Source organism: Tachypleus tridentatus, chromosome 1 (assembly GCF_004210375.1).
Source record: "Tachypleus tridentatus isolate NWPU-2018 chromosome 1, ASM421037v1, whole genome shotgun sequence".
Lineage (NCBI taxonomy): Eukaryota > Metazoa > Arthropoda > Merostomata > Xiphosura > Limulidae > Tachypleus > Tachypleus tridentatus.
The window spans coordinates 115,791,410-115,906,978 of NC_134825.1; the positions used below are offsets into that span (position 1 = coordinate 115,791,410).

The 115,569-nt window shown below is 31.1% G+C and overlaps 1 protein-coding gene across 4 annotated transcripts; it reads right to left on the reverse strand.

Moving 5' to 3' along the window:
* Window positions 1–12,511: 12,511 nt before the first annotated feature.
* LOC143222223 (sodium/potassium-transporting ATPase subunit alpha-like) lies at window positions 12,512–89,737 on the reverse strand. Of its 4 annotated transcripts, none has more exons than XM_076448394.1 (21): window positions 89,579–89,737; window positions 75,659–75,808; window positions 73,165–73,224; window positions 70,636–70,839; window positions 70,169–70,282; window positions 69,553–69,805; window positions 67,785–68,053; window positions 65,803–66,001; window positions 65,137–65,248; window positions 63,809–63,941; window positions 62,504–62,696; window positions 61,589–61,764; window positions 61,016–61,152; window positions 60,167–60,384; window positions 59,010–59,111; window positions 58,344–58,498; window positions 23,625–23,719; window positions 21,893–22,067; window positions 21,602–21,732; window positions 19,426–19,527; window positions 12,512–12,740 (listed from the first exon to the last, which is right to left on the reverse strand). In XM_076448394.1, the coding sequence occupies exons 1-21, from the start codon at window positions 89,600–89,602 to the stop codon at window positions 12,650–12,652; spliced, it is 3,093 nt and encodes a 1,030-aa protein (XP_076304509.1). In that variant the 5' UTR covers window positions 89,603–89,737; the 3' UTR covers window positions 12,512–12,649. The 4 variants fall into 4 exon arrangements, with proteins under 4 accessions (XP_076304509.1, XP_076304487.1, XP_076304499.1 ...); XM_076448372.1 differs by having other exon boundaries at window positions 12,512–14,736; XM_076448384.1 differs by lacking the exon at window positions 23,625–23,719 and adding an exon at window positions 56,984–57,078 and having other exon boundaries at window positions 12,512–14,736.
* Window positions 89,738–115,569: the final 25,832 nt, after the last annotated feature.

Consider the following 115,569-nt stretch of genomic DNA (forward strand, 5'->3'; position numbering starts at 1 on the left):
CTTCAATTATAATTCAGGAAAAATACTAAAAAGCGAAACTGTACAGTTAATATTTGACAGTAAAAGGTTTGTCTGATATAGCTCCTTGGTGAATCTCCCATAAGTTTGAAGGCTTACAACACTGGAATTCGTGGCAAGATACCCGTCAGGGATAAAGCCTACACTAAGTTTTACACTTCATAACTAAAAGTATATTGTTCGGCATGGTCTTTCACAATAAAATGAGTTTTCAATGCCAGTGCAAGAGAGTTAGAAAACTATGCGAAAAACCTACAGATTGTAAATTCGGCACAGTTACTTTCGCTGTACTGTTTACTTTTTCCTTCTAATGTAATACCAATTTAAATTTAACTTCAAATGAAATAACTGGTCTCGAAAACAAATTGGTATACATTGGGACTTAAATGAAAATTATTGTGAATAAATGTTGACTATCCTTTACCAGCGTATTAAAACAAATATTTTTAAGTTTTGTTCATATACATACTAAGAAACAATAACATAAATTACAATTTGGGCAGGATATTAGTATTTTTTGTTAACCTGAAGATGACCTAAGAAGGTCGAAACGTTGTTCTCTGCTTTGTTAGTAAAAGTGTTAATACCCATACCAGCCGTTCTGAGATACATTTTACTTCAAGTAAGTCTCTCGTCATCAAGAATTTATCAAAAGTATTTTGAGTAAATGCAAAATATTGTTTCAAAAATTGGCACTGTGAAAGTTATTTCGCTTCTAAACAGTTTGAATAAAAATATTTTCTATATTATTGCCATCTACTATCCAAAATATAAATTATTTTGTGAAACCAAGTAAGTTTGTGTTGCTATCTATCGACAACACAAACTAACTGTAATTAAATAAATCGGGATTCTAAACGAAAAAGTATTTTGTGAGGCCATTTAAGCCTTTACTGCCATCTTTTGAGCAAACACGTAACTGTAATGAAAATGGATAGCATTTAACGCCGTCTGTTACCGTAAATATTAACTATTTTATATGGGATTTGTTTTTTTAGTGTTTAAAAAATATTAATTTTGTATTTATTTAAATAAAAATTGTGCAATAAAAGAAAAGTTGTAATTAAATTATTATTATTCCAAGTTATAAACTACTAAGAATTCTTTAATACAGAGTAATATTCACAATTATTTTTTAAAACTATTTGAATATTTTACTATACGTTGACTATAAACGTTGCTAATTCTATCATAGCTTAAGATTAAAACATTTCAAAATTGTGATAACAGGCAGCACTACAAAATAATCGAATTAATTTGCACTTAAAAGCAAAATTTAATGAAAATTAATTTTATACCACTGGATCATGCCACAAACAATTGTAATTGACTAAAACTGTTCTGAAAATCTTCTTACACAATAATTTTATATTGCGATTATTTGTTATAAATGAGCTGAAACTGAACTATATAATTATGTATTAAACATTTAAATAATACATAATAAAGAAACCAATAATCCTATTAACTGGAAATAATAAACAATTTTTAACCTACAATAGAAAACCCCTCTAATTTTTTTGTGCTTCTGAAATGGAGTTCCGATTGAAGAAAAAGAAACATTTTCTTTAGATATAAGAATAGAAACTGTAATAAAATACTTTAATGGTAGAAATACGACATAATCTTTCGATAGCTACTTTCGTCATATAATTACAAAATATAAAAATAATCAGTATAAAATATTAGCTCAAGACACAGTTTTATTACTTTTATTAAGTTACAATAATGATTTTGGAAAAATATTGAAAACTGAAACTGAAGGTGTTAACCGATATGTTCCTCTGTTGGCTTAACGGTATATCTGAAAGTTTATTATCGTTAAAAAAAAAACAAACGAGTCTTAGCATCAGTGATGAGCAAATATACCGACCTCAAGCTTTGCACTGCACAACAAACAATTTATATGTTCGATGTGGAATTTCACAAATAAAAAGTTTTAATATGAGTACAAGAGAGTTAAAAATTAATAATATTGTAATTTATTTATTATATCAAAAACTGTAAAACTGGGAAAATTTTCGTCATTGTAAAGTTTATTAATTACTTGCAATGAATTACAATTTTAAATTAGTTGTAACTGAAACAGGTGACATCGCGAACTAAGTTTGTATACAATGAAACTTATATAAAAATTAATTTTCGATGAAAGTTGATATTTCATTATCAGAGTGACAAAAGAAATATTTACAGTCTTGCTAATATATTATAAAAATAATATAATTACGAACTGATATAAAGTCTGAAAATTATTTTAATAAATGTACCACTATTTTCAATAAATACAAAATAATTCCACATAATGTAATACAATTTCAGTTGTTACTCAAATCTGTTTTACTATCAGCGTAAAAAAAATAAATGTTTAACATTTTGTTTTTATATTACTCGGAAAATATTCAGAGCTGTGGGTTAAAATTGTTGTTAGTAATAGTAGTTACCAAAAGTCTCTTAAATGTAAATACATATTTAAGTATATTTGAAATAAATGCAAATTAATTCTATGCATTTAGAATTTGAAAAGTATATTAAATAAATAAACAACATGATTACAAAGAGTTAGCGTAGTTTCGGTTACTTAACATCCAAACAACTGAAATATTTACAATAACTTTAGGTCTTTTTGTTTCTATTATGCAGTGAACTGTCTGTTGTATAAAATCGAATCAGCATGTACCGCCATCTATTATCTATTAAACTAGCTTTATCATCTTATTAGTTATTATTATTTCAGACAGTGATCCGAGATAGCGAATCATTTTCCTTTTTTATTTATTCGCTTCGGTAAACATGTACAAGAAAACTGTTAAATAGGAAAACTGCTGTAAAAATATTATTCAAAAACTGTTACATGGATATTTATAGAATGTTCACCACCTGTGTTCCCACAAACGGAACTATTTTATTAAATTCAATGTGTTGAAATTACATTATTTCCAAATTCAAATAATAGATATGATCAAATTAGAAATTAGCTCACGAGCTTGAAGTGTATGGAAATTTTTCGAATTCTGGAATGGAAGCTGTAAGTAAACTATGAATTTTGTTAAAACACCAAAATATATCATATGTATCTTACATAAATATACAAGGTTTAATGTACATAAATTGTGTTAACGTAAATAAAAATCGTAACGAAGTTTACCCATTAAAATTATAATACTAATTATCATCGTTATCACAGGTAACCACTTAAATGTAAAACAACTTATTATAAAGAAAACTGAAATACCTTGCGCTGAAGGCCGAAATAAGAGTTTTATCGGTCCTAGGCTTTTCAACTTATAGAGACAGAACCTATACGGCCTATAGTCATAGTTCGAGGTTCCCTAACTAGTGTGAGACCCTTGGCTTCACTCCGGTAAACCCATGCTTTAATCCGGGGTTGCTTGTACTTAACATAATTTATAAAATTCATTGTTCCTCCGAAATATTTGCACCAGCAATTAACAATATAAATAACATCTATATTCTATAATCTAGACCATTACTAGGCTTCTCATACACCAACTGGTCTAATAACTCATGGTACTGTGCGATAGGTATCGTCAGCACTGGATATAGCAGGTATAGTGTGACTAGCATATTATTACTTTCACAAATTATCATACCTACAGCAGGCTTAAAAACGTTATCCCATTTCATACGAATAACTTCGGTAAAAACTGAATTAACAAATAGCTTTACAACTTCGACACATTCCGTGAAAACATGTTGAACCTTACAAAACAAAGGCCAATAAGAGAACTTATCTGAAACATACTTAACAACTTTATCAATCTTCTTTGATCGTACACAGGTTTTAGCCTACAAAAAAGTCGATTTTAGACAAACTTACAACAGCTTGGCCTTCATAGATAAAAAAAGATCGCATTAAAAGTTTCTTAACTCATTTTTTTTAATAGTGGAAGTGAAAGAAACCTAGAAAACTATGATTTTGGAAGAAACTACGCGCAATTTCAAGGAGTTGAAAAGGGTAACATATTTTGCGCCCCCTACATTTTAATAAATGTTATTTGCAAAGAGGGAGAAAAGGGCCGGATCGCAAGGTGCCTTTGCAGCTATATGAAACTATACTCTTCAAAAAAAAAAAAAAAAGAAACGCAAAAGGCAAAATTTGAGACATATTGTTAACAAGTTTATTCCGGGTAGTTCTGTATGACATGTGTGAAACTTTGCACATTCACTGCTGAACATCCAAAGTCTGCAAAGGCAAAGTCCACGCTCACTAGTTGAAGTTTAACGTCACTCAACGTCAATAACGAGTATGCCCCTCGTGAGCATCAATAACTGCTTGGCATCTCCTGTCCATGGAAGCGATGAGATGACGAATTACATCCTGTGGAATGGCTGTCCACTCAGCCTGCAAAGCTGCTGCAAGCTGAGGTAGAGTCTGCGGTTGAGGTTGTCGTCGTCGCAGACGTCGGTCCAACTCGTCCCAAAGATGTTCGATGGGGTTTAAATCTGGTGATCTGGAGGGCTAGGGAAGAACGTTGATGTTGTGGTGTCTCAAGAAGACAGTGGTGAGTCGGGCTGTGTGAGGACGGGCGTTGTCATGTTGAAAAACGTCGTTGACGTTCACCATGATGGGTTGCACATGGGGCCTAAGAATCTCGTCGACGTATCGTTGAGCCGTAAGATTCCCTCGAATGTGCAAAAGGTCTGTTCTGGCATTGTAGGCGATGGCAGCCCACATCATGACGCTGCCACCACCAAATCTGTTAACTTCCTGCACACAGTTTGCTGCAAAACGTTCACCTCGGCGACGGTAAACACGGGTCCTTCCATCCTGCCTACGAAGCAAAAAAACGTGATTCATCGCTGAACCAAACATGCCTGCATCGTCGATGACGCCATACCCGATGTGCCCGAGTCCACTGCAGCCATGCTTGACGATGTTGCTGGGTGAGGATGACGCCTCTGACTGGACGTCGTGGTCGGATTCCTGCATCTCGTAGACGGTTGCGTACGGTCTGATCGGAAATCCTACGCAGCCCTGGTATGGTTGAGGCAATAGACGTTGCAGTGGTGGTCCTATCCCGAAGGTGACGTAACCAGATGTTGCGATCTTGTGCGGGCGTGGTCACACGAGGTCTGCCAGATCGTGGGCGGTCACGAGTTTATCCATGTTGTTGGTGACGATTCCAGAGCTGTGAATGTCCACCCAAGCACCATCACAAGGCTATGGAATCGTCACCAACAACATGGATAAACTCGTAGTCAGTAGTCGTTGTTGCGTTGTGCTTCAGTCAGTCTTGGCGTAACTGTATTGCGTGTCGGTGACTTAACATTGAGCTATGGAAACCGAGAAACCGTCACTTTTATAGGGATTTTGCACATGTTGCACTTGCAGAACATGCAGATCTCTCAAACAAATTTATTGGACACGAATGCGTTTTGGCGAAAAATCCGATGTTTTCCTCCGTTTTCAAAGTGCACAACTTTTATTGTCATTTTGGTCTGACAATCAGTGCCTTAACACGTGTAACATCACATACTCTGAGCTTGTAACGTTATTACATATATTTCTCTTTAAAATAAAAAAAATATCCCTTTTGCGTTTCTTGTTTTGAAGAGTATATTATATTTATCACACATCCTTGAATAACTATCACATTTAAGACACAAGTTATATACACTGCTTAACGTTTAGAGAACATACCAACTTGTCACACCAGACTACTTTTTTAAGGCCCTCCTCTCCTAATATTGAGTCCTCTGAACTTGTATGTTTCGTCATATCCATTTAGATCTATTATTTTTTTAGAGTACTTCCCTTGTCACTGAGAGTATATGAGCTTAAAGGTTTCACTGTCGAAACTTACAAAATCTTATGCCTTTGGTAATCAATAAATCTGCTTATATAAATATACCAATTTTCATCATTTAGCTGATGACAGAACTGTAAGCAAAGAAATACTGTAGTTTTTAGAAGGTGGAAATTGCATCATAGAAGATTTTTTATGCCCAGTTAAGTAATTTCATTCACAGTCATTAAGTTTTTTATATGCAGTGTAGAAATACTTTTGGGAAATATAGTTAATAAAAAGTTAAAAAAAGACACACTAGTGTATGGATTAATTGCATTTTTTGACTGGTTGTTTATTATCATAATTCTTATAACTGTTTTATGTCATAAATTTACTGTGTATAACAAATAGTGCATACAATGATTATGTTCATTACTGGTTTTCTTCACATATCTGTGAGTGTTTGTTTCACACTTTATTTATGAAATTTATAAATGTACTTCGAAATACTGTGATGGTTTTGTTCTGGCAATAATATACACTCATTACGACTTTTTCCGTTGATTAGTGGTATACCTACGGCGGCTTGAGCAAAATTATTAATATTTTATAGCGTAGCTTTGCGCTTAAAAACAAACACATAAATAATCATAAACCAAAAGAAAATTCGTGCAATATGTGGAAATAAATACGAAAATCAATGGACGATATATGAAAGAAAAATTAATGACTGAGAAATCCAGTACCAGGCAGACAGTTAGTATGTATGTGACTAAATTATTTGAAAAAGTTAGGCGTGTTATATGTTAGCCTTCAGAAATTTTGTCAAACGTTATGTACCATGATGTTTCAAGTTAGGCCTACAAGTAAAAGTTGTCTTTAATAAACTTTATCCACTTAAGTAAAAAATAAATTATTTCGTTATCATTACGTTTATTGAAATTGATATTATTTATCAAAATAACCTCAAAAAATCTTCCCACCTCTGGTTCAATTTTCAACAAAACAAACATTTTGCACAATTTATATCCAATTAACCACTGTAGATCAATATTTAGTTTGGTTACATTAAACGAAATTTTATCTCCCTAAAAAGTTAAGCCTAATGAAAACAGCAAAAGAGAAAATTGCTATAACCTACCGATTTGTCTGGGAAATATGTATATAAATGAGAGCGAATTTTTTAATAAGGTTCACAAAAAATCGAAATTTATAGAAAAAATGGTAACAACATTGGATTATTTAATTATATAGCCGAAAAATGTAGGATAATAAATAAAATTAAAGATAAATTAATCTTTATTCATTTCCCACTTCTTTTCTTATATAATATATTTGTTACACTGAACTGATTTTGGGGACTTAACGTACACAATATTACCATGAAGATAAATATGAAAAACAAACAAATAATTAGAATAATAAAATAAATTGATATAGAGGTTTATTATCGATATGTAAACACAAATAAAGTGAAAAAGTGCATTAATTTCACTATCATTTGTGTTTCAATCGAGAAAAATTACTTTTTCTCTGTTTTATCTATTTTTAACTTCATTTACTTTGTATTTATTACAATTGTTTGTTTCTATCGAACTTCCATCGATAGTTGGTTGGGTTTTTAACATTTTTTTTTCTGTATTTTATTTTTTAAAATTTCTTCACCAAACAAGTTATTTGATTGTCTTTTTTTTTTTTTTTAAATCACTTTTAGCCAATTTTTAGATTCCAGCTGTGAACACTGTTAATATCGTACTGATGAACTTTGTCCTGGAATATTGCTAATAATTCTGAATATTACAAATTATAAATTACCTCCAAGATTTTTATCATTTCTCTCATAAAGTTAAAAGGTGCATTACGTTTTAGACTTAAATCAGAATAAATAAGAAAAAAAACACAAAAATTTTTATTCATCGTAGCGATAGAGGAAAAATATAACTCAATTTATATTTCACAATATTTATATTTATGCAAAGACACATTAGAACAGTTGAATAAGTTGACTTAGAGAAGTTGGAATAGGTTAGAACTGTAAATTATTGATCGCGGTGAAAAGTGTTTTGTTAATGTCGAATATATTAAAGTTAACATCAGATGATAGCACGAGAACTCGTATCTTATGTGGTAATTTTCTACATTGTTTTAACTTTGAATACATTTCAATACTTTAATGAAAATATAAGTCAAGCATGTATACTGCAGCGAATCTTAAACAATAATAATATTTTATTTTATTTCTACACAGATTATTTAAACTATTTCAATTCAAAACCTCGAGCCTGGCATGGCCAGGTGGTTAAGGCACTCGACTCACAATCTGAGGGTCTCAGGTTTTAAACCCCGTCACACCAAACATGTTCGCCCTTTCAGCTGTGAGGAGCGTTATAATGTGACGGTCAATCCCACTATTCGTTGTTAAAAGAGTAGCTCAAGAATTGGTGGTAGGTGGTGATGACTAGCTTCCTTCCCTCTAGTCTTACACTTCTACATTAGAGACGGCTAGCGCATATAACCCTCGTGTAGCTATGAGCGAAATTCAAAAACAAACAATTAACACCTCGAGATATTATTTACCTACCTTTCTCGGTGAACAGAATGATTAAACCAAAAGATAGGGTCTGCCATCCCTTCCAATCTACTTACTAAACATATATTGTTTTTTATTTTTATTGTACTCTAACAATAACGTAGTAACACTGGTAAATTTTCTGCTTTATACATCGACAAAAAAACAATTATTTTTCTGAACAATCTATCTGTCGCACAACAAAATTGTTGTTTTTGTTCATTTCGAAATTTGTGATGTGTTTTTCATTGTCTTTGAAAGAAAGGTAATCCATTGATATGTAATAAATTGTATAACACACTTGGCTGTTATTTTATTTCTTAGAAACACGGACAGATCTTCTAGACAAATAATAAAGAGAAATTAATTAGTGTTATATTTCAAACTTCCATTAATAAATATTCGGTTAGTGCGTGAGTGAAACTCTTTCAATACACTATTAAAATAATATATATTCCAAAACCACATGAAGTCTAATTTTAGCGTTTTGAAATTGTTTGTCCAGAATTTGTGATGATAGCTGGAATTCTCCAAAAGTGATATAATTAGATAACTAGTGGTGAATCAAAATATTTATTGAATTAACAGTCATATATTTAAAACAATTTGTATGACGGCCTACTATTATGTATAGTAGTACCTATTATACATAATTGTAAAATTGTTATTTGTAGAAAGGATTACTGCATGAATAAGAGTTTGTTTGTTTGTTTTTTTGAATTTTGCGCAAACCTACTCGAGGGCTATCTGCGCTAGCCGTCCCTAATTTAGTAGTGTAAGACCAGAGGGAAGGCAGCTAGTCATCACCACCTACCGCCAACTATTGGGCTACTCTTTTACCAACGAATAGTGGGATTGACCGCCACATTTATAACGCCTCCACGGCTGAAAGGGCGAGCATGTTTTGGTGCGACCGGGATTCGAACCCGCAACCCTCGGATTACGAGTCGAACACCTTAACACGCTGGGCCACGCCGGGCCGCATGAAAATAATACCCATCAACTATTGTGAAGGTTTTTAACAGAAGTTATTTCACTAAAATTAGATTTAGACATTTATCCTTTTGTATTATATAAAAGACGAATTAGTTGTAAAACGTATCGGCCTTAAGCTTCGCGAAAATTGTTTTATATGAATATTTGAATCTAATATTTACATAAATAAAATAAAGATCTAATTAACTGTTAAAGTTACTTGTAATGAGAACAGGAATAATTCACTAACTTAGGTGTATTTAACCTTCTCAATATTACACTGTAAAGTATCCATTTCGTTATTTTGTAAAAGATTCACCTAATCCCTTCTTGTATTTATTTTCCTCTCGTTGGTTAAGAGAGATGTTCACGTTCTCTTAAAACACCTCTTTCGCTTACAAAATGTACACAAATGATTACAGTATTATATGACGTGACTTTCTCAAGATGGGTTCGGTCAATTTGACCGACTACCTGATCTCTTTGTGTTCATTTGAAGTCTTTGTAGTTTTAATTTTACTAATTTTACATATAATAAGCATTTCTTCACAGAATTTTGCAGACTTTCAGTAAATATTAAAGTCTGTCATACACATAAATATATTATTTAGTGAAGTATTTTAATAAACTAAAAATAAAGCTGTCCTTGAATATATCAAGTATGTTTTGATAGTCCGTGTGCAAAGCGATTTTCGTGTTAAGATTAAAAATAATTTTTCAAAGATCTCAAGCTTCATTTGCATAATCTCCTAAATGCATTCCAAATATTTGTTTTCATTTAAACCTTATATTTTTCTGGTATTTTCTCTAGCATAACCCTGTACGATGTTGGGCTATTCGACCGATCTTGTTACACCCGAAAAAAAATCTGAATTAGTCTTTTGTTGCTTCGAAAACAATATATTATAGCATGAAATTAAATTTATTTATTCAAAGTTTATTGTTTTATTACTGTTCACACCATCTCTAACTACAACTTGCGCCATAAGTTCTAAATCACTTGGGGAACTTGGATCTCACGCTATCGAATTACTTTAACCACGAATTGCTTGCGTGCATACCTCATAAAACATTTTTATCATGTTATTATCTATCTAGATTAATATAACTTTACATAACACAAAACAGATCTCTATGTTTACATTTTAGTTACTTTTATAACAATAATTAGTGTGTGTTTGTTATAGCAAAGCCACATCAGGTTATCTGCTGAGTCCACCGAAGGGAATCGAACCTCTGATTTTAGCGTAAACCCATAAACTTACAGCTGTACTAGCAGTGGGACATAATAATAAATAAATAATAATTATGAAAAATAAGAAATAAAGTACTTACTCAGGGTTTTTATATCATTGTTGACTGGTGATCACACTTATCTCCTACTTTTTATACTAATGGTGTGTGTGTGTGTATTTTCTTATAGCAAAGCCACGTCGGGCTATCTACTGAGCCCACTGAGGGGAATTTAACCCTTGATTTTAGCATTGTAAATCCGTAGCCTTACCGCTGTACCATTGGGGGGCAAAAGTGATGTTAGTAACATATTAAATAATGCACCACAGAATGCAAAATAATAACATCCAAAAATCAAACAATTTACTCTAGCTATCACAATGTTTCTGGCTTTTTAACTGTGCAACAAGAACCGTTACAAATTCATTTATGCTGGTCGTCAATGTTCCCACGTAAGAGAAATACGTACTGACAGAACGACTGACATTTCTCTTTACAGAAAAAGCGTAACAAAAATCTTCATTTGACAGATTGATCCCTGACTTTCTATTGGTTATACATAATATAGAATTAAACGTAAGAGAGAAAACTATTAATAAATCTTAAAATAGAGGGTGTGACAAAAGGGGTCTGGTTTTCTATTTGGTTTCTCTGTCACCAAGCAAAATTGAAGGCTATAAAAATTATGGTTTGTCTGAGCAATGAAGCTTTATAGTAAATACCTCACCTTAAATTTCATACTTATTGGAAGGGTGTTGAAAAAAATGGAGAAGAGAGGATGCTTAGTGAAAATATTTCACATTTTTCACACTAGGGGAAGTTTACGATTTTTAAATATCATCTTATAAATTTAAGAACTTAAAACATATGTATATTAAAATGTTAATTAATAGATGCGATTTTGTGCTATACAAAAAGTTGTTTAATAAAACTTCGAATGTAAGTCACTAATATCTCGTGACATGTGCAGTAAATTATTCTCGAGTGGAGAAAACTATATTATTAATTTAAATATTGCATAACGCTCTAATGTTACTTCAACTTTCTGGAACTTAACGTGTAATAGCTAAAACCCTGTTACATAGAAATTTAACACTGCTTTTGCATCATTTGAAGATGAAAAAAAATATATTTCAACATGATTTGATCTCTCGTAGTCCAAGAGCTAACGATGGGTGGTGATGAGTAGCTGTCTTCCCTCTAGTCTTACACGGATAAAGTAGGGACGGCTAGCTCAGATAGCTCTCGTGTAGCTTTGCGCCAAGTTCAAAACAAAAAAACAAAACAAAATCTCGTAGTCAATTATATTTTGTAAGGATCTCCACTTAAAGGGCCAAATACTACTAGACTGCGTCATCATAAATACACTGAATTAATAACAATCCCATTTCAATGACTACTTATATTATTTGTTGTAAATAATATAAAGAGAAAACCGAACTGTGTTATATAATGCAAAGTAGTCCTAACGAAAGTTAAGCCTTTTTCGTTTCTGGGGTCACATTCACGAATGTCACTGTGGCATTGTTTCAATAAATGTTTTTTGTTTTGTTTTTCGGAAAACGTAGCTGTAAGTTTATTTTGTTATATTACAAATATAGATTTTCTTTTTCGACAGTGAGTGGCTACTGTTTAAAGGATTGTATTTAATTTTTTTAATTTCGCGCAAAGCTACACAAGGGCTATCTGCGCTAGCTGTCCCTAATTTAGCAGTGTAAGACTAGAGGGAGGACAGCTAATCATCACCACCCACCGCCAACTCTTGGGCTGCTCTTTTACTAATGAATAGTGGGATTGACCGTCATACTATAACGCTCCCCACGGCTGAAAGGACGAGCATGTTTGGTTCGACCGTGATTCGAATATATATATATATATATATATTCCAAAATAAGTTATGGTTCTTTAAACAAACAAGAAAAATTCACTGACAAACTTTGTGTAAATTAAAAATAAGTTCAAAACAGTTGAGGAATTATTTTTTATTGAGTAACTTCGCATTACATATTATTCTCCATAACTATACATTAGTAATTAATAATATTTTGATTATTACTATATGCACTCATAAAGAACCATTATTACACTCTCTCAGAGTAAGCACTTAATAGGACCTAGCCCGTCCTTTTGTGACGTCATTATTAAACATCTTTGTACACAAAACATGTGCAGCAACAGAAGGCGTCTTGTTACACCTGAAATGGAAATGATAGCTTCTCAGCTGTGTGTGTATGTGTGTGTGTGTAATAAAATTTGTCTAAATCTATGAAATACAACAATAGCGTTTTCTTTATGTTAAACAATACAAAATTTGAAATGTTACCTTTGTTGGTATGATGTCAAATACAAAATAAAACCTTATATTTGAGGACCGTACAACTATATCCACATTTATTCACTAAATGTTTCATTTAGGCTTAGGCTAAATCGACGTATCTCAAAAATAAACAAACAAAAACAACAATACGTGGCTAAAACTCAAATAAATTCATCATTGAAAATAATCAACACAAAAACAAACTTTTAATAACACGAATGATCCCCAAATACACATTAATAATATTTAATATAATTTCCAATTGGACTACACAAATAAAAATAACAAAAGGAATGCTAAAATGCATCATTCTTTTTTATTATTTTCAAAATACTATTTTATTTGTATTTATTGAAATTATATAAAACTATTTTCATATTAAGAACGTGTTTAAATAATTCATATTGAGATATTGAGTCTTCAGTGAAGTCAACTCTTATTGTTTATAGCAGCTAAAATTACGGGTATATTTAAGTTGCTTAGTTGTTATCAACTGCATTAATTAGTTTTCAATTCTGAGAACAGTCACGCTGAAATACTGTATCCAAAAATTATAACAAATAATTATTAGTTGTCGTTTTACATTATTCTGTTACTTCTAAGAATCCTGAAATCATATGAAATCTAACATGTTCAAAACTTAGAAATCATGATAATGGTCACTACACCAATAAAATGGCAGTTACTACACTTGTAAACAACAAGGTATAAACAGTTATTGACCACTAATAAGTAGAATATTCATCGTGAACTAACGTTTATATAGCATATGAGAACATGGTAAACAAATATATCATGACTGTGGCAGGATAAGAGTGGATAATTTCACTGACCAATCTCCAGTCGCTTCTCTGAAGCCACACGGTTAATACTACGAATGAATGGTTAAATCTAACTGTGATCTCAATGTTTTTAAATTGTATACATATTGTACGAAACTTCCGGAACACCTTTGACGTCAGGTCCTCCAAGCCAACAACACATTTTGAGAGCTATATTTTTATACCTTTAATTTTATATATATATATTATTAATCTCTTGCCTATTCTATACCTACATTCTATATATAAATGGATTCTATAGAATCGTGTATATGTGAATTTTTATAACATAGTGCATGTCTACCGAAGTTAAGGAAGTAAAAACAAAAATCGAATTATTATTATTAGAACTGGTGCTCTAATATTGATGAAGATGGTGCACAAATCAATGTGCAAAAAAAACAAAAAACACGTGATTTTCACGTTCAACAAAACCACATATAAATATTACGTCACATAAACCTTAACTGACAACTTAAGAGTAAAGATTTATATTTTACAGTGAAATCATACAGACACAACAAAACAAGGCTTATGTTTTAAGATATACACAGAAGTGTGAGTAGATAAAAATTTTAATAAAAAAACACTTTTTTTCAAAAGTTTAACAATGTAACGAGAAAGGAAACTGTCGAATGGGGTGCTAATGTAACCTTACTTACCGCCCACCTACCGTCCATATCTACACAACTAACCTACTTGCTTTCTAATAAACCTGGTTAACTTTGCCTAAATAAATACGTGAAAAAAAGAAAAAACCTCCAAACTTCTTGAAGTTCGAAAAAAAGGACCCGTGGCCATTGTTATAAGATCTGTCTGACTATGGTCGTATGGATAAAGCAGTACAGAGAGCTATATCCCCCTTGACTAACAAGGGGAGAGAAAGAGATATAGAGAGAACAGTGACAAAGGTCTTTTGTGGGGGCATCTCCTCAGTAATATGTTTCGTATTCCATCCAACCACCAGGACTTCTTCGCAGAATAACACGGCGGATTTCATCATAAATGAAGATAAGTAGAGAGAAAGGAATTGCGGGAAGCCACCAGTTAATTCTGGATAAAATATAAATACATTTAATGAGCAAATAACATTTGTTAGACACTGAAAATAAGGAGTAAACACTTGTTCGATACTATAAGTAAACAATTACAATTTGTATGTTATAAACAAGGAGTAAACACTTGTTCGATACTATAAGTAAACAATTACAATTTGTATGTTATAAACAAGGAGTAAACACTTGTTCGATACTATAAGTAAACAATGACTATTTGTATGTTATAAATAAGGAGTAAACACTTGTTCGATACTATAAGTAAACAATGATTAGTTGTATGTTATAAACAAGGAGTAAACACTTGTTCGATACTATAAGTAAACAATGACTATTTGTATGTTATATACAAGGAGTAAACACTTGTTCGATACTATAAGTAAACAATGACTATTTGTATGTTATAAACAAGGAGTAAACACTTGTTCGATACTATAAGTAAACAATGACTATTTGTATGTTATAAATAAGGAGTAAACACTTGTTCGATACTATAAGTAAACAATGACTATTTGTATGTTATATACAAGGAGTAAACACTTGTTCGATACTATAAGTAAACAATGACTATTTGTATGTTATAAATAAGGAGTAAACACTTGTTCGATACTATAAGTAAACAATGACTATTTGTATGTTATAAATAAGGAGTAAACACTTGTTCGATACTATAAGTAAACAATGACTATTTGTATGTTATATACAAGGAGTAAACACTTGTTCGATACTATAAGTAAACAATGACTATTTGTATGTTATATACAAGGAGTAAACACTTGTTCGATACTATAAGTAAACAATGACTATTTGTATGTTATATACAAGGAGTAAACACTTGTTCGATACTATAAGTAAACAATTACAATTTGTATGTTATAAATAAGGAGTAAACACTTGTTCGATACTATAAGTAAACAATGACTATTTGTATGTTATAAATAAGGAGTAAACACTTGTTCGATACTATAAGTAAACAATGACTATTTGTATGTTATATACAAGGAGTAAACACTTGTTCGATACTATAAGTAAACAATGACTATTTGTATGTTATAAATAAGGAGTAAACACTTGTTCGATACTATAAGTAAACAATGACTATTTGTATGTTATAAATAAGGAGTAAACACTTGTTCGATACTATAAGTAAACAATGACTATTTGTATGTTATAAATAAGGAGTAAACACTTGTTCGATACTATAAGTAAACAATGACTATTTGTATGTTATATACAAGGAGTAAACACTTGTTCGATACTATAAGTAAACAATGACTATTTGTATGTTATAAATAAGGAGTAAACACTTGTTCGATACTATAAGTAAACAATGACTATTTGTATGTTATAAACAAGGAGTAAACACTTGTTCGATACTATAAGTAAACAATGACTATTTGTATGTTATAAATAAGGAGTAAACACTTGTTCGATACTATAAGTAAACAATGACTATTTGTATGTTATAAATAAGGAGTAAACACTTGTTCGATACTATAAGTAAACAATGACTATTTGTATGTTATAAATAAGGAGTGAATAATTTATTTTACTCAGTAACTTAACAATGAATACTCATCCACTATAAAAATGTGACAGAAAGTAAACTTACACGAATATCCACCATAATTATCCACTATAAAAATGTGACACAAAGTAAACTTACACGAATATCCACCATAATTATCCACTATAAAAATGTGACACAAAGTAAACTTACACGAATATCCACCATAATTATCCACTATAAAAATGCGACAGAAAGTAAACTTACACGAATACCCACCATAATTATCCACTATAAAAATGTGACACAAAGTAAACTTACACGAATATCCACCATAATTATCCACTATAAAAATGCGACAGAAAGTAAACTTACACGAATACCCACCATAATTATCCACTATAAAAATGTGACACAAAGTAAACTTACACAAATACTTACCATAATTATCCACTATAAAAATGTGACACAAAGTAAACTTACACGAATATCCACCATAATTATTCACTATAAAAATGTTATACAAAGTAAACTTACACGAATACCCACCATAATTATCCACTATAAAAATGTGACACAAATTAAACTTACACGAATACTCACTATAATTATGCACTATAAAAATGTGACACAAAGTAAACTTACACAAATATCCACAACTATATAGTTACTCGTTTCAATGAAAGTATTTTTATTTTATTTTTGTTGCAAATACAGGTAGTGTTCCAACTTCTAAAATTATATGATTTGTAGCTTTAAAAATCCCTTCGCGGAATAGCAGTGTTAATTAGGATTTACAAGGCTAAAATCAGGGGTTCGATTACCCACGTTGTGGCTTTGCTATAAGAAAAGACACTCTAATTTAAAAACCAGGAGACAATCGTTGTAGATTGGTGGTTAGTTTGTAGTGTAAAGTGTATGCTCTCGTTTGTTTCTAAGGTTACAGTTTCATTTAGTCTTGAATAGAGAGAGAGAGTGTGCATAGGTGTCACAATAGCTGGAAGTAATAGGGCGTTTTAAAACTAAACCATTTTATTTAGTTAGTATTGTAAGGCTTGAAGTAACATTTATACCGCTTATTTTGAACACATATGAATCTAGATCTTCAGGTCAAAGGTGATGGTGTGTCACGGTAACTGACCACCAAGTGTCATATTTGAAATATGTATTAATATCTCAATCATATCCTCACCATTACTTTGAAAAATTACTTTCAATTATCTTTTAAATAAAGGGTGAATTTTTCTGTGTTAGGTTGAGGTCCCAGAGAAATCCGCTGCTAGGAGGCGTGCATGTTAGATGGAGTCACTGTCACTACCACTGTCATTGTTAAATGGTTGAACAGTGGGAGTAAAATCTCCATCAACACTGTTGTATTTGCAGCTAATACATGGACAGACTCTGAAACTTGTCATATCACCTGGAAGATACCCACAACAGAGTTCACGAGTTCATTCATGTTGTTAAAATACTCGTATTAAGCAAAGTGATATAATCCAATGTCTCAGCAAGAGAGCAAAAAACATTTTCCGATAAGTCATCCATCGAAGCAGAACGCCAAAAGATCGTAGAGAGTTTTAAACAGAATGGTTACACCACTTCCTTCATCAAAAACTCCTTGAAGAAAACCACAACAGAAAGGAAAGATCACAAAGTTACCACCATTTACCTTCCATACCTACAAAATTTCAGTGAAAAACTCAAACGCATAGCCAAAAAATTCAACATAGAAGTCCAGTGGAAATTCTACAATACTTTAAGGTCCATTCTTGTAAAAAAACAAACAGCGACCTACCAAAGAGTATCTCAAAAACGTCATCTGTAAAATTCCGTTTCCTGCAACGATACATACATTGGAGAAACGTGAAGAAAACTTTTGAAAATAATAAAAGAACATAAAGATAGTACAATATTCATGAAAACACAAAATTCAGCCATTGCAGAGTACGTGACGTCAACTGGACACAGAATAAATTGGGAGAAAACTGGAATCATTGACACAGACAAATTCTGGAAGACACGAAAAATCAAAGAATCATTTTATGTTAACACTATTAAACCTTCACTTAACAGAGATTCTGGTTTAGAGGTGAGTAACCTGTGGTTATCATTGGTTGAATCTAGAAGAAATCTGTCCTCCAATCAGAAACAGTATTAATCCAACCAATCACAACACGTTCTCCATAGTCCACCAGTACACTATAAAAGACCGTCAACACCTACACGCACACTGACTTGAAGACGAAAGGCGGAAGACTTTCGAAACGTCGTCCTCTACACTTGCAGTTGCTGTCCATTTTACGAAGTTTCATCATGAATACTCTGTCTAAACAATTTATCAAAGACTTCAACCAGATGTCTTGTGTTTACATTTGATAATAACATTCTGGCGCACAGCAAAGCTGAAATCAAATGCAAGGTGCAATAATGGTGAATTAAAGTTGCAATGAGAATCCATTCTATTTTTTTCACAGCTATAGTCGTATTTTGTACAATCAACAAGAATCGTGATTATGGAGGCCAACCATCACTATCCTTTGTGGTTACTTTTATCTCTACGAAAACATACTGAGGCACGTGAGAGTAAACAGTGACAGATAGCTCAACTTCAACACCAACATTTAATACCAAAGGTTCCAATGCACTAATATTTGTAATAGAAAATCAGAATGAATATCACCTGATTAGGCACTGCCAAGCTTTGTCCCTTCTATTATCGATAATGTACTGTTTATTGTTTGTATGAATGCTACAAAATTGATAAGACTGAAAAGATACAAACAATTGTTTAAGAGAACAACCTATACAAATCTTCCTATAAAACTTATGCGTAGTTTCTAATTTATCTTATGAGGACACATTGTGGTACAAGAATTCTGGTTAATCTTACCTTTGTGTTCTAGTACAGAATACACACACATTTCTACAGAACTTGTGGTACAAAATACATTTGACTTCAGTGCAACAAATGTTATTGCTCGCCTTACCAAAGTGTTGTGGCACAACTTACATATTTTTTTAAAGTTAGCTTACATTATTAAATACAGTAATGCATTACTTAAGTAGTTATGCTAAAGAAAGTTTGAGTGGCATTTCAGTAATAAGAAAGACAAAGTTAAAAACAACAACAACAAACAGACATACAAGAGATCTTCAATGTGCAATAGAAATTATACTTACTTTAATGGATACATGCGAATACCTTTGTCCATTCCAGGACAATAAGACAGAAAGGCTGCTAATGCTGTCTCAAACACCAGACCAAAGTTCAACACATGATTCCTGTGAAGGAATGATCAGTTGTTTTATGTATATATCAAAACCGGATTCAAACCAAAACCAAACACCAACCTTAAATTGTAATTGGTCGAAACACTCTATGTCTGTATAAAATATCGATGAATTAAATACATTAACAACTTAGTTATCAAATGTATATATTTACTTAAATCTGATGTTAACTAATAATAAATTATTTTCGTTCATTAAAATTGATATACCTTGGTGTATACAAATAGCGTTTTTTCCCCTTAAAATTTATGTCAATTAGTAAGACATATGAAGTTGTTTTTTTAATAACCTGATGGATACAACTGAAGATATTTTTATCATTGAGCTGAAACAAGTAAATTAACCTTAGTTTAAGCCCAACAGTGAATATATTTTCTCGTATATTAATACTAATAACTAAGCCACTACCGGCAATTTTGTTTTTGTTTTACTGTATTTAACTATATAATGATAAAAATCCAAATATTTGTTATTAAACTATGTATAATACAGCAACATGTGCTTACTTACTATAGGGTGTAATTTAATTGTATAACTAACTAGATGTGAGTGGTCAATCGGCAGGTGTTCCTGGAACTATCTAATAAAGTAATGTTGTAGCTTTTCTCTGAGTATTCATATAAAAACATGCGATCCAGGTTCGAGACTGTTTTACAATATGGAAATTCTAACTTTACTTGCATCTTAAAACTGTCAGTCAATAATTTCATATAGTTATTTTACCTTAGAGCTGTTAGTTTGAATAACATTTTGTAACTCACATAATAACCTGATAAGTGTGTCTGGTCTACACACATTGTGCTGGTGAACTGGCTGTCATGACAAGAAAAACAGGTTTACAGGGGTAGAAGATGAGATATTTATTGTACTACATCCTACCATTGTATCTATCTATCGATATTTATTGTACTACATCCTACCATTGTATCTATCTATCGATATTTATTGTACTACATCCTACCATTGTATCTATCTATCGATATTTATTGTACTACATCCTACCATTGTATCTATCTATCGATATTTATTGTACTACATCCTACCATTGTATCTATCTATCGATATTTATTGTACTACATCCTACCATTGTATCTATCTATCGATATTTATTGTACTACATCCTACCATTGTATCTATCTATCGATATTTATTGTACTACATCCTACCATTGTATCTATCTATCGATATTTATTGTACTACATCCTACCATTGTATCTATCTATCGATATTTATTGTACTACATCCTACCATTGTCGTTGTACTATCTACCATTGTATCTATCTATCGATATTTATTGTACTACATCCTACCATTGTATCTATCTATCGATATTTATTGTACTACATCCTACCATTGTACCTATCGATATTTATTGTACTACATCCTACCATTGTATCTATCGATCGATATTTTTGTACTACATCCTACCATTGTATCTATCTATCGATATTTATTGTACTACATCCTACCATTGTATCTATCTATCGATATTTATTGTACTACATCCTACCATTGTATCTATCTATCGATATTTATTGTACTACATCCTACCATTGTATCTATCTATCGATATTTATTGTACTACATCCTACCATTGTATCTATTATTTATTGTACTACATCCTACCATTGTATCTATCTATCGATATTTATTGTACTACATCCTACCATTGTATCTATCTATCGATATTTATTGTACTACATCCTACCATTCTATCTATCGATATTTATTGTACTACATCCTATCATTGTATCTATCTATCGATATTTATTGTACTACATCCTACCATTGTATCTATCTATCGTACTATTTACCATGTATACATCCTATTGTATCTATCTATCGATATTTATTGTACTACATCCTACCATTGTATCTATCTATCGATATTTATTGTACTACATCCTACCATTGTATCTATCTATCGATATTTATTGTACTACATCCTACCATTGTATCTATCTATCGCTACTGAATGAAATGGAATGCTAGATTGTGTTTTAAATCAATATTTTACTGCCCGTCTATTTACGTGTAATTTAATACAATGGAACTCGTGGCTTACTTCATTCCTTGGTGAAGAATAGAATTTCTTCGTGTTTTACAGATGATCAGGTCGGCCCATTGGACAATAACGATCGAAGCAAAGAAGGCAGTGTGGCACGTGTATTCCAGAATCTTACGGTCATGGTAAGTCTACGGAAAAACACGGAAATACAGCTTTAAAATACGGGGAACGCGTTAATACGAAATCATTATCACAACTGAGCTTTGTTTAATGTTTCCTCTACCACAGACTTACATCAACAAGAAACTGATAATTAATTAATTAATTCGAGTCATGACTACGCCATACCCATTCTTGATTGTACGAATCAGTCAGGTCATTCACGGCTTTCGAGTCCCACTTTTTACGAATTCCAATCAGTCTTGATGGCCAAAATCCGTTCTCAGCCATGATAATGAAATACACAAAAAATCCGGCCGCTGCTTGGATCATTCCAATCTGCCCGTAAGCTATGGAAATAAGCCTATAATAACATAGTGATCGTGATGTTAGCGAAGAGTATAGGAAACAGACAGACGTGTGTGAATGTTAGTACAATATGAACTAATACGATTTTAACAACAGAAGCGAAATACTGTTAATCTTATTTTTAATTAATGTTAACTACGGCTTTATGGATTTACAACGATAAAATCTAGGGTTCGATTCCTCGTGATGAAAGGAACGTAAATTGCCCGTCGTGTGACTTTGATTATGTAACTTATATCGATAATTTAGATACTTTTTGCAACAAACATAAACGTATTTTTTATCTGATTTTTTAAGCGCAAAACTATACACCTTGAGTAGCGAACCCAGAAGTTTACCGTTATAAGCTTACCATTGAGTTATTGAGAGGCCATATTGTTTTGTAAATCTAAATATTTCTAAAAAAAACATTATTAAAATCATAACTGAACTATTAACCAGTGATTATTTGATGTTGTTTCCCTAAAGTTAAAAGATTTTGTGCGATGCGCTGGCTACGCCTAAAATTCACACTATTGGATTAATCAGCCTATGCGCAGTAGATACACGCATGCGTGAAAACACCTATTCATGAAGCAGTTATTAAAATTTTACAATGGGCACAACAATACCAGTTTTAGATTGTTGATTGTGAACACTTTGATGTCATTAGTATTAATCTGTGAATTTCATCTTGGTTTCGTTATTATGAAATAATTCTAGAAAGCAAGTTTTACCTGTTAACTACAACAGACCAGTTTTAATAACTTGCATTAGTTTTGGTGATTTGAACGACCTCGTCTAACAAATGTCTGCAGACAGTGAAACGTATGGGACGTTGCGGGCTTCAGTTCCACCATTTACTTTCTGTCTTTATTAAATTATGGGGATATCTAACGAAGCTTCACAGATGTTATGCCCCTACCGAGATACATTACACAATATTCGTAACATATTTGTTGATGCAATGTAGTTCATGTGCTAATAATTATATATCATACGGTGGCATTTGACCCCTTGTATATTTGGGTGGACGATTCTAAACGGCTCGGCATGGCCAGGTGGGTTAAGGCGTTCGACTCGTAATCTGAGGGTCGAGGGTTCGAATCCCGCTCGCACCAAACATGCTCGCCCTTTCAGCCTTTGGGGCGTTATAATGTTACGGTAAATCCCACTATTCGTTAGTAAAAGAGTAGGACAAGAGTTGGCGGAGGGTGGTGATGACTAGCTGCCTTCCCTCTAGTCTTACGCTACTAAATTAGAGACTACTAGCGCAGATAGCCCCTCGAATAGCTTTGCGCGAAATGCAAAAAACAACAACAAACGATTCTAAACGTGTGCTGCCCTCTATCTGTAGAGAGGATATTTATTCTTAACCTGGTGTATGAATTGAGGTTTCAGTGCTAAATCTTACACGGTTTCTTTATTGCTCAAAATGTTCTTTTGAAAAGACAAAGCAAGTCATGTGTTACCTGTTCATCATTCACTGAGACGGATTTGTTTTATACTGCTAACTGGGCTTACCCGGTCGAGACGTAGAGATTTCGAGGACTTTGGTTCATTACTCACTTACCTTTCATTTACAAGCTTATCTTTCAATGGATCTCTTGGTTGGCGTTTCATAATGTCACTTTCTGGTTTTTCATAAGCAAGAGAGATGGCGGGAACCTAGAGGGTTGTGTAATATACTAGTGATATGGTGATAAACCAGTAACGACAACAATATGTGCAGGGTAAAATAATTAGTCTTTCAGGTAAGGATAAACCAAGATAAACTGAAACTAAACTCTAAATATATTGGATTATTTCAGTCCCTAAATTAGATAGTCAACGCATTCTCTGTAAACTCAAGCTTGAAAAGTCAGGTCAAATGGTTACTGTTAATCGAGTTTTATCATTATTCAAATGATACGTTAATCCAAATTAATAACGCAGTACGTGTTGAAATATTAGAATATCTGAACGTAGAATACATATCCTTATCAGCATTGTACAGGCCCGGCATGGCCAAGCGTGTCGAGGCGTGCGACTCGTAATATTTCTGGTTGTTAAGTTTAAAAAAAATCTCACTATTTCTTTCTGTTAAGTTTTAAAAATTTGTCACTATTTCTGTCTGTTAAGTTTTAAAAAATTCTCACTATTTCTTTCTGTTAAGTTTTAAGAATTGTCACTATTTCTGTTTGTTAAGTTTTAAAAATTCTCACTATTTCTTTCTGTTAAATTTTAAGAGTTACTACTATTTCTCTCTGTTTAGTTTTAAAAAAAATGTCACTGTATGATGAGATTTTAAAAAAATTGCCACTATTTCTGTCTGTTAAGTTTTAAAAAATTTGCCACTATTTCTGTCTGTTAAGTTTTAAAAAATTTTCACTATTTCTGTCTGTTAAGTTTTAAAAAATTGTAACCATTTCTGTCTGTTAAGTTTTAAAAAATTGTCACTATTTCTTTCTGTTAAGTTTTAAACAATTCTCACCATTTCTGCTGTTAAATTTTAAAAATTGTCACTATTTCTGTTTGTTAAGTTTTAAAATTTGTCACTATTTCTTCTGTTAAATTTTAAAATTGTCACTATTTCTCTCTGTTAAGTTTTAAAAAAATGTCACTATTTCTTTCTGTTAACTTTTAAGAATTGTCACCATTTCTTTCTGTTAAGCTTTAATAAATTGTCACTATTTCTTTCTGTTAAGTTTTAAGAATTGTCACTATTTCTTTCTGTTAAGTTTTAAAAAATTGTCACTATTTCTGTCTGTTAAGTTTTAAAAAATTGTCACTATTTCTTTCTGTTAAGTTTTAAACAATTCTCACCATTTCTGCTGTTAAATTTTAAAAATTGTCACTATTTCTGTCTGTTAAGTTTTAAAAATTTGTCACTATTTCTGTCTGTCAAATTTTAAAAATTGTCACTATTTCCGTTTGTTAAGTTTTAAAAAAATTCTCACTATTTCTTTCTGTTAAGTTTTAAGAATTGTCAGTATTTCTGTCTCTTAAGTTTTAAAAAATTCTCACTATTTCTTTCTGTTAAATTTTAAGAGTTACTACTATTTCTCTCTGTTTAGTTTTAAAAAATTGTCACTATTTCTGTCTGTTAAGTTTTAAAAATTGTCACTATTTCTGTCTGTTAAGTTTTAAAAAATTGTCACTATTTCTGTCTGTTAAGTTTTAAAAAATTGTCACTATTTCTGTCTGTTAAGTTTTAAAAAATTGTAACTATTTCTGTCTGTTAAGTTTTAAAAAATTGTCACTATTTCTGTCTGTTAAGTTTTAAAAAATTGTCACTGTCTGTTAAGTTTAAAAATTATCACTTTCTGTCTGTTAAGTTTTAAAATTGTCACTATTTCTGTCTGTTAAGTTTTAAAAATTTGTCACTATTTCTGTCTGTCAAATTTTAAAAATTGTCACTATTTCCGTTTGTTAAGTTTTAAAAAAATTCTCACTATTTCTTTCTGTTAAGTTTTAAGAATTGTCAGTATTTCTGTCTGTTAAGTTTTAAAAAATTGTCACTATTTCTGTCTGTTAAGTTTTAAGAATTGTCACTATTTCTTTCTGTTAAGTTTTAAAAAATTGTCACTATTTCTTTCTGTTAAGTTTTAAGAATTGTCACTATTTCTTTCTGTTAAGTTTTAAGAATTGTCACTATTTCTGTCTGTTAAGTTTTAAAAAATTGTCACTATTTCTTTCTGTTAAGTGTTAAAAAATTCTCACTATTTCTGTCTGTTAAGTTTTAAAAAAATTCTCACTATTTTTTTCTGTTAAGTTTTAAGAATTGTCAGTATTTCTGTCTGTTAAGTTTTAAAAAATTCTCACTATTTCTCTCTGTTTAGTTTTAAAAAAATGTCACTGTATGATGAGTTTTAAAAAATTGTCACTATTTCTGTCTGTTAAGTTTTAAAAAATTCTCACAATTTCTGTCTGTTAAGTTTTAAAAATTGTCACTATTTCTGTCTGTTAAGTTTTAAGAATTGTCACTATTTCTTTCTGTTAAGTTTTAAGAATTGTCACTATTTCTGTCTGTTAAGTTTTAAAAAATTGTAACCATTTCTGTCTGTTAAGTTTTAAAAAATTGTCACTATTTCTTTCTGTTAAGTTTTAAGAATTGTCACTATTTCTGTCTGTTAAGTTTTAAAAAATTCTCACTATTTCTTTCTGTTAAGTTTTAAAAGTTACTACTATTTCTCTCTGTTTAGTTTTAAAAAAATGTCACTGTATGATGAGATTTTAAAAAATTTGCCACTATTTCTGTCTGTTAAGTTTTAAGAAATGTCACGATTTCTGTTTGTTAAGTTTTAAAAATTGTCACTATTTCTTTCTGTTAAGTTTTAAGAATTGTCACTATTTCTGTCTGTTAAGTTTTAAAAAATTCTCACTATTTCCGTCTGTTAAGTTTTAAAAAAATTGCCACTATTTCTGTCTGTTAACTTTTAAAACATTGTCACTATTTCTGTCTGTTAAGTTTTAAAATATTGTAACCATTTATGTCTGTTAAGTTTTAAAAAATTGTCACTATTTCTTTCTGTTAAATTTTAAAAATTGTCACTATTTCTGTCTGTTAAGTTTTAAAAAATTATCACAATTTCTTTCTGTTAAGTTTTAAGAGTTACCAGTATTTCTCTCTGTTTAGTTTTAAAAAACTGTCACTCTACGTTGAGATTTTAAAAAATTTGCCACTATTTCTGTCTGTTAAGTTTTAAAACATTGTCACTATTTCTGTCTGTTAAGTTTTAAAAATTCTCACTATTTCTGTCTGTTAAGTTTTAAAACATTGTCACTATTTCTTTCTGTTAAGTTTCAAAAAATTGTCACTATTTCTTTCTGTTAAATTTTAAAAAATGTAACTATTTCTGGCTGTTAAGTGTTAAAAATTCTCACTATTTCTGTCTGTTAAGTGTTAAAAATTGCTAATATTTCTGCCTGTTAAGTTTCAAAAAATTATCACAACGTCTGTCTGTTAAGTTTCAAAAATTGTCACTATTTCTGTTTGTTAAGTTTTAAAAATTGTGACTATTTCTGGCTATTAAGTGTTAAAAATTCTCACTATTTCTGTCTGTTAAGTTTTAAAAATGTCACTATTTCTGTTTGTTAAGTTTTAAAAATTTTTCACTATTTTTGTCTGTTAAGTTTTAAAAAAATTTTGCCACTCTTTCTGTCTGTTAAGTTTTAAAAATTCTTACTATTTCTGTCTGTTAAGTTTTAAAACATTGTCACTGTTTCTGTCTGTTAAGTTTTACAAAATTGTCACTATTTCTTTCTGTTATGTTTTACAAAATTGTCACTATTTCTTTCTGTTAAGTTTTAAAAAATTGTCACTATTTCTTTCTGTTAAGTTTGAAAAAAATGTCACTATTTCTGGCTGTTAAGTGTTAAAAATTCTCACTATTTCTGTCTGTTAAGTGTTAAAAATTGTCACTTTTTCCTCCTGTTAAGTTTCAAAAAATTATCACTACGTCTGTCTGTTAAGTTTCAAAAAATTTTCACTATTTCTGTTTGTTAAGTTTCAAGAATTGTCACTATTTCTGTCTGTTAAGAAAACTTTTCACTATTTCTTTCTGTTAAGTTTCAAAAATTGTCACTATTTCTTTCTGTTAAGTTTTAAAATTGTCACTATTTCTTTCTGTTATGTTTTAAAAATTGTCACTATTTCTGTTTGTTAAGTTTTAAAAAATTTGCCACTATTTCTGTCTGTTAAGTTTTAAAAATTGTAACCATTTCTGTCTGTTAAGTTTTATAAAATTATCCTATATTTCTTTCTGTTAAGTTTTAAACAATTCTCACCATTTCTGTTTGTTAAATTTTAAAAAATTGTCACTATTTCTGTCTGTTAAGTTTTAAAAATTGTCACTATTTCTTTCTGTTAAGTTTTAAGAATTGTAACAATTTCTGTTTGTTAAGTTTTAAAAAATTCTCACTATTTCTTTCTGTTTTAAGTTTTAAGAGTTACCATTATTTCTCTCTGTTTAGTTTTAAAAAATTCTGTCACTGTATGTTGAGTGTTTAAAAATTTGCCACTATTTCTGTCTGTTAAGTTTTAAAACATTTGTCACTATTTCTGTCTGTTAAGTTTAAAAAAATTTTCCACTATTTCTGTCTGTTAAGTTTTAAAATATTCTCACTATTTCTGTCTGTTAAGTTTTAACAAATTCTCACTATTTCTGTCTGTTAAGTTTTAAAAATTCTCACTATTTCTGTCTGTTAAGTTTTAAAACATTGTCACTGATTCTGTCTGTTAAGTTTTACAAAATTGTCACTATTTCTTTCTGTTAAGTTTCAAAAAATTGTCACTATTTCTTTCTGTTAAGTTTGAAAAAATGTCACTATTTCTGGCTGTTAAGTGTTAAAAATTCTCACTATTTCTGTCTGTTAAGTGTTAAAAATTGTCACTATTTCTGCCTGTTAAGTTTCAACAAATTCTCACTATTTCTGTCTGTTAAGTTTTAAAAATTTTCACTATTTCTGTTTGTTAAGTTTCAAAAATTGTCACTATTTCTGTCTGTTAAATTTTAAAAAATTCTCACTATTTCTTTCTGCCAAGTTTCAAGAATTGTCAGTATTTCTTTCTGTTAACTTTTAAAAACTTTTCATTATTTCTTTCTGTTATGTTTTAAAAATTGTCAGTATTTCTGTTTGTTAAGTTTTAAAAAATTTTCACTATTTTTGTCTGTTAAGTTTTAAAAAATTTGCCACTATTTCTGTCTGTTAAGTTTAAAACATTGAAACTATTTCTGGCTTTTAAGTTTTAAAAAATTGTAACCATTTCTGTCTGTTAAGTTTTAAAAAATTGTCACTATTTCTTTCTGTTAAATTTTAAAAATTGTCACTATTTCTGTCTGTTAAGTTTTAAAAAATTCTCACTATTTCTTTCTGTTAAGTTTTAAGAGTTACCACTATTTCTCTCTGTTTAGTTTTAAAAAATTGTCACTATTTCTGTCTGTTAAGTTTTAAAAAATTGTCACTATTTCTGTCTGTTAAGTTTTAAAAAATTGTCACTATTTCTGTCTGTTAAGTTTTAAAAAATTGTAACCATTTCTGCCTGTTAAGTTTTAAAAAATTGTCACTAATTGTGTTTGTTAAGTTTTAAAAAATTCTCACTATTTCTTTCTGTTAAGTTTTAAAATTGTCACTATTTCTGTTTGTTAAGTTTTAAACAATTCTCACTATTTCTTTCTGTTAAGTTTTAAGAGTTACCACTATTTCTCTCTGTTTAGTTTTAAAAAAATGTCACTGTATGTTGAGATTTTAAAAAATTTGCTATTTATTTCTGTCTGTTAAGTTTTAAAATTTGCCACTATTTCTGTCTGTTAAGTTTTAAAACATTGTCACTATTTCTGTCTGTTAAGTTTTAAAATTCTCACTATTTCTTTCTGTTAAGTTTTACAAAATTGTCACTATTTCTTTCTGTTAAATTTTAAAAAATTGTCACTATTTCTTTCTGTTAAGTTTCAAAAAATTGTCACTATTTCTTTCTGTTAAGTTTTAAAAAATGTCACTATTTCTGGCTGTTAAGTGTTAAAAATTCTCACTATTTCTGTCTGTTAAGTGTTAAAAATTGTCACTATTTCCGCCTGTTAAGTTTCAAAAAATTATCACTATTTCTGTCTGTTAAGTTTAAAAAATTTTCACTATTTCTGTTTGTTAAGTTTCAAGAATTGTCACTATTTCTGTCTGTTAAATTTTAAAAAATTCTCACTATTTATTTCTGTCAAGTTTCAAAAATTGTCAGTATTTCTTTCTGTTAAGTTTTAAAAACTTTTCACTATTTCTTTCTGTTATGTTTTAAAAATTGTCACTATTTCTGTTTGTTAAGTTTTAAAAAATTTGCCACTATTTCTGTCTGTTAAGTTTTAAAAATTGTAACCATTTCTGTCTGTTAAGTTTTATAAAATTATCCTATATTTCTTTCTGTTAAGTTTTAAACAATTCTCACCATTTCTGTTTGTTAAATTTTAAAAAATTGTCACTATTTCTGTCTGTTAAATTTTAAAAATTGTCACTATTTCTGTTTGTTAAGTTTTAAAAAATTCTCACTATTTCTTTCTGTTAAATTTTAAGAATTGTAACTATTTCTGTTTGTTAAGTTTTAAAAAATTCTCACTATTTCTTTCTGTTAAGTTTTAAGAGTTACCATTATTTCTCTCTGTTTAGTTTTAAAAACTGTCACTGTATATTGAGATTTTAAAAAAATTTGCCACTATTTCTGTCTGTTAAGTTTTAAAACATTTGCCACTATTTCTGTCTGTTAAGTTTTAAAAAATTTGTCACTATTTCTGTCTGTTAAGTTTAAAAAATTGTCACTATTTCTGTCTGTTAAGTTTTAAAAATTCTCACTATTTCTGTCTGTTAAGTTTTAAAACATTGTCACTGTTTCTGTCTGTTAAGTTTTACAAAATTGTCACTATTTCTTTCTGTTAAGTTTCAAAAAATTGTCACTATTTCTTTCTGTTAAGTTTGAAAAAATGTCACTATTTCTGGCTGTTAAGTGTTAAAAATTCTCACTATTTCTGTCTGTTAAGTTTTAAAAAATTTGTCACTATTTCTGTCTGTTAAGTTTAAAAATTGAAACTATTTCTGTCTGTTAAGTTTCAAAAATTGTCACTATTTCTGTCTGTTAAGTTTTAAAAAATTGTCACTATTTCTTTCTGTTAAGTTTTAAAAATTGTCACTATTTCTGTTTGTTAAGTTTTAAAAAAATTTGCCACTATTTCTGTCTGTTAAGTTTTAAAAATTGTAACCATTTCTGTCTGTTAAGTTTTAAAAATTGTAACCATTTCTGTCTGTTAAGTTTTATAAAATTATCCTATATTTCTTTCTGTTAAGTTTTAAACAATTCTCACCATTTCTGTTTGTTAAATTTTAAAAATTGTCACTATTTCTGTCTGTTAAGTTTTAAAAAATTGTCACTATTTCTGTCTGTTAAATTTTAAAAATTGTCACTATTTCTGTTTGTTAAGTTTTAAAAAATTCTCACTATTTCTTTCTGTTAAATTTTAAGAATTGTAACAATTTCTGTTTGTTAAGTTTTAAAAAATTCTCACTATTTCTTTCTGTTCAGTTTTAAGAGTTACCATTATTTCTCTCTGTTTAGTTTTAAAAGACTGTCACTGTATGTTGAGATTTTAAAAATTTTGCCACTATTTCTGTCTGTTAAGTTTTAAAACATTTGCCACTATTTCTGTCTATTAAGTTTTAAAAAATTTGCCACTATTTCTGTCTGTTAAGTTTTAAAACATTCTCACTATTTCTTTCTGTTAAGTTTTAACAAATTCTCACTATTTCTGTCTGTTAAGTTTTAAAACATTGTCACTGATTCTGTCTGTTAAGTTTTACAAAATTGTCACTATTTCTTTCTGTTAAGTTTCAAAAAATTGTCACTATTTCTTTCTGTTAAGTTTGAAAAAATGTCACTATTTCTGGCTGTTAAGTGGTAAAAATTCTCACTATTTCTGTCTGTTAAGTGTTAAAAATTGTCACTATTTCTGCCTGTTAAGTTTCAAAAAATTATCACTACGTCTGTCTGTTAAGTTTAAAAAAATTGTCACTATTTCTGTTTGTTAAGTTTCAAGAATTGTCACTATTTCTGTCTGTTAAATTTTAAAAAATTCTCACTATTTCTTTCTGTCAAGTTTCAAGAATTGTCAGTATTTCTTTCTGTTAACTTTTAAAAACTTTTCATTATTTTCTTCTGTTATGTTTTAAAAATTGTCACTATTTCTGTTTGTTAAGTTTTAAAAAATTTTCACTATTTTTGTCTGTTAAGTTTTAAAAAATTTGCCACTATTTCTGTCTTTTAAGTTTAAAACATTGAAACTATTTCTGGCTTTTAAGTTTTAAAAAATTGTAACCATTTCTGTCTGTTAAATTTTAAAAAATTCTAACTATTTCATTCTGTCAAATTTCAAGAATTGTCAGTATTTCTTTCTGTTAAGTTTTAAAAACTTTTCACTATTTCTTTCTGTTAAGTTTTAAAAATTGACACAATTTCTGTTTGTTAAGTTTTAAAAAATTTTCACTATTTTTGCTGTTAAGTTTTAAGAATCGTCATTATTTCTGTCTGTTAAGTTTTAAAAAAATTGTCACAATTTCTGTCTCTTACCTTTTAAGAATTGTCACTATTTCTTTCTGTTAAGTTTTAAGAATTGTCACTATTTCTTTGTGTTAAGTTTTAAAAAATTCTCACTATTTCTTTCTGTTAAGTTTTAAAAAATTGTCACAATTTCTGTCTGTTAAGTTTTAAAAAATTCTCACTATTTCTTTCTGTTAAGTTTTAAAAATTGTCACTATTTCTTTCTGTTAAGTTTTAAAAAATTGTCACTATTTCTTTCTGTTAAGTTTAAAAAAACTGTCACTTTCTTTCCTGTAAGTGTTAAAAAATTCTCACTATTTCTGTCTGTTAAGTTTTAAAAAATTCTCACTATTTCTTTCTGTTCAGTGTTAAGAGTTACCATTATTTCTCTCTGTTTAGTTTTAAAAAACTGTCACTGTATGTTGAGATTATAAAAAATTTGCCACTATTTCTGTCTGTTAAGTTTTAAGAGTTACCACTATTTCTCTCTGTTTAGTTTTAAAAAAATGTCACTGTATGTTGAGATTTTAAAAAATTTGCCACTTTTTCTGTCTGTTAAGTTTTAAAAATTCTTACTATTTCTGTCTGTTAAGTTTTAAAACATTGTCACTGTTTCTGTCTGTTAAGTTTTACAAAATTGTCACTATTTCTTTCTGTTAAGTTTTAAAAATTGTCACTATTTCTTTCTGTTAAGTTTTAAAAAAATGTCACTATTTCTGGCTGTTAAGTTTTAAAAATTCTCACTATTTCTGTCTGTTAAGTGTTAAAAATTGTCACTATTTCCGCCTGTTAAGTTTCAAAAAATTATTTACTACGTCTGTCTGTTAAGTTTAAAAAATTTTCACTATTTCTGTTTGTTAAGTTTCAAGAATTGTCACTATTTCTGTCTGTTAAGTTTTAAAAAATTGTCACTATTTCTTTCTGTTAAGTTTCAAGAATTGTCAGTATTTCTTTCTGTTAAGTTTTAAAAACTTTTCACTATTTCTTTCTGTTAAATTTTAAAATTGTCACTATTTCTGTTTGTTAAGTTTTAAAAAATTTGCCACTATTTCTGTCTGTTAAGTTTTAAAAATTGTAACCATTTCTGTCTGTTAAGTTTTATAAAATTATCCTATATTTCTTTCTGTTAAGTTTTAAACAATTCTCACCATTTCTGTTTGTTAAATTTTAAAAAATGTCACTATTTCTGTCTGTTAAGTTTTAAAAAATTGTCACTATTTCTGTCTGTTAAATTTTAAAAATTGTCACTATTTCTGTTTGTTAAGTTTTAAAAAATTCTCACTATTTCTTTCTGTTAAATTTTAAGAATTGTAACAATTTCTCTTTGTTAAGTTTTAAAAAATTCTCACTATTTCTTTCTGTTCAGTTTTAAGAGTTACCATTATTTCTCTCTGTTTAGTTTTAAAAGACTGTCACTGTATGTTGAGATTTTAAAAATTTTGCCACTATTTCTGTCTGTTAAGTTTTAAAACATTTGCCACTATTTCTGTCTATTAAGTTTTAAAAAATTTGCCACTATTTCTGTCTGTTAAGTTTTAAAACATTCTCACTATTTCTGTCTGTTAAGTTTTAACAAATTCTCACTATTTCTGTCTGTTAAGTTTTAAAACATTGTCACTGATTCTGTCTGTTAAGTTTTACAAAATTGTCACTATTTCTTTCTGTTAAGTTTCAAAAAATTGTCACTATTTCTTTCTGTTAAGTTTGAAAAAATGTCACTATTTCTGGCTGTTAAGTGTTAAAAATTCTCACTATTTCTGTCTGTTAAGTGTTAAAAATTGTCACTATTTCTGCCTGTTAAGTTTTAACAAATTCTCACTATTTCTGTCTGTTAAGTTTTAAAACATTGTCACTGATTCTGTCTGTTAAGTTTTACAAAATTGTCACTATTTCTTTCTGTTAAGTTTCAAAAAATTGTCACTATTTCTTTCTGTTAAGTTTGAAAAAATGTCACTATTTCTGGCTGTTAAGTGTTAAAAAAATTGTCACTATTTCTGCCTGTTAAGTTTCAAAAAATTATCACTACGTCTGTCTGTTAAGTTTCAAAAAATTGTCACTATTTCTGTTTGTTAAGTTTCAAGAATTGTCACTATTTCTGTCTGTTAAATTTTAAAAAATTCTCACTATTTCTTTCTGTCAAGTTTCAAGAATTGTCAGTATTTCTTTCTGTTAACTTTTAAAAACTTTTCATTATTTCTTTCTGTTATGTTTTAAAAATTGTCACTATTTCTGTTTGTTAAGTTTTAAAAAATTTTCACTATTTTTGTCTGTTAAGTTTTAAAAAATTTGCCACTATTTCTGTCTGTTAAGTTTAAAACATTGAAACTATTTCTGGCTTTTAAGTTTTAAAAAAATTGTAACCATTTCTGTCTGTTAAGTTTTAAAAAATTGTCACTATTTCTTTCTGTTAAATTTTAAAAATTGTCACTATTTCTGTCTGTTAAGTTTTAAAAAATTCTCACTATTTCTTTCTGTTAAGTTTTAAGAGTTACCACTATTTCTCTCTGTTTAGTTTTAAAAACTGTCACTGTATGTTGAGATTTTAAAAAATTTGCCACTATTTCTGTCTGTTAAGTTTTAAAAAATTTGCCACTATTTCTGTCTGTTAAGTTTTAAAAAATTGTCACTATTTCTGTCTGTTACGTTTTAAAATATTGTAACCATTTCTGCCTGTTAAGTTTTAAAAAATTGTCACTAATTGTGTTTGTTAAGTTTTAAAAAATTCTCACTATTTCTTTCTGTTAAGTTTTAAGAGTTACCACTATTTCTCTCTGTTTAGTTTTAAAAAAATGTCACTGTATGTTGAGATTTTAAAAAATTTGCCTCTATTTCTGTCTGTTAAGTTTTAAAAATTCTTACTATTTCTGTCTGTTAAGTTTTAAAACATTGTCACTGTTTCTGTCTGTTAAGTTTTAAAAATTGCCACTATTTCTTTCTGTTAAGTTTTACAAAATTGTCACTATTTCTTTCTGTTAAATTTTAAAAAATTGTCACTATTTCTTTCTGTTAAGTTTCAAAAAATTGTCACTATTTCTTTCTGTTAAGTTTTAAAAATGTCACTATTTCTGTTGTTAAGTGTTAAAATTCTCACTATTTCTGTCTGTTAAGTTTTAAAATTGTCACTATTTCTGTCTGTTAAGTTTTAAAAAATTATCACTATTTCTGTCTGTTAAGTTTAAAAAACTATTTCACTATTTCTGTTTGTTAAGTTTCAAAATTGTCACTATTTCTGTCTGTTAAGTTTTAAAAAATTCTCACTATTTCTTTCTGTTAAGTTTCAAAATTGTCACTATTTCTGCCTGTTAAGTTTTAAAAACTTTTCACTATTTCTTTCTGTTATGTTTTAAAAATTGTCACTATTTCTGTTTGTTAAGTTTTAAAAAATTTGCCACTATTTCTGTCTGTTAAGTTTTAAAAATTGTAACCATTTCTGTCTGTTAAGTTTTATAAAATTATCCTATATTTCTTTCTGTTAAGTTTTAAAAATTCTCACTATTTCTGTTTGTTAAATTTTAAAAAATTGTCACTATTTCTGTCTGTTAAATTTTAAAATTGTCACTATTTCTGTTTGTTAAGTTTTAAAAAATTCTCACTATTTCTTTCTGTTAAGTTTTAAAAAATTCTCAATTGTGTTAAATTTTACTTGTAACAATTTCTGTTTGTTAAGTTTTAAAAAATTCTCACTATTTCTTTCTGTTCAGTTTTAAGAGTTACCATTATTTCTCTCTGTTTAGTTTTAAAAGACTGTCACTGTATGTTGAGATTTTAAAAATTTTGCCACTATTTCTGTCTGTTAAGTTTTAAAACATTTGCCACTATTTCTGTCTGTTAAGTTTTAAAAAATTTTCCACTATTTCTGTCTGTTAAGTTTTAAAATATTCTCACTATTTCTGTCTGTTAAGTTTTAACAAATTCTCACTATTTCTGTCTGTTAAGTTTTAAAAATTCTCACTATTTCTGTCTGTTAAGTTTTAAAACATTGTCACTGATTCTGTCTGTTAAGTTTTACAAAATTGTCACTATTTCTTTCTGTTAAGTTTCAAAAAATTGTCACTATTTCTTTCTGTTAAGTTTGAAAAAATGTCACTATTTCTGGCTGTTAAGTGTTAAAAATTCTCACTATTTCTGTCTGTTAAGTTTTAAAAATTGTCACTATTTCTGTCTTTTAAGTTTAAAACATTGAAACTATTTCTGTCTGTTAAGTTTTAAAAATTGTCACTATTTCTGTCTGTTAAGTTTTAAAAAATTCTCACTATTTCTTTCTGTTAAATTTCAAAATTGTCACTATTTCTTTCTGTTAAGTTTTAAAAAATTTTCACTATTTCTTTCTGTTAAGTTTTAAAATTGTCACTATTTCTGTTTGTTAAGTTTTAAAAAATTTTCACTATTTTTGTCTGTTAAGTTTTAAAAATTGTCACTATTTCTGTCTGTTAAGTTTTAAAAAATTGTCACTATTTCTGTCTGTTAAGTTTTAAAAATTCTCACTATTTCTGTCTGTTAAGTTTTAAAACATTGTCACTATTTCTGTCTGTTAAGTTTTAAAAAATTGTCACTATTTCTTTCTGTTAAGTTTTAAAAAATTGTCACTATTTCTTTCTGTTAAGTTTTAAAAAATGTCACTATTTCTGTCTGTTAAGTTTTAAAAATTCTCACTATTTCTGTCTGTTAAGTTTTAAAATTGTCACTATTTCTGTCTGTTAAGTTTTAAAAATTATCACTATTTCTGTCTGTTAAGTTTTAAAAATTGTCACTATTTCTGTTTGTTAAGTTTCAAAAATTGTCACTATTTCTGTCTGTTAAATTTTAAAAATTCTCACTATTTCTTTCTGTTAAGTTTTAAAAATTGTCACTATTTCTTTCTGTTAAGTTTTAAAAACTTTTCATTATTTTCTTCTGTTATGTTTTAAAAATTGTCACTATTTCTGTTTGTTAAGTTTTAAAAAATTTCACTATTTTTTGTCTGTTAAGTTTTAAAAATTTGTCACTATTTCTGTCTGTTAAGTTTAAAACATTGAAACTATTTCTGTCTTTTAAGTTTTAAAAAATTGTCACTATTTCTGTCTGTTAAGTTTTAAAAATTGTCACTATTTCTTTCTGTTAAGTTTTAAAAAATTGTCACTATTTCTGTTTCTTAAGTTTTAAAAAATTTGCCACTATTTCTGTCTGTTAAGTTTTAAAAATTGTAACCATTTCTGTCTGTTAAGTTTTAAAAATTGTAACCATTTCTGTCTGTTAAGTTTTATAAAATTATCCTATATTTCTTTCTGTTAAGTTTTAAAAAATTGTCACTATTTCTGTTTGTTAAGTTTTAAAAATTGTCACTATTTCTGTCTGTTAAGTTTTAAAAAATTGTCACTATTTCTGTCTGTTAAGTTTTAAAAATTGTCACTATTTCTGTTTGTTAAGTTTTAAAAAATTCTCACTATTTCTTTCTGTTAAATTTTAAGAATTGTCACTATTTCTGTTTGTTAAGTTTTAAAAAATTCTCACTATTTCTTTCTGTTAAGTTTTAAGAGTTACCATTATTTCTCTCTGTTTAGTTTTAAAAACTGTCACTGTATGTTGAGATTTTAAAAAATTGTCACTATTTCTGTCTGTTAAGTTTTAAAACATTTGCCACTATTTCTGTCTGTTAAGTTTTAAAAAATTGTAACTATTTCTGTCTGTTAAGTTTTAAAAATTCTCACTATTTCTGTCTGTTAAGTTTTAAAAATTCTCACTATTTCTGTCTGTTAAGTTTTAAAACATTGTCACTGATTCTGTCTGTTAAGTTTTACAAAATTGTCACTATTTCTTTCTGTTAAGTTTCAAAAATTGTCACTATTTCTTTCTGTTAAGTTTGAAAAAAATGTCACTATTTCTGGCTGTTAAGTGTTAAAAATTCTCACTATTTCTGTCTGTTAAGTGTTAAAATTGTCACTTTTTCCGCCTGTTAAGTTTTAAAAAATTATCACTATTTCTGTCTGTTAAGTTTCAAAAAATTTCACTATTTCTGTTTGTTAAGTTTCAAGAATTGTCACTATTTCTGTCTGTTAAATTTTAAAAATTCTCACTATTTCTTTCTGTTAAGTTTCAAGAATTTTCTTTCAACTATTTCTTTCTGTTAACTTTTAAAACTTTTCATTATTTCTTTCTGTTATGTTTTAAAATTGTCACTATTTCTGTTTGTTAAGTTTTAAAAAATTTCACTATTTTGTCTGTTAAGTTTTAAAAATTTGTCACTATTTCTGTCTGTTAAGTTTAAAACATTGAAACTATTTCTGTCTTTAAGTTTTAAAAAAATTGTAACCATTTCTGTCTGTTAAGTTTTAAAAATTGTCACTATTTCTTTCTGTTAAATTTTAAAAATTGTCACTATTTCTGTCTGTTAAGTTTTAAAAAATTCTCACTATTTCTTTCTGTTAAGTTTTAAGAGTTACCACTATTTCTCTCTGTTTAGTTTTAAAAAACTGTCACTGTATGTTGAGATTTTAAAAAATTTGCCACTATTTCTGTCTGTTAAGTTTTAAAAAATTTGTCACTATTTCTGTCTGTTAAGTTTTAAAAAATTGTCACTATTTCTGTCTGTTAAGTTTTAAAAATTGTAACCATTTCTGCCTGTTAAGTTTTAAAAATTGTCACTATTTCTGTCTGTTAAGTTTTAAAAATTCTCACTATTTCTTTCTGTTAAGTTTTAAAACCACTATTTCTCTCTGTTAAGTTTTAAAAAATGTCACTGTATGTTGAGATTTTAAAAATTTGTCACTATTTCTGTCTGTTAAGTTTTAAAATTTTCACTATTTCTGTCTGTTAAGTTTTAAAAAATTTTCACTATTTCTGTCTGTTAAGTTTTAAAAATTCTCACTATTTCTGTCTGTTAAGTTTTAAAAATTCTCACTATTTCTGTCTGTTAAGTTTTAAAAACTTTCACTATTTCTGTCTGTTAAGTTTTAAAACATTGTCACTATTCTGTCTGTTACGTTTTACAAAATTGTCACTATTTCTTTCTGTTAAGTTTTAAAAAATTGTCACTATTTCTTTCTGTTAAGTTTAAAAAATGTCACTATTTCTGGCTGTTAAGTGTTAAAAATTCTCACTATTTCTGTCTGTTAAGTGTTAAAAATTGTCACTATTTCCGCCTGTTAAGTTTCAAAAAATTATCACTATTTCTGTCTGTTAAGTTTCAAAAAATTGTCACTATTTCTGTTTGTTAAGTTTCAAGAATTGTCACTATTTCTGTCTGTTAAATTTTAAAAAATTCTCACTATTTATTTCTGTCAAGTTTCAAGAATTGTCAGTATTTCTTTCTGTTAAGTTTTAAAAACTTTTCATTATTTCTTTCTGTTATGTTTTAAAAATTGTCAGTATTTCTGTTTGTTAAGTTTTAAAAAATTTTCACTATTTTTGTCTGTTAAGTTTTAAAAAATTTGCCACTATTTCTGTCTGTTAAGTTTAAAACATTGAAACTATTTCTGGCTTTTAAGTTTTAAAAAAATTGTAACCATTTCTGTCTGTTAAGTTTTAAAAAATTGTCACTATTTCTTTCTGTTAAATTTTAAAAATTGTCACTATTTCTGTCTGTTAAGTTTTAAAAAATTCTCACTATTTCTTTCTGTTAAGTTTTAAGAGTTACCACTATTTCTCTCTGTTTAGTTTTAAAAAACTGTCACTGTATGTTGAGATTTTAAAAAATTTGCCACTATTTCTGTCTGTTAAGTTTTAAAAAATTTGCCACTATTTCTGTCTGTTAAGTTTTAAAAAATTGTCACTATTTCTGTCTGTTAAGTTTTAAAAAATTGTAACTATTTCTGTCTGTTAAGTTTTAAAAAATTGTCACTATTTCTGTTTGTTAAGTTTTAAAAAATTCTCACTATTTCTTTCTGTTAAGTTTTAAGAATTGTCACTATTTCTGTTTGTTAAGTTTTAAACAATTCTCACTATTTCTTTCTGTTAAGTTTTAAGAGTTACCACTATTTCTCTCTGTTTAGTTTTAAAAAATGTCACTGTATGTTGAGATTTTAAAAATTTGTCACTATTTCTGTCTGTTAAGTTTTAAAATTCTCACTATTTCTGTCTGTTAAGTTTTAAAAATTGTCACTATTTCTGTCTGTTAAGTTTTAAAAATTGTCACTATTTCTTTCTGTTAAGTTTTAAAAAATTGTCACTATTTCTTTCTGTTAAGTTTTAAAAAATTGTCACTATTTCTTTCTGTTAAGTTTTAAAAAATTGTCACTATTTCTTTCTGTTAAGTTTTAAAAAATGTCACTATTTCTGTCTGTTAAGTGTTAAAAATTCTCACTATTTCTGTCTGTTAAGTTTAAAAATTTGTCACTATTTCTGTCTGTTAAGTTTCAAAATTGTCACTATTATCACTAAAAAATTATCTGTCTGTTAAGTTTAAAAAATTTTCACTATTTCTGTTTGTTAAGTTTCAAGAATTGTCACTATTTCTGTCTGTTAAATTTTAAAAAATTCTCACTATTTCTTTCTGTCAAGTTTCAAGAATTGTCAGTATTTCTTTCTGTTAACTTTTAAAAACTTTTCATTATTTCTTTCTGTTATGTTTTAAAAATTGTCAGTATTTCTGTTTGTTAAGTTTTAAAAAATTTTCACTATTTTTGTCTGTTAAGTTTTAAAAAATTTGCCACTATTTCTGTCTGTTAAGTTTAAAACATTGAAACTATTTCTGGCTTTTAAGTTTTAAAAAAATTGTAACCATTTCTGTCTGTTAAGTTTTAAAAAATTGTCACTATTTCTTTCTGTTAAATTTTAAAAATTGTCACTATTTCTGTCTGTTAAGTTTTAAAAAATTCTCACTATTTCTTTCTGTTAAGTTTTAAGAGTTACCACTATTTCTCTCTGTTTAGTTTTAAAAAATTGTCACTGTATGTTGAGATTTTAAAAAATTTGCCACTATTTCTGTCTGTTAAGTTTTAAAAAATTTGCCACTATTTCTGTCTGTTAAGTTTTAAAAAATTGTCACTATTTCTGTCTGTTAAGTTTTAAAAAATTGTCACTATTTCTGTCTGTTAAGTTTTAAAAAATTGTCACTATTTCTGTCTGTTAAGTTTTAAAAAATTCTCACTATTTCTTTCTGTTAAGTTTTAAGAATTGTCACTATTTCTGTTTGTTAAGTTTTAAAAATTCTCACTATTTCTTTCTGTTAAGTTTTAAGAGTTACCACTATTTCTCTCTGTTTAGTTTTAAAAAATGTCACTGTATGTTGAGATTTTAAAAAATTTGTCACTATTTCTGTCTGTTAAGTTTTAAAATTTTTCACTATTTCTGTCTGTTAAGTTTTAAAACATTGTCACTATTTCTGTCTGTTAAGTTTTAAAAATTGTCACTATTTCTTTCTGTTAAGTTTTAAAAATTGTCACTATTTCTTTCTGTTAAGTTTTAAAAAATTGTCACTATTTCTTTCTGTTAAGTTTTAAAAAATTGTCACTATTTCTTTCTGTTAAGTTTTAAAAATGTCACTATTTCTGTTGTTAAGTTTTAAAAATTCTCACTATTTCTGTCTGTTAAGTTTTAAAATTGTCACTATTTCTGTCTGTTAAGTTTTAAAAAATTATCACTATTTCTGTCTGTTAAGTTTAAAAAAATTTTCACTATTTCTGTTTGTTAAGTTTCAAAAATTGTCACTATTTCTGTCTGTTAAGTTTTAAAAACTTCTCACTATTTCTTTCTGTTAAGTTTTAAAAATTGTCACTATTTCTTTCTGTTAAGTTTTAAAAACTTTTCACTATTTCTTTCTGTTATGTTTTAAAAATTCTCACTATTTCTGTCTGTTAAGTTTTAAAACATTGTCACTGATTCTGTCTGTTAAGTTTTACAAAATTGTCACTATTTCTTTCTGTTAAGTTTCAAAAAATTGTCACTATTTCTTTCTGTTAAGTTTGAAAAAATGTCACTATTTCTGTTGTTAAGTGTTAAAATTCTCACTATTTCTGTCTGTTAAGTGTTAAAAATTGTCACTATTTCTGCCTGTTAAGTTTCAAAAAATTATCACTACGTCTGTCTGTTAAGTTTCAAAAAATTTTCACTATTTCTGTTTGTTAAGTTTCAAGAATTGTCACTATTTCTGTCTGTTAAATTTTAAAAAATTCTCACTATTTCTTTCTGTCAAGTTTCAAGAATTGTCAGTATTTCTTTCTGTTAACTTTTAAAAACTTTTCATTATTTCTTTCTGTTATGTTTTAAAAATTGTCAGTATTTCTGTTTGTTAAGTTTTAAAAAATTTTCACTATTTTTGTCTGTTAAGTTTTAAAAAATTTGCCACTATTTCTGTCTGTTAAGTTTAAAACATTGAAACTATTTCTGGCTTTTAAGTTTTAAAAAATTGTAACCATTTCTGTCTGTTAAGTTTTAAAAAATTGTCACTATTTCTTTCTGTTAAATTTTAAAAATTGTCACTATTTCTGTCTGTTAAGTTTTAAAAAATTCTCACTATTTCTTTCTGTTAAGTTTTAAGAGTTACCACTATTTCTCTGTTTAGTTTTAAAATTGTCACTGTATGTTGAGATTTTAAAAAATTTGCCACTATTTCTGTCTGTTAAGTTTTAAAAAATTTGCCACTATTTCTGTCTGTTAAGTTTTAAAAAATTGTCACTATTTCTGTCTGTTACGTTTTAAAAAATTGTAACCATTTCTGTCTGTTAAGTTTTAAAAAATTGTCACTATTTCTTTCTGTTAAATTTTAAAAATTCTCACTATTTCTTTCTGTTAAGTTTTAAAATTGTCACTATTTCTGTTTGTTAAGTTTTAAAAAATTCTCACTATTTCTTTCTGTTAAGTTTTAAGAGTTACCACTATTTCTCTCTGTTTAGTTTTAAAAAAATGTCACTGTATGTTGAGATTTTAAAAAATTTGCCTCTATTTCTGTCTGTTAAGTTTTAAAAATTCTTACTATTTCTGTCTGTTAAGTTTTAAAACATTGTCACTGTTTCTGTCTGTTAAGTTTTAAAAATTGTCACTATTTCTTTCTGTTAAGTTTTAAAAAATTGTCACTATTTCTTTCTGTTAAATTTTAAAAAATTGTCACTATTTCTTTCTGTTAAGTTTCAAAAAATTGTCACTATTTCTTTCTGTTAAGTTTTAAAAAATGTCACTATTTCTGGCTGTTAAGTGTTAAAAATTCTCACTATTTCTGTCTGTTAAGTGTTAAAAATTGTCACTATTTCTGCCTGTTAAGTTTAAAAAATTTATCACTATTTCTGTCTGTTAAGTTTCAAAAAATTTTCACTATTTCTGTTTGTTAAGTTTCAAAATTGTCACTATTTCTGTCTGTTAAGTTTTAAAAAATTCTCACTATTTCTTTCTGTTAAATTTTAAGTTTCAAGAATTGTCACTATTTCTTTCTGTTAAGTTTTAAAACTTTTCATTATTTCTTTCTGTTATGTTTTAAAATTGTCACTATTTCTGTTTGTTAAGTTTTAAAAAATTTTCACTATTTTTTTTGTCTGTTAAGTTTTAAAAATTTGCCACTATTTCTGTCTGTTAAGTTTAAAACATTGAAACTATTTCTGTCTGTTAAGTTTTAAAAAATTGTCACTATTTCTGTCTGTTAAATTTTAAAAATTGTCACTATTTCTTTCTGTTAAATTTTAAAAATTGTCACTATTTCTGTCTGTTAAGTTTTAAAAAATTCTCACTATTTCTTTCTGTTAAGTTTTAAGAGTTACCACTATTTCTCTCTGTTTAGTTTTAAAAATTGTCACTGTATGTTGAGATTTTAAAAAATTTGCCACTATTTCTGTCTGTTAAGTTTTAAAAAATTTGTCACTATTTCTGTCTGTTAAGTTTTAAAAATTGTCACTATTTCTGTCTGTTAAGTTTTAAAATTGTCACTATTTCTGTCTGTTAAGTTTTAAAAATTGTCACTATTTCTGTCTGTTAGGGTTTAAAAAATTCTCACTATTTCTGTTTGTCAAGTTTCAAGAATTGTCAGTATTTCTGTCTGTTAAGTTTTAAAAAATTCTCACTATTTCTTTCTGTTAAGTTTCAAAAATTGTCACTATTTCTTTCTGTTAAGTTTTAAAACTTTTCACTATTTCTTTCTGTTAAGTTTTAAAATTTGTCACTATTTCTGTTTGTTAAGTTTTAAAAATTTGCCACTATTTCTGTCTGTTAAGTTTTAAAATTGTCACTATTTCTGTCTGTTAAGTTTTAAAAAATTATCACTATATTTCTTTCTGTTAAGTTTTAAAAATTGTCACTATTTCTGTTTGTTAAGTTTTAAAAATTGTCACTATTTCTGTCTGTTAAGTTTTAAGAATTGTCACAATTTCTGTTTGTTAAGTTTTAAAAAATTCTCACTATTTCTTTCTGTTAAGTTTTAAGAATTGTCACTATTTCTGTTTGTTAAGTTTTAAAAAATTCTCACTATTTCTTTCTGTTAAGTTTTAAGAGTTACCATTATTTCTCTCTGTTTAGTTTTAAAAGACTGTCACTGTATGTTGAGATTTTAAAAATTTTGCCACTATTTCTGTCTGTTAAGTTTTAAAACATTTGACACTATTTCTGTCTGTTAAGTTTTAAAAAATTTGTCACTATTTCTGTCTGTTAAGTTTTAAAACATTCTCACTATTTCTTTCTGTTAAGTTTTAAAAATTCTCACTATTTCTGTCTGTTAAGTTTTAAAACATTGTCACTATTCTGTCTGTTAAGTTTTAAAAATTGTCACTATTTCTTTCTGTTAAGTTTCAAAAAATTGTCACTATTTCTTTCTGTTAAGTTTTAAAAAAATGTCACTATTTCTGGCTGTTAAGTGTTAAAAATTCTCACTATTTCTGTCTGTTAAGTGTTAAAATTTGTCACTATTTCCGCCTGTTAAGTTTCAAAAAATTATTTACTATGTCTGTCTGTTAAGTTTAAAAAAATTTTCACTATTTCACTGTTTGTTAAGTTTCAAAATTGTCACTATTTCTGTCTGTTAAATTTTAAAAAATTCTCACTATTTCTTTCTGTTTAAGTTTTAAAAATTGTCACTATTTCTGTCTGTTAAGTTTTAAAAATTGTCACTATTTCTTTCTGTTAAGTTTTAAGAATTGTCACTATTTCTTTCTGTTAAGTTTTAAAAAATTTTCTCACTATTTCTTTCTGTTAAGTTTTAAAAATTGTCACTATTTCTGTCTGTTAAGTTTTAAAAAATTCTCACTGTTTCTTTCTGTTAAGTTTTAAAAAATTGTCACTATTTCTTTCTGTTAAGTTTTAAGACTTGTCACTATTTCTGTCTGTTAAGTTTTAAAAAATTCTCACTATTTCTTTCTGTTAAGTTTTAAAAAACTTGTCACTTTTTTCTTTCTGTTAAGTTTTAAAAAATTGTCACTATTTCTGTCTGTTAAGTTTTAAAAAATTCTCACTATTTCTTTCTGTTAAGTTTTAAGAGTTACCACTATTTCTCTCTGTTTAGTTTTAAAAAACTGTCACTGTATGTTGAGATTTTAAAAAATTTGCCACTATTTCTGTCTGTTAAGTTTTAAAAAATTACCACTATTTCTCTCTGTTAAGTTTTAAAAAATTGTCACTGTATGTTGAGATTTTAAAAATTTGTCACTTTTCTGTCTGTTAAGTTTTAAAAATTCTCACTATTTCTGTCTGTTAAGTTTTAAAACATTGTCACTATTTCTGTCTGTTAAGTTTTACAAAATTGTCACTATTTCTTTCTGTTAAGTTTTAAAAATTGTCACTATTTCTTTCTGTTAAGTTTTAAAAAATGTCACTATTTCTGGCTGTTAAGTGTTAAAAATTCTCACTATTTCTGTCTGTTAAGTGTTAAAATTTGTCACTATTTCCGCCTGTTAAGTTTCAAAAAATTATTTACTACGTCTGTCTGTTAAGTTTAAAAAAATTTTCACTATTTCTGTTTGTTAAGTTTCAAGAATTGTCACTATTTCTGTCTGTTAAATTTTAAAAAATTCTCACTATTTATTTCTGTCAAGTTTCAAAAATTGTCAGTATTTCTTTCTGTTAAGTTTTAAAAACTTTTCACTATTTCTTTCTGTTAAATTTTAAAAATTGTCACTATTTCTGTTTGTTAAGTTTTAAAAAATTTGCCACTATTTCTGTCTGTTAAGTTTTAAAAATTGTAACCATTTCTGTCTGTTAAGTTTTATAAAATTATCCTATATTTCTTTCTGTTAAGTTTTAAACAATTCTCACCATTTCTGTTTGTTAAATTTTAAAAAATGTCACTATTTCTGTCTGTTAAGTTTTAAAAAATTGTCACTATTTCTGTCTGTTAAATTTTAAAAATTGTCACTATTTCTGTTTGTTAAGTTTTAAAAAATTCTCACTATTTCTTTCTGTTAAATTTTAAGAATTGTAACAATTTCTCTTTGTTAAGTTTTAAAAAATTCTCACTATTTCTTTCTGTTCAGTTTTAAGAGTTACCATTATTTCTCTCTGTTTAGTTTTAAAAGACTGTCACTGTATGTTGAGATTTTAAAAAATTTTGCCACTATTTCTGTCTGTTAAGTTTTAAAACATTTGCCACTATTTCTGTCTATTAAGTTTTAAAAAATTTGCCACTATTTCTGTCTGTTAAGTTTTAAAACATTCTCACTATTTCTGTCTGTTAAGTTTTAACAAATTCTCACTATTTCTGTCTGTTAAGTTTTAAAACATTGTCACTGATTCTGTCTGTTAAGTTTTACAAAATTGTCACTATTTCTTTCTGTTAAGTTTCAAAAAATTGTCACTATTTCTTTCTGTTAAGTTTGAAAAAATGTCACTATTTCTGGCTGTTAAGTGTTAAAAATTCTCACTATTTCTGTCTGTTAAGTGTTAAAAATTGTCACTATTTCTGCCTGTTAAGTTTTAACAAATTCTCACTATTTCTGTCTGTTAAGTTTTAAAACATTGTCACTGATTCTGTCTGTTAAGTTTTACAAAATTGTCACTATTTCTTTCTGTTAAGTTTGAAAAAATGTCACTATTTCTGGCTGTTAAGTGTTAAAAATTCTCACTATTTCTGTCTGTTAAGTGTTAAAAATTGTCACTATTTCTGCCTGTTAAGTTTCAAAAAATTATCACTACGTCTGTCTGTTAAGTTTCAAAAAATTGTCACTATTTCTGTTTGTTAAGTTTCAAGAATTGTCACTATTTCTGTCTGTTAAATTTTAAAAAATTCTCACTATTTCTTTCTGTCAAGTTTCAAGAATTGTCAGTATTTCTTTCTGTTAACTTTTAAAAACTTTTCATTATTTTCTTCTGTTATGTTTTAAAAATTGTCACTATTTCTGTTTGTTAAGTTTTAAAAAATTTTCACTATTTTTGTCTGTTAAGTTTTAAAAAATTTGCCACTATTTCTGTCTTTTAAGTTTAAAACATTGAAACTATTTCTGGCTTTTAAGTTTTAAAAAATTGTAACCATTTCTGTCTGTTAAGTTTTAAAAAATTGTCACTATTTCTTTCTGTTAAATTTTAAAAATTGTCACTATTTCTGTCTGTTAAGTTTTAAAAAATTCTCACTATTTCTTTCTGTTAAGTTTTAAAAGTTACCACTATTTCTCTGTTAAGTTTTAAAATTGTCACTGTTTCTGTTGTTAAGTTTTAAAAATTATCCACTATTTCTGTCTGTTAAGTTTTAAAAAATTGTCACTATTTCTTTCTGTTAAGTTTTAAAAATTGTCACTATTTCTGTCTGTTAAGTTTTAAAAATTGTCACTATTTCTGTCTGTTAAGTTTTAAAAATTGTCACTATTTCTGTCTGTTAAGTTTTAAAAAATTCTCACTATTTCTTTCTGTTAAGTTTTAAGAATTGTCACTATTTCTGTTTGTTAAGTTTTAAACAATTCTCACTATTTCTTTCTGTTAAGTTTTAAGAGTTACCACTATTTCTCTCTGTTTAGTTTTAAAAAAATGTCACTGTATGTTGAGATTTTAAAAAATTTGCCACTATTTCTGTCTGTTAAGTTTTAAAACATTTGTCACTATTTCTGTCTGTTAAGTTTTAAAAAATTGTCACTATTTCTGTCTGTTAAGTTTAAAAAATTGTCACTATTTCTGTCTGTTAACTTTTAAAAAATTGTCACTATTTCTGTCTGTTAAGTTTTAAAAATTCACTATTTCTTTCTGTTAAGTTTTAAAATTGTCACTATTTCTGTCTGTTAAGTTTTAAAAAATTCTCACTATTTCTGTCTGTTAAGTTTTAAAAATTTCTCACTATTTCTGTCTGTTAAGTTTTAAAACATTGTCACTAAAGTTTTAAAAAATTGTCACTATTTCTTTCTGTTAAGTTTTAAAAAAATTGTCACTATTTCTTTCTGTTAAGTTTTAAAAAATTGTCACTATTTCTGTCTGTTAAGTTAAGTTTTAAAAGTTTTACAAAATTGTCAATTTTCTCACTATTTCTGTCTGTTAAGTGTTAAAATTGTCACTATTTCTGTCTGTTAAGTTTCAAAAATCTTATCACTATTTCTGTCTGTTAAGTTTCAAAAAATTGTCACTATTTCTGTTTGTTAAGTTTCAAAATTGTCACTATTTCTGTCTGATAAATTTTAAAAAATTCTCACTATTTCTTTCTGCCAAGTTTCAAGAATTGTCAGTATTTCTTTCTGTTAACTTTTAAAAACTTTTCATTATTTCTTTCTGTTATGTTTTAAAAATTGTCAGTATTTCTGTTTGTTAAGTTTTAAAAAATTTTCACTATTTTTGTCTGTTAAGTTTTAAAAAATTTGCCACTATTTCTGTCTGTTAAGTTTAAAACATTGAAACTATTTCTGGCTTTTAAGTTTTAAAAAAATTGTAACCATTTCTGTCTGTTAAGTTTTAAAAAAAATTGTCACTATTTCTTTCTGTTAAATTTTAAAATTGTCACTATTTCTGTCTGTTAAGTTTTAAAAAACTTCTCACTATTTCTTGAGTTAAGTTTTAAAAAACTATTTCTCACTATTTCTGTCTGTTAAGTTTTAAAAAATTTGTCACTATTTCTTTCTGTTAAGTTTTAAGAATTGTCACTATTTCTTTGTGTTAAGTTTTAAAAAATTCTCACTATTTCTTTCTGTTAAGTTTTAAAAAATTGTCACAATTTCTGTCTGTTAAGTTTTAAAAAATTCTCACTGTTTCTTTCTGTTAAGTTTTAAAAAATTGTCACTATTTCTTTCTGTTAAGTTTTAAGTTTTAAAAATTGTCACTATTTCTGTCTGTTAAGTTTTAAAAAATTTCTCACTATTTCTTTCTGTTAAGTTTTAAAAAATTGTCACTATTTCTTTCTGTTAAGTTTTAAAAATTGTCACTATTTCTGTCTGTTAAGTTTTAAAAATTCTCACTATTTCTTTTCTCTGTTAAGTTTTAAAAGTTACCACTATTTCTCTCTGTTTAGTTTTAAAAAACTGTCACTGTATGTTGAGATTTTAAAAAAATTGCCACTATTTCTGTCTGTTAAGTTTTAAAAATTGTCACTATTTCTGTCTGTTAAGTTTTAAAAAAAATGTCACTGTTTGTCTGTTAAGTTTTAAAAAAAATTGTCACTATTTTCTTTGTTAAGTTTGTCTGTTAAGTTTTAAAAAATTGTCACTATTTCTGTCTGTTAAGTTTTAAAAATTGTCACTATTTCTGTCTGTTAAGTTTTAAAAAATTGTCACTATTTCTGTCTGTTAAGTTTTAAAAATTCTCACTATTTCTTTCTGTTAAGTTTTAAAATTGTCACTATTTCTGTTTGTTAAGTTTTAAAAAATTCTCACTATTTCTTTCTGTTAAAAATGTCACTGTATCTTTTTAAGAAAAAATTACCACTATTTCTCTCTGTTAAGTTTTAAAAAATGTCACTATTTCTGTTGTTATTTTAAAAAATTTGTCACTATTTCTGTCTGTTAAGTTTTAAAATTCTCACTATTTCTGTCTGTTAAGTTTTAAAAATTGTCACTATTTCTGTCTGTTAAGTTTTAAAATTGTCACTATTTCTTTCTGTTTTAAAATTTTAAAAAAAATTGTCACTATTTCTTTCTGTTAAGTTTTAAAAATTGTCACTATTTCTGTCTGTTAAGTTTTAAAAAATTGTCACTATTTCTTTCTGTTAAGTTTTAAAAAACTATTGTCACTATTTCTTTCTGTTAAGTTTTAAAAAAATGTCACTATTTCTGTTAAGTGTTAAAAATGTTAAGTGTTAAAATTCTCACTATTTCTGTCTGTTAAGTTTTAAAATTGTCACTATTTCTGTCTGTTAAGTTTCAAAAAATTATCACTATTTCTGTCTGTTAAGTTTAAAAAATTGTCACTATTTCTGTTTGTTAAGTTTCAAAAATTGTCACTATTTCTGTCTGTTAAATTTTAAAAAATTCTCACTATTTCTTTCTGTCAAGTTTCAAGAATTGTCACTATTTCTTTCTGTTAAGTTTTAAAAACTTTTCACTATTTCTTTCTGTTAAGTTTTAAAAATTGTCACTATTTCTGTTTGTTAAGTTTTAAAAATTGAAACTTTTTCTGGCTTTTAAGTTTTAAAAAATTGTAACCATTTCTGTCTGTTAAGTTTTAAAAAATTGTCACTATTTCTTTCTGTTACTATTTCTGTCTGTTAAGTTTTAAAAAATTGTCACTATTTCTGTCTGTTAAGTTTTAAAAAATTATCCTATATTTCTTTCTGTTAAGTTTTAAAAAATTCTCACCATTTCTGTTTGTTAAGTTTTAAATTTTAAAAAAATTGTCACTATTTCTGTCTGTTAAGTTTTAAAAAATTGTCACTATTTCTGTCTGTTAAATTTTAAAATTGTCACTATTTCTGTTTGTTAAGTTTTAAAAAATTCTCACTATTTCTTTCTGTTAAATTTTAAAAATTGTAACTATTTCTGTTTGTTAAGTTTTAAAAAATTCTCACTATTTCTTTCTGTTAAGTTTTAAGAGTTACCATTATTTCTCTCTGTTTAGTTTTAAAAAACTGTCACTGTATGTTGAGATTTTAAAAATTTTTATTTCTGTCTGTTATTTCTGTCTGTTAAGTTTTAAAACATTTCTGCCACTATTTCTGTCTGTTAAGTTTTAAAAATTGTCACTATTTCTGTCTGTTAAGTTTTAAAAATTCTCACTATTTCTTTCTGTTAAGTTTTAACAAATTCTCACTATTTCTGTCTGTTAAGTTTTAAAACATTGTCACTGATTCTGTCTTTTAAGTTTTACAAAATTGTCACTATTTCTTTCTGTTAAGTTTCAAAAAATTGTCACTATTTCTTTCTGTTAAGTTTGAAAAATGTCACTATTTCTGTCTGTTAAGTGTTAAAAATTCTCACTATTTCTGTCTGTTAAGTGTTAAAAATTGTCACTATTTCTGCCTGTTAAGTTTTAACAAATTCTCACTATTTCTGTCTGTTAAGTTTTAAAACATTGTCACTGATTCTGTCTGTTAAGTTTTACAAAATTGTCACTATTTCTTTCTGTTAAGTTTCAAAAAATTGTCACTATTTCTTTCTGTTAAGTTTGAAAAAATGTCACTATTTCTGGCTGTTAAGTGTTAAGTGTTAAAAATTGTCACTATTTCTGCCTGTTAAGTTTCAAAAAATTATCACTACGTCTGTCTGTTAAGTTTCAAAAAATTGTCACTATTTCTGTTTGTTAAGTTTCAAGAATTGTCACTATTTCTGTCTGTTAAATTTTAAAAAATTCTCACTATTTCTTTCTGTCAAGTTTCAAGAATTGTCAGTATTTCTTTCTGTTAACTTTTAAAAACTTTTCATTATTTTCTTCTGTTATGTTTTAAAAATTGTCACTATTTCTGTTTGTTAAGTTTTAAAAAATTTTCACTATTTTTGTCTGTTAAGTTTTAAAAAATTTGCCACTATTTCTGTCTTTTAAGTTTAAAACATTGAAACTATTTCTGGCTTTTAAGTTTTAAAAAATTGTAACCATTTCTGTCTGTTAAGTTTTAAAAAATTGTCACTATTTCTTTCTGTTAAATTTTAAAAATTGTCACTATTTCTGTCTGTTAAGTTTTAAAAAATTCTCACTATTTCTTTCTGTTAAGTTTTAAGAGTTACCACTATTTCTCTCTGTTTAGTTTTAAAAATTGTCACTGTATGTTGAGATTTTAAAAAATTTGCCACTATTTCTGTCTGTTAAGTTTTAAAAAAATTGCCACTATTTCTGTCTGTTAAGTTTTAAAAAATTGTCATTTTTTCTGTCTGTTACGTTTTAAAAAATTGTAACCATTTCTGTCTGTTAAGTTTTAAAAAATTGTCACTATTTCTGTCTGTTAAGTTTTAAAAAATTCTCACTATTTCTTTCTGTTAAGTTTTAAGAATTGTCACTATTTCTGTTTGTTAAGTTTTAAACAATTCTCACTATTTCCTTCTGTTAAGTTTTAAGAGTTACCACTATTTCTCTCTGTTTAGTTTTAAAAAAATGTCACTGTATGTTGAGATTTTAAAAAATTTGCCACTATTTCTGTCTGTTAAGTTTTAAAAATTCTTACTACTTCTGTCTGTTAAGTTTTAAAACATTGTCACTGTTTATGTCTGTTATGTTTTACAAAATTGTCACTATTTCTTTCTGTTAAGTTTTACAAAATTGTCACTATTTCTTTCTGTTAAGTTTTACAAAATTGTCACTATTTCTTTCTGTTAAGTTTTAAAAAATTGTCACTATTTCTTTCTGTTAAGTTTCAAAAAATTGTCACTATTTCTGTTTGTTAAGTTTTAAGAATTGTCACTATTTCTGTCTTTTAAATTTAAAAAAATTCTCACTATTTCTTTCTGTTAAGTTTAAAGAATTGTCACTATTTCTGTCTGTTAAGTTTTAAAAAATGTTCACTATTTTTCTGTTAAGTTTTAAAAAATTGTCACTATTTCTGTCTGTTAAGTTTTAAAACATTGTCACTATTTCTGTCTGTTAAGTTTTACAAAATTGTCACTATTTCTTTCTGTTAAGTTTCAAAAAATTGTCACTATTTCTTTCTGTTAAGTTTTAAAAATGTCACTATTTCTGGCTGTTAAGTGTTAAAAATTCTCACTATTTCTGTCTGTTAAGTGTTAAAAATTGTCACTATTTCCGCCTGTTAAGTTTCAAAAAGTTATCACTACGTCTGTCTGTTAAGTTTCAAAAAATTGTCACTATTTCTGTCTGTTAAATTTTAAAAAATTATAACTATTTCTTTCTGTCAAATTTCAAGAATTGTCAGTATTTCTTTCTGTTAAGTTTTAAAAACTTTTCACTATTTCTTTCTGTTAAGTTTTAAAAATTGACACTATTTCTGTTTGTTAAGTTTTAAAAAATTTTCACTATTTTTGTGTTAAGTTTTAAGAATCGTCACTATTTCTTTCTGTTAAGTTTTAAAAAAATTGTCACAATTTCAGTCTCTTACCTTTTAAGAATTGTCACTATTTCTTTCTGTTAAGTTTCAAAAAATTCTCACAATTTCTGTTTGTCAAGTTTCAAAAATTGTCAATATTTCTTTCTGTTAAGTTTTAAAAATTTCTCACTATTTCTTTCTGTTAAGTTTTAAAAAATTGTCACAATTTATGTCTGTTAAGTTTTAAAAATTGTCACAATTTCTGTCTGTTAGTTTTAAGAATTGTCACTATTTCTGTCTGTTAAGTTTTAAAAAATTGTCACAATTTCTGTTTGTCAAGTTTCAAAAATTGTCAATATTTCTTTTTGTTAAGTTTTAGGAATTGTCAGTATTTCTGTCTGTTAAGTTTTAAAACATTTGCCACTATTTCTGTCTGTTAAGTTTTAAAAAATTGTCACCATTTCTGTCTGTTAAGTTTTAAAAAATTGTCACTATTTCTTTCTGTTAAATTTTAAAAATTGTCACTATTTCTGTCTGTTAAGTTTTAAAAAATTCTCACTATTTCTTTCTGTTAAGTTTTAAGAGTTACCACTATTTCTCTCTGTTTAGTTTTAAAAAACTGTCACTGTATATTGAGATTTTAAAAAAATTTGCCACTATTTCTGTCTGTTAAGTTTTAAAACATTTGACACTATTTCTGTCTGTTAAGTTTTAAAACATTTTCTGTCTGTTAAGTTTAAAAAATTGTCACTATTTCTGTCTGTTAATTTTAAAAAATTGTAACTATTTCTGTCTGTTAAGTTTTAAAAAATTGTCACTATTTCTTTCTGTTAAATTTTAAAAATTGTCACTATTTTTGTCTGTTAAGTTTTAAAAAATTCTCACTATTTCTTTCTGTTAAGTTTTAAGAGTTACCATTATTTGTGTCTGTTAAGTTTTAAAACATTGTCACTGATTCTGTCTGTTAAGTTTTAGAAAATTGTCACTATTTCTTTCTGTTAATTTTCAAAAAATTGTCACTATTTCTTTCTGTTAAGTTTTATAAAATGTCACTATTTCTGGCTGTTAAGTGTTAAAAATTCTCACTATTTCTGTCTGTTAAGTGTTAAAAATTGTCACTATTTCTGCCTATTAAGTTTCAAAAAATTATCACTACGTCTGTCTGTTAAGTTTCAAAAATTGTCACTATTTCTCTTTGTTAAGTTTTAAAAATTGTCACTATTTCTGTCTGTTAAATATTAAAAACTTCTCACTATTTCTTTCTGTCAAGTTTCAAGAATTGTCAGTATTTTTTTCTTTTAAGTTTTAAAAAATTTTCACTATTTTTGTCTGTTAAGTTTTAAAAAATTTGCCACTATTTCTGTCCGTTAAGTTTTAAAGAATTTTAACCATTCCTGTCTGTTAAGTTTTAAAAAATTGTCACTATTTCTTTCTGTTAAGTTTTAAACAATTCTCACCATTTCTGTCTGTTAAATTTTAAAAATTGTCACTATTTCTGTCTGTTAAGTTTTAAAAAATTGTCACTGTTTCTGTCTGTTAAGTTTTAAAAATTGTCACTATTTCTGTCTGTTAAGTTTTAAAAAATTGTCACTATTTCTGTCTGTTAAATTTTAAAAATTGTCACTATTTCTGTTTTTTAAGTTTTAAAAAATTCTCACTATTTCTTTCTATTAAGTTTTAAGAATTGTCACAATTTCTGTTTGTTAAGTTTTAAAAAATTCTCATTATTTCTTTCTGTTCAGTTTTAAGAGTTACCACTATTTCTCTCTGTTTAGTTTTAAAAAACTGTCACTGTATGTTGAGATTTTAAAAAATTTGCCACTATTTCTGTCTGTTAAGTTTTAAAACATTTGCCACAATTTCCGTCTGTTAAGTTTTAAAAAATTTGCCACTATTTCTGTCTGTTAACTTTTAAAACATTGTCACTATTTCTGTCTGTTAAGTTTTAAAAAATTGTAACCATTTATGTCTGTTAAGTTTTAAAAAATTGTCACTGTTTCTGTCTGTTAAATTTTAAAAAATTCTCACTATTTCTTTCTGTTAAGTTTTAAAAAAATATCACTATTTCTGTTTGTTAAGTTTTACAAAATTCCCACAATTCTTTCTGTTAAGTTTTAAGAATTGTCAGTATTTCTGTCTGTTAAGTTTTAAAAAATTCTCACTATTTCTGTCTTTTAAGTTTTAAAAAACAGACACTTTCTGTCTGTTAAGTTTTAAAAATTGTCAGTATTTCTGTCTGTTAAGTTTTACAAAATTCTCACTATTTCTGTCTGTTAAGTTTTACAAAATTCTCACTATTTCTGTCTGTTAAGTTTTAAAAATTTCTCACTATTTCTGTCTGTTGAGTTTCAAAAAATTGTAACTATTTCTATCTATTAAAACTTTAAATATTGTCACTGTTTCCGTCTGTTGAGTTTTAAAAAATGCAACAGAGATAAATAGTGAGTAATGTATTTTTATTCTAATTAAAACTATGCGCAGAGTTTCAGAAAATCATTTGAATGAGTTGTAAATTAAAAGTAGACATAAAAACATCTTTCGGGCGCAACGGAACATAAAATGTTTACTGTAATTTAGTATACTTTTGGGCTGAACTTTTAATAACAGCTTTATCTTTCATTTGCTAACAATTCATTGCTTTAAATTGGTACTCTTAACAAAATGTTACAGCTTGTCTGTGAATAAATCACAGATTGCACTCTAAAGATATTTACATGTATTACAGTAACGGAAACATATAGAAAATCCCTATATTTTAGCTTTGTGTATGTATTGATTACCTGTAGACCGTTTCGAAACAAATCACGAAACTGACCTAGCTAAAAGATGTTATTAGTGGATGACGTTATTATTAGCGGTGGTTGTTGTCTAATTGTTTGATTAGAAATATAAAACGTTTATTTCCATACTTGAGAATCTTAGAGCATTTAACTATATGATAATTATTAAAATATTTATTAGTTTTTTAAGAAAGTTTCCTTCTTTTGTAGGCCTCTACTTTTATTTGTTTTTTTCTCCTGTAAATATAGAAAATAGTAATTTATGGGCTACGTATTATATTGTATCTAAAACGTAGTATTTCTTCTGTATAAAAAAATCATCTCTACCTCATCTCTACTAGCAAGGATGAACAAAATGATCATGCATTGTAAAAACTAATCGTTTTCAAACATCATGCAAAGACCGAATATAACATGCAGGAATAAAGCGACATCTAGTGAGAACATACAGTACCTGAAGATTGTACTCTCAACAACAGCAACGACTAGCACATACTGTCACGTGATTAGGTCCCACCGAGGACTTTAAATAAAAAGACGTATCATTGTTGTAAGTGAATTGTCATACAAACCTGGTGCACAACTGTTATTGTACTTTTAGATCATCAGGTTAAATCTTTTAAAGGTGTTCGATATTGTGCTTAACAACGATTTGACCGGGTTCAAAGTATTTAAAAGTGTGTTACCAAAACTTATTGAGAACGTTAGGTTTTGGTTTGTTTTAAATCGGCTGAGCTTCATTTCATTGGATGCTACAAAATCAATGATTTCGTATTTACAAATAAACTCAAGAAATCTTAGCGGCACCAAGACAGTCCCTTGGACCTAGACCTCTCTTCGAATAGTTTATAATAAAAGAAAACAGAAAGTAAAACGTGTTTATGGATTTCTTATTTTACCTCTCATTTACAAGTTTATCATGGAGTGGATCACGAGGTTTCCTTTTCATTATATCAGATTCGGGTTTTTCATAAGCCAGTGATATGGCGGGAACCTATAGTGGACAGTTGGAAGAACGTACAACATCATAGTTCACAATTCTTGTCACATTACTAGTTCACATGCTAACACATTGCTAACAACAGTTGCAGTATACAATTAGCACATCAAAATAGCGTATTACATAAACAGTACACATAGCCATTACGAGGTTAAACGTACATAGTACTCGTAAATTGTGGCATATAACATACAATACAAGCAGTTTTTAACACTTTACGAGACACCAACATCATACGTTGTTGTGGCCAATAACTACACAAACAACACACAACTTTCAGAACTCTAGCACTTTTCATTAGTGTCGTCACACTTACATTGTGACCAGGGGTCAAAGGTTTATTATAAGGACACTAAAGTAACACCACTAATATTTTCCTTCAGAGTATATGAAATATGCAGAGAGGCATATAAAAACGTAACAACGTTCATACAGTTAAACAGCTTTAATACGTTAGGTTAAACATAAGTTTTATATGAAATAACTCATTTTATTACTTGTTGTGTTTTTACTGCCGCTCAGTACAGTTAAAACACAGTTAGATTACCTATATAAATTGTAACAACAGTGACAACACAGCATAGTATTCTAACCCTAATATAACCACATTTTTATATACCAGAATACCTAATTCAAATACTAGTATATATAAATTGTAATAACAGTGACAACACAACATAGTATTCTAACCCTAATATAACCACATTTTTATATACCAGTATACCTGATACAAATACTAGTTGAAATACCATTTATACTTTTTATGTGGTAATAGGTGTGACAGTACGTCACAATGACGTTGATACTAACTGTAATCACGTGACGACGGAGAACCCACTTGAAGTAAAAATGTATCCCAAGACGGCTGATATGGGTGTTAAAACTTTTATTAAAATAAAGTAAGGGAAAAAGTTTCGGCCTTCTTCAGGTTAACAAAGATGTTAATTTACCTTAATAAAATATTAATTTGGTAAAAATAAAAACAGACACCTTGGGCATATCTAAACACTATGTGAAGAATTGTCACGGAAACTTCATAGATTTATAACAATAATAATATATGTGATTTCTAAAAGTACTTGGATTGACTTCAGTCACTTTTATCTTAGCTATCCCATTATATGTTTCCATTAAGAAGATTTTTAATAGCAGTTAGTAACTGAATAGTTGCTAAGTGAAGGCCAGGAAATAAATATGCTATTAGATACGCAAGTGCACACTAGAGGAAATACATCATTCTAATTTAAAGCCGTACTCACCAAGTCTGTGCCCAGATCTATACATAAGATGGTCACTGTCCCTAGGGGTAAAGGTACGTCAACGAGAATGAACAAGAGGAATGGTGTAATCTCAGGAATGTTACTAGTGAGGGTGTAAGCAATAGACTTCTTCAAGTTGTCAAAGATTAATCGACCTTAAGTGGACAAGAAAAAAAAAACAAGTCGTGTTGGTTAACTTTAACCTCGGTTCGTGACTTCCACCAAAGAGAGCAATTACTATAATAACATCTATAAAACCCGAGAACTATCCCGTAGAGATTAATCAAACCTGATAGGGTGGGGAAAATGGCTTGATTTGTATGACAGCAAATCAGGATTCTTTTTTTTTTTATTTCAAAACCTCTGTACTTAAACCGAGTGAAACGTTATACACGTTACGAAAAAAAACAAAACAACTAGGAATATTCTCAGCCTAAACCTGAGAAGAAACGATATATTGAAAAATGTAATTTGTCAGAATACTTATCTATTAACGAAAAACATATTTTTCTAACCCCTGTGTGTATTTACGCTGTGAATTTTAACCAACAGCAAGTTTTTACACTGAATGAAAAGATAGATGAGTAAAATAAATATTCTTATCTGTTGTCTTTGATATTTAAAATATAATCCTAAAACTCTATTCGCTATTCAAATAACACTAACCTTCTTCAATCCCTGTAACAATAGAAGCAAAGTTATCATCCAGTAGTATCATATCTGCTGCTTGTTTGCTTACATCACTTCCGGATATCCCCATAGCAACCCCTGTCAAGGAGAATTCTTCAGTTGTAATAATATATATTTATACTTATATTATTTTCAAACCATTTCTGTAGATTATCAAATTTACTTCTTTGAAATATGAAATACAGCTTCAAGATTTCTTAATATTCTTTTTTTTTTTTAAGTTCGAAGGAAAAAGGTTCCTTTGTATTGTTACATCACCAATAACTGATACCAGGTTGTACAGTTACCGTATTTCCTGGCGCCGATGACGTTTTTATTACCCAAAATAAGTCTCAAATATTTACCTTGCGTCTTTCAGGCCTAAGGTTACGTTGTTCATAGGCCTAACTCTAAGACTAGAGGAAGCGTTTCGATAATAGACAGAAATCCCTTTATATGACCCAAAATGAAATGTACAAGTTTACTTAGTATTAAATAACAAATAAATAAACAAGATAATTATAAGTGATCACAAACTTCAATGAATCTTCCACAGTAGGCTAAAGTAAATAAACCAGTCGATGGTCTAATTTGTCAGGTTTCCGTCAAATAATGACATCTTTAATCGATACTCGGTAACGGCAGCCATTTGCAAAATGCCTTAAGTTTGTTTTGGTTTCGTTCGAACCATTCTGTCCAGTTATTGTGTAACGATTTCAAACACAGACCTGTTCTCGATAATAGTTCTCAGTAACAGTTCGGCAGAATCGATTTTTTTAAACACAGCCCATATTATGGCTTCTACAAAAAAAAGGCACTCCTAGAATAGGCTTAGTATAACGTGGTAATATAAGGTATACACTTCCAAAGGTAGAAATGATAAGCACATGGCTCACAAAACATAAGAAGCGAATAAGTCACTTAAATAATCCACGAATTTAGCTTGTCAAAATGGGGGTGCCTCTTCGACGCCAAGAAATACGGTAATTAATTTTACTTTTGTACAATTACAGTACATTATTGAGATAGATCTGTTTATTTGTTACAATGTAAAAAGCTTAGTTTTGTTTTGTGATAGGTTATCATATGTCTGGTTTCTTCGAGGCAGGTGAGTCATTTATGGCGTCTCGTGTTACAATTACTGTTACACTAACCAATGTCTGCTTTCTTCAAGGCAGGTGAGTCGTTTACACCGTCTCCTGTGACAGCTACAATAGCACCAAGACGTTGACACCCTTCTACTATAATTAATTTTTGCTGGGGAGACGTACGGGCAAACACAATTTCTGTGTGATGTTTCAAAATGTCGTCCAACTGTTCGTTGTTTATGTCCCTTAGTTCTGATCCATGGACAACGGCAGCTTTGGCATCTCTGAAACACGTGATCGAACAGCCATGACAAATTTAGAAAGATCCTAGCTTCAGTGACAAAATTACATTTGGAAAATATTTACTCATTTGTTACCTTAATGTGATTGCAGTTGTTTTGGTTTTACTTATTATTAAAATTGTATTTGTAAATGATTTGTAAAATGTATTAGTAATACACATAAACTCCCATTTTAGTTTTCGACTTACTGTACGTTAACAGTATTGGCTAGAATATTTAATATACGAATTGTTATTGTTTGTTAGTATTATTTTTGCTATCATAATTTTAATATAGTCATTCGCTGACACAACGGTAAGTCAACGAATTTACAACGATAAAATCAGAGGTTTGATTCTCCTCCATGGGCACAGCAGATAACCCGATGTGGCTATTTTAGTATAAATATTATTTTCCACTGTTAGCTTAATATACGTATTTAGGACCACCCTGAATCTCTTAAATCGTTTTAAAACTCATTCATGATGAAGCAATGTATATCAATCTTTATACGTAGTAACTGGCCAAGAAAGATTAGGACAGTGTACAAACCAGAGAAGATGTAAAATCTCTGTAAAAATGGGTATTTTGGTAAATATAACAGCAGATGGTTCCTTCTATATCCGACTCGTACCTGGGATTTACTTCTTCGATAGGTATGTTTAAACGAGCAGCGATGTCGTCCACCGTTTCATTGCCTTCTGATATGATACCAACAGCCTTTGCAATAGCTTTAGCAGTGATGGGGTGGTCTCCAGTGACCATGATGACCTAAAGACAGAAGGGTAACTTGGAGTCAGTATTAAAACAAGATGGTTACTGCCACCTGGTGTTTAGAACATTACTTTATATTTTACAAAATTAACACTTTTTTTGTATACGAGTTTACGCATTTCCTTACAGTGTGCATCGTTATATTAAAATTAGACTTGGTTTGATACCTGAGTGTTGCTAAGGTGTAATATTATTAGCTCTTGTAGCAGTTGAGAGTACGACATGATTGGTTGGTTTCCACGAGGATTCTTCACACGGATATTTCGTAGGTGATTTTAATTTATTATTCTATGTGCACAGAAAAAACCAACAACATAATAAGTGTATTTATAAAATGAAACATATGTGGGCGGTAAAAACAAGTAGACGAAATGAGAAATTATTCATTGGTCACTCATCAATTATGTAGAATGTGGATGATAATAAGCCATACCTTAATGCCAGCACTACGACACTTGGCTACTGCGTCAGGGACAGCAGCACGTGGAGGGTCAATCATGGAAATAAGTCCGAGGAAACGAAGACCAGTCAAAGGAAAGTTTTCTTCATCTGGGTCAAATGGATAGCCTGGGGGGTACTTGTTAGCTGGGAGCTTGAGATCGCAAAATCCTGGCAAGCGTTGAGACATGATAGTCAAAATAAAACCTTCCACAAACACGTGTATACATATATATATACATATATATATATATACACACACGAAGCACGACTATTCAGTTGCAATATAAAAACTAAATAATTTATGTGATTTAAATCAATCAAAACTAGAATCATGTTCTATACTTATGAGATCAGGGTTCTTAGAGTATTTTCAAAACCTAATGATCTTAGGTTTCAACACACTAGATTTTTTTATTACATCGGTGTACAGTAAACCTGCTATTCACTCTTCAATGCACACATATTATGTGTAAATAAATATGCGTTGACTTCGTAACAGTTTATTTTTTTTAATCAGAGGAAGGTTCGTCAAAGTCTTAAACAAAACGCACAATTTTGTTTTATTATAATCATTCACTAAGAAATTTTCGTTATACGAACTAACGCGAGACCCATATTTGAGCGAAACCTACCAATTACACGTTCTCCTAAGCTTACCAATTACACGTTTTCCTAAGCCTACCAATTACACGTTCTCCCAAGCCTACCAATTACACGTTTTCCTTAACCTTCCAATTACACGTTCTCCCAAGCCTACCAATTACACGTTCTCCCAAGCCTACCAATTACACGTTTTTCTAAGCCTACCAGTTATACGTTCTCCTAAGCCTACCAATTACAAGTTTTCCTAAGCCTACCAATTACACGTTCTCTTAAACCTACCAATTACACGTTCTCCTAAACCTACCAATTACACGTTCTCCTAAGCCTCCTAACTCCAAGTACGCGTTATTGAAAGCTTCTTTCATTTCTTCATCTAAAGGTTTCTCCTTCCCATTGATATAGATGGTAGAACAACGGCCAAGGATTCTTTCTGGAGCACCCTTCATACAGAGGATGTAATTACAGTCGGAGGGTTCTTCCAGCTCGTTTATAGTTACCTACAGATTTAAAAAAATCCTCTGTTAGTGAATCATATGTAAGTGTTCTTGTTACAAAAGTTAAAAATTTCAACATTTCTGAGCTGTTTAACAAATATAACTATTTGAGGAACACGTTTCAAAGACTGTGTTTAGTTTATTATAATTTTACTGAAGTTGTCGGGATAGCACTTACGGATGCATTGAGTAAAGAAATGTGTGTTGTGAGTAGTCAGTCAACCTATAATACTCAGTTTAAAGTTTTAGAGTCTTACAAAAACTGATAGAAGGCCGTCTATGGTGATCGTAAAGTTGTGACTGTATTTTCGAAACGATTTTTCAACAGTTTCGCAACGAAACGTGTTTAATGTATCTACACATTCAATAACATCGAAAATGGCGCACGTGCAAGAAAAACTGCTGTTGGTTTAGAACGTAGTTTCTTTAGCAGGAAAACTGGGATATACTAACAAATATATCATTAATGTCACTGGACTGAGGGTAGTGAGTTTGTGTTTGAGAATAAAATTAGGGTTACTTGAGATAACTGACAGAGAGATGCTAACAAATATCTCATTAATTCTATCGCTCGATTACATTAGCTCGGAGTTTGGCAGTGGGTACTGTTAAATAGCTGCCTTTGCTGTGGAATATCAGTTCTATACACACAGAGCCGTTGTGTAACTTTGCGCGAATTTCCGAAATAGACAAATAGTAAAATATGTATATAGGTACTTATGAGTTTGACAAAAAGAATAATTTTTATAGGTACTTATTAGTTTGAGAGATATAATAAGTTTTGATCATTGTTCATCACAATCACGCCAATTAGAAATAACACGAATTTTGGTAAACTAAACAAGGTTTGAAGAAAACGAATTTGTGTTCTTGAATCACCACCGAGATACGTCATCGATGTTTTGTAGCGCTAACAAAAGATGGTATTATGGGTGGTTCTCTACAAGAAATATATTTTTTAGAGAGCTAGTTACTACAGACGTTTGAAGTCACTGGTGCTGTTTGAGGTCAATTGAAGTGAGGATTCTATTTAGATCACAATCCTTGCACGTTTTGTTATAAATAGTAATAGATCGTTGGAATCGTATTCTAACACTCCAGTCAACAGTACGTACGTGATACTTGTTGGTGGAGTTAAAGGGAATTTCACAGACTTTGGGGTGACGAGCTCTGTACTGTTGAACATTACCAGTGGCCAACTCCATGCATTTCAAAATGGCTGACTCGGATGCATCGCCGGAACATTCCCTGAAAAAAAAGGGAAAAATTCCCCAAAACAACACACGAAGTGTTACAAGTATATACAAGTAATATAGGATATCGTTTTTACTGAAAATACCCGTGAACGTATTATAATTCATCTAATGTTTTATAACTTACCACGACTCGTAAACTTCTGCAGTCATACGCTAGTAATATTTATCTTACGTTTTCTTACGATTATCTTTATCTCTACGACTTTCAATCCGTAATATTTACTGTTAATTATAAGTCCCAGAACTTGCCACATGGGTCCTTTTACCTAATAAAGCTTTTCTTAAGGTAGGAGGTGCCCCCTCAAGGGGTTGTAAATGATCTCTTGTGAATGTGAGTGGTCAAGGTGGAGTCAATACTGAATTAATGCAAAATTAAGCGTTTTAATATATTTTCGTTAAAGAAAATAACAAGTAATTGCTAAAATACATGTAGAATTTCAATTATTCTCTATCAATTAACTCATTCTTTCAATCGTTTTAAAGGAAACATAGAGGACGCGCAAGAAACCGTGTTTATTAAAGGGTGTGTGTGTGTGTGTTTTCACATAGCAAAGCCACATCGGGCTATTTGCTGAGTCCACCGAGGGGAACTGAACCTCTGACTTTAGCGTTGTAAATCCGTAGACTTACCGCTGTACTAGCAGAGGAAATTTATTAAAGGGAGCTTGGACGACAAAAGTTTGGAAAACGTTAATGTAATATAAAAGGCCCGGCATGGCCAGGTGGGTTAAGGCGTGCGACTCGTAATCTGAGGGTCGCGGGTTCGCGTCCCCGTCGCACCAAACATGCTCGCCTTTTCAGCCGTGGGTGCGTTATAATGTAACGGTCAATCCCCCTATTCGTTGGTAAAAGAGTAGCTCAAGAGTTGGCGGAGGGTGGTGATGACTAGCTGCCTTCCCTCTAGTCTTACACTGCTAAATTAGGGACGGCTAGCACAGATAGCCGTCGAGTAGCTTTGCGCGAAATTCAAAAAAACAAAAAACAAAAACATTATTAAGTTGACTATACTCCAGCCGATTTTATATATATTTTAAAAATATATAACATAATTTATCTCTTTCGTTTAAAGTTTTCATCTTGAAATATTCATAGTTAAACGAATCATTTGAAATTATGAAAGCTACGGCTCATCTACTTTTTGATATGTTTTTCAAGCATTAGAAACACTGCTAAAATAAAGTACATACCGTTTCAGAATCGGGACATTGTCTTGACCTCCTTTAAATTCAGCTCTACTACAGACACACGCTACTCTGGACAGAGCTTTCCACCCAGAGGATGACTTGTCATATTGGACTCCTGGAAATTTTAGGTTTAGAGAAACACTACAATGTAACAGTTATGTTCTTCAGTTAACAATCGTCAACTTTTCCACAACTCAAACACTAAATGAAACAAAACGAAACGATAGCTTATTTCCTTTCCACCAGATTTTAATTTGCCCTCATATTTCCATAGACATTTCCACGGTCTGAAGATGGCGCTGTTAACTATATTGAAACTTTTAACGATTGCGAGTTTTTTGTACCTATCCTTAGAAGCCAAACACTCACTATAGCTAGATGTTATTGTGATGAAAAGGTTTAGTATATTATTTAATAACTAGCCTAAATTCGTGATTAATGAAAGGTTATCCCAGGACATGAAAATCTTCCTTCTCTTATATGTAACTGTAAAAAAATGCAAAAACGTAAAATACGAAACTGTAAGTTTGCATATATCTTTCTATAGACCCAAAAATCTCCATGCTAAATTTGGTGAAGATTCATCTATATGGGACAAAGTAGTTGTACAAAAACTCAAAAACGCTCATAAAATTATAAGGAATTGAAGATCAACTGATTAAGAATTACCAGACTGGTCTTCTGTGGTGTCAGCTTCTATGATCTGGCTGTCAAACCACATGTGAGCTACAGTCATTCGGTTCTGAGTCAAGGTACCAGTTTTATCCGAACAAATAGTGGATGTGGAACCCAATGTTTCGACGGCTTCCAAGTTTTTTACCAGACAGTTTTTCGCCGCCATCCTTTTGGCAGTTAGGGTTAAGCACACCTAAAGAAAAGCAGATAATACTTCCTTATGGTTAAGCACACCTAAAGAAAAGCAGAAAATACTTTGTTAAGGTTAAGCACACCTAAAGAATAGCAGAAAATACTTTGGTAGGTGTGCTTAACCCTAAAGAAAAGAAGAAAATACTTTGTTAGGGTTAGAACACCTAAAGAATAGCAGAAAATACTTTGTTAGGGTTAAGCACACCAAAAGAATAGCAGAAAATACTTTTTGAAACTACACTAAATGTAGAAGACGTGTGTCTCTAAGTGTTTACATGTATTGTTGTTGAAGTATGATTGCACTGGTTGTATTTGTAGTTTTAACTCTGAAACCTGGCAGTATTATCATTGTTCTGTTAGTAGTATTATTTTTGACGTAAGGTTGTGTACGAATATTATATGCTAGATAGGTGAAAGTTTATTAAACAAGTGATAACAAACCTTTCATGCCGTCTCAGCAGTTCAAGAGATTCGATTAGTTTATAAGGAATGTCTTATATCTGTCCATTTCATCATATTTTCTAACTTGGTTTTGTTTTCTTTTTAAATTCGCGCAAAGCTACACGAGGGCTATCTGAGCCAGCTATCCCTAATTTAGCAGCGAAAGACTAGAGGGAAGGCAATTAGTTATCACCACTGAACGTCAACCACTCTTTTACCTGTCACATTATAACGCTCCCCTTGACTGAAAGGACGAGCATGTTTAATGTGACGGGGATTCAAACCCCAACCCTCGGATTGCGAGACTGCACCCTAGCCATCTGGCCATACGGTGGCGGCCTCTACAGTTTCTGAGCACCAAATCCATCGAAATATCAAAGGATTCTTTTCTAATATATTGTGGGTTTAATACGCTTTTTACAAATATATGATTTACCACGTAGTTTGGGAAAGCAAGTGTATAAAACGTAAAAAAATTCTGAAAAAAAACGGACAAAAATATACAATATAATTTTCCAGAAAAAAACAAACTATTTTTGTACATGTTGTTTAGTATGAGCAACTTGTAATGTAGAACACACGTGGAATTATAGTAATAATGTGATTACAGTTTATATGAAACTATAAAGTTGTTTACTGTTTACTTAGAAGTTGAAGTTAGAACAGTAAAACTATGTACTGTAACAATGTCAGGTTGTTACTGTTTACAACTACGTATAACTAATTATCGTGGCTAGTTGATTACTGGTTGTAAGCAACGATAAAATTACGAACAGTTATGAGGGTTAATAACTTACGGGTTAAAGTGACTTGATGGTTACTGGTAGAACAATAAAATCACTACAGTACAATGGCTAATAACTTACTGGTCTAGGGTTGCGGGTTCGAATACCCGTCGCACCGAACATGCTCGTCCTCCCAGTCGTGGGGCGTTATAATGTTACGATAAATCCCACTATTCGTTGGTAAAAGAGTAGCCCAAGAGTTGGCGGTGAGTAGTGATGACTAGCTGCCTTCCCTCTAGTCTTACACTGCTAAATTAGGGACGGCTAGCGCAGATAGCCCTCGTGTAGCTTTGCGCGAAATTAAAAAAAATTAAATACAATCCTTTAAACAGTAGCCACTCACTGTCGAAAAAGAAAACGAATATTCGTAATATAACAAAATAAACTATCACCTCCGTTTTGCGAAAAACAAACAAAAAAAAAACGTTAGTGGCTTTGCGCGAAATTAAAAAAACAACAAATGAACAAACAAATCTTACTGGTATTGTAAAACAAGAGAATCAATTTAAAATGACTTGGTTATTGTTTGTGTTAGAGCGATAAAATAACATTACGTACAGTTACAGTGGCTAGAAGACCCTCTGGGACATTGGCCACAATGATACCGATCAAGAAGATGACAGCATCTAGCCAGTGGTAACCCAAGATGAAAGCGACAAAGAAAAAAGAAATCCCCAGGAAGACTGCTACTCCGGTGATGATGTGGATGAAGTGGGCGATTTCTCGGGCTATGGGCGTGTCTCCCATTTCCAGTCCAGAAGCCAGGTTAGCAATACGACCCATCACTGTGCGGTCACCCGTGTTGATAACTATCCCCGTTCCAGTACCTGAAAGTTGACCACGTAAGTAAGTTAGTGAGGACTGAAACAAACAAACAAATAAAACTGAAACAGCAATCATGTTGACGAAAGACGAGCAGACTTTCGAAACGTCGTCTTCTACACTCGTGTCTCCACAACAAGCAGTTGCCGTCCATTCTACAAAGTTTCATCATGAATACTCTGCTCAAACAATCTATCAAAGAAGCAAGCATGTTTAGTTTACACACACACACAAAAATTATTTTAGTCGAGACTGATTTTCAGTCTCAAATCTACTTTCATATTTTGACGTTTCGACACACGATCCTGTTTCTTTGTGTTTTTTTAATGATTGTACCCAAGTATTGAGTGAGAATTTTATGGTCTAATACAGTTTAATCAGAAATCAGATGAAATTAGAGGTTTCTCTTTCCTTGTTTACAGCTAGTTAATTATGTCGAGTCAAGACGTTACCAATCAATATAGATTCTGAGAAATGCTTTGTAGAAACTGGTTGTAATTATTTTTAAAAATCATAAAGACAACTATGGATCGATATATAAGTAACCTAGCTAGCTATAGTAATATAGAAAGTTTAATATTACACAAGCACTTGGCTAGGTGATTAAGGCACTCGATTCCTAATCTGAGAGTCGCGGGTTCGAATCCTTATCATACCAAACATGTTCTCCCTTTTAGCTGTGGGGGCGTTATAATGTGATAGTCAATCCCACTATTCGTTGGTAAAAAGAGACCCCAGAGACAAGCTGCTTTCCCTCTAGTCTTACATTGCTAAATTAGGGACGGCTAGCGCAAAGAGCCCTCTTGTAGCTATCCGCGAAATTAAAAAGTATTCAACCAAGAAAGTCAAGCTTAAAAAGCCGAGTTATTTTAAACATAATAACATTTATCCCTACTTTGGTAAATCACTCTAATTATGTTAGTCAGTAACAACTTAGGAATAAATGTTTTTAAGTAACTCAGCTCTGTATTTTTTACTTCCTTGTTTCAATATCTTTTATAGAATTAGACATTTCTATATTACTATATATATATATTATTTTCTATATTACTATAGCTAGCTAACTAACGTATACATTGTTTCCTACTTAATTTTATAAAGATTAATTTTTTTTTATTATACTTGTATATATTATATATATATATATATATATGCATACTAGTATCTTTTAAGTACATGGAAAGAATCGCTGGGATCTCAGATGAAAGAGTTCTGTGAAAGAATTAGAGCGATAAAGTTAGTCATTTGTTTCTGTAAGCTTGTCTGGAAAAGTCACTTACTTGTTTGGATGAAAATTTGATAAAATAATAAAATATTGATTCACTCCATAAACATATAGTGATTTAGGCGGCTTTATAAGTAATATAAGCTTTAGTTTTACTCAGCCATTAGTGTGAATTGGACATATCTAGACATGGTTTTAAAGAGGCGATTTTTACGTCCACCATTTTGTTTCATCACGATGTTCACTATTATCCCTATCAACCAAAAATACAAGTAGTACCTTCTACACAGTTGGTTGAGAAAAAAGCTAAGTTCCTTGTTTCCAGTGGATTGTCGTTGGTAAGTTCTGGTGATCTGGTTTGGGGTTCAGACTCTCCAGTCAAAGAAGAGTTGTCAACTTTAAAGCTGTGAGAACTTATTATCCTGATGTCTGCTGGTATTCTGTCACCGCTTTTTACCTCAACAATGTCACCAACTACAACCTCTTCGGCCGGAATACTGAACTTTTGACCATCTCGAAGAACGGTTGCGTACTAATAATAACAATGGTACTGTTAGGAAAACACTGGGAATTTTATACCAACTGTTATGTAGAGGAACGTTCTTATAAATCTAAATGACCTCAACAAATATTACGTCACTGACAGTGATAACATTACAAATTTTGCTGTTATATTTTATATGAATTGTAACTGTTTCTAAGCATTCATATTACAGTGCAACAATTTTGGCAACTCGTCAATGGTTAACAAATGTAATCCATATATCAACTTTACCAGAGATTCTGCTATAATAAAAACCTACTTGAGGAACCATATTTTGGCAACTCGTCAATGGTTAACAAATGTAATCCATATATCAACTTTACCAGAGATTCTGCTATAATAAAAACCTACTTGAGGAACCATATTTTTAAAGGATTCCATGATTTTGGAACTTCTTGCTTCTTGGTAATAGGAAAAGCACCCGGTGATGATTACCACTGCTGATAAGACAATTCCTAGGTATAACTGAAGGATAAATAAATACATTTATAAGCGCCACCTACCTCAACAGATTTAAATCAAAACTGTATTAAATCTTTTTCTATAGACGTAAATCATATTATTAAAACTATATCTTAAAACCTGTTAGTTACAATATAAAATAGCTGCTGTAGATAAAAACAAACAAACAACAAACGGTGAATTACAAAGAATACGTACATTGTTAGTTAGCCTTGATCAAAAGCTAATTAATTATTTTTGGCAGTGAAAATTTCAACTTCGTAATGTATTACAAAAAACATGGTATCTCGTACAGGTTTTAAATGCGTTTTACAGAATGTGTCTCTACAGATGGAAGCCATTGTTGCAACTCTTACATTATCGTCTGGCGGTTCTTCGAATGTTCCTGCTTGGATGGAGTACGCAATAAAACACAGGACCGCCCCTATCCACAGTAGCAAGGCGAACCCTCCAAAGAGGTTTTTACAAAATTTCACCCATTCGGGGGTTGTTTTGGGCGGACTAAGTGCATTCGGACCGTCTCGGTCGTAAACTTCCCTAGCCTGTTTTAACGTAAGTCCCTGTGGAATATACACAGAAGTGTGTAATCGATATGACAGTAAGAAACAGACATAAAAATATATTATAATAATAAAAGTGTGGAATATATATATATAAAATAATTTACACAACAATACAACAATCATTACTTAAACATTTTTTTGGTACTGTAGGAAGTAATCCATTGTAATTATTGTGTTTTTAAGACTCTTATCTTACAAGTTTAAAACAATGAAGTGCTAATAGAAAATTATACACACATTTGAAATAAACTTTTTATCGACAAAATTCTGTAGTGCTTTAATTCTAGAATTACACTTACTTATCTGTATTTATCTGTGGATTTGTATAACTATATATTTAAGGGTGGACGAAGAAAATAGACACTGTAAATAAAATTTATAAATAAGTTATTTTTAACGAGATTCATGGTTTACAAACTTTTTTTGATATATTACACCGATGACACGTTAAAATTTATATACTTATGTTGAGTCATATTAGCTTATATACAGATCACACTGCACTATTTTCTGTACATCTCACACCAGACAACTATCTATACAGTTCACACTGCACTATTTTCTGTACATCTCACACCGGACAACTATCTATACAGTTCACACTGCACTATTTTCTGTACATCTCACACCAGACAACTATCTATACAGTTCACACTGCACTATTTTCTGTACATCTCACACCAGACAACTATCTATACAGTTCACACTGCACTATTTTCTGTACATCTTACACCGGACAACTATCTATACAGTTCACACTGCACTATTTTCTGTACATCTTACACCAGACAACTATCTATACAGTTCACACTGCACTATTTTCTGTACATCTTACACCAGACAACTATCTATACAGTTCACACTGCACTATTTTCTGTACATCTTACACCAGACAACTATCTATACAGTTCACACTGCACTATTTTCTGTACATCTCACACCAGACAACTATCTATACAGTTCACACTATTTTCTGCATCTTACACCAGACAACTATCTTACTGTACATTTTCTGTACATCTCACACCAGGACAACTATCTGTATACAGTTCACACTGCACTATTTTCTGTACATCTCACACCGGACAACTATCTATACAGTTCACACTGCACTATTTTCTGTACATCTCACACGGACAACTATCTATACAGTTCACACTGCACTATTTTCTGTACATCTCACACCGGACAACTATCTATACAGTTCACACTGCACTATTTTCTGTACATCTCACACCAGACAACTATCTATACAGTTCACACTGCACTATTTTCTGTACATCTCACACCAGACAACTATCTATACAGTTCACACTGCACTATTTTCTGTACATCTCACACCAGACAACTATCTATACAGTTCACACTGCACTATTTTCTGTACATCTCACACCAGACAACTATCTATACAGTTCACACTGCACTATTTTCTGTACATCTCACACCGGACAACTATCTATACAGTTCACTGTACATGCAACTATCTATACAGTTCACACTGCACTATTTTCTGTACATCTCACACCAGACAACTATCTATACAGTTCACACTGCACTATTTTCTGTACATCTCACACCAGACAACTATCTATACAGTTCACACTGCACTATTTTCTGTACATCTCACACCAGACAACTATCTATACAGTTCACACTGCACTATCTTCTGTACATCTCACACCAGACAACTATCTATACAGTTCACACTGCACTATTTTCTGTACATCTCACACGAGACAACTATCTATATAGTTCACACTGCACTATTTTCTGTACATTTCACACGAGACAACTATCTATACAGTTCACACTGCACTATTTTCTGTACATCTCACACGAGACAACTATCTATATAGTTCACACTGCACTATTTTCTGTACATTTCACACCAGACAACTATCTATACAGTTCACACTGCACTATTTTCTGTACATCTCACACCAGACAACTATCTATACAGTTCACACTGCACTATTTTCTGTACATCTCACACGAGACAACTATCTATATAGTTCACACTGCACTATTTTCTGTACATTTCACACGAGACAACTATCTATACAGTTCACACTGCACTATTTTCTGTACATCTCACACGAGACAACTATCTATATAGTTCACACTGCACTATTTTCTGTACATTTCACACGAGACAATTATCTATACAGTTCACACTGCACTATTTTCTGTACATTTCACACGAGACAGCTATCTATACAGTTCACAATGGGCAACTTTGTACAGTTTACACCGGTATATAATATATCAAAACTTACACTCTACGGATTCTTACGCTGGAAAAAAAGTTTCTTTCTTACTTACCCTTTCAGGATTTGTGCGTAACCTCGAATAGAGCTCATCGATTGGTATTTTATGTTCATCCTGTACATAGAAGAATAAAATACTAAAATAATATGAATTAGTAGTTCAATACGTTCCATTACCTATGAGGTTTTTTTAAATATGAAACATATTGGGTATTGAATAACAAAACATAACTAACTTACTTCAAAATATTTGTGTTTATATATATACCATTGTCGAAAATTTTCATTAACATCACAAAGAAGGTAAGGGGGTGTGCATTACTGTTACCTGGAGCAGTTGACTGTCCGCCGTATTGAGTACGCCAATCACCATCAGTGTATTGTCTTGTTTGTTATTTTCAAGTACCATATTTGTTAAGCTATCCTAGTGTTTGTAGTGGACTTAATAAATATTTTAGGTTTTCTACTAACAAAAAATTTTTCCCTAACTATTAATATATTGACAATCACGCTAAAGTTAATGAGCTTGGTATGAGAGGGCGCTACAAGCGTATATTAAAAGCAAATGAGATAGACCAGATAACCTTGCACTAAGAACAAAATAACTCGGAGTTATAAGATGTGTGTGTGTGTTTTCTTATAGCAAAACCACATCGGGCTCTCTGCTGAGCCCACCGAGGGAAATCGAACTCCTGAATTTAGCGTTGTAAATTCGTAAACACACCGCTGTACTAGTGGGGACAGATATAAGACATTGTCGATCTAGTGAATGGGAAAGGGTTATTGTAAAAGTTATTTCTAATTCTTATAACATCCACAACTGGTTAGATCATTCATGGTGCAAATTTCGTTAAGAATAATTTTTTTTTAAATCTTTAAACTGGATGAAGATTTTTTTACAGGGCTACTAAAGTATCTCGTTTGTTTTCTATTTAAATATAAAAAAGTCTCTTTTCATAACAAATCTTTACTCATTTAGATTTTAGTACACTTTATTCAAACTGAACGTTTAAAACAGCCTATTGCTCTAATCACTTTTAATATATATATTACTGAAGGTAAATAAACAAAATCACAATGTACCCTAAGTTTTGGAGGTGACTACCGAAGAAGGACCCACATTGCGGTGGGGATACACCGTCTACCAGTCTTAACCTTCATTCGCCAGTCTCACATAAGAGATAGTACATTATTTCCTCATTTTATTTTTCTTATTTTTATTTCAATTAATTTTTTTTCTACTTTACCTTCCCACAACTTACTGCACGCAGTGAAAGGTGATATCAATGTGGGGCTTTGTGGGTTTGAGCACCCACATCTCGCTCTTCTAATTTCTCTTTTGATACCTATTGCTACTCTTTTATTTCTTAGGTGAGACTGGCAAATGGAAATTAAGACTGCTATACGGTGTATAGCCACCGCAATGTGGGTCCTACCTCCGTAGTTACCTCCAAAACCTACGATACATTTTATAATTTCACATCATAGCTTGTACCCTGTGATCTTTTCAATAAGCGCAGTGTTTTTTTGTTTAATTTATTCAAGTTTCAGCTTGTTTTTAAGTTATATATATATACATCTAGCGTTATGAACAGCATACTTTTCGACGTTATTTTGCTGTAAAGCACCACGTAAAAAGTTTGCAACGCATATCAGTTCGAGTAAATTGATTGACAGTTTTCATGCGTGATAAGTGAAAGGTGTTTTTGTGCAAGATGGAGTGTAAACTTTACAAACACATTTTACTAACTCTTAAAAGTTTGAGCATAGAGACAATTACAAATAATTCTAGCAACGTTTAGGTGAATTCTAATGTATTTCAGGAATAATTTTAAAACCACTTTTCTCCGTACAATACTTGCATCCAAAGTAATCCTACAACTGTTAGGCCTACTTTAACTTTAGCCTTAACAGTTTATAAATCTGCTAGAAGAGATTATTAGAAAAGACGATTTCGTCTGATGCAGTAAATCAAAACGTTTTTTTTTTTTTTTAGAGCTAGCCAATAAGTGCTAAATAAATTATTTCTATATAGTTCGGATATTCATTTTCCGTGGTCTTAACGAATTCTCGTTTTCCGAGTTCCAGTGATCCGTTCTTCATTTTGATTTAATGTAAAAACAGCATGAAAATTACTTAAATTCAGCTATTAACAAATTGTTACATACAATGATTTAATAGCTTTCGAGCGTTCTGTTCTAACTCTAAATCGATAATGCAAATAATTAAAATTTAGAAACACTGCCACGAGGGGCGCTAACAACACCCGATTGATAACATCTTGTGCTGGTTTAAAATAGAAAATATGAAGTTCAACTACTCCGTTGTGTAGCAAAATAGATTAACGCTTAATAGAAGGTGGAGGGGACATTAAAATATACTAATGAATTTTTTTTTTAATTTTCAAAAGTTTAATGATGAAAACTAATGTTGTGAATTGTATTTCACGCAACAAAGCTCAGTAGAAATAAAGCACAAAAATGTTACTTTGGAAGTTTTGGTTATTAATACCACAGTTTTCCATGATTAACCTTTCCTTGACTACTCACCATGGACACCTCTTTCTTAAGGTCATCTAGGTCAGCTCCACCTTTCTTTTTGGACTTGCGTCCCTCTGGATTTGTCTTTACCGCGGAGGTGGCGTTGCTATCGGCCACATTTGGTGTGACGGCCACCCGATAACTATCGGATCGGCCATACTGTAATGAAAATAAATCCCAGTGGATTAGAAACAATCTCTCTCTTCCTATAATGTACATCAATAGATGATTAAGAGTGATTTTGTAAGAAATAAATGAATGGAGTCATTCCTCAGAGGAAGGTTCTGGTTTCGGTTTAGGAAATGAGTTATTTGATATACTTACAAACTTAAATGAGGCAGCTACAATTCACGTGGTTTAAATGAGGACTATACATGAAGAGACCTTTGTGACATAATGTTAAATTCACAAATCATTTCATTTAGTAACCCATATTTCTCCAATCCCTTAAAATCCCAGGTTAAACAAGGAAATCGGACCTTTAACTCCACACTATTTGAGAACACATTAAACTATCAAATAACAGAAGACTATTTCGTGGGTGTTCTAAGTCAAAATACGGGGTATTATTAACCCATTATAATGACGTCATCGCTTAGTTCAGTCACACCAGAACAGCTGCGGAAGTTTGAAGTAAAACAAGGTGTTCGGAAAGTCACTGTGCAGTTTCGTAACCATATTTCATTCAGTCTATTTCAAGCCAGCAACTGATAGCGGTGTTTAGAAACAAAATAAGAAGGATCCAGGCCTGTATTGATGCCAACGGAGGTCACTTTCAACATTGTTTATAATTGTCATTCATATTTACCTCCTGTATTCTATATTGAAACATGCCTCTTAATAAATATATAAGTGTACAGTGACCTTCCGAACATCCTGTAGTTATCGATTTTCCATTTTTAGTTCCTGGCGTGATAACATGGCGGATTCTTGTCATGTATTTTACAAGGAGAAAGTTAACTGATTATATAGATAAGTGAAAGCGAAAAGTGAAAATATTTGTATCTCTGAAACATCCATCATATGTTACTTGTGTTTTATCAAGGGATACTACAAATAGGTACATTATGACAAGACTTGTGTTTTATCAAGGGATACTACAAATACCATCATATGTTACTTGTGTTTTATCAAGGGATACTACAAATAGGTACATTATGACAAGACTTGTGTTTTATCAAGGGATACTACAAATACCATCATATGTTACTTGTGTTTTATCAAGGGATACTACAAATAGGTACATTATGACAAGACTTGTGTTTTATCAAGGGATACTACAAATACCATCATATGTTACTTGTGTTTTATCAAGGGATACTACAAATAGGTACATTATGACAAGACTTGTGTTTTATCAAGGGATACTACAAATACCATCATATGTTACTTGTGTTTTATCAAGGGATACTACAAATAGGTACATTATGACAAGACTTGTGTTTTATCAAGGGATACTACAAATACCATCATATGTTACTTGTGTTTACTACAAATAGGTACATTATGACAAGGGTTTTATACTACAAATAGGTCATATTTATTGTGTTTTATCAAGACAAATACCACCATATGTTACTTGTGTTTTATCAAGGGATACTACAAATAGGTACATTATGACAACACATCTTTTTATAGGGTGTTGCAACTTTTCAATGGGTTAATACGCTAATAATATTGCTATGGCCCAGTACCGATATCACAATATTAAAATTCCTTAATGGTAAATTAATTACATAAGTTTTATCAAATATAAATGTTGTTTTATATTCTCATTCCTCTTTATAACTCTAAAATTCAGGTTTCGATCCCAAGGTGGACAAAATATCGATAGCTAATTTTGCACCTTTACACTTAACAAACAAATGGTGCTCCCCGCTAGTACAGCGGTAAGTCTACGGATTTACAACGCTAAAATCAGGGGTTCGATTCCCCTCGGTAGGCTCAGCAAATGCTCAATGTGCTATAAAAACACACAAACAAACGTTTTCTATAATATTTGTTTCACGAAATTATGCCTTTAGATTTGTTTGTATGGAATTAACCACAAAGCTACACAATTGGCTAATTGTGCTCTGCCCACCACGGGTATCAAAACTCGGTTTGTAGTGATGTGAGTCCGCAGACATACCGCTGTGTCATTGGGGGGCTATTTCTTTAGAAATAAGTTTTTTTTTTCGATCATGGAAAATAAAGTACCAGTTAATATTTTCAAGAACAGCAAGTTTAGCCATTCTTTACTGAAGAACACAGCAACAAACTGGTCTGTTTGTTATTGTTAGCAACGAATATGTTCCGTCCATCGCGGGTATCGAAACACGATTTTTGGGGTGAAAAACCCTCAGACTTATCGCTCAGCCACCATAGAGCGATTATAGAAAAATAAAGCGAAATATATGTTACAAATAACCAAATTATGATTTGCCAATTTAATCTTTTGGCAATACTTTAAAATCCAGTTTTATAAATATGTTAAAAATATAAGGATGTTAAATTCACTGATGTCACACATTCACACACATAAATATTTTTATTTATCATTGAACTTTTTGTCGTAAAATAAACAACACGTTTGTACAAACAATCAAATTTGCGATCCAATAGACTTCCCAAACAAATAAAAAAACACGTTAAAAAATCCTAAAAGGTTAACTTTGCTTGTTTTGAATTTACTCAAGAGCTATCTGCGCTAGCCGTCCCTAATTTAACAGTTAAAGACTAGAGGGAAGGCAGCTAGTCATCACCACCCACCGTCAACTCGTGAGCTACTCTTTTATCAACGAATAGTGGGATTAGCCGTCACATTAAAACGCCCCCCACGGCTGAAAAGGGCGAGCATGTTTGGTGTGACGGTCTTACACTGCTAAATTAGGGACGACTAGTGCAGACAGTTCTCGAGTAGCTTTTCGCGAAATTCAAAAACAAACAAACAAACAAACTTAACACCTAACGTGTGATCCATAGCGAGGTGGTTAAATTTAAACATTGGTGATATAAACATTGCAATCGGTCAAAGGCACGCGCTCAAAGAAATCTTCAATTACCTTCTAAGAAAGCTGAAGGAAACAAACTGTTACGTTTCTTTTGTTAAATTATTTCTCACGTTGTTTCTTTTTGTAGGTTAAAGATAATGCACGAACTCGGCTGTGGATTAGTCCAGTTTCATGTTTTTTCTTCATATTAATAAACGCGTAATGACCTCGTGATTGTAAGTATGTACATACAGTTTTAACTATGTATTCATCTTTCGCGTACATTATTTACTTTTTAATTAAACTGTTAATTACGAAGAACGGAGCTAATTTTGCATTTTATTTTTCAATAGTCCCAATGAAGTGAACAATAAAATTATCGCACACGCCCTCTACCGGCTTCACTGAAATTCATTGAAGAACGAAACCTAAAGGAAAGCTGCCTGAAACAAGGACTTTAGTAATTAAATTTTGAATGTTTTTTAAATTTATTTGTATTTTAGGCAATGTGTCAGCTAATTTCGAGATTATATGTGTTTTTATTCCACAAACAATTAATTTACCGTAACCAGTTATAGAATAAATCCTCGTATTGTACAAAACGTTGGCTAGCTAAGCCTTGTTATAGTTCAGTTTTTGATAGTTTGAATGGTGTACATTAGCGTTAAATGAGAAAGACACTAAAGTAGAATATGCCAATTCAATACGTTTTTGAAATACCTTTCATTGGGTTTAACTACACTACAAAAGCTAAAAGTTTGTAAATTCGTGGCTCTTTCCAAAGACGTAATAAAACGCATAAACTCAGTACCTACAGAGAGGTCTTATTAGAAATGGTTTAAACTATATAGATTTTTCTGGGCTGAAGCCTATAAAGGGCTCGCTAAGAATACTGTGCACATTTAATGCTGTGTTATTTGAAAATCCATAAAAGGGCTTGCTAAGAATACTGTGTTTGAAAATATTAGTAAACTGCACAAAATATATGGCTTCAATGCTCTGTCATGCGACCCATACAACATCAAATGCCACTTGCTTATAAAGAAGACAGCAATGAGGTAAATATATATCAGTACTTTTCAAAGTTATCATTGATGTTGTGATAGAATGTTTTTTGCTCATAACAGACAGTATAATTTAACATCCTTGCTACATCCCTTATTTAAGCCTTTATCACACAGCAAATAATACGAATTGATGAAAAAAATGAATGCGCATGCGTCATGGATGTCAAATGCTTCCCTAAGATTATTGTTTCCCATCCAACCAAACATACTCGCCCTTTCAGCTGTGGGGGCGTTATAATGTGACAGTTAATTTCACTATTCGTTAGTAAAAGAGCAGCCCAAGAATTGGCGGTGGGTGGTGATGACTAGCTACCTTTCCTCTAGTCTTATATTGCTAAATTAGGAACGTAGATAGCCCTCGTGCATGTTTGCGCGAAATTCAAAAGAAACAAACAACATTATTGTATTTCTGGTTCATTACAATTGTAAAACGTTTTACTAAAAGCTAACGACAAAAGGCTTAAGACTTTTTTGGCAACGTGTCAAGAAAGTTATTAAAAATATTCGAAAACAAAACCTAACGTGCAAGTGTTTAAAACAAGCTTTTTTGTTTTAGTAATTTAATGTTTTATGAATAATAGGAAGTTCATCCACGAACCTCTAAGAAGAGGCTTAGCATTCTTTACAAAAGGATTCGGTTGTTTGTTTTTTTAATTTCGCGCAAAGCTACACGAAACGCGAGGGCTCTATGCGTTAGCCGTCCCTAATTTAGCAGCGTAAGACTAGAGGAAAGGAAGCTAGCCATCACCGCTCACTGCCAACTCTTGGGCTACTCTTTTTACCAAGGAGTAATGGAATTAACCATCACATTGTAACAGCCCAACGGCTGAAAGAACGAATATGTTTGGTGCGACAGGGATTCGAACCCGCGCCCCTCAGATTAGGAATCGAACGCCTTAACCCACCTGGCCATGCCGAGCCTAAATGATTCGTTATTAACTATAAGTAACTAAAACAACTGAGCATTGATTTTACGTGTAACAGAGAAATCTATAAACATAGACGTTAGTTAAAACTCTAATATTTTTCACAGTGACAAATAAATACACCATGGGTCAAATTAACCCGCTAGTGAATAGGTCAGGTCTCACGTGAAAGTACTAGATAGTGTCATGTTTTTATACATACTGCTAGGTATAATAGCGATGCTTATTTATGTTAGAAAAAGACATTCATTATTCTGATTCAAATAAGGAGGTGATTGGTTGTGCTTCAAAATATTGGTATCATGCACAAACAGGATGTGTCAATATTAACAAAAACCGTATCTTGAAGATACTGCTCCAGAATCTGTGGCACAGACAACAATGTCGGTTATGAGATTTACAGAAGTGATTCAAATCCAATATCAGCCAATAATGAGACACCAGTATGTCTACAGACTTGCAACGCTAAAATTTGAGGATCGATTGCCCGTGGTAGACGCAGCAGATGACCCATAACTCCTAAGTCATGATAAAACAGTATGTCGTTCAATAAATCTTTGTATATTGGCCTAAGGTAAAGAATACAATAAATAGGGCATTAATTTTCTTTTCTTGAAAAAAACAAACAAACAAATAAACTTTAGGAGGTCAATGACTTCAAAGTACCGATAATTTGGACAATTTCTAAATGTCATTGATGCCAAAGTGTTGATCAAATGCGTTTCCAGTTCCTGAATTTCAAAGGAAAAACACACAATGTAGATGTAATATTGGAGAACGAATATAGAATACGCACTTTAAACGCCATATCTTATTTTAGCTTGGAATGAAATCGATTTTACGACTGTCCAAGTTTTAACTGAATATTAGAGACTTACGTAACTTCTTTACATGCGCTTTAATAACGAAACTCGTTCAAGCGTTCCAAAATTTTTTGCAGCCGTTGAGTGTTACGTGGCATTTATATTCTATATATTTATATATTATTTGACTTGGCTTGCTTATCTGGTGTCGAAACTTATTTTCTTCTATAGTGGACCGGCAATGTTCAGTAAAATTAGAACAAAAGCAAGAAGGTTTTATTTTTAGGTTACAGTTTTGTTATTTTAAATAAGGGGAATTAGAATTTCCTTCAACTGTTTAATTTTTTTCATAACTTATGCATGTTACTTTTAAAGGCCTTTGGGTCGGTTTGAATGCTATTACTGTACAAAGCCACTTATTTTTTTATATGTCGGAAATGGATAATTAATTATGTTAACTGTAAAAGTAATCTTAGCTATTTTGCACTAGAGAGAGGCCGAGTGTGGCCAAGTAATAACCGTACGGGGTTACGAATCGCAAGGTCCAAGGTCTGATCCGTAATACGCCCGCAGAACACTTTCAGCTGTTTGGGCATTATGACTGTGACGTCAATCATGCCATGCGGTTAGAGAAGTTGCATAACAGGAAGTGGATAATGCTGACAACTGCACTCTAATTACTCTGTAAATGTCAAATATTAAAGATACTTATAATAAGCCCAAACTATTTATACCACGTGGCGTAAAAGATTCTGAGATGGTTCATGAAAATAAATACTTTACATGTAGTATTGTTTGTGTTATTTAAACAAACAAGTTAGTTGTCGCTAGTTTAAACAGTGTGACACAAGTTATTGCTGTATTATTGGTATTAATGGCTGTATCAATAGAGACACTTGTAAAACGTTAATACAATGCGTTTGATCTTGCTTCCAAATATACGAGCTCTGAGAAATTTAGATTTATGCTGATAATTCTGCGTGAGAACAAAGATTCGATAATCACTATTATTATATTATTCGACTTCGAAAAAATAAATCTAAATTTACCTCAAAAGCATTTCGTTATCTTAAGAAAACGGCGAGGCCTTCCTTTTGCAAATTTACTAAGTTTACATCGCCAGGTTTAGAAATATTGGTGAGATACATTAAAATGTGTTTTAATTAATTATGCAAGGGATTTAGATTAAAAAGAATGAAACGAAAAATCTTTACATGGCCTTATATTTTCAGGGACTCAAATTAGAATTTATTGCTTTTAATGAATTACATTAATTTAAAACAGCATAGAGCCTTAAAATTAAATTAATATTAGTGTTCAAAAAATAAAATACATCTACCCCAGCGTTTCTTTATCTAAAAAAAACGATACATTTTTCACTTTATCTCTTTTTGTTTCAAAGTCATTCCTATCTCGGTCCTTTTGACCTTTATCGTTACTTCCTATCTCAACTCAATTTATTAATCTTCGAAATGACAGAGGTTTGCGCCTTTAAATTACTCATATAAAGTAAGACTGCGAATGACAAACTGTAGATCCGTCAATTCATAGCTCGTGTTTTGTTATTGCTAAAGAAAATCTCGCTCAGCACTTTGTGGTAATAGGTGCGTTATAAAAGTAACGGGGTGAAATCCCACTATTTGATGTGAGTACCCATCACCTCAAAATAAGAGACGGCCATGCACGGATAGCCTTTGTGTAGCTTTACGCGAATACAATTAAATGAGAAAACCTGAAATTCTTTGTTTTGTTTTCTTAATTTCGCGCAAAGCTACTCAAGGGCTATTAGCGCTAACCGTCCCTAATTTAGCAGTGTAAGACTAGAGGGAAGGCAGCTAGTCATCACCACCCATCACCAACTCTTGGGCTACTCTTTTACCAACGAATAGTGGAATTGACCGTCACATTATAACGCCTTCACGGCTGAAAGGGCGAGCATGTTTGGTGCGACGGGAAACCTGAAATTACATAGAACAAAGCAAAGTCACCAATAGCGTATACATTAGAATAACTAAATAAAAAACGCCACCAAACAATTCAAAAATTTTAATGGCGTAGGCAAGGCGACGGAGCTTCCGATGATAAAACAATTAGTCACCACTATGGAGAAACTTATAGTATCCTAAGAAATCACAAACAAATATATAGACAATAAATATAAAAGTTGGTGACGCGAAAATTAGTTGTTGTTTTGAATTAAACACAATGCTACACAATGGGCTATCTGTGCTCTGCCCACCACGGGTATCGAAACCCGGTTTTTAGCGTTGTAAGTCCGCAGACACACCGCTGAGCCACTGGGGGGGCGGAAAATTAGTTAAAAATCAAATACCATAACTTCAAACTTCAAAAACCGTTTAAAGCAAAGCAAAGCAAAGATATACAAGAAAACGAAAACTGGTTAAATAGGCCTTAGCTGGATTTACAGCCCATATAAAGTTTGAAATATTAATGAAACTGAGATGAAAAACAACAGAATTATCATAAGAATGGGTTTCATGGAAAACGAAGATATGAAAACCAATATCACAATTAGTAATATAACGAAATTGAGTGATATGAGAAATAAAATAAAAAACAAAGTATTATCGTAAATAATACAAGCCTAATTTACCTTTGCGCCCTCTCGTGGTCGAACATGTAGAATCATACTAAATGTATCACATGGGTTTTGTTTTCTGGTTAACTTCAAAGAAGAATATTTGTTGTTTTTATTTGAAGAGATGTTTTACTGTTAAATGAATCACAAAGCATTCAGTTTTTATAGCTGTTGGTAAAAATTATGGCATATTCAAAATATAAACACCCTGAAGCTGTAGCTGAGGATGTGACCCTATTATTGAACACTTGGGACAGTTAAAAAAGTACAACCGGAAAGTACATAAAGTGTGGGGCCCGGCATGGACAGGTGGTTAAGGCACTCGACTCGTAATCTGAGGGTCGTGGGTTCCAATCCCCGTCAAACCAAACACGTTCGCCCTTTCAGCCGTGGGGGCGTTATAATGTAACAGTCAATCCCACTATTCGTTGGTAAAAGAACAGCCCAAGAGTTGGCGGTGGTAGCTGATGACTAGTTGCCTTCCCTCCAGTCTTACACTGCTAAATTAGGGACGGCTAGCACATATAGCCCTCGAGGAGCTTTGTGCGAAATTCAAACAAAATTAATAGCTAGAACGGTGCCATTTTCACCTGGTGGTGGGTACTGTTCACTATCTTCCTTCTCTTTAGGCTTTCATTTTAAAATTAGGGATGGTTATATGCAAATAGCCCTTGTTTGCCTTTATTCAAAGATTCTAAAACAAACTTTTAGTATGGCTGGTTGTAACTAAGGCTGACTTCCATGTTAAAGTAGTTATTATGTTTCAAATATTTAGCTCTTGAAAATCTCACTAATTATTAAAGATTTCATTATTACAATAACTAATCACCTGTTCTGACTAGTATTAGTAAAATACTATGGCTTAGCAGCCTAATTAGAATTATATTTAGAGTTTTCAGAGCTATATCGAGATCGAACCTTAGACCTAAATCCCCCTTAAAATACAAGTAGTCACTATTTATTTTATTTATTAAACTCTAAGTTTTGATGAAAATGTCATATACAAAACATGTTTATTGGTTTATTCTCAGCATGGGCATCTGTAGACTAATAAGTTATTGCTGAAACCCCTGGTGAGCTTACTGCTTACGAGTACAAATAAACGGTTGCTTGGTTGGCCACCAGTATGCGTTGTGTCATCTGACAAATTTGAAACAATGCCTACGTAAATAAGGTCTGGCTAATATCGTAAAACCATGCGGAGTTTCTGGTGATGAAAACAGAGACTTTATACGTTTGTTTTCTTAAGTTCGCGCAAAGCTACACGAGGGCTATCTGAGCTAGCCGTCCCTAATTTAACAGTGTAAGACTAGAGGGAAGGCAACTAGTCATCACCCCCCACCGCCAACTCTTGGGCTACTCTTTTACCAACGAATAGAGAGGACCATATTATAACGTCCCAACGGTTGAAACGATAAGCATGTTCGGAGTGATGGGGATTCGAACCCACGGCCCTTAAATTGCAACTTAAGCGCCTTCACCAGGTCACAGGATTATATATTGTAAATATTAAAGTTTTATTTTTGTAATAACTTATTGTAGCAAAAGCTTCAGGAGAATTAATTGTGAGATTTGTTTGATAGAAATGATTGAAACATTTTTTTAAAAATTCTTACAAGGTTTTCTTCTTAACTTTTGCATTGATTAAGTGCAACATTAATAGGCAAAACGTCCTAAATTACATGTTATTTTAAGCCGTATCCATGCGTCTTAGAAGTTTGGTTAGTCAGGTGACGTATATCTCTCTCAACAAAATCACTATATATTGATGAAAGCAACTTCTTGGAACCTTGTGTGATGTTCTATAAATAGTGAATAGATTTGTCACGTGTACTACGTGTGGGCCATCAATACTTGAAGACAGCCCTTAGAATCAGCCCTTTTTACCTCATATTTAATCACGTTTCAGATTGTAACCTTCCAATTATCGGCAAGACAGTAAAACTCGAGTTCGTTTCTCCGTTTCGAACGTAATTAATAATTCGTCACAAAATTATTTTGTAAATGATGAAATCTAGTAACAAGCATCTATAGCGTGTCGAAATTCCACTTGAAGGGAAGAGGGTTGTTGTTATTTTGAATTAAGCACAAAGCTACACAATGGGCCATCTGTGCTCTGCCCACCACGGGTATCGAAACCCGGTTTTTAGCGTTTTAAGTCCACCGACATTCCGCTGAGCCACTTGGAGGCAAGGGAAGAGGGGAAAAAAAAATACTGGAACTGAAAATACTGGATTTTGCAATTACCAGCGAATTCCAAATTTCTTTACTGTTTTCACGTTCAGAATGGTCCTCGTGGTCCACCGTATTTTGTTATATTATCGGTCTGTTCGCCATTTAATTCAGAATATGAATAATCAAACACAAGTAATTCAGTGTGATACGTCTTGTAAGAAAGGAAATGTTAGGGTTAGAAGTAAGTCAATTAATTTTTCTTCCTCGGCATTGGATGAATTCGACCACGCCCTTTTATTCTACTATTATTCTTCCATATAATAACACAAATGACTTTTCTCAGTACCGAACTAAAGTAGACAACCGGCTAGACCTAAGTAATCGATAGCTTTCCAATGCGTCTACCTCTATTCTGATAAATCCAATGACAAAGCATCATCTAATGGGATTTTCCCCGCTCTTGGCTCCATGTTAAGAATTCACCAACGCCACGTTGAAAGTGAATAATGTTTCATTTGAATAGCATTAGTTTACGAAAATTTAATGTGTTTTATGTTATTTCTTAAAAGAAATAAAGATAACTGTCAAAATAGTTGTGATAAGCTTAAAACCTAACGTTATAACAACTAGTGTTCATAATATGTCCACCTTATATCAGAAACTAGCTCATAATATGTCCACCTTATATCAGAAACTAGCTCATAATATGTCCACCTTATATCAGAAACTAGCTCATAATATGTCCACCTTATATCAGAAACTAGCTCTTTTGACTTAATAAAATGCAGTGGCGTAGCTAGGGGTGAGGGCAAGGGGGTACATCTGTCCCCGGGCGCAGCATCGGGGTGGAGCGCCAAATTGATGTTACATAATTAGCAATTATGGCTTACATTTTGTCACGAGGGGGCGCGAAAACTGACTTTGTCCCTGGGCGCTGAAAACCCTAGCTGCACCTCTGATAAAATGTGCAATAAGATATACGTTAATGTTTCGGTTCCTAGCATTCAAAAATAATGACATTACTTCCGAGTCGCGCTACGTAGATTTGTATTTTAGTATGTATAGTTGACGAACTATACGTAAAGCTTTTCCCTTCTGATTGAAAGTCGCCATGATGTTATATCGTCAGAAAAATAAGGAAACATTAAAAAAACACACGAAAGCTAACATAATTTAAGACAAACAACGCAGAAATGCTAATATTCGTTATATATCACACGTGTTTGAAAATACGAATATGTGTTTACTTATGGTAATTTTATGATTTATATCAAGGATCAGTATGAACAAAAAGAAAATTTTACGTTTTAAGAGTTAATAATCGTCCATATGAGCTGATGTATCTAAAGTGGACGCCAGTGTTGAAGCAAAACGAATAGAAAACACCACCCATTCAATCAATACCGATACGTCCATAGGTTACTACCACTATCAGAGTCACTGTAACTGAAACATTGAGCTACACGAGCTAAAAATTAAACTATCTACTCGATTAGAATGGCCCAAAAGTTGGCGGTGGGTGCGACTGGCTAGTTGCCTTCCTTCTGGTATATCTAATGACATAGTTACGAGCAATGCAGTCGGAATAGTTTGCTGGGCCCCACCAAGTTTTATTTTGTTACACGTAGTTTTTAGCTATGATCTACGAGTTAAAATCTTTGAAATTCACGCCTGTCCTATTAACAGGATTATATATTATGTAACTTCAAACTTTAGTTCTGTAATGAAAGTCTGAATATTTTTCCCAATTCTCTCACGCCCAGATACTCACTACTGACCCAATTATAGTTAACCCTGGCGTAATTTTACGCTAATTTCTAAATCATACATTAAGAACCATTGCTGTTCGTGTTTCCAAACTGTAACATTTCTTGTGTAACATTTAAAACAACTCGCTGACAATATTAAACAACTTTATTACGTCCATTGTACTTTGTATCGAAAACCACATATTATCGTTCCGGTCTCACAGCTGAAACTAAGTTAAACTCATTCATCCCACTATTTTTAACCTTTCTATAAACATTTCTTATAAGAGGTAGAAAAAAGTCGAACTTACGAAACACAATAATCATGTAACTCTACCTTCCACAGTTGGAACTTACACGAATAGATATTATAGTTGACACAGTACAATAGCAACAATAAAGAAAACATAAACTTAGTCGTACCCTCCATAGCTGAAAATAACAGAAACGTATCTTCCAGATAGGGAAAAAAATATATAATTTGTTATCTCTTATTTGGTTCGGTTGATATCCTAGTTGACACAGCTGTTTTGTTTATATCAGACCCTATTTTTTTTATTATCGGTACAAAGTGCTTCAAACAATTGACGCTGTTTTCCGGCCAGCTATTTTATCCAGTTTAACATAACATTAAGGAGTTATCCGACAGAACTAGGTAGATTTTAGGAAGCGCCACCTAGTAACGAATGTATAAAGTAGTTTAATACAGCACTTCACTGAGATTAAAACTTTAATCGATTTTGATAAAGAAACGTAAAATAATTTAAAATATGTTTTACCGCTAACCAGGCTCGTGCATATACAAATAACTTATTCATACGCACCATGTAGAAACCTGCTCTTTAGAAGAGTAAACTTTTCTCACGCCAGGTTTAATTTTCCAAACTGAAACACTTTGTGAACTGTGAATAAAACATTAGTTTTCCAGTTTCTCTTCGAACTTGTCTATTTTTTGTTTCTGTTTCATATTCCTATTAAATAGTATTTTAATAGTGTTGCTACGCGAATTTCTTTTTGGGCAAAAATTAAATCCATAGCTTAGTTAAAGATAACAAAACCAACAAAACGTACTTAGTTACAGAAATCTATTTTCAATTTCACGGAATCTAGAGCCAATAAAATAAAAAACAACCAATTTTGGTCTAACGACATAATTATTTATATAACTTGCAACTTCTTTTATAAACTATTATGAAAACCTGTTTTCTGTTGAAACAGAAAACCAAGGACTTTTCCATCTTTAGCACTAGGAAAACATTTGATATCGTTTTACATTCAATATCTGCTATTGGTAATTTATTGAACTTCGGTAGATTTGTTCTTCGATTTTTTTTACACGCATTCTATTTTGATTTAAATTGAGTTATTACACGCATTGCAAGCGATGTCTTGAATATATCACTGTTAGTGTGTGGACGTCAATATTTTATAAAGCGTAGAACTTGAAAGCGTAGACGTGAAAGCTATTTACTCTGTAACAACAAAAATCAAACGACAATGTTTTGTCGAGATGTCCGAAACCCATGTTACAAATACAATAAATTTATAGGTAGAGTTAACTTACAAAATATTTTTGAAATCTCGCATTACTTGAAAGCCTCTGCAATGGTAGATTTTAGAATAAGAAAGACAGTCTCACCTGTTCATTTGCCTTCGACTCCATCTTCCGAAATGAAGCACTGGACCACTTCTGCGGCGTTCAGCTGCAGCTCTTTAGAGGCGGTAGCGACGCCATGACGTCACACTTATGAGCAATCAGATCAGTCAAAATCGTTCGTATGCAGTATCTTCAGGAAGATACTCTTTGTTCATTGTTGTTACATGGTTCCTAACATACTACTAGTAGAATATTTTTAAGGCTATTGGTATTTTTATTATCTGTATCTGTTCTAATAAGAGGGTTATACGTTATGTAACTTAAATATTTAAATACACAATGAAAACTTGAAAATTTTCCAAACCCACTTAATCATATATGCTTATTTGTTTCGTTTAATTATTACAAACTTACTTCTGATGTTTTAAAAATTACCACAAAGAAATATATTTCAGTCTGACTTTATTTTGAATTTTATTTTTATTTTATTAAAGCTACCGTGAATATCTTTCTCAGATAAGCCTCACGTGGAAGTATTTCTCATAATACCTGCGTAATATGACGTCATGAGTGACATCACTGACCGGAACGATATCACTGGAACATGGCGTAAAATATATTCCAGTAATCCACTCTATCAGAGAGAAAACTAGAGTTGTTGCAGGTATATAATTTTTATGGAATATAATTTAGCATTTACAGAAGATCTTGAAGTTAAAGTTACGAAAAAAGTAAAAACACAGTTAAAAATGAACTAAAAGAGATTTCTAGCTGAATTAAAAAAAAAGTTATTATTAACATTTTGTCATTATCTAAGCAGTTTGTTTATTTTTGAATTTCGAGCAAAACTACACGAGCACTATCCGCGCTAGCTGTCCCTAATTTAGAAGTATAAGAATAGAGGGAAGGCAGCTAGTCATCACCACCTACCGTCAACTCTTGGACTACTTTTTTACTAACCACCAGTGGGATTGATCGTCACAAATTTAACGCCTACACGGCTGAGAGGTCCTAGGATGTTTGGTGTGGCGGGGTTCAAACCTGCAACCCTAAGATTACGAGTCGAGCGCCTTAACCACCTGGCCATGCAGGGCCTTATCCAACCAGAAACCAAGCGGGTTAATGCGTGGTTCAGTTGATTAAATAGAATATCTTCTATACTACAAGGTTACCTAAAAGTTATGCTAAAATTACAATGATATCATTATAAAAGAAGCAGATATATTTTCATATAGTTTTAGACGAACAAAATTTAAACGTGGTATTTGAGGTATAAGATTTTGAAAAGTGGACGTTGTAAAGGTATTTGTATTCCGTAATTGTGGCAATGTAACCAAGGTTATCTGCTGTCGTACCTGATTTTAAGATACACATCACATTGTTTGTTTGGTTTGAATTTCGCGCAAAACTACACGAGGGCTATCTGCGTTAGCCATCTCTAATTTAGCAGTGTAAGACTAGAGGGAAGGCAGCTAGTCATCACAACCCACAGCCAAATCTTGGCTTATTCTTGTTACCAACGAATAGTGGGATTGACCGTAACATTATAAAACTCCCAAGGTTCAAAGGGCGAACATGTTTGGTGTGACGGAGATTCGAACCCACAACCCTCAGATTACGAGTCGAGCGTCCTAACCACCTGGCCATGTCGGTGCCTCACCAGAGAGAAAATCAGCAACACTCTACCATGCTGCAAAAACAAATAACCTCTTATACGTCCCTCTTCCCTTTGTAAGACAATTCGCAATCTGAAGTATCAGATTACAACATGGATAACTTTTTATCCCCTGGAAATCTGACTTATATGTCCCTCTTCCCTTTGTAAGACAATTTTTAATCAGAAATAACGGATTAGAAGATAACCTTCATCCTATAGTAATCTCAGTTTGTGACGTATTAAAAGTTCAAATAGCTTAAAACAAAGTTAAGGTGCAATTTAGATTTAACTGTTAAATAAATGGTGTTACGTATCCAATTTATGATACGTGCCAACAAGCCTGATACACATAGTTTCATTTTTAATGCAAATATACTTTAATATACAAACAATAATACAATCTACAATAACGGTTATTACAAATAATGATCTATATACAAATGTTTTACAAACTTACAAACAATATTGAGTCTTCTATCTGGTCTGGAACGTCCTTGATGTCTTATCGAGGGTTCACGATGAGTGAATTAATTTCGAGTAGATGTAGACACAATTCACTTAACAGGGAGATAGCTAGTTCTGTATTTGTTTTTCATCGCCGGTTACACGAAGAGTTTTTGCACCGATGAAGTTATGTAATGTCTTGGTAAAAATATTAATGTCCGATTTGAACCTGTCAAAGTTAAATGGTTCGTAATGTTCAAAATCTATGAACGTTTTCGGTCATAAATCTGAAGTTCCTAATTAATAAGCGTTAATCACAAGTTATAGCTTTCGAGATTTATAACACCCCAACTACAGCAAACCAATAATATATACTGTTTCTTGGTGCGTCGCGTAGGTTACAATTATAGGCGTGAGGAGAGTTCACAGAAATTTCAGCCTGCATAACAATACATATAATGTAGTACGTTTAGGAACACACACATATCGTTAATTAAAAAAAAAAATTACTTTTCTCGTCCCAACTTACATGCTAAATATATCAGTAATTTCCTTCGTGTAAAAAATTCATTACTACGTGAGTGACCGTTAACTTAAATATCCTTTACGCCTTCCAGAAAATTCTCACAAATTTGTCTATTTTACAGATAGAAGTACGAAAAGAGATTGAATTCAAGTTTAATTTCTTAGTATATACATACGTTATATATGGGTTCTACGGTCGTAGTATCTGGTATTATAAATTTGAAAGACATCTTATGTAATGCTTAAGGCTAAAGGTATAACAATCAGCGAGCAACTCTCGCCGACTTCGCTAGTAATTTTTATCCAACTGTGAGATTGACTGTGACAAATAGCTCTCGAGCAGCTTTGCGCTAGCCGTCCCTAATTTAGTAGTGTAAGACTAGAGGGAAAGCAGCTAGTCATCACCACCCACCACCAACTGTTAGGCTACTCCTTCACCAACGAATAGTGGGATTGAGAGTCACTTATAACACCCGCACGGCTGAAAGGTCAGCATGTTTGGTGTGATAAGGATTTGAACCCCCAACCCTTGGAGTGCCTTAACCACCTTGCCATGCCGGGCCCATCTAAGCAGTGTCGAAAAAAGGTCTACAATTACATATTAATCAAACAGATTCACTTTTGTTCCTGTCAAACTGATCATTGCCCGAGGGTGGTTTTTAGCAAAATCGCAAGCTTGCATATTCACTATTAATGTGTCCTGGGCCCGGCAAGACCAGGTGAGATAAGGCGTTCGATTCGTAATCTGATGGTCGTGGGTTCGAATCCCTGTCGTACCAAACATGCTCGCCCTTTCAGCCGTGGGAGCGATATAATGTGACGGCGAATCCCACTATTCGTTGGTAAAAGAGTAGCCCAAGAGTTGACGGTGGGCCGTCCCTAATTTAGCAGTGTAAGACTAGAGGGAAGGCAGCTATTCACCACCACCCACCACCAACTCTTGGGCTACTATTTTACCAACGAATAGTGGAATTGACTGTCACATTATAACGCCCACACGGCTAAAAGGGCGAGCATGTTTGGTGCAATAGCGATTCGAACCCGCGACCTTTAGATTACGAGTCGAACGCCTTAACCCACCTGGCCATGCCGGGGTCCTTTCATTAAAGCAAGAAAATTCTTTTAAAAAACAGAAAATACTTAATTCAATAATTTATACAATATCTGGATTAAATCTAAATCCAAATGCATCCTACTTTAATAGTTTATTTCATACTATCTGGAGTAAATCTAAATCCAAATACATCCTACTTTAATAGTTTATTTCATACTATCTCGAGTAAATCTAAATCCAAATACATCCTACTTTAATAGTTTATTTCATACTATCTCGAATAAATCTAAATCCAAATACATCCTACTTTAATAGTTTATTTCATACTATCTGGAGTAAATCTAAATCCAAATGCATCCTACTTTAATAGTTTATTTCATACTATATGGATTAAATCTAAATCCAAATGCATCCTACTTTAATAGTTTATTTCATACTATCTGGAGTAAATCTAAATCCAAATGCATCCTACTTTAATAGTTTATTTCATACTATCTGGATTAAATATAAATCCAAATGCATCCTACTTTAATAGTTTATTTCATACTATCTGGTTTAAATCTAAATCCAAATGCATCCTACTTTAATAGTTTATTTCATACTATCTGGATTAAATCTAAATCCAAATGCATCCTACTTTAATAGTTTATTTCATACTATCTGGAGTAAATCTAAATCCAAATACATCCTACTTTAACAGTTTATTTCATACTATCTGGAGTAAATCAAAATCCAAATACATCCTACTTTAATAGTTTATTTCATACTCTCTGGAGTAAATCTAAATCCAAATACATCCTACTTTAATAGTTTATTTCATACTATTTGAAGTAAATCTAAATTCAAATACATCCTACTTTAATAGTTTATTTCATACTATCTGGAGTAAATCTAAATCCAAATACATCCTACTTTAATAGTTTATTTCATACTATTTGAAGTAAATCTAAATTCAAATACATCCTACTTTAATAGTTTATTTCATAATATCTGGAGTAAATCTAAATCCAAATGCATCCTACTTTAATAGTTTATTTCATACTATCTGGAGTAAATCTAAATCCAAATACATCCTAATTTAATAGTTTATTTCATACTCTCTGGAGTAAATATAAATCCAAATACATCCTACTTTAATAGTTTATTTCATACTATCTGGAGTAAATCTAAATCCAAATGCATCCTACTTTAATAGTTTATTTCATACTATCTGGAGTAAATCTAAATCCAAATGCATCCTACTTTAATAGTTTATTTCATACTATCTGGAGTAAATCTAAATCCAAATACATCCTACTTTAATAGTTTATTTCATACTATCTGGATTAAATCTAAATCCAAATGCATCCTACTTTAAAAGTTTATTTCATACTATCTGGAGTAAATCTAAATCCAAATACATCCTAATTTAATAGTTTATTTCATACTCTCTGGAGTAAAAATAAATCCAAATACATCCTACTTTCATAGTTTATTTCATACTATCTGGAGTAAATCTAAATTCAAATACATCCTACTTTAATAGTTTATTTCATACTATCTGGAGTAAATCTAAATCCAAATGCATCCTACTTTAATAGTTTATTTCATACTATTTGGAGTAAATCTAAATCCAAATGCATCCTACTTTAATAGTTTATTTCATACTATCTGGAGTAAATCTAAATCCAAATACATCCTACTTTAATAGTTTATTTCATACTATCTGGATTAAATCTAAATCCAAATGCATCCTACTTTAATAGTTTATTTCATACTATCTGGAGTAAATCTAAATCCAAGTACATCCTACTTTAATAGTTTATTTCATATTATCTGGAGTAAATCTAAATCCAAATACATCCTACTTTAATAGTTTATTTCATACTATCTGGAGTAAATCTAAATCCAAATGCATCCTACTTTAATAGTTTATTTCATACTATCTGGAGTAAATCTAAATTCAAATATATCCTACTTTAATAGTTTATTTCATACTATCTGGAGTAAATCTAAATCCAAATACATCCTACTTTAACAGTTTATTTCATACTATCTGGAGTAAATCTAAATCCAAATACATCCTACTTTAATAGTTTATTTCATACTCTCTGGAGTAAATCTAAATCCAAATACATCTTACTTTAATAGTTTATTTCATACTCTCTGGAGTAAAAATAAATCCTAATACATCCTACTTTAATAGTTTATTTCATACTATCTAGAGTAAATCTAAATCCAAATGCATCCTGCTTTAATAGTTTATTTCATACTATCTGGAGTAAATCTAAATCCAAATGCATCCTGCTTTAATAGTTTATTTCATACTATCTAGATTAAATCTAAATCCAAATGCATCCTACTTTAATAGTTTATTTCATACTATCTGGAGTAAATCTAAATCCAAGTACATCCTACTTTAATAGTTTATTTCATATTATCTGGAGTAAATCTAAATCCAAATACATCCTACTTTAATAGTTTATTTCATACTATCTGGAGTAAATCTAAATCCAAATGCATCCTACTTTAATAGTTTATTTCATACTATCTGGAGTAAATCTAAATTCAAATACATCCTACTTTAATAGTTTATTTCATACTATCTGGAGTAAATCTAAATCCAAATGCATCCTACTTTAATAGTTTATTTCATACTATCTGGAGTAAATCTAAATCCAAATGCATCCTACTTTAATAGTTTATTTCATACTATCTGGAGTAAATCTAAATTCAAATACATCCTACTTTAATAGTTTATTTCATACTATCTGGAGTAAATCTAAATCCAAATGCATCCTACTTTAATAGTTTATTTCATACTATTTGAAGTAAATCTAAATTCAAATACATCCTACTTTAATAGTTTATTTCATACTATCTGGAGTAAATCTAAATCCAAATGCATCCTACTTTAATAGTTTATTTCATACTATCTGGAGTAAATCTAAATACAAATACATCCTACTTTAATAGTTTATTTCATACTCTCTGAAGTAAATCTAAATCCAAATACATCCTACTTTAATAGTTTATTTCATACTATCTGGAGTAAATGTAAATCCAAATGCATCCTACTTTAATAGTTTATTTCATACTATCTGGATTAAATGTAAATCCAAATGCATCCTACTTTAATAGTTTATTTCATACTATCTGGATTAAATCTAAATCCAAATGCATCCTACTTTAATAGTTTATTTCATACTATCTGGATTAAATCTAAATCCAAATGCATCCTACTTTAATAGTTTATTTCATACTATCTGGAGTAAATCTAAATCCAAATGCATCCTACTTTAATAGTTTATTTCATACTATCTGGTTTAAATCTAAATCCAAATGCATCCTACTTTAATAGTTTATTTCATACTATCTGGATTAAATCTAAATCCAAATGCATCCTACTTTAATAGTTTATTTCATACTATCTGGAGTAAATCTAAATCCAAATACATCCTACTTTAATAGTTTATTTCATACTCTCTGAAGTAAATCTAAATCCAAATACATCCTACTTTAATAGTTTATTTCATACTATCTGGAGTAAATCTAAATCCAAATGCATCCTACTTTAATAGTTTATTTCATACTATCTGGAGTAAATCTAAATTCAAATACATCCTACTTTAATAGTTTATTTCATACTATCTGTAGTAAATCTAAACCCAAATGCATCCTACTTTAATAGTTTATTTCATACTCTCTGAAGTAAATCTAAATCCAAATACATCCTACTTTAATAGTTTATTTCATACTATCTGGAGTAAATCTATATCCAAATGCATCCTACTTTAATAGTTTATTTCATACTATCTGGATTAAATCTAAATCCAAATGCATCTTACTTTAATAGTTTATTTCATACTATCTGGATTAAATCTAAATCCAAATGCATCCTACTTTAATAGTTTATTTCATACTATCTGGAGTAAATCTAAATCCAAATGCATCCTACTTTAATAGTTTATTTCATACTATCTGGTTTAAATCTAAATCCAAATGCATCCTACTTTAATAGTTTATTTCATACTATCTGGATTAAATCTAACTCCAAATGCATCCTAATTTTATAATTTTTTTTTTATACTATCTGGAGTAAATCTAAATCCAAATGCATCCTACTTTAATAGTTTATTTCATACTATCTGGTTTAAATCTAAATCCAAATGCATCCTACTTTAATAGTTTATTTCATACTATCTGGATTAAATCTAAATCCAAATGCATCCTACTTTAATAGTTTATTTCATACTATCTGGAGTAAATCTAAATCCAAATACATCCTACTTTAATAGTTTATTTCATACTCTCTGAAGTAAATCTAAATCCAAATACATCCTACTTTAATAGTTTATTTCATACTATCTGGAGTAAATCTAAATCCAAATACATCCTAATTTAATAGTTTATTTCATACTCTCTGGAGTAAAAATAAATCCAAATACATCCTACTTTCATAGTTTATTTCATACTATCTGGAGTAAATCTAAATTCAAATACATCCTACTTTAATAGTTTATTTCATACTATCTGGAGTAAATCTAAATCCAAATGCATCCTACTTTAATAGTTTATTTCATACTATTTGGAGTAAATCTAAATCCAAATGCATCCTACTTTAATAGTTTATTTCATACTATCTGGAGTAAATCTAAATCCAAATACATCCTACTTTAATAGTTTATTTCATACTATCTGGATTAAATCTAAATCCAAATGCATCCTACTTTAATAGTTTATTTCATACTATCTGGAGTAAATCTAAATCCAAGTACATCCTACTTTAATAGTTTATTTCATATTATCTGGAGTAAATCTAAATCCAAATACATCCTACTTTAATAGTTTATTTCATACTATCTGGAGTAAATCTAAATCCAAATGCATCCTACTTTAATAGTTTATTTCATACTATCTGGAGTAAATCTAAATTCAAATATATCCTACTTTAATAGTTTATTTCATACTATCTGGAGTAAATCTAAATCCAAATACATCCTACTTTAACAGTTTATTTCATACTATCTGGAGTAAATCTAAATCCAAATACATCCTACTTTAATAGTTTATTTCATACTCTCTGGAGTAAATCTAAATCCAAATACATCTTACTTTAATAGTTTATTTCATACTCTCTGGGTAAAAATAAATCCTAATACATCCTACTTTAATAGTTTATTTCATACTATCTAGAGTAAATCTAAATCCAAATGCATCCTGCTTTAATAGTTTATTTCATACTATCTGGAGTAAATCTAAATCCAAATGCATCCTGCTTTAATAGTTTATTTCATACTATCTAGATTAAATCTAAATCCAAATGCATCCTACTTTAATAGTTTATTTCATACTATCTGGAGTAAATCTAAATCCAAGTACATCCTACTTTAATAGTTTATTTCATATTATCTGGAGTAAATCTAAATCCAAATACATCCTACTTTAATAGTTTATTTCATACTATCTGGAGTAAATCTAAATCCAAATGCATCCTACTTTAATAGTTTATTTCATACTATCTGGAGTAAATCTAAATTCAAATACATCCTACTTTAATAGTTTATTTCATACTATCTGGAGTAAATCTAAATCCAAATGCATCCTACTTTAATAGTTTATTTCATACTATCTGGAGTAAATCTAAATCCAAATGCATCCTACTTTAATAGTTTATTTCATACTATCTGGAGTAAATCTAAATTCAAATACATCCTACTTTAATAGTTTATTTCATACTATCTGGAGTAAATCTAAATCCAAATGCATCCTACTTTAATAGTTTATTTCATACTATTTGAAGTAAATCTAAATTCAAATACATCCTACTTTAATAGTTTATTTCATACTATCTGGAGTAAATCTAAATCCAAATGCATCCTACTTTAATAGTTTATTTCATACTATCTGGAGTAAATCTAAATACAAATACATCCTACTTTAATAGTTTATTTCATACTCTCTGAAGTAAATCTAAATCCAAATACATCCTACTTTAATAGTTTATTTCATACTATCTGGAGTAAATGTAAATCCAAATGCATCCTACTTTAATAGTTTATTTCATACTATCTGGATTAAATCTAAATCCAAATGCATCCTACTTTAATAGTTTATTTCATACTATCTGGATTAAATCTAAATCCAAATGCATCCTACTTTAATAGTTTATTTCATACTATCTGGAGTAAATCTAAATCCAAATGCATCCTACTTTAATAGTTTATTTCATACTATCTGGTTTAAATCTAAATCCAAATGCATCCTACTTTAATAGTTTATTTCATACTATCTGGATTAAATCTAAATCCAAATGCATCCTACTTTAATAGTTTATTTCATACTATCTGGAGTAAATCTAAATCCAAATACATCCTACTTTAATAGTTTATTTCATACTCTCTGAAGTAAATCTAAATCCAAATACATCCTACTTTAATAGTTTATTTCATACTATCTGGAGTAAATCTAAATCCAAATGCATCCTACTTTAATAGTTTATTTCATACTATCTGGAGTAAATCTAAATTCAAATACATCCTACTTTAATAGTTTATTTCATACTATCTGTAGTAAATCTAAACCCAAATGCATCCTACTTTAATAGTTTATTTCATACTCTCTGAAGTAAATCTAAATCCAAATACATCCTACTTTAATAGTTTATTTCATACTATCTGGAGTAAATCTATATCCAAATGCATCCTACTTTAATAGTTTATTTCATACTATCTGGATTAAATCTAAATCCAAATGCATCTTACTTTAATAGTTTATTTCATACTATCTGGATTAAATCTAAATCCAAATGCATCCTACTTTAATAGTTTATTTCATACTATCTGGAGTAAATCTAAATCCAAATGCATCCTACTTTAATAGTTTATTTCATACTATCTGGTTTAAATCTAAATCCAAATGCATCCTACTTTAATAGTTTATTTCATACTATCTGGATTAAATCTAACTCCAAATGCATCCTAATTTTATAATTTTTTTTTTATACTATCTGGAGTAAATCTAAATCCAAATGCATCCTACTTTAATAGTTTATTTCATACTATCTGGTTTAAATCTAAATCCAAATGCATCCTACTTTAATAGTTTATTTCATACTATCTGGATTAAATCTAAATCCAAATGCATCCTACTTTAATAGTTTATTTCATACTATCTGGAGTAAATCTAAATCCAAATACATCCTACTTTAATAGTTTATTTCATACTCTCTGAAGTAAATCTAAATCCAAATACATCCTACTTTAATAGTTTATTTCATACTATCTGGAGTAAATCTAAATCCAAATGTATCCTACTTTAATAGTTTATTTCATACTATCTGGAGTAAATCTAAATTCAAATACATCCTACTTTAATAGTTTATTTCATACTATCTGTAGTAAATCTAAACCCAAATGCATCCTACTTTATCAGTTTATTTCATCCTATTTGTAGTAAATCTAAATCTAAATACATCCTACTTTTTGGACCATCTATTTAAATTTTCTAATCAAAACACTTACCTCCTTTTTAAAAACGTTTTTATTTGTTCACTTATTCAGTTTATCAACTTGCTTCTATGATTTTACGATTTTCGTTGTACCTTTTCTAACTTTATTGAAACTGCAGACGAATAGATATCTTGGTTTTTGACCCCTTATAGTGCGTACCCAAACACATGTCAGTCAACCAGTCAAACAACATAAGACGTTATGTTATTGCTGTTTACAGTGTTTTCTGAAAGTGTTTGAAAATAATTCTCAAGGAGGCCAGCTGCTGCCAGGATTTCTATTCAGTGCTCTTCATCAGAGTCTCTCTTGACAAAGAGGCTCCAGTCAGAACGTCATTGGAATTAATTATGAAATTTGCTCAGAGTCCTCAAGCGTTATTACAAGAACCTCATATTTGGACTTCCCCAAGAGTCCCCAGAGAGTTATTACAAGGATCTCAGACTTTGGATTTCCCCAAGAGTCCCCAGACAATTATTACGAGGCCTCTTACTTTGGATTTCCCCAAGAGTCCTCAGACAGTTATTACAAGGCCTCTTACTTTGGATTTCCCCAAGAGTCCCCAGAGAGTTATTACAAGGATCTCAGCCTTTGGATTTCCCCAAGAGTCCCCAGACAGGTATTACGAGGCCTCTTACTTTGGACTTCCCCAAGAGTCCCCAGAGAGTTATTTACAAGGATCTCAGACTCTGGATTTTCCCAAGAGTTCTCAGACGGTTATTACGAGGCCTCTTACTTTGGACTTCCCCAAGAGTCCCCAGAGAGTTATTTACAAGGATCTCAGACTCTGGATTTCCCCAAGAGTCCTCAGACGGTTATTACAAGGCCTCTTACTTTGGACTTTCCCAAGAGTCCCCAGTGGTCCGTCAAAAAGCCTACTCAGGAAGGAACTGCAGATATTAGCTTTATTGACGTGGATATATATATGCGTGACTTTTATGAATATGTGCTTCATTCGTATAAATATATATATACTTCATACACTTGGACATGTATTTCATATGAACATGTACTTCATTCATATGTATATATACTTCAAACCTTATTTTGGGTAACGCACAAAGCGGTTTCTTTTTTTAGCCTTAATAAAAGATTCGCTACGGAAATAAAATATGAGCATTCTTATTTTAAACCGAATCTTTCGTAAACAAATAAAAAACAAGACAGTAAAATACTGTTAATGTTGACTTAAAAAGTGTTTTTAATTCTTAAACTAAACCTTTCAAGTGCAAGAAAAAAAAGAAAACAGAACGAATTATCCTGTGCTATAAGTATAGCATCCTAACATTAATGTAGCAAGAACATCTATAATCTGTGTGTGGCCTAAATAATAAGTTGTACTGACGAATGTCACTCGTCAATGCGAGAGTTTGAGGAGAAAAAAAGACCGGTTACACTTGATACGTGTCTCGCATCATTTACTGACGAACACAGCTTGTCCTTCAAGCTGTGGAGAAAACAGACTTTCCCATGGCAGTATCAATGACAGTGCCTATAGAAGTATCAATGTTAATTCCATTACCCAAAGGGCATTTTTAGACAGAAACTCATTGAAAGATAAATTGAAAAGAATGAACTAGTTTTAAGAAGTTTTGCAAATAGTTTTCAGTGCCAAACAAATTAACAGCTTAACAAACAAGTGAACAAAAATTAGCTATTCACTTCCTTCATATTTTGCCAAAATTGTGAAAAGTTAGTAACACCATTTTAAGGTACTTTATGTAAATTGTCAAATGTTTGGTTTGTTTGTTCGTTTCATTTCGCGCAAAACTACACGAGGGCTATCTGTGCTAGCCGTCCCTAATTTAGCAGTGTAAGACTAGAGGGAAGGCAGCTAGTCATCACCACCCACCACCAACTCTTGGGCTACTCTTTTACAAACGAATAGTGGAATTGACCGTCACATAACGCCCCCACAGCTTAAAGGGCGAGCATGTTTGGCGCGACGGGGATGCGAACCCGCGATCCTCAGATTACGAGTCGCACGTCTTAACACGCTTGGCCATGCCGGGCCATCGCACGTGTGCGCCCAAGATGGCGTTACAGGTTGAAAATCCTAATTCCAATATTTTTGAAGTTCTTTCAGCGACGTATACAAAGTTGGCTTATTTACGATATTTAGACGATTGTTGAAACCCAGGATGCATTCGTAGAAATTGAACGTGGTTTTTAAGAAACCATTTCATTATATCGTTCCTTATTTATGAATCTCAAATTATCTTTCAAAAGCTGAATACGAAACCGTGTCTATTGTAGCTATAACCTTTCAATAATGTTTGTGGTATTAAAGGGAAACATTGAGCGTTGGTTTCATGGAAAACACTGTCCACTGAGGTTTCAAGAATGTGCTTAAGTAGATAAAAATTCCTCTTAACATAGACTTTTACGAATTATCCTTTGACAGTTACTCTCTGATCATGCCCCCCGCTAGTTCAGCGGTATGTCTTCGGATTTACGACGCTAAGATGAGGGGTTCGATTCCCCTCGGTGGGCTCAGCATATAGCCCAATGTGGCTTTGCTATAAGAAAACACATTTCTTAACACAAATTTATTTGCCCTCCGCTAGTACAGCGGTAAGTCTACGGATTTACAACGCTAATATCAGGAGTTCGATTCCCCTCGGTGGGCTCAGCAGATAGCCCGTTGTGGCTTTGCTAAAAGAAAAACCACATACTCTCTGATCATGGCAGGCATAGCGCCCTCCAGTGTCTCTGTGATTAATCTGAAGACTTAAAACGCCGAAACAACACCACCACCAAAAACGGCTTTCAACACCAGCAGTTGGCAGAGTACATGTAGCCCATTGTGTGGTCTTGTGCTTAACAACAAACAAACAACCAATGAGATAGGCACAGCTTTCGATGTAAGATGATACGTTTACTATTATATATGTTCTACGTGTATACCTGATTGAAATAAAAAACGTTCGACTCTTGACAATATGAATAGGAAACTGTAACATTTTCGGATGAACTTTAAGTGTTGTGTTTTTTTTTAAAGTACTCCAGTTTCTGTACGACCAGAGACAATAACAATAAAAACAAATATAGACTAGTTTCCAAGACCAGTTGTTGATATATTTCATAAGACCTTTCGACCCCAATAACTTTTGGCAACAGTTATCGGACATTACTCTCTAACTAAAACCTATCAATGAAATATCCCCTGTCAGTTAAAAAAACAAACACAAAACAGAGTAATGAGTACGGTATACTGTTATCAACCAGTCTTTCATATCTGCCATCATCAAAGTTCGCTAAATAGGGCTAGTATCCGGAGTCACTGACCTCAAACAATAATAAGGACATTTTTAAAAAAATATATCGAAAATGTTAAATCATGATTAGCTGAAAGATGTGGAATTCCTTCAATGAAGGTTTCTACATGAAACCGGTTAAGGAAATCTTCAGTACGCAAGTTCGTATATTGAAACCAGTCAATAAAACATTCAGTACACTCACACACGTGTCGAAACCGATTAACAGAGCTATAAGTATACACAATCATAACTATGTTGAAACCAGATAATAGAATTATCAATATACATAAACACACTTGTCGAATCTTGTTAATAGAATTATCGATATATATATATATGTAATATAGGTTTTAAGTTTCGTATTAGGATATGTCTGAACCAGTCAAAAACTAACCAGTATATACTTTGTCGATTTTGCTTTCACTTTGTGATAAGTTTGAAATAACGGATAAAATAACCAGTTCACAAATGTAGATTTAGCCTCCATATTAAAATATGTCTGAGCCCGTAAAAATATACGACAATGACTCCTACGCCTATCACTTCTTCCTTTCCCATGCCGTCCCAGTATCACTCAATTTCAACTGGGCACTGATCAGATGGAGTATCCAGTGCCTGATTAGTGAAAATGGGTTCTCTCGGGGTATGCCTGTTTCCCTCCCAGTCTCTAAACCAGTGGTTCTTAACCTTGTTGGAGGTATTGAACCCCGGTAGTTTCGTACTTGCATTCACTGAACCCTTCGTAACTGAAAAAATAAAATATGATTTTTTTTCTTCAAATTCAAAACGTAAGTAGATATTTTATTAGTGAACAAAATGAACATTGCATCCGCTGCACACAATATCACTGTGTTCAAAGAACAAAACCAACAAAACATGAATTTCACACAAAAACAAAAACATAACTCAACGAATATTTACTGCAATTCAATGTGACTTTTGCTGTTGCCTTTCAGAGACAAGTTCAGAAATGCGCGGCTTCAACTTGGCAAGTGCCACTCTCATATCATTTTCGCAACAAAGTATGTTCCTTTTCTTCGTTTTTATGTCTACCATCCTCGAAAAGGACTGCTCGCAAAGATACGTTGTAACAAACGGAATGAGTATTTCAAGGGCTTTCTTTGCAATAAGAGGGTACGCTACGATTTGGTGACACCAAAAGTTTGAAAACGTTGTTGTTCTGAAAAGTTGCTGTTGAACCTGGCTCTGCTGAAGTTCAATGGTTTCGTCGAGGTATTCATCATTGACATCTGTTGTCACAACACTAAACGTGAACGGCTGTCTCACCCATGCTGGATATGACTCTCTGATGGTGAGGTATCCGTCGAGAGACTTTGCGAGCTCATCTAAGTGCATGGCAATTGCTTGCTTCAGTTCCCCGGATACAGAAATGTCTCCGATTTTAGACACATCTTCGATCTTACTTACACAGTCGTCCAGCAGGGGAAAGTTTGTGAAGTTATCATTCTCAGTTCGTCGTTTCCATAACGGTGGCTTTTTCTGAAAAGCCTTCAGGTTTTCTTCCGCATCGATGATGTTGACCCCACCGCCTTGCATCTGTTGATTAAGATAATTGAGAGCATTGACGATATCGGCCATGTACGCCAAAATGAGAATGAACTCAGATTTTTCGAAGCAATCTGCATGACAATGTTGGTGCTTACGCAAAAACAGGGCTAATTCCACATGCATGGCAAAAACACGATTCAGCACCTTTCCCCAGAATAACCACCGAACGTTAGAATGGTACAGAAGTACCTCGAATTCAGAGCCCAATTCGTTACACAGCTCTTTGAAGATGCGGTGCTTCAGGGCACTATTTTGCAAAAAGTTTACGCATTCCACTACAATTTTTAATACTTCTGCCAGTTTTGAAGGCAAAGTTTTTGTTGCCAACGCATGCCTGTGCAGAATACAGTGCATTACAATGATGTGTGGTGCATCGGCTTTCACCAGTGCACCAAAACCAGAGTTTCGTCCAAACATAACTGGAGCTCTGTCCGAACAAACTGCAGAACCCATATCCCACGAAAGATCGTTGTCTCTGCAGAAGTCATCCACAAGTTTCTTCACGTCGGCTGCCTTAGTTGTTGTTGCAAGAGGGTTACAAAATAAAAAATCTTTTATCTTGTCGTTCTTCATATAGCGCACGAATACAACAAGCCGGCTTAGATTGGAAACGTCAGTGGTCTCGTCGAGTTGAAGGCTGAATTTTGCTGGGCTTGAAATCAGATCTGCAACTACCTTGAGCAAAGATGTCATCTATTCTGCTGCTGATGGTGTCATTTGAAAGAGAAATTTGGGATAGCTTATTTTCAGCAGCTTTTCCCAGCATGATATTCACCATCTTCAATGCAGCTGGTTTTACGAGTGCCTCACTCACTAATGCTTTGCAATCAAGTACGCAACTTCGTACGATGCTGTGAGGATCGGTTTATCAATGGGTACAAAGCCAAAAACAGGCAAAGTAGCCTTTTTATTGAACCTGGCTCTCTTTACCTTGAATTCAGCAAGCGTTGTGTTCTTGTATTTCCCGTCTCCATGCAGCTTTAGGGAGTGTTCTCTTAGTTTTGCCGATGCTAGACTAGAATTGCTCAACTTGGCATTGCAAAGCATGCATTGAGGACGCTGACTCCCATCATGTTCCATTATACACGTTAATCTATATTGTACGTATTCGTCCGACCACTTTCTGTATTTGCTCGACACAGTTAGTATGAAGGGATTGAAAGATTAGGAAAAAATCACAAATGACGCACGATTACTACAGTCACAAGTCGACTGCTAAGCGCACGAAGTTCTCTGCAGTACAGATATTAAGGCCAAGTGATGTGACGTGATCAGCCGCAGCCAATGATGGCCAAGTGAAGCATGGCGTCACGAATAACCCGAATGGGGTGAACGGAACGGACACACACACAGTGTGTGTGTCTTGACCTCCGCCGAACTCCTGAGATTGACTCACCGAACCCAGGTTAAGAACCACTGCTCTAAACATTGGATTATTGGATCCCCGCCCCTTCGAATGTCCTTAAGTATGATAATAGTCATTGGATATAAGTAAAATATTTTCATATATGATGTAAACTCAAGTTTCCCAAATATAGTTCCTTACGCCTATCATGTGTGGTGTTAAAAGGAACAGTCTCTTCTGGGTTCTCCCGATTGTCTCCCGACGTTTACCCCGAAAAAATTTAAATCGAAAACCCTACCTCGGAAAAAACAAAACAAATAAATGTTATGATAAGTACACACAAGATAGGCCTTATATCTTTATGATAACATATCATTTTAACACCAAGAGCTTTGAAGGGTTGCTTCAAATTTGTTCATAATGGTATTTAAATATTATTGTGTATGCATTAGATATTTTGTTTGTTTTTGAATTTCGCAGAAAGCTACTCGAGGGCTATCTGTGTTAGCCGTCCCTAAGTTAGCAGTGTAAGACTAGAGGGAAGACAGCTAGTCATCACCACTCACCGCCAACTCTTGGGCTACTCTGTTATCAACGAATAATGGGATTGACCGTAACATTATAACGTCCCCACGGCTGAAAGGGCAAGCATGTTTGGCGCGACTGGGATGCGAACCCGCAACCCTCAGATTACGAATCGCACGCTTTAACACGCTTGGCCATGCCGGGCCCATAAGATATTTGATTATCTTTAAGACGTATAATATACGAAGACTTTCTCCAGTGTAATTAATAACCTATATATAATTTCCATTTAGGTAATTGGTGTAACTGTTAATATAGTTCATTAGGAGAGGCTAAGTACTAAACATATTCAGTTAGTTTCTCAAATCAACGACAAGGTCTTAACACAAAAAATCATATTAATTTTCATTACAGCTTCTATCTGTCGATAAGTGTGTCAGTGCACTCATTCATCTATCTATCTCAATTGATCAGTCCATCCAATCGTCTCCTTGCATTTGAAACAATGAACCGATAGCCAGCTTCCCGTTTCGCCATATCCCTGGTTAATAGCAACGAGCCACGTGATCCAAGCTTTATTGAAATTGGTAATGGAAAATGCTACTACTTAGGCGTAGCCTTACTTCTGCTTATAAAAAGTAATGCAAATATATTAGAACTAAAACTGTCTCTGTGACGTAAGGAAATCTTAACTTCGATTTATATGTTTTTAGGAGGGAAGAGCTGTGCTGTTTATTGAAGACAATTCGTTATATGTGACACATATCTCACGTTTTCTGTGTTGTCATGTGTTCTCCTGGTCACGATGGTGATTGATTGTGTTCTCATATGATACTTATGCGTGAATTTTACATCAGACACTAACATCTTTCGTTTGTACTTAAACGTTACAAATATGTAATATTCTACGGTGAAAACATTTAACGGTTTAGTACCCATGGGTCTTTTTCTTTAGTCGTTTACATCAATTAAGGCAAGCACAATATTCTGCGAAACGAATGCAAGTGTAGTAGCAATCCCTAGACGGTAAACTATACATACACACATATATACGGTGCTTATTTATTAAGTAATTTCCTATCGATATTTTAATGGAACTAAAAGAGACTAAAACTGTCAACATAGTGGAACGTATCAATACAACCAATAAAACAAAATACAGTGCAATCTAAAAACATGACAAACAGAAGTTCCGTTATTGTTTCTTTTGAATTTTGCGCAAAGCTGCGAGGGCTATTTTCGCAAGTCATACCTAATTTAGCACTGTAAGACTGGAGGGAAGGCAGCTAGTAATCATCACCCACCGCTAACTCATGGGTTAATCTTTTACCAACAAATGGTGGGATTCAAGGTCACATTATAACGCCCCCATGGCTGAAAGGGCAAGAAAATTTGGTGTGACGGGGATTCAAACCCGCGACCCTCAAATTACGAGTTTACCGTTGGTAAAATAGTAGCTCAAAAGTTGGCAGTGGGTGGTGATGACCAGCTGCTTTCCCTCTAGTCTTACACTGCTAAATTAAAGACGTATAGCGCAGATATCCCTTGTGTATTTTTGCGCGAAATTCAAAAAAACTTATTTATCTATTTCACTAACCAGTAACGTTTAATTTTGTTGTAGGGGTATTCGAAGAGTTCTGAGATATTTTGTTATGTTTTTCTAGTGTTATTCTCAACGTATTCACCTTGATTTGGTTTTGTAACTGTTTCTCCAGCTTACTTTCCTGTTTCACGAACATGTAGCGTTCCATCTTCTTTACAGTAAGCGTCTGGAATGTTCTATTATATTTTACCTAACTGACATACCCGAGTCGGTCGTAGTCTTGTAGTTAGTGTATTAGAGTATAGATTCAAGGGTTGGTTGTTCATATCTCGTAATTGAAAAATCCAAATTCGCACTTTATTACAATGATGGTAAAATTCTAGTTGGTGATGGACACTGTTGGTTAACTATTTTTCCTTTCGACTGAAGTTCAAAATACGTGGCAGCTGTTGTTGATAGCCCTAGTGTAGCTTTGCACGAATGTTCAAAACAAACAAACTGATCTACCAGTATTTTCAGTGCACACATATTCACTTTGTTTAATTTGTGGTAGGAATATGTAGATTTTAGTTGTTATTACACGAATTCCTGTAAACTGGTGTTACGAAGAAAACAAACTACAAGTTCATCTATGAATTTGTGATTAAACCCTCAGAACAGAAAATACAGAGGTTCTGAGATTAAAACCTAAATGATTGAAATAAATAAAGTGAGATAAAAAATCTTGTCAGGTCAATAAATACAGAGTAATGGAAGTCATATCTTTATAAGGTAACCCCCCAGTGACTCAGCTGTACGTCTGCGGACTTACAACGCTAAAAACCGGGTTTCGATACCCGTTGTAGGCAGAGCAAAGATACTCCATTGTGTAGCTTTGTGCTTAATTCAAAACAAAACAACAACAACAACATTATCAGGTCAGTAAATATAGAGGAATTAATGAGATAAAAACCCTACGGTTTTTTTGTAGAAATACATAGGAACTGAAATTAAAATTTAATCAGATAAAGAATCACAAATACACACACACAAGATCTGAGATAATAACCAAATCATATAAACTATACATAGAAACTAAGGACAGACAAAACATCGGCAGGTGAAAAACAAAAATAACAGAAACTTAGATCAAAACCCAATGAGATAAACAACCATATGTGAACTGAGATCAAAAGTCGGTCAGGTAAAAAACAATAAACAAACAAACAGAAAATGAGATCAAAATGTGGTCCACTAAAGATCAAGCCCATAAAAGCTGAGATCAAAATTCGGTCAGGATACTTTCTTAAGATTGGCGTGTTTCGCTGGTCGTATAAAATCGGTACAATTAAGAAGTCTCGCTGAAAATAAATAAACATTTTAAATATAGCTCGTAAAACCGGAAAGAGTTGGACGTAATGAAACGGTGCCGTGTTTTAAAAAGAAAACTTCTCTCGTCAGTTTGGTCTTAGTTTAGGTGAATCACTGAAATGCTTCTAAGATCATGCGCAACCTATTGGCAACACACTATTTGATCCAAAATTTATTAACGTGAGAATAAACTGGGGTAATATATATATCTGAAAGGTAATTAATTATACAGGGTGTGTGGAAAGTCACTGTGCAGTTTTGTAATCATATTTCATTCAGTCTATTTCAAGCCAGCAACTGACAGCGGTGTTTAGAAACAAAATAAGAAGGATCCAGGCCTATATTGATGCCAACGGGGGTCACTATCAACATTGTTTATAATTGTCATTCATATTTACCTCCTGTATTGAAACGTCTGTTAATAAATATATAAGTGCACAGCGACTTTCCGAACACCCTGTATAAACAAGAGAAAACAACATCCAAATAAGGATATTTTGATCCATTTTTCCCTCTATTCCAACTTCGTCTGGTCTTGTTTAATTTATATCATAAATCATTAAGTTTAATATAGTTCTGAGAGTTTCAAAATGAAGGGCAGGCTAAAATTGTAATCTGTAGCATCTTCGCCTGTTCCATGGCCCTTTGTGGTAAAAAACGTTATGTAGAAACAAACAACAAATCATTAAAACACCATTAATGGTAATCCTTCTTCATTTTTCATCTTTTTTTGTTTTTGTTTTTTTTAATTTTGCACAAAGCTACTCAAGGGCTATCTGCGTTAGCCGTCCCTAATTTTGTAGTGTTAGGGTAGAGGGAAGGCAGCTAATCATCACCACTCACTGCCAACTGTTGGGCTACTGTTTTACCAACGACTAGTGGGATTGACCGTAACATTATAACGCCCACACGGCTGAAAGGGCGGGCATGTTTGGTGCGACGGAGATTCGAACCCGCGACCCTCAGATTACGAGTCGAACGCCTTAACCCACCTGGCCATGGCGAGCCTTTCATCTTTTTATTTTTCTTTTCCCTGAGGCCCGGCATGGCCAGGTGGTAAGGGCACTCGATTCATAATCTGAGGGTCCCAGGTTTGAATTCCCGTCACACCAAACATGTTCACCCTTTCAACCGTGGGGGCGTTATAATGTTACGGTCAATCCCATCATTCGTTGGTAAAAGAGTAGCCGAAGAGTTGTTGGTGGGTGGTGATGACTAGTTGCCTTTCCACTAGTCTTACACTACTAACTTAGGGACGGCTAGCACAGATAGCCCTCAAGTAGCTTTGCGCGAAAATTTAAAACAATCAAAACAAACTTACCATGCTAAAAGTCGACCTTCGATACCAGTGGTTGACAGAGTAAAGATAACCTATTATGTAGTGTTGTACGTAATAGCAGTAAAACCAAGATGATGTTATTTCTCGTTACAATTAAGTAACTTATTTTAAAGTGTAAAAATGGAAAAAAAGAAAATAATTTTCAAACAAAACATATTAAAACATTCAAATAGTCCCCCGCTGGTAAAGCGGAAAGTCTACAAATATACAACGCTAAAATCAGGGGGTTCGATTCCACTCAGTGGACTCAGCTCAATGTGGCTTTGCTATAAGAAAAACACACACATACACTCAAAAACTGAGTGTCATGTGTAAAAAAAATTTTTCTTCTGTAATTGAGAGACTTGAGCTCATGACTTCATTCCCTAGTCATGTTTTTGTCTTCTGGATTATTCCAAAATTGTTTTTTTCTATCAGTCTCGCTGGTGTTTCTTTGGGAGGTAGTGTTGAGAATGGTTTCGTCTGACCTACATCGACTGACTCTCAGTCACGTTCGTGTTCCCATAGCTAGTGTACTATTGATCGATGTAACATGGCTTCTTTCAGAACAACGACAACGTTATTCGAAGCCTCACTAAGTGTCCATTATACTGGGTGGAGGTACACACATGACAGAGCACGTGAGATAAAGCACTAGAACTGTAAATATGGATATAAATATAACAACTGGTCCAGGCTTATGAGGCTGAAAGAAATTTTTTGTGTAGATAAAGTAATTATCCTTTTCAGCGAAATGTGTACAATAAATCAGTGGATACGCTTTAGTTATAGAAAGTATTTTAAAGTTATCCATTACCTAGCTTTGCCTTAATTGACTTAACACTTCTAAATACACTTTAAAGATATAAATTAGACAAATAAATTACAAATATTTTTCAAGTGTTTTAAATCATAGATTATAGATTACCAAACCATTCTGTTCTTCTTTCTATCATAATTATTCTATCAGTTATTAAAACGTATTGAACGCTGCACTTTCGAAAGGTAAACGTTTATTCTACAGAAAAAAAGAATGCATTTTCTTCCCAGTTTGTTTGTTTGTATCTAAACACAAAGCTAAACAATGAGCTATCTGTGCTCTGCCCACCAGGAGTATCGAAACCCGGTTTCTAGTAGTGCTGTGGGGCTTTACTACAGATAAAAGATAGAAAAGGAAGAAATAGCTTCATTCTGTTTGAAGGAAAATCTTTATTCTATAGAAAGAAGGAATACTTTCATTCTACAAAAATAAGATTGACCCTCATTCTGAAGAAATGAAGTCGTAAAGCCTTCCTGTTTTCTGATATAAAAAAATTATGTGGTTTATTTGTGGTATCTGAAAGTAAACATGAATTCATTCGTTATTTCATTTCTCATTAAATCTATTGGAAAAGTGTGATATTCTATAACGTATAAAACAATATCCTTACACATCACATCGGAAGACGATTATATGACACTTATTTAACAGTTAACATTTAACTTTGTATTCTTAACCAAACAAAGAGAAATGCCACAAAAGTACAACGTGTGATATGAGTTTGAATGACAAGGACTTACCACATACAAGACATTGGTGGTAATTTAGGGTGAATTTCTTAAAACAAACAAACAACCACCTTACGGCTTTATTAACCTTCATTTTTTGTTTAATCATTTTTTTACTCTGTTAGGTATTATTTTTTAATAGTTTTTTTGTAACAAAACCAACAAATATTTACCACTGGTTCTAAATGTAATAAAACTGTGTACAGTGACAACGTTTAATGACGTTTTGTTATTGTCTTATGGAATCTCTGTTGCTTCCACATATAGGAAAAGGAAGCATAATATTAAAGATTGAACAATCTTCCATAGTTATTTTTTGTATTTTTTTATATTTAGAATTAAAACGCACAAACTCTTCGGAAACAACAAATACACATTACAAATCTTCACAAATAAAAACATTTCGTGTCCTACATCTTCGTAAATATTAATTTCACTTCAGAGTCCTTCGGAAGTAACAATCCAACATTATAGTCTTTGAAAATAACAATACTATATCACAGATCTTCAGAAATAAGAACCCGACGTCACAGATCTTTGGAAATAAGAACCTCGCGTTACATTTCTTTACATTGGAAAGTAATAAAAAAGTATTCTCCTATCAATTCGCTTTTGTTTGCCATCTGACGTTTCTTTGTTTTTATAGTAACGTGAAACTGATGTATGCTATAGCAGAAAATGGTGGAACAGAATGAGAGGGTCGATTTCTGGAACGATTCCACCATGGAAGTTGTCGAGATGGAAGAAAGTCTGGAAATTCTAGTAGAAAAAACAAAACTGCTATGTTTAAAAAGTGTACTCAACCATGAGACAAGAAATTTGTCAAAATTATAGAACATATTAATAAAAACAAATATTAAATAATAGCCCAACTACATAGGACAGAGCAAACATATGTGATCACAAGTTGTAGATAATATAGCAGCACAAATAGGGTACTGCTCGGGCGTTTCAAAATTTTTTTTTATCATTTCGCATGGTAATAGTTTAGTAGAACCAACTGTGTAGATGTGTTAACCAGAAAATATATTTATCTTTTGTTTAACAACTTCCAAATAAGAGATGAAAAACGCTTCCAATATATACTAAAAATGAGAAGTAATTTACTTTTACTCCACGGTTTTAGGTGTTGAACTTGGAAATAGTTATCAACACGCTTTGACTTGACACATAGACTAAACGTCATTTTCTTGGACAGATATCTAACACTGAATGCTTTGTAAGTAATTGGCTTGCATCTGAAAGCCATAAAAGGTTTAGTAGGAAGTTTTTTCATCAACAAAACAAAGCAATGAGAACATTTTCTTGTCTTTCAGAATTTGTGGTGCTTAGGTATTTTGGCAACATAGAAAGAAAATCCTATCTACTCTTCAGATAATAATAAGAAAAACTTATGATTTCATCAGGATTAGATATCAATCTTTGCATACATATTAAAGGAGATGTTTAACTTATGGCAATAAGAAACGCCCATTTCTTGTTGTAAATATTTTCCAATTAATAATTTGAATTCAACTGGTACCAGCTTGTTCTTGGAAGTACTACGTCACCGTGAGAAGCAGAATTTTTTAAGAGTGAGATTGGCTCTTGGTAGCACAGCAACAAAATGAAACTAGCTTTGCTTTCAAGTTAATAACAAAAGAACATTATACATTTGAGCCAAAGTTTCATTATTGTAGCTTTATTAGGGCAGATTTTTTGCTACTGTTTGTTTGATTGTTTTTGAATTTCGCGCAAAGCTACTCGAGGGCTATCTGTGCTAGCCGTCCCTAATTTAGTAGTGTAAGACTAGAGGAAAGGCAGCTAGTCATCACTACCCACCACCAACTCTTAGGCTACTCCTTTACCAACGAATAGTGGGATTGAGCGTCACATTATAACGCCCGCACGGCTAAAAGGTCAGCATGTTAGGTGTGATAGGGATTTGAACCCGAAAGCCTCAGATTACGCGTCGAACGCCTTAACCCGTCTGGCCACGCCGACCCGGGTTTTTGGGGTATTTTTTTTGCTACTAGCCCTGATGAAGCAACAATAAGAAAATACAACATTTCTTCTTACAATACGTTTATTAAGCAAACAAGAAAAATGAGATCAAGAGTCTATTTTCTTTTCTTTTTTTAATTTCCTGATGGCCAAGTCAGGGGTGAGGAAACGGAAATAAAAATACGATACAGGAAAACGGAACTGAAAGCTTACGTGACAAGAGTTACTTGTTTTGATGATTTTCGAAAAAATACATTAAATTCCCAACTCTGCAAAAATTTCACAACGGATGAGTGGAAGGGAATGGAGATCTTCCAAACTGTCAAAGATGTAGAAATAAATGTTTTTTTTTAGTTTCATAACTTACTATCTTCGGAGGAGTTGAATCTATAAGTCACCTAGGCCTAACACTGAAATAGTGTTTA

Excerpts from the sequence above, each read along its gene's own strand:
- LOC143222223 (XM_076448372.1), bottom strand. The coding sequence starts at position 89,602 with ATGGAGTCGAAGGCAAATGAACAG. Across the intron at positions 69,806-70,168 it reads TTAAAAATATGGTTCCTCAA|TACGCAACCGTTCTTCGAGA; the intron begins GTAGGTTTTTAT and ends TGTTATTATTAG. Across the intron at positions 58,499-59,009 it reads TGTTACAGGGATTGAAGAAG|GTCGATTAATCTTTGACAAC; the intron begins GTTAGTGTTATT and ends TGTCCACTTAAG.